Below are 121896 nucleotides of genomic sequence, written 5' to 3' on the forward strand. Positions count from 1 at the left end.
ATTTATTGAGTGCTTACTGTGGGCAGAGCACCGTACTAGCGCTTAGAACAGTGCTTTGCACATAGTAAGCGCTTAACAAATGCCATCATTATTATTATTGTTACTAAGCGCTTGGTAAGTACAAGTTGCCAACCTATAGAGACAGTCCCTACCCAACAGTGGGCTCACAGTCTAGAACAGTGCTTTGCACATAGTAAGCGCTTAATAAATGCCATCATTCATTCACTCAATCGTATTTATTGAGCACTTAGTGTGGGCGGAGCACTGTACTAAGCGCTTAGGAAGTACAAGTTGGCAACATATAGAGACGGTCCCTACCCAACAGTGGGTTCAAATCAGAAGGACCTGGATCCTAACCCCGGCTCTGCCACTTGTCTGCTGTGTGACTTTGGACAAGTCACTTCACTTTTCTGTGCCTCGGTTACCTCATCTGTAAAATGGGGCTTGAGACTGTGAGCCCTATGTAGGACAGACTGTGTCCAACCCGATTACCTCTTGTCTACTCCGGTGCTTAGTTGGGTGCCTGGCACGTGGTAAGCGCATTACAAATACCACAATTATTATTATTTTTATCATTATTACCTGGGATCTAATTCCCGGCTCTGCCACTTGTCTGCTGGGTGACTTTGGACAAGTCACTTCACTTCTCTGTGCCTCAGTTACCTCATCTGTAAAATGGGGCATGAGACTGTGAGCCCTACGTAGGATTACCTCGTGTCTACTCCGGTGCTTAGTACAGTGCCTGGCATGTGGTAAGCGCTTTACAAATACCACAATTATTATTATTTTTATCATTATTACCTGGGATCTAATTCCCGGCTCTGCCACTTGTCTACTGTGTGACTTTGGGCAAATCACTTCACTTCTCTGGGCCTCAGTTCCCTCATCTGTAAAATGGGGATTAAGACTGTGAGCCCCACATGGGACAACCTGATCACCTTGTATCCTCCCCAGTGCTTAGAACAGTGCAATGCACATAGTAAGCACTTAATAAATGCCATCATCATCATCATCATCATGGGTTCAAATCCCGGCTCCGCCCATTGTCAGCTGTGTGACTTTGGGCAAGTCACTTCACTTCTCTGGGCCTCAGTTACCTCATCTGGAAAATGGGGATTGACTGTGAGCCCCCCGTGGGACAACCTGATCACCTTGTCACCTCCCCAGCGCTTAGAACAGTGCAATGCACATAGTAAGCGCTTAATAAATGCCATCATCATCATCATCATCCTGGGTTCAAATCCCGGCTCTGCCAATTGTCAGCTGTGTGACTTTGGGCAAGTCACTTTACTTCCCTGGGCGTCAGTTACCTCCTCTGTAAAATGGGGATTAAGACTGTGAGCCACCCGAGGGACAACCTGATCACCTAGTAACCTCCCCAGGGCTTAGAACAGTGCAGTGCACATAGTAAGCACTTAATAAATGCCATCATCATCATGGGTTCAAATCCCAGCTCCGCCAATTGTCAGCTGTGTGACTTTGGGCAAGTCACTTCACTTCTCTGGGCCTCAGTTACCTCATCTGTAAAATGGGGGTTAAGACTGTGAGCCCCCCGTGGGACAACCTGATCACCTTGTCACCTCCCCAGCGCTTAGAACAGTGCAATGCACATAGTAAGCGCTTAATAAATGCCATCATCATCATCATCATCATGGGTTCAAATCCCGGCTCCAGCAATTGTCAGCTGTGTGACTTTGGGCAAGTCACTTCACTTCTCTGGGCCTCAGTTCCCTCCTCTGTAAAATGGGGATTAAGACTGCGAGCCCCCCGTGGGACAACCTCATCACCTTGTAACCTCCCCAGCGCTTAGAACAGTGCAATGCACATAGTAAGCGCTTAATAAATGCCATCATCATCATCATCATCATGGGTTCAAATCCCGGCTCCGCCAATTGTCAGCTGTGTGACTTTGGGCAAGTCACTTCACTTCTCTGGGCCTCAGTTACCTCATCTGTAAAATGGGGATTACGACTGTGAGCCCCATGTGGGACAACCTGATAATAATAATAATAATGGTATTTATTAAGCGCTTACTATGTGCAAAGCACTGCTCTAAGCACTGGGAAGATTACAAGGTGATCAGGTTCTCCCACTGGGGGCTAACAGTCTTAATCCTCATTTTACAGATGAGGGAACTGAGGCACAGAGAAGCAAAGTGACTTGCCCAAAGTCACACAGCTGACAAGTGGCGGAGCCGGCATTTGAACCCATGACCTCTCACTCCAAAGCCCGGCTCTTTCCACTGAGCCACGCTGCTTCTCTTACCTTGTAACCTCCCCAGCGCTTAGAACAGTACAATGCACATAGTAAGCGCTTAATAAATGCCATCATCATCATCATCATCATGGGTTCAAATCCCGGCTCTGCCAATTGTCAGCTGTGTGACTTTGGGCAAGTCACTTCACTTCTCTGGGCCTCAGTTCCCTCCTCTGTAAAATGGGGATTAAGACTGCGAGCCCCCCGTGGGACAACCTGATCACCTTGTCACCTCCCCAGCGCTTAGAACAGTGCAATGCACATAGTAAGCGCTTAATAAATGCCATCATCATCATCATCATCATGGGTTCAAATCCCGGCTCTGCCCATTGTCAGCTGTGTGACTTTGGGCAAGTCACTTCACTTCCCTGGGCCTCAGTTCCCTCCTCTGTGAAATGGGGATTAAGACAGCGAGCCCCCCAGTGGGACAACCTGATCACCTTGTCACCTCCCCAGCGCTTAGAACATCATCATCATCATCAATCGTATTTATTGAGCGCTTACTATGTGCAGAGCACTGGACTAAGCGCTTGGGAAGTCCAAATTGGCAACGTATAGAGACAGTCCCTACCCAACAGCGGGCTCACAGTCTAAACAGTCTAGAACAGCGCTTTGCCCATCATAATAATGGCATTTGTTGAGCGCTTACTATGTGCAAAGCACTGTTCTAAGCGCGGGGAAGTAGGCGCTTAACAAATGCCGTCAGTATTATTAGGAAGTCCGCCGCAAATGGACTCAAGTCCAAATGTTGGCGTCTTTTTTCAGATGCCAGGCTCGAAGTGAAGTGAAGCTGCTTAGCCAAGGCCCCGCGGCGAGTCAGTAGCAAAATGTGGGACTTCTGGCTCCAGGGTTGTCGCTCAAACCACTTCCTTTCTGCTCTGCGAGATCCGGCTCCGTCACCCCGCCGTGTTGTTTTTATTTTAATCAGAAACGTACATCGGCGCTCGAACCCACATGTAAGACGCTCCGTTTCGCCTTCGTCAGAAACAATTGGTGATTCACAGCACCTGGTTTGTCCGGGAGCCAGCTCTATAATAATAATAATGATAATGATGGCATTTATTAAGCGCTTACTATGTGCCAAGCACCGTTCTAAGCGCTGGGGAGGTTACAAGGTGATCAGGTTGTCCCACGGGGGGCTCACAGTCTCAATCCCCATTTTACAGGTGAGGTAACTGAGGCCACGCTGCTTCTCTGCAGAGTGGAAAAGAGGGAATAATAATTGGCATTTGTTAAGCGCTTACTATGGGCCAAGCACTGTTCTAAGCGCTGGGGAGGATACAGGGTGATCAGGCTGTCCCACGTGGGGCTCACGGTCTTAATCCCCATTTTGCAGATGTGGTAACTGAGGCCCAGAGAAGTTAAGCGACTCGCCCAAGATCACACAGCAGACATGTGGCCCTGCTGAGAGCTCACCTCCTCCAGGAGGCCTTCCCAGACTGAGCCCCTTCCTTCCTCTCCCCCTCGTCCCCCTCTCCATGCCCCCATCTTACCTCCTTCCCTTCCCCACAGCACCTGTATAGATGTATATATGTTTGTACATATTTATTACTCTATTTTATTTGTACATATCTATTCTATTTATTTTATTTTGTTACTATGTTTGGTTTCGTTCTCTGTCTCCCCCTTTTAGACTGTGAGCCCACTGTTGGGTAGGGACTGTCCCTATATGTTGCCAATTTGTACTTCCCAAGCGCTTAGTACAGTGCTCTGCACATAGTAAGCGCTCAATAAATACAATTGATGATGATGATGATGTGGTGGAGTCAGGATTCGAACCCATGACCTCGGACTCCAGAGCCCGTGCTCTTTCCACTGAGAAGGGAGAAAACACTGAAGTAGAGCGCACCTAATCCTAAAATGTGTCTGTATATATGTTTTTACGGATTTATTACTCTATTTTCCTTGTACGTACTCTATTTTATTTTGTTAATATGTTTGGTTTTGTTCTCTGTCTCCCCCTTCTAGGCTGTGAGCCCGCTGTTGGGTAGGGACCGTCTCTATATGCTGCCAACTTGGACTTCCCAAGCGCTTAGTACAGTGCTCTGCACACAGTAAGCGCTCAATAAATACGATTGAATGAATGAAGGAACGTCAGCACGCTCTAGTGGGAAGGGCCTGGGCCCAGGGAGGTGGGAGGTCCGGGATCTGCGTGGCTCAGTGGAAAGAGCCCGGGCTTTGGAGTCAGAGGTCATGGGTTCAAATCCTGGCGCCGCCACTTGTCAGCTGTGTGACTTTGGGTAAGTCACTTCACTTCTCTGGGCCTCAGTTACCTCACCTGGAAAATGGGGATGAAGACTGTGAGCCCCCTGCGGGACAACCTGATCACTTTGTAACCCCTCCAGCGCTTAGTACAGTGCTTCGCACATAGTAAGGGCTTAATAAATGCTATCATTATTATTATCTACTCCAGGCACAGTCTGTCCCTTGCTGTGTGACCTTGGGCAAGTCAATTAACCCCTCTGGGCCTTATTTATTCTGCGGCATCGGTTTAATGCTTACTGAGTGCCGAGCACTCTGCGAAAAGTGTGGAGGAGCACCCTACGAAGTGTGGAGGAGGCTCACGGTCTAAGGGGGAGGCAGCGCAAGTATTGAACCCCCATTTTGCCGATGAGGAAACTGAGCCACGGCAAAGGGAAGGGACTTACCCAAGGTCACGCGGCAGACAGGTGGTGAAGTCAGGATTAGACTGTGAGCCCACTGTTGGGTAGGGACTGTCTCTCTATGTTGCCAATTTGTACTTCCCAAGCGCTCAGTACAGTGCTCTGCACACGGTAAGCGCTCAATAAATATGATTGATGATTGATGATTAGAACCCGGGTCCTCCGGGTGCTCTTCCCACCAGCCGACTGCTCAGTGCCTAATGGAGCTAATAATACCTGGCCCTCCAGGTATTATTATTATTATTATTATTATTGTTATTAAGCCTCGGAGGGTTATGCGGTGAGGACAAAATGAGATAATATGAAAACGCTTTGGGATGCGAAAGCGATATACAAATTCAAGGTATTGTTTATTTTCATCATTGAGAAAAATAATGACACAACACGGTTTCCTATTTCCTTTCTCTACGCTTCCGCTTACCCCCTGGGGTTAATGAAGCTAATCAGCTCTCTCTTCTCACTATTCGTTCATTCAATCGTATTTATTCATTCATTCATTCAATCGTATTTATTGAGAAGCTAATCAGCCCTCTCTTCTCACTATTCATGCATTCAATCGTATTCATTCATTCAATCGTATTTATTGAGCGCTTACTGTGTGCAGAGCACTGGACTAAGCGCTTGGGAAGTCCAAGTTGGTAACATATAGAGACGGTCCCTGCCCAACAGTGGGCTCACAGTCTAGAAGGGGGAGACAGACAACAAAACAAAACATATTAACAAAATAAAATAGAATAGTAAATATTCATTCATTCATTCAACCGTATTTACTGAGCACTTACTGTGTGCTGAGCACTGGACTAAGCGCTTGGGAAGTTCAAGTTGGCAACATAGAGAGACGGTCCCGACCCAACAGCGGGCTCACAGTCTAGAAGGGGGAGACAGACAACGAAACAAAACATATTAACAAAATAAAATAGAATAGTAAATATTCATTCATTCATTCAACCGTATTTACTGAGCACTTACTGTGTGCTGAGCACTGGACTAAGCGCTTGGGAAGTTCAAGTTGGCAACATAGAGAGACGGTCCCTACCCAACAGCGGGCTCACAGTCTAGAAGGGGGAGACAGAGAACGAAACAAAACATATGAACAAAATAAAATACCTAGAATAAATATGGACAAATAAAATAAATAGAGTAATAAATACGTACAAACATATATACATATATACAGGTATATATACATAATATACAGGTATATATATATACAGATATATATATATATATCTGTATATATATACAGTGTCCAGCCGACAAGTATTGTACGCTTACTATGTGCAGAGCACTTTAGAGAAGCAGTGTGGCTCAGTGGAAAGAGCCCGGGCTTTGGAGTCAGAAGTCATGGGTTCAAATCCTGGCTCCGCCACTTGTCAGCTGGGTGACTTTGGGCAAGTCACTTCACTTCTCTGGGCCTCAGTTCCCTCATCTGGAAAATGGGGATGAAGACTGTGAGCCCCCCGTGGGACAACCTGATCGCCTTGTAACCACCCCAGCGCTTAGAATAGTGCTTTGCACATAGTAAGCACTTGATAAATGCCATTATCGTTATTATTACGAAGCACTTGGGAAAGTGCAATACAACGGAGTTGGTGGATGTGAACCCCGCCCAGAGCGGACTTTCAGTCTATGGTTTAATCATAAGAATAATCAAAATTATGGTATTTGTTAAGCGCTATGTGCCGAGCGCTGCTCTAAGCGCTGGGGGACATACAAGGTAATCAGGCCGTCCCACATGGGGCTCACAGTCTTCATCCCCATTTTACAGATGGGAAGTGTCGACTGTGAGCCCACTGTTGGGCAGGGACCGTCTCTTTATGTTGCCAACTTGGACTTCCCAAGCGCTTAGTACAGCGCTTTGCACACAGGAAGCGCTCAATAAATACGACTGAATGAATGACTCGCCTGTAGTCATACAGCTGACAAGCGGCGGAGTCGGGATTAGAACCCACAACCTCTGACTCCCAACCCCGGGCTCTTTCCACTAAGCCACGCCGCTTCTCTGAACAGAGACGGTCCCTGCCCATGACAGGCTGACAGTCTAGAAGACATCAAAACAAGTAAACAGGCATCGGTAGCATCATTATAAATAAATAATTATATTTACTCTATTTATTCTATTACTAGTAATTCTACTACTATGTGTAATTCTACAGATATTTATTTATCTATTTTATTTTGTTAGTATGTTTGGTTTTGTTCTCTGTCTCCCCCTTTTAGACTGTGAGCCCACTGTTGGGCAGGGACTGTCTCTATAGGTTGCCAATTTGTCCTTCCCAAGCGCTTAGTACAGTGCTCTGCACACAGTAAGCGCTCAATAAATACGATTGATGATGATGATATCTATACATCATTAATAAAAATACATAGAATTATAATTATGTACATCTATGCACACGTGCTTCGGGGCGGGGAGGGGGATAGAGGCAAGGGTGACGGGGCGGAGCAGAGGAAAAGTCTGGGAAGGCCTCCTGGAGGAGGTGAGCTTTCAGTAGGGATTTGACGATGCTCTGCACGCCGTAAGCGCTCAATCAATCAATTGGTCGTATTTAGTGAGCGCTTACGGTGTGTAGAGCACTGTACTAAGCGCTTGGGAGAGTACAACAGTCTTTTAGACCATGAGTCCACTGTTGGGTAGGGACTGTCTCTATATGTTGCCAACTTGTACTTCCCAAGCGCTTAGTACAGTGCTCTGCACACAGTAAGCGCTCAATAAATACGATTGATTGATTACAACAGTTATAATAATAATAATGGCATTTATTCAGTGTTTACTATGTGCAAAGCACTGTTCTAAGCACTGGGGAGTTTACAAGGTGATCAGGTTGTCCCACTGGGGGCTCTCAGTCTCCATCCCCATTTTCCAGATGAGGTCGCTGAGGCCCAGAGAAGTGACTTGCCCAAAGTCACACAGCTGACAGTTGGCGGAGCTGGGATTTGAACCCAGGACCAGTGACTCCAAAGCCCCGGCTCTTTTTCACGGAGCCACGCTGCGTAGGCACGTTCCCTGCCTACACGGAGCTTAGACTCTAGAGGGAGGTTACAGTCTAAATACCATTAACTGATAGACTGTACTGGAAGACAAAGAAAATGACTGGTGTTTCTGTGAGCTACAGTAATAATAATAATAATAATAATGGCATTTATTAAGCACTTACTATGTGCAAAGCGCTGTTCTAAGCACCTGGGAGGTGACAAGGTGATCAGGTTGTCCCACGGGGGGCTCACGGTCTTCATCCCCATTTTCCCAAAGAGGCCACTGAGGCCCAGAGAAGTGAAGTGACTTGCCCAAAGTCACCCAGCTGATAATCGGCGGAACCGGGATTTGAACCCATGACCTCCGACTCCAAAGCCCGGGCTCTTTCCACTGAGCCACGCTGCTTCTCTACCATGGCTTAGTGGAAAGAGCCATGGTGGGTCACTTTACTTCTCTGTGCCTCATTTACCTCATCTGGAAAATGGGGATTAAGACCGTGAGCCCCACTGGGGACAGGGACTGTGTCCAACCTGATTAACAATAATAATAATAATGGCATTTATTAAGTGCTTACTCTGTGCAAAGCACTGTTCTAAGCACTGAGGAGCTTACAAGGTGATCAAGTTGTCCCGCGGGGGGCTCACAGTCTTAATCCAGTACAGTGCTCTGCACACAGTAAGCGCTCAATAAATACGATTGATTAATTGATTGATTGATTAATCCCCATTTTACAGATGGGGAATTGAGGCCCAGAGAAGTGAAGTGACTTGCCCAAAGTCACACAGCTGCAATTGGTGGAGCGGGGATTTGAACCCGTAACCTCTGACTCCAAAGCCCACGCTCTTTAATTTGTACTTCCCAAGCGCTTAGTCCAGTGCTCTGCACACAGTAAGCGCTCAATAAATATGATTGATGATGATTGATGAACCATGCTGCTTCTCTAATTACTTTGTAATTTTAATTACTCTGATCACTTTGCATCTACTCTGTAACTTGTACCTCCCAAGCGCTTAGTCCAGTGCTCTGCACACAGTAAGCGCTCAATAAATCCGATTGAACGGATGAATGAACCTACCCCCGCACTCAGAACAGTGCCTGGCACATAGTAGGCACTGAACAAACGCCATAAAACCAAAAAAAGGAGTAAGAGTTATTTGCATCAGACCTCTCTGGTCGACTTGTTGTTTTCTTTTTATTTCGAGCAGGCACCTGTGGAGGGCGAGTGCATTTTCATAAGTCGGTGTTTTGCACGTAGTAAGCGCTTAATAAATAGCATCGTTATTATAAGTCTAAAAATAATCAACCAAAGCCCCAAGTCAGAGCACAGCGCAGCTCTCACGCCGTGCCGGTATACACGGAGGGAATGTGGTGTCCAAAGCTCACCTGACTGACGGTGAGCCCGCTTTTGGGTAGGGACCATCTCTATGTGTTGCCAACTTGTGCTTCCCAAGCGCTTAGTACAGTGCTCTGCACACAGTAAGCGCTCAATAAATACAATTGATGATGATGATGATGAAAAGCCACCGAGGAGAGGCCCAGAGCGGGCTGAACGCCACCAGAAGCGACTTCGGATCCGCACGAAGACTGACCCTCGAGACGGAAACGCTGCTGGGAATTATTTCCCTTTTTACCCCCATCAACTTCGGACCCGTCCACACGGTGTATCTGTTACTCCATTCGTTTATTTTATGTGCACATATTTATTCTAATTGTTTTATTTTGTTAATATGTTTTGTTTTGTTCTAGCCTGTGAGCCCACTGTCGGGTAGGGACCATCTCTAGATGTTGCCGACTTGGACTTCCCAAGTGCTTAGTCCGGTGCTCTGCACACAGTAAGCGCTCAATAAATACGATTGATTGATTGCCAACTTGTACTTCCCAAGCGCTTAGTCCGGTGCTCTGCACACAGTAAGCGCTCAATAAATACAATTGATTGGTTCCGGGACACCCACGAACTCGCCCAACATTTGGTAACCAGACGGGATACGGAACCACCTCTCTATCATCCGTTCTTTCACATTTTAAAGATCCCGCCCGGTCAGGGAACTGTTACTCGGCTCAAGCGGGCCTGGTCGAACGCCTCTCCTTCATTCATTTGTATTTATTGCTTTGCTCTGCACACAGTAAGCGCTCAATAAATACGATTGAATGAATGAATGAATGAATGACGGGGCATCATGTCATCCACGTCACCCACGTCCTGCCTCTAGCCTTGAACGCCCTCCCTCCTCAAATCTCCCCGTTCAAAGCCTTCTTCTAGACTGTGAGCCCACTGTTGGGTAGGGACCGTCTCTAGATGCTGCCAACTTGGACTTCCCAAGCGCTTAGTCCAGTGCTCTGCACACAGTAAGCGCTCAATAAATAAGATTGATTGGTTCTGGGACACCCACGAACTCACCCAACATTTGGTAACCAGACGGGATACGGAACCACCTCTCTATCGTCCGTTCTTTCACATTTTAAAGATCCCGCCTGGTCAGGGAACTGTTACTCGGTTCAAGCGGGCCTGGTCAAACGCCTCTCCTTCATTCATTTGTATTTATTGCTTTGCTCTGCACACAGTAAGCGCTCAATAAATATGATTGAATGAATGAATGAATGACGGGGCATCATGTCACCCACGTCGCCCACGTCCTGCCTCCTCAAATCTGATGGACGGTGACTCTCTCCCCGTTCAAAGCCTTCTTCTAGACTGTGAGCCCACTGTTGGGTAGGGACTGTCTCTAGATGTTGCCAACTTGGACTTCCCAAGCGCTTAGTCCAGTGCTCTGCACACAGTAAGCGCTCAATAAATGTGATGATTGGTTGGTTCCGGAACACCCACGAACTCGCCCAACATTTGGTAACCAGACGGGATACGGAACCACCTCGCTGTCATTCGTTCTTTCACATTTTAAAGATCCCGCCCAGTCAGGGAACTGTTACTCGGCTCAAGCGGGCCTGGTCAGATGCCTCTCCTTCATTCATTTGTATTTATTGCTTTGCTCTGCACACAGTAAGCGCTCAATAAATACGACTGAATGAATGAATGAATGACGGGGCATCATGTCACCCACGTCGCCCACGTCCTGCCTCTAGCCTTAAATGCCCTCCCTCCTCAAATCTCCCCGTTCAAAGCCTTCTTCTAGACTGTGAGCCCACTGTTGGGTAGGGACCGTCTCTAGATGCTGCCAACTTGGACTTCCCAAGCGCTTAGTCCAGTGCTCTGCACACAGTAAGCGCTCAATAAATATGATTGACTGATTGATTGGTTCCGGGACACCCACGAACTCGCCCAACATTTGGTAACCAGACGGGATACGGAACCACCTCGCTGTCAACCGTTCTTTCACATTTTAAAGATCCCGCCCGGTCAGGGAACTGTTACTCGGCTCAAGCGGGCCTGGTCAGACGCCTCTCCTTCATTCATTTGTATTTATTGCTTTGCTCTGCACACAGTAAGCGCTCAATAAATACGACTGAATGAATGAATGAATGAATGAATGAATGAATGACGGGGCATCATGTCACCCACGTCGCCCACGTCCTGCCTCCTCAAATCTGATGGACGGCGACTCTCTCCCCGTTCAAAGCCTTCTTCTAGACTGTGAGCCCACTGTTGGGTAGGGACCGTCTCTCTGTGTTGCCAACTTGGACTTCCCAAGCGCTTAGTCCAGTGCTCTGCACACTAAGCGCTCAATAAATACGATTGATTGATTGATTACTGAAATCCCACCTCCTCCCAGGGGCCTTCCCTAACTCAGTCCTCCTTTCCTCTTCTCCCACTCCCTTTATTCATCCCCCTGCCCAACCCATTGAGCACACGGGGCTCGATGGAAAGAGCCCGGACTTGGGAGCCAGAGGTCATGGGCTCGAATCCCAGCTCAGCCATTTGTCAGCTGTGTGACCTTGGGCAAGCCACTTAACCTCTCTGTGCCTCAGTTACCTCATCTGTAAAATAATAATAATAATAATAATAATGATGGCATTTATTAAGCGCTTGCTATTTGCAAAGCACTGTTCTAAGCTCTGGGGAGGTTACAAGGTGATCAGGTTGTCCCACGGGGGGCTCACAGTCTTAATCCCCATTTTACAGATGAGGGAACTGAGGCCCAGAGAAGTTACTTGCCCAAAGTCACACAGCTGAGACCTTGGGCAAGCCACTAAACTTCTCTGTGCCTCAGTTACCTCATCTGTAAAATAATAATAATAATAATGATGGCATTTATTAAGCGCTTACTATTTGCAAAGCACTGTTCTAAGCTCTGGGGAGGTTACAAGGCGATCAGGTTGTCCCACGGGGGGCTCACAGTCTTAATCCCCATTTTACAGATGAGGGAACTGAGGCCCAGAGAAGTTAAGTTACTTGCCCAAAGTCACACAGCTGAGACCTTGGGCAAGCCACTTAACTTCTCTGTGCCTCAGTTACCTCATCTGTAAAATAATAATAATAATAATTATAATGGCATTTATTAAGCACTTACTGTGTGCAAAGCACTGTTCTAAGCTCTGGGGAGGTCACAAGGCGATCAGGTTGTCCCACAGGGGGCTCACAGTCTTAATCCCCATTTTACAGATGAGGGAACTGAGGCCCAGAGAAGTTACTTGCCCAAAGTCACACAGCTGAGACCTTGGACAAGCTACTTAACTTCTCTGTGCCTCAGTTACCTCATCTGTAAAATAATAATAATAATAATAATGGCATTTATTAAGGGCTTACTATGTGTAAAGTGCTGTTCTAAACTCTGGGGGGGGATATAAGATGATCAGGTTGTCCCACAGGGGGCTCACAGTCTTAATCCCCATTTTCCAGATGAGGGAACTGAGGCCCAGAGAAGTGAAGTGACTTGCCCAAAGTCACGCAGCTGACAGTTAGCAGGGCCAGGATTTGAACCCACAACCTCTGACTCCAAAGCCTGGGCTGTTCTCCACTGAGCCACGCTGCTTCTCCCTGAAATGAATGATGGCAGGACCCACCATGCCAATGGGATTCTTCCACAATCAGTGAAATGTATTAAGCGCTTACTGGGCGTAGAGCGCTGCGCTAAGCGCTTAGGAGAGTATGATACAACGGACTTGGCAGACACGTTCCCTGCCCACAAGGAGCTTACGGTCAAGATGAGGAGCTTAGAGGCTGGAGGGCAGAAGCCAACTCACAAAGACAACCAAGGCTGAGCTCTTTGTATGTTGCCAACTTGGACTTCCCAAGCGCTTAGTACAGTGTACTGCACACAGTAAGTGCTCAATAAATACGATTGATTGATTGATTGACTGATTGATTGAATGATGTCTTTCTGGCATTCTGGGACCGCCACGCCCCCCTACCCCAAACACCCCCTTTGGGAATGTGGGTTCTTAATGAAAGTTAATTGAGGATTATTATAATTACAATTATAATAATATATACTATACTATAATATTATATTATATCATATATTATAGTATATTATAGTATAGTATAGTATATATTATATTATAGTATATTATGGTATATATTATATTATATTATATTATATTATATTATATTATATATTATATTATATTATATTATATTATATTATATTATATTATATATTATATTATATATTATATTAAATTATAAGTACAATTACAATTCTGGAGAAGCAGCGTGGCTCAGTGGAAAGAGCCCGGGCTTTGGAGTCAGAGGTCCTGGGTTCAAATCCCGGCCCCACCACTTGTCAGCTGTGTGACTTTGGGTAAGTCACTTCACTTCTCTGGGCCTCAGTTCCCTCATCTGGAAAATGGAGATGAAGACTCTGAGCCCCGCCATGGGACAACCTGATCGCCTTGTATCTCCCCCAGGGCTTAGAACAGTGCTTTGCACATAGTAAGCGCTTAATAAATGCCATAATAATAATAATGATAATAATGTTATTATTTATAGTATCAATTATATATTATTAAATATATAATAATAATAATAATAATAATAAATGAAATGGATTCTCTGCTGAGGTGACTACAGGTGGGTAGGTAATCATCTTTCTCCACTCACCCGTCTTCTCCTCCCATCTCAGGCTCTTCTGTTTGTCACCCGACGGGGCTCCCTGGGTTACACTTGAGGTCCATTTCTCGAATTCGTGACGTCGGGGCATCTAGGACTCGAAGAGGAAGAAACTCTTAGACTGCTGCCGTTTTGCTAAGCTTTCTCTTCCATCTCTGCGCAAGGAGAAAACCTACTATTATCGTCATGGAGATAATGTTAATTATGATTACCCTCTACCGCTTTTATAAAAAGATGGCCTTTGGTCATTAGCAATAGCGGTAATGTAGATGAGTAATTAAAATCATTTAAATTATAATATGAAGCCGGCTCACCCGAATCATAAATTCTGTTGCTTAGCGAAGCAGCGAGGCCAAACGGAAAAAGCGGGAGTCAAGAGATCTGGGTTCTATTCCCGGCTCTGCCGCTTGCAAGTCACTTGCAAGTGACTGTGGGCAAGTCATTTAACCTAAACTCCGGGCCTCAGTTTCCTCATCTGTCAACCAAGGATTCAATCCCTGTTCTCCCTCCCTTCTAGACTGTGAGCTCCATGTGGGACAGGGATCGTGTCTGATCTGACTCTCTTTTCATTCAATCGTATTTATCTTTTAGACTGTGAGCCCACTGTTGGGTAGGGACTGTCTCTATATGTTGCCAATTTGTACTTCCCAAGCGCTTAGTACAGTGCTCCGCACATAGTAAGCGCTCAATAAATACGATTGATGATGATGATGATTGAGCGCTTGTTTCTCTTGTTTCTACTTCAGCGCTCAGTACAGCGCTAGGCACAAAGCAGAGAAGCGGAGTGGCTCAGTGGAAAGAGCCCGGGCTTTGGAGTCGGAGGTCATGGGTTCAAATCCCGGCTCCGCCAATTGTCAGCTGTGTGACTTTGGGCAAGTCACTTCACTTCCCTGTGCCTCAGTTCCCTCATCTGTAAAATGGGGATTAAGACTGTGAGCCCCCCCGTGGGACAGTCTGAGCTCCTTGTAACCTCCCCAGCGCTCAGAACAGTGCTTTGCACATAGTAATCGACTAGAGAAGCAACGTGGCTCAGTGGAAAGAGCACGGGCTTTGGAGTCAGAGGTCATGGGTTCAAATCCTGGCTCCGCCAATTGTCAGCTGTGTGACTTTGGGCAAGTCACTTCACTTCCCTGTGCCTCAGTTCCCTCATCTGTAAAATGGGGATTAAGACTGTGAGCCCCACGTGGGACAGCCTTAACACCTTGTAACCTCCCCAGCACTTAGAACAGTGCTTTGCACATAGTAAGCGCTTAATAAATGCCATTTTATTAAAAAAATACTGGGCCTTCTAACAGCCGTTTAGCTAAGTGAGTCAATCAATCAATAATATCGATTGATTGACTGATTCCTGAAGGCCCTTTCCGAGCCCTCAGAACGTGTGTACGGTGAGGGTGTACGGCCCGAGAACGTGACAGCTAATCCGTTGTCCTGTCTTCTCCCAAGCGCTTAGTACAGTGTTCTGCACACAGTGAGCACTCGATAAATACCATTGATTGATTGATTTGTACCTGCAGCTCCTTCTCCTTGGAGTGGAAAAGTCCTTGAAGAGGCTCCTCCTGTCAGCAGGGCAATTAATACCAGGGGAAATGGGGGAGGTAGACATTAATATAAGTAAATAAATAAATTACAGCTACGTACCTAAGTGCTGTGGGGCGGGATGAATAAAGGGAGCAAGCCAGGGCGATGCAGAAGGGAGTGGGAGAAGAGGAAAGGAGGGAAAGAATCAATCAATCAATCAATCGTATTTATTGAGCGCTTACTATGTGCAGAGCACTGTACTAAGTGCTTGGGAAGTACAAGTTGGCAACATATAGAGACAGTCCCTACCCAACAGTGGGCTCACAGTCTAAAAGGGGGAGACAGAGAACAAAACAAAACATACTAACAAAATAAAATAAATAGAATAGATATGTACAAGTAAAATAAATAGAGTAATAAATATGTACAAACATATATCCATATATACAGGTGCTGTGGGGAAGGGAAGGAGGTAAGATGGGGGGAATGGAGAGGGGGACGAGGGGGAGAGGAAGGAAGGGGCTCAGTCTGGGAAGGCCTCCTGGAGGAGGTGAGCTCTCAGTAGGGCCTTGAAGGGAGGAAGAGAGCTAGCTTGGCGGATGGGCAGAGGGATTGGGGGCATTCCAGGCCCGGGGGATGACGTGGGCCGGGGGTCGACGGCGGGACAGGCGAGAGCGAGGTACGGTGAGAAGATTAGTGGCAGAGGAGCGGAGGGTGCGGGCTGGGCAGGAGAAGGACAGAAGGGAGGGGAGGGAGGAGGGGGCGAGGGGATGGACAGCCTTGAATCCCGGGGTGAGGAGTTTCTGCCTGATGCGCAGATTGATTGGTAGCCACTGGAGATTTTTGAGGAGGGGAGTAACATGCCCAGAGCGTTTCTGGACAAAGATAATCCGGGCAGCAGCATGAAGTATGGATTGAAGTGGGGAGAGACACGAGGTTGGGAGATCAGAGAGAAGGCTGATGCAGTAGTCCAGACGGGATAGGATGAGAGCTTGAATTAGCAGGGTAGCGGTGTGGATGGAGAGGAAAGGGCGGATCTTGGCAATGTTGCGGAGCTGAGATCGGCAGGTTTTGGTGACGGCTTGGATGTGAGGGGCGAACGAGAGAGCGGAGTCGAGGATGACACCAAGGTTGCGGGCTTGTGAGACGGGAAAGATGGTAGTGCCGTCAACAGAGATGGGAAAGTCAGGGAGAGGGCAGGGTTTGGGAGGGAAGACAAGGAGTTCAGTCTTCGACATGTTGAGTTTTAGGTGGCGGGCGGACATCCAGATGGAGATGTCCTGAAGGCAGGAGGAGATGCGAGCCTGGAGAGAGGGGGAGAGAGCAGGGGCAGAGATGGAGATCTGGGTGTCATCGGCGTAGAGATGATAGTTGAAGCCGTGGGAGCGAATGAGGTCACCAAGGCAGTGCGTGTAGATCAAGAACAGAAGGGGACCAAGCACTGAACCTTGAGGAACCCCCACAGTAAGGGGATGGGAGGGGGAGGAGGAGCCTGCAAAAGCGACTGAGAATGAATGGCCGGAGAGATAGGAGGAGAACCAGGAGAGGACGGAGTCTGTGAAGCCAAGCTCAGACAGCGTGTTGAGGAGAAGGGGGTGGGCCACAGTGTCAAAGGCAGCTGAGAGGTCGAGGAGGACTAGGACAGAGTAGGAGCCGTTGGATTTGGCAAGCAGGAGGTCATTGGTGACCTTTGAGAGGGCAGCTTCCGTGGAATGAAGGGGACGGAAGCCAGACTGGAGGGGGGCGAGGAGAGAGTTGGTGTTGAGGAATTCGAGGCAGTGCGTGTAGACGACTTGTTCAAGGAGTTTGGAAAGGAATGGTAGGAGGGATATGGGGCGATAACTAGAAGGTGAGGTGGGGTCAAGAGAGGGTTTTTTTAGGATGGGAGAGACATGGGCATGTTTGAAGGCAGAGGGGAAGGAACCATTGGAGGTCATGGGTTCAAATCCCGGCTCTGCCCATTGCCAGCTGTGTGACTTTGGCAAGTCACTTAACTTCTCTGTGCCTCAGTTCTCTCATCTGTAAAATGAGGATTAAGACTGTGAGCCCCACGTGGGACAACCTGATCACCTTGTATCCCCCCAGGGCTTAGAACGGTGCTTTGCACATAGTAAGCGCATAACAAATACCATTATTATCATTATTATTTGTATGTCCACTTCAGCATTATTACAAATAAAAGAAATAGAGTACTAAATGTGTACAAATGAAATAAATAAGCGCTTAGTACAGTGCTCTGCACACAGTAAGTGCTCAATAAATACGACTGAATGAATGATTGAAAATAAATAGAGTAATAAATATGTACACATAGACACAAGTGCTGTGGGGAGGGGAAGAGGGTAGGGCTCAGGGGGAGGAGGAGGAGAGGAAAAAGGAGGGCTCAGTCTGGGAAGGCCTCCTGGAGGAGGTGAGCTCTCTCCTTACCCGTTACCTCATCTGTAAAATGGGGATGAAGACTGGGAGCCCCCCGTGGGACAACCTGATCACCTTGTATCCTCCCCAGTGCTTAGAACAGTGCTTGGCACCTAGTAAGCGCTTAACAAATGCCATCATCATTATTATTATTATTACCCCCCACCCCGTCCTGCATATATTAGGGGCTGTTTTGCAAGAACCAGCTGCTCTGCCCGCCTCTATCGTTCATTCATTCAATCGTATTTATTGAGCGCTTACTGTGTGCAGAGCACTGTACTGAGCGCTTGGGAAGTCCAAGTTGGCAACATATAGAGACGGTCCCTACCCAACAGTGGGCTCACAGTCTGGAAGGGGGAGACAGAGAACAAAACAAAACATATTAACAAGGACATTCATTCAATCGTATTCATTCATTCATTCATTCATTCATTCAATCGTATTTATTGAGCGCTTACTGTGTGCAGAGCACTGTACTAAGCGCTTGGGAAGTCCAAGTTGGCATCATATAGAGACAATTCCTACCCAACAGCGGGCTCACAGTCTGGAAGGGGGAGACAGACAACGAAACAAAACATATTAACAAAAGAAAATAAATAGAATATTCATTCATTCATTCATTCAATCGTATTCATTCATTCATTCAATCGTATTTATTGAGCGCTTACTGTGTGCAGAGCACTGGACTAAGCGCTTGGGAAGTCCAAGCTGGCAACATCTAGAGATGGTCCCTACCCAACAGTGGGCTCACAGGCTAGAAGGGGAAGACAGAGAACAAAACAAAGCATATTAACGGAAGAAAATAAATAGAATATTCATTCATTCATTCATTCAATCGTATTTATTCATTCAATCGTATTTATTGAGCACTTATTGTGTGCAGAGCACTGGACTAAGCGCTTGGGAATTCCAAGTTGGCAACATCTAGAGACGGTCCCTCCCCAGCAGCGGGCTCACGGTCTAGAAGGGGGAGACAGAGAACAAAACAAAGCATATGAACAAATTAAAACAAATAGAATCAATCAATCAATTGTATTTATTGAGTGCTTACTGTGTGCAGAGCACTGTACTAAGCGCTTTGGAAGTCCAAGTTGGCAACATATAGAGACAGTCCCTACCCAACAGTGGGCTCACAAATAAATAGAGTAATAAATCTGTACAAACATATGTACAGGGGGCCTCTTCCCTCCCAGCTCTGTTATAATAATCACGATGGTATTTGTTAAGCGCTTACTATGTGCCAAGCGCTGTTGTAAGCGCTAATAACACCGCCCCCCCCTTCTCATTTGCGGAGCATGCTGAAGCCCACCCGCCTGGCACCTCCCCACACCCACCTTCCCAGAGGCAGGCGAACCCCGATAATAATAATAATAATAATAAAGACATTTTTTTTTAAGCGCTGACCATCTCTATATGTTGCCAACTTGGACTTCCCAAGCGCTTAGTCCAGTGCTCTGCAATCAATCAATCAATCGTATTTATTGAGCACTTACTGTGTGCAATCGATCAATCGTATTTATTGAGCACTTACTGTGTGCAGAGCACTGGACTAAGCGCTTGGGAAGTCCAAGTTGGCAACATAGAGAGACGGTCCCTACCCAACAGTGGGCTCACAGTAAGCGCTCAATAAATAGGATTGAATGAATGAATGAATGAATGAATGAATGACAAGGCTCCAGCGCTTAGAACAGTGCTTGGCACATATCATATCAAGGAGGGGCGTTATAGTGGGGGGGGGGGGACCTTGCCTAAATAATGATGGTGTTTGTTAAGCGCTTACAATGTGCAAAGCACTGTTCTGAGCGTTGAATATTATTATTATTAGTAGTAGTAGTAGTAGTAGTAGTAGTAGTAGTAGTAGTAGTATTGCAGGGTGTGGGGTTGGGAAGGGCTGCTTTTTGTGCTTTGGGCTCTGGACGGGGAGGGGCGTTATAGTGAGGAGGGGGGAGCACCCTGCTTTAAATAATGATGGTGTTAGGCGCTTACTATGTGCAAAGCACTGTTCTGAGCGGTGAATACTATTATTATCATTATTATTATTATTGCAGGGTGGGGGGTTGGGAAGGGCCGCTTCTTGTGCTTTGGGCTCTGGACTGGGAGGGGCGTTATAGTGAAGAGGGGGAGCACCCTGCTTTAAATAATGATGGTGATAGGCGCTTACTATGTGCAAAGCACTGTTCTAAGCGGTGAATACTATTTTATTATTATTATTATTGCAGGGTTGGGGGTTGAAAAGGGCCGCTTCTTGTGCTTTGGGCTCTGGACTGGGAGGGGCGTTATAGTGAGGAGGGCGGGGGCATCCTGCTTTAAATAATGATGGTGCTTGTTAAGCGCTTACTATGTGCAAAACACTGTTCTAAGCGGTGAATACTATTATTCTTATTCTTATTGTTATTATTATTATTATTACAGGGTGGGGAATTGGGAAGGGCCGCTTCTTATGCTTTGGGCTCTGGACTGGGAGGGGCGTTACAGTGAGGAGGGAGGAGCACCCTGCTTTAAATAATGATGGTGTTAGGCGCTTACTATGTGCAAAGCACTGTTCTAAGCGGTGAATACTATTTTATTATTATTATTATTGCAGGGTTGGGGGTTGAAAAGGGTCGCTTCTTGTGCTTTGGGCTCTGGACTGGGAGGGGCGTTATAGCGAGGAGGGCGGGGGCACCCTGCTTTAAATGATGGTGTTTGTTAAGCGCTTACTATGTGCAAAGCACTGTTCTGAGCGGTGAATACTATTATTATTATTATTATTATTATTATTATTGCAGGGTGGGGGGGTTGGGAAGAGCCGCTTCTTGTGCTCTGGGCTCTGGACTGGGAGGGGCGTTATAGTGAGGAGGGGGGAGCATCCTGCTTTAAATAATGATGATGTTAAGCGCTTACTATGTGCAAAGCACTGTTCTGAGCGGTGAATACTATTATTAGTAGTAGTAGTATTGCAGGCTGGGGGGTTGGGAAGAGCCGCTTCTTGTGCTCTGGGCTCTGGACTGGGAGGGGCGTTATAGTGAGGAGGGGGGAGCACCCTGCTTTAAATAATGATGGTTTTAGGCGCTTACTATGTGTAAAGTACTGTTCTAAGCCGTGAATGTTATTATTATTATTATTATTGTTATTATTATTGCAGGGTGGGGAGTTGGGAAGGGCCACTTCTTGTGCTTTGGGCTCTGGACTGGGAGGGGCGTTATAGTGAGGAGGGGGGCACCTTGCTATAAATAAGGATGGTGTTAAGCGCTTACTATGTGCAAAGCACTGTTCTGAGCGGTGAATCCTATTATTATTATTATTGCAGGGTGGGGGGTTGGAAAGGGCCGCTTCTTGCGCTTTGGGCTCTGGACTGGGAGGGGCGTTATAGTGTGGGGGGCACCTTGCTTAAATAATGATGGTGTTTGTTAAGAGTTCACTATGTGCAAGGTACTGTTCTAAGCGGTGAATACTATTATTATTATTATTATTATTATTTTATTATTATTGCAGGGTGGGGGGTTGGGAAGGGCCGCTTCTTGTGCTTTGGGCTCTGGGCTGGGCGTTATAGCGAGGAGGGGGGAGCACCCTGCTTTAAATAATGATGGCATTAGGCGCTTACTATGTGCAAAGCACTGTTCTAAGCGGTGAATAATAATAATAATAATAATAATAATAATAATAATAATAATAATAATAATAATAATACAGGGTGGGGTGCTGGGAAGGGCCACTTCTTGTGCTTTGGGCTCTGGACTGGGAGGGGCGTTATAGCGAGGAGGGGGGCACCTTGCTTAAATAATGATGGTGTTTGTAAAGCGTTTACTATGTGCAAAGCACTGTACTGAGCGGTGAATACGATTATTATTATTATTGTTATTGCAGGGTGGGGGGGTTGGGAAGGACCTCTTCTTGCGCTTTGGGCTCTGGACTGGGAGGGGCGTTATAGCGAGGAGGCGGAGCACCCTGCTTTAATGATGGTATTAGGCGCTTACTATGTGCAGAGCACTGTACTGAGCGGTGAATACGATTATTATTATTGTTATTGCAGGGTGGGGGGGTTGGGAAGGGCCGCTTCTTGTGCTTTGGGCTCTGGACTGGGAGGGGCGTTCTAGCGAGGAGGGGGGAGCACCCCGCTTTAAATAATGATGGTGTTTGTTAAGCGCTTACTATGTGCAAAGCGCTGTTCTGATTGGTGAATAATAATAATAATAATAATAATAATATTACAGGGTGGGGTGTTGGGAAGGGCCTCTTCTTGCGCTTTGGGCTCTGGGCTGGGAGGGGCGTTATAGCGAGGAGGGGGGAGCACCCTGCTTTAAATAATGATGGTGTTAGGCGCTTACTACGTGCAAAGCACTGTTCTAAGCGGTGAATAATAATAATAATAATAATAATAACAACAACAATAATAATAATACAGGGTGGGGTGTTGGGAAGGGCCGCTTCTTGTGCTTTGGGCCCTGGACTGGGAGGGGCGTTATAGCGAGGAGGGCGGAGCACCCTGCTTTAAATAATGATGGTGTTAGGCGCTTACTATGTGCAAAGCACTGTTCTGAGCGGTGAACACTACTATTATTATTGCAGGGTGGGGAGTTGGGAAGGGCCGCTTCTTGTGCTTTGAGCTCTGGACTGGGAGGGGCGTTATAGCGAGGAGGGGGGAGCACCCTGCTTTAAATAATGATGGTATTAGGCGCTTACTATGTGCAAAGCACTGTTCTAAGCGGTGAATAATAATAATAATAATAATAATAATAATATAATAATATTACAGGGTGGGGTGTTGGGAAGGGCCTCTTCTTGCGCTTTGGGCTCTGGGCTGGGAGGGGCGTTATAGCGAGGAGGGGGGAGCACCCTGCTTTAATGATGGTATTAGGCGCTTACTATGTGCAAAGCACTGCACTGAGCGGTGAATACGATTATTATTATTATTGCAGGGTGGGGGCGTTGGGAAGGGCCGCTTCTTGCGCTTTGGGCTCTGGACTGGGAGGGGCGTTAGAGCGAGGAGGGGGAGCACCCTGCTTTAAATAATGATGGTGTTAGGCGCTTACTATGTGCAAAGCACTGTTCTGAGCGGTGAATACTATTATTATTATTATTATTATTATTGTTGCAGGGTGGGGGGTTGGGAAGGGCCTCTTCTTGCGCTTTGGGCTCTGGACTGGGAGGGGCGTTATAGCGAGGGGGGCACCCTGCTTTAAATAACGATGGTATTAGGCGCTTACTATGTGCAAAGCACTGTTTTGAGCGGTGAATACTATTATTATTATTACTGCAGGGTGGGGGTTGGGAAGGGCCTCTTCTTGCGCTTTGGGCTCTGGACTGGGAGGGGCGTTATAGCGAGGAGGGCGGGGGCACCCTGCTTTAATGATGGTATTAGGCGCTTACTATGTGCAAAGCACTGTACTGAGCGGTGAATACTATCATTATTATTATTATTATTATTATTGCAGGGTGGGAGGTTGGGAAGGGCCGCTTCTTGCGCTTTGGGCTCTGGACTGGGAGGGGCGTTATAGCGAGGAGGGGGGAGCACCCTGCTTTAAATAATGATGGTGTTAGGCGCTTACTACGTGCAAAGCACTGTTCTAAGCGGTGAATAATAATAATAATAATAATAATAATAATAATAATAATAATAATAATAATAATACAGGGTGGGGTGTTGGGAAGGGCCGCTTCTTGTGCTCTGGACTCTGGACTGGGAGGGGCGTTATAGCGAGGAGGGGGAGCACCCCGCTTTAAATAAGGATGGTGTTAGGCGCTTACTATGTGCAAAGCACTGTTCTGAGCGGTGAATACTATTATTATTATTATTATTATTATTGCAGGGTGGGGGTTGGGAAGGGCCGCTTCTTGCGCTTTGGGCTCTGGGAGGGGCGTTATAGCGAGGAGGGGGGAACACCCTGCTTTAAATAATGATGGTGTTAGGCGCTTACTATGTGCACAGCACTGTACTGAGCGGTGAACACGATCATTATTATTATTATTATTGCAGGGTGGGGGGTTGGGAAGGGCCTCTTCTTGCGCTTCGGGCTCTGGCCTGGGAGGGGCGTTCTAGCGAGGAGGGGGAGCACCCCGCTTTAAATAATGATGGTGCTTGTTAAGCGCTTACTATGTGCAAGACACTGTTCTAAGCGGTGAATACTATTATTATTATTATTATTATTATTGTTGCAGGGTGGGGGGTTGGGAAGGGCCTCTTCTTGCGCTTTGGGCTCTGGACTGGGAGGGGCGTTATAGCAAGGAGGGCGGGGGCACCCTGCTTTAATGATGGTATTAGGCACTTACTATGTCCAAAGCACTGTACTGAGCGGTGAATACTATCATTATTATTATTATTATTATTATTATTATTGTTGCAGGGTGGGGGTGTTGGGAAGGGCCGCTTCTTGTGCTTTGGCCTCTGGATTGGGAGGGGCGTTATAGCGAGGAGGGGGAGCACCCTGCTTTAATGATGGTATTAGGCGCTTACTATGTGCAAAGCACTGTACTGAGCGGTGAATACGATTATTATTATTATTGCAGGGTGGGGGGGTTGGGAAGGGCCTCTTGTGCTTTGAGCTCTGGACTGGGAGGGGCGTTCTAGCGAGGGGGGCACCCTGCTTTAAATAACGATGGTATTAGGCGCTTACTATGTGCAAAGCACTGTTTTGAGCGGTGAATACTATTATTATTATTATTATTATTATTATTATTATTATTGCAGGGTGGGGGGTTGGGAAGGGCCTCTTCTTGTGCTTTGGGCTCTGGACTGGGAGGGGCGTTATAGCGAGGAAGGGGGAGCACCCTGCTTTATATAATGATGGTATTAGGCGCTTACTATGTGCAAAGCACTGTTTTGAGCGGTGAATACTATTATTATTATTATTATTATTATTATTGCAGGGTGGGGGATTGGGAAGGGCCGCTTCTTGTGCTTTGGGCTCTGGACTGGGAGGGGCGTTATAGCGAGGAGGGGGGAGCACCCTGCTTTAATGATGGTATTAGGCGCTTACTATGTGCAAAGCACTGTTCTAAGCGGTGAATAATAATAATAATAATAATAATAATAATAATAATAATAATAATAATAATAATAATAATAATATAATACAGGGTGGGGTGTTGGGAAGGGCCGCTTCTTGTAATTTGGGCTCTGGACTGGGAGGGGCGTTCTAGCGAGGAGGGGGGAGCACCCTGCTTTAAATAATGATGGCATTAGGCGCTTACTACGTGCAAAGCACTGTTCTAAGCGGTGAATGTTATTATTATTATTATTATTATTATTGTTATTGCAGGGTGGGGGGGTTGGGAAGAGCCGCTTCTTGCGCTTTGGGCTCTGGACTGGGAGGGGCGTTATAGCGAGGAGGGGGGAGCACCCTGCTTTAATGATGGTATTAGGCGCTTACTATGTGCAAAGCACCGTACTGAGCGGTGAATACGATTATTATTATTGTTATTGCAGGGTGGGGGCGTTGGGAAGGGCCACTTCTTGTGCTTTGGGCTCTGGACAGGGAGGGGCGTTCTAGCGAGGAGGGGGAGCACCCTGCTTTAAATAAGGATGGTGTTAGGCGCTTACTATGTGCAAAGCACTGTTCTGAGCGGTGAATACTATCATTATTATTATTATTATTGCCGGGTGGGGGGTTGGGAAGGGCCTCTTCTTGCGCTTTGGGCTCTGGAGTGGGCGTTATAGCGAGGAGGGGGGAGCACCCTGCTTTAAATAATGTTGGTTTTAGGCGCTTACTACGTGCAAAGCACTGTTCTGAGCGGTGAATACTATTATTATTATTATTATTATTATTATTGTTGCAGGGTGGGGGGTTGGGAAGGGCCTCTTCTTGCGCTTCGGGCTCTGGGAGGGGCGTTCTAGCGAGGAGGGGGGAGCACCCTGCTTTAAATAATGATGGTGTTAGGCGCTTACTATGTGCACAGCACTGTACTGAGCGGTGAATACTATCATTATTATTATTATTATTATTGCAGGGTGGGGGGTTGGGAAGGGCCGCTTCTTGCGCTTTGGGCTCTGGACTGGGAGGGGCGTTATAGCGAGGAGGGGGAGCACCCTGCTTTATATAATGATGGTGTTAGGCGCTTACTATGTGCAAAGCACTGTTCTAAAAGGTGAAGAATAATAATAATAATAATAATAATAACAATAATAATATTACAGGGTGGGGAGTTGGGAAGGGCCGCTTCTTGTGCTTTGGGCTCTGGACTGGGAGGGGCGTTATAGCGAGGAGGGGGGAGCACCCTGCTTTAAATAACGATGGTGTTTGTTAAGCGTTTACTATGTGCAAAGCACTGTTCTAAGCGGTGAATACTATTTTATTATTATTATTATTATTATTATTATTATTATTGCAGGGTGGGGGTTGGGAAGGGCCTCTTCTTGTGCTTTGGGCTCTGGACTGGGAGGGGCGTTATAGCGAGGGGGGCACCCTGCTTTAAATAACGATGGTATTAGGTGCTTACTATGTGCAAAGCACTGTTTTGAGCGGTGAATACTATTATTATTATTACTGCAGGGTGGGGGTTGGGAAGGGCCTCTTCTTGCGCTTTGGGCTCTGGACTGGGAGGGGCGTTATGGCGAGGAGGGCGGGGGCACCCTGCTTTAATGATGGTATTAGGCGCTTACTATGTGCAAAGCACTGTACTGAGCGGTGAATACTATCATTATTATTATTATTATTATTATTATTGCAGGGTGGGGGGTTGGGAAGGGCCGCTTCTTGCGCTTTGGGCTCTGGACTGGGAGGGGCGTTATAGCGAGGAGGGGGGAGCACCCTGCTTTAATGATGGTATTAGGCGCTTACTATGTGCAAAGCACTGTACTGAGCGGTGAATACTATCATTATTATTATTATTATTGCAGGGTGGGGGGTTGGGAAGGGCCGCTTCTTGCGCTTCGGGCTCTGGACTGGGAGGGGCGTTATAGCGAGGAGGGGGGAGCACCCTGCTTTAAATAAGGATGGTGTTAGGCGCTTACTATGTGCAAAGCACTGTTCTGAGCGGTGAATACTATCATTATTATTATTATTATTGCAGGGTGGGGGGGTTGGGAAGGGCCTCTTGGGCTTTGAGGTCTGGACGGGGAGGGGCGTTCTAGCGAGGAGGGGGAGCACCCTGCTTTCAATAATGATGGTGTTAGGCGCTTACTATGTGCAAAGCACTGTACTGAGCGGTGAATGGTGTTAGGCGCTTACTATGTGCAAAGCACTGTACTGAGCGGTGAATACGATTATTATTATTACTGCAGGGTGGGGGGGTTGGGAAGGGCCTCTTCTTGCGCTTCGGGCTCTGGGAGGGGCGTTCTAGCGAAGAGGGGGGAGCACCCCGCTTTAAATAATGATGGTGTTAGGCGCTTACTATGTGTAAAGCACTGTACTGAGCGGTGAATACGATTATTATTATTATTGCAGGGTGGGGGGGTTGGGAAGGGCCTCTTCTTGCGCTTTGGGCTCTGGATTGGGAGGGGCGTTATAGCGAGGAGGGGGGAGCACCCTGCTTTAAATAATGATGGTGTTAGGCGCTTACTACGTGCAAAGCACTGTACTGAGCGGTGAATACGATTATTATTATTATTATTATTGCAGGGTGGGGGGGGTTGGGAAGGGCCGCTTGTGCTTTGGGCTCTGGACTGGGAGGGGCGTTCTAGTGAGGAGGGAGGAGCACCCTGCTTTAAATAATGATGGTGTTAGGCGCTTACTATGTGCACAGCACTGTGCTGAGCGGTGATACTATCATTATTATTATTATTATTGCAGGGTGGGGGGGTTGGGAAGGGCCTCTTCTTGCGCTTTGGGCTCTGGATTGGGAGGGGCGTTCTAGCGAGGAGGGGGAGCACCCTGCTTTAATGATGGTATTAGGCGCTTACTATGTGCAAAGCACTGTACTGAGCGGTGAATACGATTATTATTATTGTTATTGCAGGGTGGGGGGGTTGGGAAGGGCCTCTTGTGCTTTGAGCTCTGGACGGGGAGGGGCGTTCTAGTGAGGAGGGGGGAACACCCTGCTTTAAATAAGGATGGTATTAGGCGCTTACTATGTGTAAAGCACTGTTCTGAGCGGTGAATACTATCATTATTATTATTATTATTGCAGGGTGGGGGGGTTGGGAAGGGCCTCTTGGGCTTTGAGGTCTGGACGGGGAGGGGCGTTCTAGCGAGGAGGGGGAGCACCCTGCTTTCAATAATGATGGTGTTAGGCGCTTACTATGTGCACAGCACTGTACTGAGCGGTGAATACGATTATTATTATTATTGCAGGGTGGGGGGGTTGGGAAGGGCCTCCTGTGCTTTGGGCTCTGGACGGGGAGGGGCGTTCTAGCGAGGAGGGGGAGCACCCTGCTTTAATGATGGTATTAGGCGCTTACTATGTGCAAAGCACTGTTCTGAGCGGTGAATACTATTATTATTATTATTATTATTATTATTGTTGCAGGGTTGGGGGTTGGGAAGGGCCTCTTCTTGCGCTTTGGGCTCTGGGAGGGGCGTTCTAGCGAGGAGGGGGGAGCACCCCGCTTTAAATAATGATGGTGTTAGGCGCTTACTATGTGCAAAGCACTGTACTGAGCGGTGAATACTATCATTATTATTATTATTATTGCAGGGTGGGGGGGTTGGGAAGGGCCTCTTGTGCTTTGGGCTCTGGATTGGGAGGGGCGTTCTAGCGAGGAGGGGGAGCACCCTGCTTTCAATAATGATGGTGTTAGGCGCTTACTATGTGCACAGCACTGTACTGAGCGGTGAATACTATTATTATTATTATTATTATTATTATTATTATTGCAGGGTGGGGGGTTGGGAAGGGCCTCTTCTTGCGCTTCGGGCTCTGGGAGGGGCGTTCTAGCGAGGGGGGGGAGCACCCCGCTTTAAACGGGGGTGAGGCCCGAGCCCCCGCCCGCCCCGGAACCTGCATAAGGCGCCCCCGGCCCCCCGCCCCGCGCCTTGGCGGCGGCCGCCACCCAGGGCGCGGGGGCCCCGGAACCTGGATGCGGCGGCGGCCGCATCCAGGTTCCGGGGCCCCCGCGCCCTGCATCGCGGGGCGGCGGGCGTCGGCGGGCGGGCGGGCGCGCGCGCCGTATGCAGGTTCCGGGGCCGGGCGCGTCCCCCGCCGGCCCCCCCGCGCGTGTTGTCGCCTCTCCCTCCGCTCGCCTCAGAGAGAGGAGAGGGAGGCGAGGGCGAGGGCGTGAGGCGGCGGCGGCGGCGCGCGCGCGCGCGGGAACATGGCGCACAGCTGTCGGTGGCGCTTCCCCGCCCGGCCCGGGGCCACCGCGGGCGGCGGGGGCTTCGGGGGCGGCGGCGGGGGGCGGCGGAGCAGCTGGGGGGCCGCGCACAGGCAGAGGGTCCCGGCCCTGCTCCTCCTGCCGCCGCCGACGCCGGCGGGACCCCCCGCGCCCGTCCCGTCCTCCTCCTCCTCGTCGTCGTCGTCCTCGTCGTCGTCGTCGTCGTCGTCCTCGTCGTCGTCGTCGTCGTCGTGGTCGTCGTGGTGGTCGGGCCCGCCGCCGCCGCTGCGCGTGGGCCCCGGCTTCGACGCGGCGCTGCAGGTCTCGGCCGCCATCGGCACCAACCTGCGCCGGTTCCGGGCCGTCTTCGGGGACGGCGGAGAGGTAAGGCCCCGGCGGACACCGGTGGACGGAGCGGACCGAACAGCCCGCTCGTGGGTGCGAATCGGATGGGTGACCGGGGCCCGGTCGCTTCCCTCGGCCTCGGTTCCCTCATCTGGAAAATGGGGGTGAAGACTGGGAGCCCCCCCCGTGGGACAGCCTCATCACCTTGGATCCTCCCCACCGCTTAGAACAGTGCTTGGCACATAGTAAGCGCTTAAATGCCATTATTATTATTATTATTATCTGGGCCTCAGTTCCCTCATCTGGAAAATGGGGGTGTAGACTGGGAGCCCCCCCTGTGGGACAACCTCATCACCTTGTATCCTCCCCAGTGCTTAGAACATAGTAAGCGCTTAAATGCCATTATTATTATTATTATTCTCTGGGCCTCAGTTCCCTCATCTGGAAAACGGGGGTGAAGACTGGGAGCCCCCCCCGTGGGACAGCCTCATCACCTTGTATCCTCCCCAGTGCTTAGAACAGTGCTTGGCACATAGTAAGCGCTTAAATGCCATTATTATTATTATTATTTGGGCCTCAGTTCCCTCATCTGGAAAATGGGGGTGAAGACCGGGAGCCCCCCCCTGTGGGACAACCTCATCACCCTGTATCCTCCCCAGTGCTTAGAACAGTGCTTGGCACATAGCGCTTAAATGCCATTATTATTATTATTATTATTATTATTATTATTATTATCTGGGCCTCAGTTCCCTCATCTGGAAAATGGGGGTGAAGACTGGGAGCCCCCCCCTGTGGGACAGCGTCATCACCTTGTATCCTCCCCAGTGCTCAGAACAGTGCTTGGCACATAGTAAGCGCTTAAATGCCATTATTATTATTATTATTATCTGGGCCTCAGTTCCCTCATCTGGAAAATGGGGGTGAAGACTGGGAGCCCCCCCCTGTGGGACAGCCTCATCACCTTGTATCCTCCCCACCGCTTAGAATAGTGCTTGGCACATAGTAAGCGCTTAAATGCCATTATTATTATTTGGGCCTCAGTTCCCTCATCTGGAAAATGGGGGCGAAGACTGGGAGCCCCCCCCGTGGGACAGCCTCATCACCTTGTATCCTCCCCACCGCTTAGAATAGTGCTTGGCACATAGTAAGCGCTTAACAAATGCCGTCATTATTCTTATTATTACTTTCTGGGCCTCAGTTCCCTCATCTGGAAAATGGGGGTGAAGACTGGGAGCCCCCCCTGTGGGACAACCTCATCACCTTGTGTCCCCCCACCGCTTAGAATAGTGCTTGGCACATAGTAAGCGCTTAAATGCCATTATTATTATTATTATTATCTGGGCCTCAGTTCCCTCATCTGGAAAATGGGGGTGAAGACTGGGAGCCCCCCCGTGGGACAGCCTCATCACCTTGGATCCTCCCCAGTGCTTAGAACAGTGCTTGGCACATAGTAAGCGCTTAAATGCCATTATTATTATTATTATTATTATCTGGGCCTCAGTTCCCTCATCTGGAAAATGGGGGTGAAGACTGGGAGCCCCCCCCTGTGGGACAGCCTCGTCACCTTGTATCCTCCCCAGTGCTTAGAACATAGTAAGCGCTTAAATGCCATTATTATTATTATTATTATTATCTGGGCCTCAGTTCCCTCATCTGGAAAATGGGGGTGAAGACTGGGAGCCCCCCCCCTGTGGGACAACCTCATCACCTTGTGTCCCCCCACCGCTTAGAATAGTGCTTGGCACATAGTAAGCGCTTAAATGCCATTATTATTATTATTATTATTATCTGGGCCTCAGTTCCCTCATCTGGAAAATGGGGGTGAAGACTGGGAGCCCCCCCGTGGGACAGCCTCATCACCTTGGATCCTCCCCAGTGCTTAGAACAGTGCTTGGCACATAGTAAGCGCTTAAATGCCATTATTATTATTATTATTATTATCTGGGCCTCAGTTCCCTCATCTGGAAAATGGGGGTGAAGACTGGGAGCCCCCCCCCTGTGGGACAGCCTCGTCACCTTGTATCCTCCCCAGTGCTTAGAACATAGTAAGCGCTTAAATGCCATTATTATTATTATTATTATCTGGGCCTCAGTTCCCTCATCTGGAAAATGGGGGTGAAGACTGGGAGCCCCCCCCCTGTGGGACAACCTCATCACCTTGTGTCCCCCCACCGCTTAGAATAGTGCTTGGCACATAGTAAGCGCTTAAATGCCATTATTATTATTATTATTATCTGGGCCTCAGTTCCCTCATCTGGAAAATGGGGGTGAAGACTGGGAGCCCCCCCCTGTGGGACAGCCTCATCACCTTGTATCCTCCCCAGTGCTTAGACCAGTGCTTGGCACATAGTAAGCGCTTAAATGCCATTATTATTATTATTATTACTTTCTGGGCCTCAGTTCCCTCATCTGGAAAATGGGGGTGAAGACTGGGAGCCCCCCCGTGGGACAACCTCATCACCTTGTGTCCCCCCACTGCTTAGAACAGTGCTTGGCACATAGTAAGCGCTTAACAAATGCCGTCATTATTGTTATTATTACTTTCTGGGCCTCAGTTCCCTCATCTGGAAAATGGGGGTGAAGACTGGGAGCCCCCCCTGTGGGACAACCTCATCACCTTGTATCCCCCCACCGCTTAGAATAGTGCTCGGCACATAGTAAGCGCTTAACAAATGCCATCATTATTATTACTTTCTGGGCCTCAGTTCCCTCATCTGGAAAATGGGGGTGAAGACTGGGAGCTCCCCCGTGGGACAACCTCATCACCTTGTGTCCCCCCACTGCTTAGAACAGTGCTTGGCATATAGTAAGCGCTTAATAAATGCCGTCATTATTATTATTATTACTTTCTGGGCCTCAGTTCCCTCATCTGGAAAATGGGGGTGAAGACCGGGAGCCCACCGTGGGACAACCTCATCACCTTGTGTTCCCCTCCACCGCTTAGAATAGTGCTTGGCATATAGTAAGCGCTTAACAAATGCCATTATTATTATAATACTTCTCCACACGGATTATTGTTATTATTATTATAATACTTCTCCACACGGATTATTGTTATTATTATTATTATACTTCTCCACACGGAGAAGCGGCATGGCTCAGTGGAAAGAGCCCGGTCGTGGGTTCGAATCCCTGCCGCTTGTCAGATGGGCGACTGTGGACCAGTCGCTTCTCTGGGCCTCAGCTCCCTCATCTGGAAAATGGGGGTGAAGACTGGGAGCCCCCCCTGTGGGACAACCTCATCACCTTGTATCCTCCCAGTGCTTAGAACAGTGCTTGGCACATAGTAAGCGCTTAACAAATGCCGTCATTATTGTTATTATTACTTTCTGGGCCTCAGTTCCCTCATCTGGAAAATGGGGGTGAAGACTGGGAGCCCCCCGCGGGACAACCTGATCACCTTGGATCCCCCCACCGCTTAGAACAGTGCTTGGCACATAGGAAGCGCTTAACAAATGCCATTATTATTATTATTATTATTACTTTCTGGGCCTCAGTTCCCTCATCTGGAAGATGGGGGTGAAGACTGGGAGCCCCCCGCGGGACAACCTCATCACCTTGTATTCCCCTCCACCGCTTAGAACAGTGCTTGGCACATAGTAAGTGCTTAACAAATGCCGTCATTATTATTATTATTACTTTCTGGGCCTCAGTTCCCTCATCTGGAAAATGGGGGTGAAGACTGGGAGCCCCCCGTGGGACAACCTGATCAGCTTGTATTCCCCCCCCACCGCTTAGATTAGTGCTTGGCACATAGGAAGCGCTTAACAAATGCCGTTATTATTATTATTATTAAGTCACTTCACTTCTCTGGGCCTCAGTTCCCTCATCTGGAAAATGGGGGTGAAGACTGGGAGCCCCCCGTGGGACAACCTGATCACCTTGTATTCCCCCCCACCGCTTAGAATAGTGCTTGGCACATAGTAAGCGCTTAACAAATGCCATTATTATTATAATACTTCCCCACACGGATTATTATTATTATTATAATACTTCTCCACACAGAGAAGCGGCATGGCTCAGTGGAAAGAGCCCGGTCGTGGGTTCGAATCCTTGCCACTTGTCAGATGGGTGACTTTGGCCCAGTCACTTCTCTGGGCCTCAGTTCCCTCATCTGGAAAATGGGGGTGAAGACTGGGAGCCCCCTGTGGGACATCCTGCTCACCTTGTATCCCCCCACCGCTTAGAATAGTGCTTGGCACATAGTAAGTGCTTAACAAATGCCGTTATTATTATTATTATTAAGTCACTTCACTTCTCTGGGCCTCAGTTCCCTCATCTGGAAAATGGGGATGAAGACTGGGAGCCCCCCATGGGACAACCTGATCACCTTCATTCATTCATTCGTTCATTCGATCGTATTTATTGAGCGCTTACTGTGTGCAGAGCACTGGACTAAGCGCTTGGGATGTACAAGTTGGCAACATATAGAGTTGGTCCCTACCCAACAGTGGGCTCACAGTCTTTGTATTCCCCCCAGCGCTTACAACAGTGCTTTGCACATAGTAAGCGCTTAACAAATGCCATTATTATTATAATCGTTCTCCACATAGAGAAGCAGCGTGGCTCAGTGGAAAGAGCCCGGGCTTTGGAGTCAGAGGTCGTGGGTTCGAATCCCGGCCCTGCCACTTGTCAGATGGGTGACTGTGGGCAAGTCACTTCTCTGGGCCTCAGTTCCCTCATCTGTAAAATGGGGATGAAGACTGGGAGCCCCCCATGGGACAACCTGATCACCTTGTATTCCCCCCCACTGCTTAGAATAGTGCTTGGCACATAGTAAGTGCTTAACAAATGCCATCATTATTATGATTATTATAATACTTCTCCACACGGAGAAGCAGCGTGGCTCAGTGGAAAGAGCCCGGGCTTTGGAGTCAGAGGTCGTGGGTTCGAATCCCGGCCCTGCCACTTGTCAGATGGGTGACTTTGGGCCAGTCGCTTCACTTCTCTGGGCCTCAGTTCCCTCATCTGGAAAATGGTGGTAAAGACTGGGAGCCCCCCGTGAGACAGCCTGATGATCACCTTTTAACCTCCCAAGCGCTTAGAACAGTGCTTTGCACATAGTAAGCGCTTAATAAATGCTATAAAAAGTAATACTGATAGGATTTAAGTGCTTACTATGTTCGTTCATTCATTCATATTTATTGAGTGCTTACTGTGTGCAGAGCACTGTACTAAGCGCTTGGGAAGTCCAAGTCGGCAACATATAGAGACGGTCCCTACCCAACAGCGGGCTCGCAGTCTAGAAAGGGGAGACAGACAACAAAACAAAACATATAAACCAAATAAAATTTATTCATACTATGTGCAAAGCACTGTTCTAAGCGCTGGGGAGGATACAGGTGATCAAGTTGTCCCACGTGGGGCTCACAGTCTTCATCCCCAATTTCCAGATGAGGGAACTGAGGCCCAGAGAAATGAAGAGACTTGCCCAAAGTCACACAGCTGACAAGTGGTGGAGCCGGGATTTGAACCCATGACCTCTGACTCCAAAGCCCGGGCTCCTTCCACTGAGCCACGCTGCTTCTGTGTTCCATCCAGGGGAGTGTGGGAGAAGGCATATTGACAGGGTTGGGCACAGAATATCAAATCCATTTCCAGCCCTCAATAATAATGGCATTTATTAAGCGCTTACTATATGCAAAGCACTGTTCTAAGCGCCGGGGAGGATACAAGGCGATCAAGTTGTCCCACGTGGGGCTCACAGTCTTCATCCCCATTTTCCAGACGAGGGAACTGAGGCCCAGAGAAGTGAAGTGACTTGCTCAGAGTCTCACACTTGACAGTTGGCGGAGTCGGGATTTGAACCCACGACCTCTGACTCCCAAGCCCGGGCTCTTTCCATTGAGCCACGCTGTGGCCTCTATATGTGGCCAACTTGTACTTCCCAAGCGCTTAGTCCAGTGCTCTGCACACAGTAAGCGCTCAGCAAATACAGTTGAATGAATGAATGAGTAGTAAGCGCCAGTTGTCAGCTCTGTGACTATGTTGGCCTCTATATGTGGCCAACTTGTACTTCCCAAGCGCTTACTACAGTGCTGTGCACACAGTAAGCGCTCAGTAAATACAATTGAATGAATGAATGAATAGTAAGCACCAGTTGACAGCTAGCTGTGTGACTATGTTGGCCTCTATATGTTGCCAACTCGTGCTTCCCAAGTGCTTAGTCCAGTGCTCTGCCCACAGTAAGCGCTCAGTCAATACGATTGAATGGATGAATAGTAAGCGCCTGTTGTCAGCTGTGTGACTTTGGGCAAGTCACTTGACTTCTCTGTGCCTCAGTTCCCTCATCTGTAAAAATGGGGATGAAGACTGTGAGCCCCACGTGGGACAACCTGATCACCTTGTATCCTCCCCAGCGCTTAGAACAGTGCTTTGCACATAGTAAGCGCTTAACAAATGCCATCATTATTATGATTATTTACAAGTTGGCAACACAGAGAGACGGTCCCTATTCATTCAATCGTATTGATTGAGTGTTTACTGTGTGCATTCATTCATTCATTCAATCGTATTGATTGAGCGCTTGCTGTGTGCAGAGCACTGGACTAAGCGCTTGGGATGTCCAAGTTGGCAACATAGAGAAGACGGGCCCTATTCATTCAATCGTATTGATTGAGCACTTACTGTGTGCAGAGCACTGGACTAAGCGCTTGGGAAGTACAAGTTGGCAACATATAGAGACGGTCCCTATTCATTCAGTCGTATTGATTGAGCGCTTACTGTGTGCAGAGCACTGGACTAAGCGCTTTGGAATTCATTCATTCATTCAACATATCTATTGAGTGCTTACTGTGTGCAGAGCACTGGACTAAGCGCTTTGGAATTCATTCATTCATTCAACATATCTATTGAGTGCTTACTGTGTGCAGAGCACTGGACTAAACGCTTGGGAGTTCATTCATTCATTCAGTCGTATTTATTGAGCGCTTACTGTGTGCAGAGCACTGGACTAAGCGCTTGGGAATTCATTCATTCAATCGTATTTGTTGAGCGCTCACTGTGTGCAAAGCAGTGGACTAAGCGCTTGGTACTTGGGGTACTTGGTACCCCAACAGCGGGCTCACAGTCTAGAAGAGGGAGACAGACAACAAAACAAAACATATTAAGTACAAGTTGGCAACATAGAGAGACGGTCTATGGATACGGAGATTCCTCATCCCTCGGGGCAGCAGCCCCCCGTATTCCCGGCCCCTCCCCTATTCCCTGCCCCCACACATCACCAGCGCTTAGAACAGTGCTTTGCACATAGTAAGCGCTTAATAAATGCCATCATCATCATCATCCCCGTCGGAGGAAACCGCCCTCCCTCCTGGTTTTCCTCCCCTTCCAAGAGAGCTCGGATCCCCACCCCCGGCTCCCTCTCATCCACTTAGCCTCTCTTTCCACTTCTCCCCTTCATCCCATTTTCCCCTTTGGGAGAAAACGGTTTATTTGTTTGTTTTTTTCCCCACCCCAGCTCCATCCTTTCCCTTTCTTTCATTCATTCAATCGTATGTAATGAGCGCTTACTGTGTTCAGAGCACTGTACTAAGCGCTTGGGAAGTACTCCTTTAGTGGGAAGGATACGTGAGAGAGTCCGCCCCAGGCCTGAGAGAGAAAGAGAGCAGAAAGCCTCCCTCCACGCCTCTGTTAGGGAGCCAGCCAGCTTTGCACATAGTAACAAATGCCATCGTTATTATTATTATTTCCCTCCAACTCCGGGGAACGGGGCCCCAGGGGAAGCATCCTCCTCTTCCTCCTCCTCCCCACCCATCGAGCCTGGGATCCCGCAGCCTCCGGCACCGGTTCTCACCCGCCCACTGCTTCTCTCCTCCTCCATCATTTGATTATTGACCGTCCTCTCCCCTGCACCAGCCCCTGGGAGTGGGGGGGAGAGATGGGGATGGAAAGGGAGAAATCCACCTCCCCTAGCCCGGATTGGGGGGTCTGGGCAGGGGATGAGGGCCCTTGTCCCCGTGGCAGGAAGAGGAGAGGTAATAATAATAATAATAATTTTGGTGCCTGTGTGTGCCAAGCTCTGTTCTAAGGTAGATGTGGGTGGGGGGAAGTAGAAGCAAAGAGCATTCCCTAGTCCCCTCCCAGCGGCAGGGTGGGCAGCAGCCCTGTATCCCACCCTCTTCAGAGGGAAGGGAAGTTGAGCTCAGGGCCAGTCCTTGGCCTTGCTGCGGTGGTTTTCCCACTGGATGCTCAAGGGGAGTTGGAATGGCCAGAGAAGGGAGAAGGGTAGGGAGGGATGCTGGGAAGAGGAAGAGCAGCTGCTGGGTGGGTGGGAAGTGGGGGGCTGCCGCTCCGGAGTGCCCCCGATTGAAACAGAAAGGGAAAGATAACAACCAGCCGTTTCCTGCGCGTTTTGCCGTTGGTGCGCACACTGGGTATCCTGGGCAGGGCCCCTTTTCCCCCCCAATGCCCTCCCCGCCCCTTCCCGTAGTCGCACCTGGAGCCCCGGGAAGAAGGGGATGGGGGAGATTAGAGACCTCAGCCCCTTCTCGAGAAGGAGCTGGTGTTTTTCAGTTGCCTCTGTTCCTGCCTCTATTTCCCTCTCTCTCTCTCTCTCACTGTCTCTCTTTCTCTCTGAGCGTTTCTAAGGCAGCCTGGTCAGGAGTCTGACAACAACCCGCCTCTTGACAGAGCTCGGAGGACATGATGGGGGCGTGTTCCCTGCCGTAGCTGCAGCGTTCCCCCTTCCCTGCCTCTCTCCGCTCTCTCTCCACCCTCTTTTCCCAGCCTTCAGAAGGCAACTGCAGTCAGCAGGGTCGGTCGAAACTATTTATCGGTTGCTGTGGATTATTTTATATATACATATTTTTTGAAAGGCCAATTCTGTATTTTTTAAGCTAACCACACAGATCCCATGTAGTTGGAGAACCAAAGGCCTCATAACATGACAAAAAGGATGAGTCGCTCAGGTTACTTGCATGGAGTTGGTGCTTAAATGTGAGTTGATTTTGCTTTTTTAAAAAGAGATTCAGCAACAAAAAAAATAAAAGACTTACTGACTTTTTGTTTACCAGCTTGTTGTCAGAATTGAGTCCTGCCTGGGAATAGCTAGAAGTTAAGATTGGTGTTTATTTCAGCAGAATTCAAAAGGTCTGTGGTACAGGCAGCTCCTTAGTTTATTTGAAGAGGGTGTTAAGCATTTTCTTTTTTGTGTAGCGTGCTTTATATTTTGTATATGAGGTGTAAGTGCATCCAGTCAGTGTTCACATTGGGTATTGTCAATGTGAAAACATTGGTTTGGACTATCTGGACGACAGTAATACCTTCAATCACAGCTTTGCAAATCACTGGTCAAAAAGAGACGCTTGAACTCAGGGCCTTTGTGCCTGGGCATCGGACAATTTTACCTGTGGGTCTTGGACACACCATCTTAAAATCCAACTTAAGTGTTGAAAAATTCCCGCCCGCTAGAATTATAAGAGGATGGGGAATGTGGGTTTTTTGTGTTGTTTTTTCCCCGACCAGTGAACGTTTTAAAGACCAAACCCTCTCAGGTAGGTGCATCTGTAGTTCAAATTAGACCGAATGAGCAATTATTGAATAATACAAATTTTTTTTTCTCTCCACCTACACTGTGCGTGAACAGTAGAAAGAACCTAGTAGAGTGCCACCCACCCCCACCCCCCAGGCTCCTAGCATCGGTTTGCAGCTGCTTTTTTCTGCCCTCTTAGCCGGTGGAGTCTCCAGTCCAGAGTCCAAGTATTTGGGGTGCATCTCTTCTAGATCTGTAGGGAAGCACGATCCTTCTACCAGAAGAGAAGGATACCACGAGAAGCGGCGTGGCTCAGTGGAAAGAGCCCGGGCTTTGGAGTCGGAGGTCATGGGTTCGAGTCCCGGCTCCGCCACTTGTCAGCTGTGTGACTTTAGGCGAGTCACTTGACTTCTCTGGGCCTCAGTTACCTCATCTGTAAAATGGGGATGAAGACCGTGACCACCCCCAGTGAGACAACCTGATCATCTCGTAACCTCCCCAGCGCTCAGAACAGTGCTCTGCACATAGTAAGCGCTTAATAAATGCCATTATATAAAAGAATAAGAGAAATGTAAGCTTCCCCCAGCTTGCACACCTCAGGAGGCCCAGGAAGGTGCCGTGTTCCGCCCTGTCCAGATTCCCGCAGAAACGGTGGCCTGAACCAAGATGAGTCCAGTCTCCAAAACTCAAGATGGGATCAGTGATTGATTGATATAACTGAATTCTGAGCTCAGCTTCTGTTTAGCCTTAAGGGAATCGTAACTCTATCCCCAAATCTAAAACTCAATGAACAGGCAGAACTGGAGGATTCTAGCCAGAGCCTCCTTATAGCCTTCCATCAAGAAGGGTAAGCAGCGTGGCTCAGTCGAAAGAGCCCGGGCTTTGGAGTCAGAGGTCAGGGGTTCAAATCCCGGCTCCACCAGTTGTCAGCTGTGTGACTTTGGGCCAGTCACTTCACTTCTCTGTGCCTCAGTGACCTCATCTGGAAAATGGGGATGAAGACTGTGAGCCCCCCGGGGCACAACCTGATCACCTTGTAACCTCCCCAGTGCTTAGAACAGTGCTTTGCACATAGAAAGCGCTTTATAAATGCCATCGTCATTATTATTATTATTATTATGATTTCATCACCCGCCGGTTGATAGAATCTGGATGGCAGCTCCCACAAACATGCAGGAACCCCAGTGATCAAATTGTAGCAACTGCTCACTTTTTGAGGACTATTTGAGTCGGAGACCTTTATGCCTTAACCTAGTCTTATCCCCCTAAGCCATAGGAAGTGGAAATGAGAGTTGTGCTCCGTACAGCCAACTTGTTGCCAACTTGTACTTCCCAAGCGCTTAGTCCAGTGCTCTGCACACAGTAAGTGCTCAATAAATACGATTAAATGAATGAATGAAGTGGAATCAAAGCGCTTGGCCTTCCCTGCCGGGTCAGGGATCTCATCGGAAGGAAGGGCCTCGTATCTGGCCATCCAGATAAGTGACCCCCATCTTTCTGGCGGAAGGGCAGCGGGGAGGCCGTCTTACTATTTGCCCATTGTGGGCAACTTTATTCCCAAGATCTCTCCCCGTTTCTTTCACCCACCCACCCCCTCGGAAGAGGGAAGCGAACATTAAAAGGTCTTTCCGTCCACAGGATGGATCATTCTAATCCAGGCTCCGGCACTTGCCTGCCGGGTGACCTTGGGCAAGTCACGTCACTTCTCTGGGCCTCAGTTACCTCGTTGATAAAATGGGGATTAAAACCGCGAGCCCCAGGTGGGACGGGGACTGAGTCCAACCCAATTTGCTTATATCTCTTCCGGCGCTTAGTTCAGCGTCTGGCATATAGTAAGCGCTTAACAAATGCCACAGTTATTATTGTCATCACTTCGATTCTCCAGTCTCCTTTATGGAGCTGCCATCTCCCATCTTTGAAGTAGTCATAGCGTACTTTTCCAGGGCAGGATTGTCAGAATTTTGATAACCGGCTGACTAGTTATCTTCGCAGTTACCTGTTTCCGCTACCTGGCTCCCAGTGAGTTGGCTCCCAGTGGGCCAGGAGAACAGAATACTGATTTTGCTTGAGCTCGCTGAATTTGTAGGCTAGTTTAGGTTACCTGGGGGAAGACAGTGTTGGTGAAAACTTTTGGATGCTGGATCAGTCGGCCAGGCAGGCCAAAAATCTTGGTCGGCCCAGTAGGGATGGGCCTTTCGGCTTTGCCGGGGAAAGTGTCGCCAGTAATACCGTTGCCTCGGAATATATGGCGCATCTTCCCCCTTGAGCTGAAAGCACTCGATGGAACCTCCTTCCCATCTGGGAAATTGCTCCTGACTGGGATGAACACGAAGAGGTGTTGTCTGTGCATAAGCAACTCTTGGGTTGCGCTCTAACAAGTTGCCCAAACCTGCCCTTTTTGCCGGCATCCCAGCTTCATTCTGCATCATCATCATCAATCGTATTTATTGAGCGCTTACTGTGTGCAGAGCACTGTACTAAGCGCTTGGGAAGTACAAGTTGGCAGCATATACAGTCCCTACCCAACAGTGGGCTCACAGTCTAAAAGAATTCTGCAGAATTCAATTGTCAGAGAGGTGAAAGTGCTGCTCTTGGTGCCCGGGTTTAGCTGGATGTAAAGGAACATTGCATAGTCTTCTAGACTGTGAGCCCGTTGCTGGGTAGGGACCGTCTCTATATGTTGCCAACCTGTACTTCCCAAGCCCTTAGTACAGTGCTCTGCACACAGTAAGCGCTCAATAAATATGAATGAATGGAGAAGCAGCGTGGCTCAGTGGAAAGAGCGTGGGCTTGGGAGTCAGAGGTCATGGGTTCAAATCCTGGCTCTGCCGCCTGTCAGCTGTGTGACTTTGGGCAAGTCGCTTCATCATCATCAATCGTATTTATTGAGCGCTTACTGTGTGCAGAGCACTGTACTAAGCGCTTGGGAAGTCCAAGTTGGCAACATATAGAGACGGTCCCTTCCCAACAGTGGGCTCACAGTCTAAAAGGGGGAGACAGAGAACAAAACCAAACATAGTAACAAAATAAAATAAATAGAATAGATAGGCACAAGTAAAATAAATAAATAAATAGAGTAATAAATATGTACAAACATATATACATATATACAGGTGCTGTGGGGAAGGGAAGGAGGTAAGATGGGGGCATGGAGAGGGGGACGAGGGGGAGAGGAAGGAAGGAGCTCAGTCTGGGAAGGCCTCCTGGAGGAGGTGAGCTCTCTGTAGGGCCTTGACTTCACTTCACTTCTCTGGGCCTCAGTTCCCTCATCTGTCAAATGGGGATAAAGACTGTGAGCCCCACGTGGGACAACCTGATCACCTCGTATCCTCCCCAGCACTTAGAACAGTGCTTGGCACATAGTAAGCGCTTAACAAATGCCGTCATTATTATTATTATTTATTACTATTATTAAAGCTCCCCTCTTGGCCCCGCCCAGGGGTGGATGGGTGGGCGGGTGCTTGGGTTTTTTTCCCCTCAGAAGTGGCAGTTTAGGGAGAGAGGGGCCGGAGTGGGGAACTTGGGCTTTTGGGGGGTTGGATCATGCGCTCTTCATCCTGCCCCAGAAAGGCTGCTCCCGCTGAAGCGGCTTGTTTGGAAGCTGGATACACCGGGTACATGTGCGCTAGCGAGGGGGAGTGGCTTCCGTGCCGCTTTTCCCGCCTTAGCCGCAGCCCGGCCCAGGCATTTTCCCCCTCTCCGCTTGCAACTCGTTTGGAGTTTGGAGTGGCGTTTTAAGTTCAATCCCAGCCCCGGCAATTTGGGCGAACCCCGCGTCTCCGCTCTCTGAGAGAAGCACCTTTCCAAGGAGAGGCTGGTGTAAAGCGACTGTCGGGTAGTAGGAGCCCTATAGGAACAGAGATGTGAGGCATGCGTCCCCCCCGCACCCCCTCCTTTTATTTCCTAAATCTCCTTCCTTTCAGACATTCGCTCTGTAAATTCGACTAATTCCTTTGGGAAGAAACACGGAAATCAAGTTACAAACCGCAGTCTTAGGAGCCAGTCGGCTTCCTGGCTTTCTCGGCGTTCAGAGGCCCTCTTATTTGGCTACGGTTTGTTTGTGCGTTTTCCACGCTGGGGATTCCTGTCTGCCCAACCAGGAAGTTGTTTTGCTCTGGGTGGAATGTTCTTTCGGGGGGTGGGGGTAAGGGAGACTACGTGGGCTTTTTAGGAAAGAGAAAGCCAATGGCCAACTGCATCTCCCAACCCGCGCCCCCTCCAGACCTACCGTTCTGATTTTGCCCGGGGGGACGGTCCCGATGGGGCGCGGGTAGGAAGGGGGCTCTTCCTCGGGCTGGGCTCCGCCTCCAGCCTTGGGAAGCGGCGTGGTTCAGTGGCTAGAGCGTGGGCCTGGGAGTGGGAAGGTCACGGGTTCTAATCCCGGCTCTGCCACTGGTCTGCTGTGTGACCTAGGGCAAGTCACTTCTCCGGGCCTCAGTTACCTCACCGGTCAAATGGGGACTGTGGGACAGGGACTGTGTCCAACCCGATCGGCTGGTATCCACCCCAGCGCTGAATACGGTGTTTGACACATTCTAGGCACTTAAATACCACAATTATTATTATTATTATTATTATTGGAAAGTCTCGGCTCTCGAGGCCTCGAGCGAGGCGGCGGGCTGGCCTAGCGTCGCCCGTCCTCTGAGGAGATCAAGCGAAGCAGATGAGGAAGCTCGCCCCGCTTCCCTCTTCCCAGCTCCAACCCAGACGTATGTCCGGCAGGAGCCCACCGCCCTCACGCAGAGACAGAGCCGGGACTCGCCATCCGATGGGAAGGTGAGGAGAGGCAGCGCTCCCAGACAGGTGCTGTCGTCGCCTGTCGTCGTCCTCCCCCCCTACCAAAAGCAGCTGTGCGATCCCCCCCCCCCCCCCAACCCGGCTACATTCATCGCCCTGTGGTCAGTCACTTGCTTCAAGGCTTAACAGCCTGCCCTACCTCTCTCCCTTTCACTGTCCCGCGGCATATTAATTGTAGGTCCTATAATTAAGTTCTCTTTGTGCCTGCCCACATTCCGCTAGCGTTGGCGCACGAGTCGAGTTAGTTTCTTTCTAGGCCTTGACTGAGTGCCCCCAGCCAGGGCCCTAGGTTCCCATCTGGTCCCTTGCCATCCCCTCCCTTTGACAGGCGGGGAGTTCCCAATGGGATCGAGCTCAAGGAATGGGGGAGGCGTGTGCGGCCCGCATGCTGGCGGCTGGGGAGTTCACGCCAGGATCACCGGGCCTTTCCTGTGTTTGTATGTGTCCATTTTAGGAGATTAGGAAAGGTTAAATTACTAATGAGCCTGGCGCGGCGGGTCGTGTTTTCCCCGGCGCTTGAACTCTGGGTCCCCCAGCAGATTCCCCGGCTCCTAGCCGATCCGGTTGTACTCTCCCAAGAGCTTAGCACAGTGCTTTGCGCACAGTCCGCGCTCAGGAGGTACCATCGACCGATTGATTCTTCGCAGAGTCTGGTTGCTAGGGCCGGGTCTTGCCTGGTCTAAAGAGAGCTGGGTTGTCAGGTATTTGGCCGGGAGCAAATCGAACCAGTGCGTAGTGGGTCGTGCAGAAACCCAACCCGCCCAGCTGACCGCGGTCAATCTTGACCCAATTTTGGGGTCTCTTGGGAAGCGGGACTGGGGGCTTGGGCCGCCCGAGGTTTCAGGATTCACTCATTGATTCAGTTGTATGTATGGAGCGCTTATTGTGTGCACAACACCGTACTAAGCGGCTGGGGGAGGACAATATAACAATAAACAGACACAGTCCCTGCCCACATTGAGCTTACCAGTGGACTGTGGGTCATTCATGGTTATGGTTGTACGCATTTATTACTCTATTTATTTATTTTACTTGTACATATCTATCCTATTTATTTTATTTTGTTGGTATGTTTGGTTTTGTTCTCTGTCTCCCCCTTTTAGACTGTGAGCCCAACTGTTGGGTAGGGACTGTCTCTGTGTGTTGCCAATTTGTACTTCCCAAGCGCTTAGTACAGTGCTCTGCACATAGTAAGCGCTCAATAAATACGATTGATGATGATGATGATGATTCATTCATTCGCATTTCTTGAGCGCTTACCTGTGCAGAGCACTGTACTGAGCGCTTGGGAAGTACAAGTCGGCAACATGTAGAGACGGTCCCTACCCAACAACGGGCTCACAGTCTCGCTTACTATGTGCAAAGCACAGTTCTAAGCGCTGGGGGAATGCAAAGGGATCAGGTTATCCCAGGTGGGGCTCACAATTTTAATCCCCGTTTTACAGATGAGGTAACTGAGGCACAGAGAAGTTGAGTAACAATAATACTAATGATAGTACTTGCTCATTCATTCATTCAGCCGTATTTATTGAGCGCTTACTGTGTGCAGAGCACTGTACTAAGCGCTTGGGAAGTACAAGTCGGCAACATATCAGAATTCAGGGACACTTTTCTAGGCAAGAGAAACAAATATTTCCATCCTACTTCTGGCTAGCTCATAGGTGCCGCTCCGGGTACCCTTCGCCCCGCCGTGCCATGCCTTGCCCGGCCCTGGAAGCCCCAGCTGGTGGCTTCGTGGCGAGAGCACGGGCCTGGGAATCAGAAGGACCTGGGTTCTAATTCCGGCTCTGCCACATGTCTGCTGGGCGGCCTTGACAAGTAACCTAACTTCTCTGTGCCTCAAGTTACCTCATCTGGAAAATGGGGATAAGTGTGTGAGCCCCATGTGGGATGGGGTCTGCGTCCAACCTGATTAACTTTTATCTACTCCAGCGCTTAGAACAGTGCTTGGCACATAGTAAGCGCTCAATAAATACGACTGAATGAACGAATAACAAGTATGTTGCCGACTTGTACTCCCCAAGCGCTTAGTACAGTGCTCTGCACACAGTAAGCTCTCAATAAATACGATTGAATGAATGAATAACAAGTATATTGCCGACTTCGTACTTCCCAAGCGCTTAGCACACAGTAAGTGCTCAATAATGTGATTGAATGAATGAATAACAAATACCATAATAATTATTCTTCTTCAGGCCACCTGCCTCCTCGTAGCGTTAGCCTTCCCTTGTAAGAAAGAAGCGATCTTAAATCCTTCACCCGGATGGCTTTCATTTCATTCATTCCTTCACTCATTCATTCATTCGTATTTATTGAGCGCTTACTGTGTGCAGAGCACTGTACAAAGCGCTTGGGAAGTACAAGTTGGCAACATATAGAGACGGTCCCTACCCAGCAGTGGGCTCACAGTCTAGAAGGGGGAGACAGAGAACAAAACAAACCATATTAACAGAATAAAATAAATAGAATAAATATGAGGCAGAAGCCCAATGGATTTCTTTTTTCCTCATATTCTCACCGATGTGGAGAAGGAAGTGTGGAATTTTTGCTTATTCTTTTTAACCGCGTGCGTTTGAAGCTAGAGGCCAGAGCTCCGGTGCCTGAGTGGATGGTTTTATAGCCTCTTTACAAAGTGGAGAGGGTGGGGGTGGAGGGGAAGCCTTTCTTTCTTGCCCCTCATGTCCTTCTCCTTGGGGACATGAGGTCCCCAGGGTCTTTCCAGCAAACACTAGGAAGTATCCAGGGTGGAATGGCGGCCCAGAAAATAACCCTTTTTAGGTTTGGATGGCGAGGGAGCTGCTCTCTCTGACCCGCCCTAAGAAATCCATACTGCTCCTGTTAAATATTTCAGAACACTTTGGTACCTAGTCAGGTTTCACCGGGGACCGGGGAGAGCTGCAGCCTGCAACCCAGCATTGGGTTTTCAAGCTAGGCATCTGGAAGCAGGGGTGGCCTGCAGGATTTTAGGCGCTTTGGGGGGCCCGAGCGTCCAGTACCTCAAGAAACGTGTCGGCGACTGGACTTGGCTTTGCCTTTAGGGGCTGAATGGGGACCCGGGTTCTAATTCCAGCTCCGCCACTTGTCTGGTGTAGACCTCGGACCAGTCGCTTAACGTCTCCGTGCCTCAGTTCCTTCGTCTGTAAAATGGGAATTAAGAGTCTGAGCCCCATGCGGGACGTGGTCTGTGTCCAATCTGCTTAGCTTGTATCCAGCCCAGCGCTTAGCACGGTGCCGGGTGCGTAATAAGCGCTTCACAAATCCCGCTAAAAAAAATGGTAGGTGAGGAAGTTTTGCCTTGAGGAAAAAAGATACGGACAGCGTGGTACATTGGGAAACCCAGTGGATCAGGTGAATGGCCATCTTTGTTGCCTTAAGCTCTCCAAACACTCAGTATAGCGGTCTGCACACGGTAAGCGCTCAAGAAATTCCACCGAGTGATCGATTGGAGGACTGAGATGGGCGTCTCCCGCGGGTGCGTAGGCGGCATGGCTCTCGGGCAGAGCGACGCAGCCTGGGAGCCCCCAGTATGTCTTGGTTCATTATTAAGAGTCAGGAGGCAGCTAGCCTGGCAGTGGTTGAAAATTCCCTCCCCTTAGAAATGAGTAGTTGTCTTTCTGTTTGACAGGTTGGCCGAAGGGATTTCCCCAGATGTCTTAGGTCGGGTTTTACTACAGAACTCCTCTGTGAAGCATCCGTGGGTGGGGCAGGGCTGAGCTCCTCGCCCAGAGCCGTCACGTTCCCGGAGCCGAGAGAGAGTGGGTAATTTGAGTCATTCCGGCGGCGGTCTTCAGGCCCGGTGGGCTCGCTGTTATCCTGCCGACCCGTCCTTCGCCGCAGATTGCGGGCCCAATTCCTCCCTGAAGTCCAGTCACACCCGGATGGTAGTAAGGGGGAGCCGGGAGCCGCTTTAAAGTGGAAAAGAACCCAAATGGTTAACCAGATAGCGTCGGATCCCTTTCTTTTGCAACATCCCTCAGATTGCTCTGCAAACTGGGGAAGGTCATGGAGAGAAGACACAAGATCCTCTTCGGCACACCCAAGACAGAAGAGGCTTCTAGGTAATAACCAGCACGGTCTGTTAAGGAGCGAGAGCCCGCTCAGTCAGTCAGTTGTATTTATTGAGCGCCTACCGTGTGCAGAGCAATGTATTATGGGAGAGTATAGTATAGCAATATAACTGATATTCCCTGCCCACAACGAACTTATAGTCTAGAGAGGAAGATAGACATCAGTATAAATAAACCTAGGCTCTTGCCAGGTCCGTTGTACCGTTCTCTCCCGGTCGCTTAGTACAGTGCAGTGCTCATCATCATCATCATCATCAATCGTATTCATTGAGCGCTTACTGTGTGCAGAGCACTGTACTAAGCACTTGGGAAGTACAAATGGCAACATATACAGTCCCTACCCAACAGTGGGCTCACAGTCTAAAAGGGGGAGACAAAACCAAGCATACTAACAAAATAAAATAAATAGAATAGATATGTACGTTCAGTAAATACCACTGCTTGATCACTCGATGTTGCTGGGAAAGAACCGAGAAATTAGAGCGCCGTCTCAGTGAGGCTTTTGATTCTTTTCTCCCTGCGTGACAGACTCATCAATAAATTGGGAGGCCCTGCTTTAAGGCAGCACAACTGTTTGGTGCCCAATACGAAGCAGCGTGACTCAGTGGATAGAGCAGGAGCCTGGGAGTCAGAAGGACCTGGGTTCTAATCCCGGCTCCGTCACATGTCTGCTGTGTGACTTCGGGCAAGTCACTTCTCACCTCTGTACCTCAGTTATCTCATCTGTAAAGTGGGGATTGAGAGTGTGAGCCCCTTGTGGGACAGGGACTGTGTCCAACCTGATTAACTTGTATCTACCGCAGTGCTTAGGACAGTACTTGGCACAAAGTAAGCACTTAAGTATCATAATCATTATTATTATTAAGCGGTTGTTAACAATTGATCAGTGTGTTCTTTAGGTAGCCAAGTGGCGTTCTGCAGGGTTTGGCCTCGAACCAAGGGGTATATAGTGTTTTCCGTCAGCGGCCCAGGTGACGGGCTATAGAAAGCCCGCTTGGGGAGCGATCCACAGGTAGGCAACACGAGGGGCTCAGCCTTTGGGACGTGAGGCTGAGAGTGGAGAAAGATCTGCTCGAGTGGAGAAGGGGCTCAGAAATAGAAAAGGGCAGGACGGACGAGGAGGCTGTTCCAACTGAGCGGAGAAAAGTAGCTTCGAGACAGGGAGTAATTTGCCAAATGTGAATACAGACGAAGAAAGCTCAAAAGTCCCGCGCATCGCACGCTGAACGTGAGTCAGCATTGTAGCGTTGCCGCCTTGTGTTGTCTTGCAAAGCAAGTGCCCTGTCGCGGGGTGCGGACGATTGGGACTCGGCAAGAAACCGACCTCCCCAGCCCCAGTCAGGCTCTTACTCCAGAATCGTGTCTAGTGCCGGGTGTGAAGACCTTGGAAAGTGTTCAGAGAAGTGCTACGAGGATGACGAATGGGCTGGAGGAGAGAACCGGGAGGAATTATTTTCGCTTAAAGGAGAGAAGTCGGATGGGGGAGACGGGAGTGTGGGACTTAAATCACTGATCGGGTCCGTGAAGACTTGTTGAATCGAGTGGGAGTAGGAGTAGTAGTGAGAGTCCTTATTAAGCGCTTTCCGTTTGCAGGACATTGGGCTAAGCACTGGGAAAGAACCCCTCAAATGGGAAATTGAGAGGTCTCCCCCTTTTAGACTGTGAGCCCACTGGTGGGTAGGGACTGTCTCTATGTGTTGCCAATTTGTACTTCCCAAGCGCTTAGTACAGTGCTCTGCACATAGTAAGTGCTCAATAAATACGATTGATTGATTGATTGATTGAAATGGGCACAGTCCTTGGCCCTTGGGGAGAATGGTAACCAGCTGTTAGTAATAATAATAATAATAGTAGTATTGGTCAGGTATTTACTGTGTGCCAGGCACTGTACTAAGCGCTGGGGTGGGCACAAGCAAATCAGGTTGGACACGGTCCCTGTCCCACATGGGGCTCAGAGCCTTAATCCTCATTTTACAGATGAGGAAACTGAGGCTCGGAGAAGTGAAGTCACACAGCAGACAAGTGGCGGAGCTGGGATTAGAACCCACGACCCTCTGACTCCGAGGCCCGTTCTTCATTTTACAGATGAGGAAACTGGGGCTCAGAGAAGTGAAGTGACTTGCCCAAAGTCACACAGCAGACAAGTGGCGGAGCTGGGATTAGAACCCACGACCTTCTGACCCCGAGGCCCGTGCTCTATCCACTGCGCCGTGCTGCTTCCCACGACAACGCTACTTATGCTGTTGGAAGCCAAAGCAAGTGGAAATGGACATGAGGCAGAGCAAGAGGGATTTGGGTTAGAAGTGAAGATGAATTTGCCTGTTGGGGGCAATGGTTCAGTGTTAGGACCAGCAAGAGAGCTCTGGAATCTCCTCCTCTGAGGATGTCCAGATGCGGAATGGGGGAGATTTCGTACTGGTTTGGGGTGGGTTAGGTGGGATGCAACTGAAAGCCAGAGAAAAGCTCCAGGAAGCTCTTTCTGAGGTTCATTCCAGCCCAGGGAATACAGCTGTTCCTCTGGGAAGTGCAGGACAAACTAGAAGGGGGTGAGCTCGGTTAGGCTCCCAGAGTCATCTTTGCGAGTCAGCTCCTGAGAAGAGATGGTATGATTCCTGTAACGTCGGGCATTCGTGGAGGAGAACCTGTCAACTCAGTTAGGGGAACAGAGAGAACATCAAGAGAAACCAGAGGAAGTAAGTAAGGTGTGGTTGTACAATTGAACATCAAAGGCCAGGACCCCGGGAAAACTGGGTACCTCAACTTCCTGTTCCCCATTTTCCCGTTGGGTTTCGGAAAAGCCCTCCTGGAGGGTAGCTCAGGGCGCACGAGGACAAAAACCTTCCCGACCTAGCCCAAGTGGCTGTTTCGGGTGGACGATCACAAAAGCCGCTGACCCCCGGGTGCCTGAATTTGGGTGGGAAGCTGGTACAGTCAGAGTGAAACCTTCTTAGATGTGTCAGATTGCAGAGAGCATTTCCTGTGTAGTCAGACTGAAAAATGTGCACTGGGATTATTCATATAGACCAACGAAAGCAAGCATGGGCCCGGCCGGTATAACAACACTAGATCATTTTCCTACCAACCCCCACCTCCGAAGAGGCCCAAGCCGCCTGAAGAGGCGGCGTTTGAGACCGGAGTTGAGAATGAAAAAGACTTTGAGGAAAAGGTATCCGTTTTTTTTTTTGTTGGGTTTTTTTTTTCTCCCGTTCATCTCTGAAACCTTCTTTAAAGTTTCCGCCACTTCATGTGGTGAGCCCAGCCCCACGTCTCCCCCCAGAGCGCCCGGTTTTACTCGGCTTGGAGCTTAATGGAGCAGCCTGTTGGCAGGAATTCTTCCAGCACAATGGCAAAGCGAAGGTCAGTTTGATTCCCTAATTCTAAAATTAGACATCATTTGAGGAACTCTGGGAATTGGAAATCTCAATTGCATCCGGACCAGCCTTCCTGTGACTCCCAGCTGCCAGCAGTTAATAATAATAATAATAGTAATAATAGTTGTAGTGCTCGTTAAGTGCTTATTATGTGCCACACACTGTCCTAAGAGCTGTGAATCAGGTTGGACACAGTCCCTGTCCAACATGGGGCTCACACTCTTAATCCCCGTTTTCCAGATGAGGTAACTGAAGCCCGGAGAAGTGAAGTGACTTGCCCCAGATCCCACAGCAGACGTGTGGCAGAGCCAGGGTCAGAATGCGGGTCCTTCCGTCTCCCGGGCCCGGGCTCTATCCACTAAGCCATGCTGCTTCACCAAGGTTTAGTTGAAAGTTTGGGAAGCAGGAGATGCAAAATCAGACTTATCCCTTGTAGTCCGGTTCCTGCGTTGGGGCCTTTGGTTGTGGGGGCTGTCATTCAATCAATCAATCAATCAATCGTATTTATTGAGCACTTACTGTGTGGAGAGCACTGTACTAAGCGCTTGGGAAGTACAAGTTGGCAACATATGACTGACTGTCAGTCAGTCAGCAGGCGCATCTCATCTGTTTCTTAATGAATTGTCACCCGAGGAGAAGCCTCCGATCTCCGAATTGGAGGCCAGGCTCCCGGATATCTTGAGGCAGTGGCCGGTTCGGCCCGAGCTTTGCGAAGGAGAAAACAAGGAGCCGGCAACGCATACGGATGTAATTAGTTTGAGGGCCCAGTTTGGGGAATTATTTGTGGGTGTCAGAGCCCGTGGGGTTTGGCCAGGTGGCTAGTTGTCCGGGATGGGGCATGAGCTTTTCGCCCAGCGACACCATGAGAGCTGGCTGATTTGCAGTTGGACATCCCTGCTCTGGGCAAAGGAGCAGAGCGTGGATTCCCTATTCCAGGGACGGTTGGATTAGATTCCGAGGAAGAGGCTGTTGCCTTGTCTTTCCAGATGGACCTACACTGCTTTAATAACAACTGTCTGGCGGGGGAGGGAGACACAAATACAAACAACTTGGAAGAAAGAAACAGTTGTATTTAGTGAGCGCTTTCTGAGTGCAGGGCACTTGGGAGAGTACAACACAACAGTGTAACAGACACATTCCCTGCCCTCAGTGAGCTTGCAGTCAAGAGGTGGAGACAGACATTAATATAAAAATAAATACAGATATGGACATAAATGCCGTGGGATGGGGGGAGGAAGTGGTGAATAAAAGGAGCAAGTCAGGGCAGTGGAAAAGGGAGTGGAAAAATCAATCAATCAGTCAACTGTATTTATTGAGCGCTTACTGTGTGCACAGCACTGTACTAAGCGCTTGGGAAGTACAAGTCGGCAACATATAGAGACAGTCCCCACCCAGTCTATAAGGGGGAGACAGAGAACAAAACCAAACATACTAACAAAATAAAATAAATAGAATAGATATGTACAAGTAAAATAAATAGAGTAATAAATATGTACAAACATATATACATATATACAGGTGCAGTGGGGAAGGGAAGGAGGTAAGATGTGGGGAGTGGTGAGGGCTTAGTCAGGGAAGGCCTCTTGGAGGAGATGTGCCTTCAGTAAGGCTCTGAAGGTGGGGAGAGTAATTGTCCGATAAACTGCCTTTTTTTCCCTCTAGAGCAAATGTCAGTTTAGTGAAATCACCAAATGTTAGGATTGTATTTAAGAAGTGGGTGAGCTGCTGAAACCAATATCCTGGGAACCAAGGATCCGCTCTCTCCCCCCGCCCCAGCCCAACGTACAACTGTATGCCTGTTTCTCAGTCTCCTGGAAAGGACCCGCAGTTGCCTGGACTCTTTTATATGTGCCCAGCCCGCTCAAGTGGCCCGATATTTTGCGTTGTTTTCCTGTTAGACAGAAAAGCGAGCCCTGTGATTGGGATAATTAACTTAATTTTCTACAGCGTACCAGTTAAGCGGGCCCATTTCTTTCACTCCAGCAGGCCAGATAAACCAGTTTAGACTTGGAAGAGGAGAGAGGCTGGAAGCCCCGTCTTTTCGGATTTTGGTCTTTCGGCAGGCCCTGCCAAAAGAATGTTCCAAGAAGTCACCCAGCTGGACCGCGTGTGAAAGAGTACAGATAGGGTCATCCCGGGGGCACTCCACGCATTTTAGCACTTACTACGTGCCAGGCACCGTACTAAGCGCTGGGGTAGATACATGCCAGTCTCTTCCTCCCTTCAAGGCCCTGCTGAGAGCTCACCTCCTCCAGGAGGCCTTCCCAGACTGAGCCCCTTCCTTCCTCTCCCCCTCGTCCCCCTCTCCATCCCCCCCATCTTACCTCCTTCCCTTCCCCACAGCACCTGTATATATGGATATATGTTTGTACATATTTATTACTCTATTTATTTATTTTATTTGTACATATCTATTCTGTTTATTTTATTTTGTTAGTATGTTTGGTTTTGTTCTCTGTCTCCCCCTTTTAGACTGTGAGCCCACTGTTGGGTAGGGACTGTCTCTATATGTTGCCAATTTGTACTTCCCAAGCGCTTAGTACAGTGCTCTGCACATAGTAAGCGCTCAATAAATACGATTGATGATGATGATGATGATGCCAATCAGGTTGGACCCGGTCCCCGTTCCACATGGGGCTCAAAGTCTTAATTCCCATTTTACAGATGAGGGAACTGAGGCCCAGAGAAGGGAAGTGACATGGCCGGGATCACGTGGCAGACAGGTGTCAGATGCTTTTTCCTGTTTGGAAAAAGCATCAACTGCTCGGCTTTTAAACCCCCTTCCTCATCATCATCAATCGTATTTATTGAGCGCTTACTATGTGCAGTGCACTGTACTAAGCGCTCTAGTTTCATGAGAGACTTTCCCCTCTGCAGGAGGACTTCCACATTGCCCTTGTAACCTCCCCAGCACTTAGAACAGTGCTTTGCACATAGTAAGCGCTTAATAAATGCCATCATCATTATTATTATTATTATTATTGCTCCTCAGCCTGGGACGGTGTAGACACACCATGGCCTGGTGGATAGCGCACAGGCCTGGGCGTCAGAGGACTTGAGTTCTGACCCTGGCTCCGCCACTTGTCTCCTGTGTGACCTTGGGCAAGTCACTTCACTTCTCTTGGCCTCAGTTACCTCATCTGTAAAATGGGGATTCAGTAACTGTTCTCCCACGTATTTAGACTGTGAACCCCATATGGGACCTTATTATCTTATCTACCCCAATTCTTAGTACGATGCTTGGCACATACTGTAGTGGATTGAGTGTGGGACTGCGAATCAGAAGGACCTGGGTTCCAATCCAGCTCCACCACTTGTCTGTGCCTCAGTTACCTCATTGGTAAAATGGGGATTGAGACTGTGAGCCCCATGTGGGACAGGATCTGTGTCCAATCTGATTTGCTTGTATCCACCCCAGGGCTTAGAGAAGCAGCGTGGCTCAGTGGAAAGAGCATGGGCTTTGGAGTCAGAGGTCATGGGTTCGAATCCTGGCTCCACCACAAGTCTTCTGTGTGACCTTGGACAAGTCACTTAACTTCTCTGAGCCTCAGTTACCTCATCTGTAAAAATGGGGATTAAGACTGTGAGCCCCACGTGGGACAACTTGGTCACATTGTATCCCCCCCAGAGCTTAGAACAGCGCTTTGCACATAGTAAGCGCTTAACAAACGCCATCATTATTATTATTATTACAGTGCCTGGCACATAGTAAGCACTTAACAAATACCATTATTATTATTATTACTCAAGTGATGATGGTTACCCAAACTTCATTTAAAGATGTCACCTGCTCCAGGAGCCCCAGTTGCACAGTCACCCCTTTCCCCTCGGAATTCATTCATTCATTCAGCCGTATTTATTGAGCGCTTACCGTGTGCAGAGCACTGTACTAAGTGCTTGGGAAGTCCAAGTTGGCAACATATAGAGACGGTCCCTACCCAACAGTGGGCTCACAGTCTAGAAGGCTGTGAATCACAAGCATGAGAGCACTTAGTTTAGTGCCCTGCACACAGACGGTGCTCAATAAATCCCATTGATTGATTGACAGCAGAGTATTGTCACACTTTGTTTTTTTGAGTCCCATCACATTACATAAGTTCGAGTGAGGGACTTCATTTAAAAAATGTCTAGCTTTTCGCATCACTTCTCATCTGCCAGCCAATTCAGAGAGCCAAAAAACAGCCCAACTGGAGAACCCCTTCCACGCCCGCATCCCTGCCTCTCGGCTCTCCACTGGGTGAAACGGCAGTGTTCATTCATTCAATCATTCATTCATTAATTCAATCGTATTAATTGAGCGCTTACTGTGTGCAGAGCACTGTACTAAGCGCTTGGGAAGTCCAAGTTGGCAGCATCTAGAGGCGGTCCCTACCCAACAGTGGGCTCACAGTCTAGAAGGGGGAGACAGACAGCAAAACAAAACATATTAACAAAATAAAATAAATAGAATAAATATGTACAACTAAAATAGAGTAGTAAATACGTACAAACATATATACATATATACAGGTGCTGTGGGGAGGGGAAGGAGGTAAGGCGAGGGAGAAGGGAGAAGTGTTGGCTCAGGACTGGAGTAAACTCCCCTAACTAATTTGGGATTCCACCCTCATGTGCCAGGATTTATTACTAATGTTAATAAATAATAGTAATGATAATTATGGTACTTGTTAAGCTCTTACTATACCCAACACTGTTCTAAGTGCTGGGTTAGATCCAAGTTAATCAGGTTGGACACAGTCCCTGTCCCACATGAGGCTCACACTCTTAATCCCCATTTTGCGTATGAGGTAACTGAGGCCCAGAGAAGTGAAGTGACTAGCCCAAGGTCGCACAGCAGACACGGAGCAGAGCTGGGATTAGAACCCGGGACCTTCCGACTCCCAGGCTTAAGCTCTATCCACTAAGCCACGCTCAGCAGCCACTTGGATGCAGTAACCCCATGATTCATTCATTCAGTCATATTTATTGAGCGCTTCCTGTGTGCAGAGCACTGTACTAAGCACTTGATATGTTATGAGGCCAGACTCATCCTCATCAGCAGTATTTATTGAGCGTTTACTGTGTGCAGAGCACTGTACTAAGCAGTTGATCTGTTATGAGGCCAGACTCATCCTCAGCAGTGGTATTTATTGAGCACTTACTGTGTTCAGAGCACTGTACTAAGCACTTGAGCTGTTATGAGGCCAGACTCATCCTCATCAGCGGTATTTATTGAGCACTTACTGTGTGCAGAGCACTGTACTAAGCACTTGAGCTGTTATGAGGCCAGACTCATCCTCATCAGCGGTATTTATTGAGCGCTTACTGTGTGCAGAGCACTGTACTAAGCACTTGATCTGTTATGAGGCCAGACTCATCATCATCAGCGGTATTTATTGAGCACTTACTAGATACAGAGTACTGTATTATGAGTTTGGGAGAGTACAGTGCAGCAGCATAAGCTGACACATTCCCTTCTGAGAACAAGTTTACAGTCTAGAGGAGAAATGACCTCAGAGGTGCTGGCCTTCATTCAGTCATATTTATTGAGCACTTACTCTGTTCAGAGTGATGTACTAAGCTCTTGGGAGAGTACAATATAACAGTAAGCAGACACAATCCCTGCCCACAACCTGATTAATAATAATAATAATGATAGCATTTATTAAGCGCTTACTATGTGCAAAGCACTGTTCTAAGCGCTGGAGAGGTTACAAGGTGATCAGATTGTCCCACGCGGGGCTCACAGTCTTAATCCCCATTTTCCAGATGAGGGAACTGAGGCCCTGAGAAGTGAAGCGGCTTGCCCAAAGTCACCCAGCTGACAATTGGCGGAGCCGGGATTTGAACCCACGTCCTCTGACTCCAAAGCCCGGGCTCTTTCCACTGAGCCACGCTGCTTCTCCGGATTAATCTATCCTGTTGGAGAACAGGAGGTCAGCCTTCACCTAAACTGAGTGAGATTGCCCTCGTCCAGGATGTCCATTAGAACATTAATGTTAATAACGGTAATAGTTAAGGTACTTGTTGAGCACTTACTATATGCCAAGCACTGTTCTAAGCGACTGTGAGCCTGCTGTTGGGTAGGGACCGTTTCTATATGTTGCCAACTTGTACTTCCCAAGCGCTTAGTCCAGTGCTCTGCCCACAGTAAGCGCTCAATAAATACGATCAAATGAATATATGTTGCCAAGCGCTTAGTCCAGTGCTCTGCACACAGTAAGCGCTCAATAAATACGATTGAGTGAATGAATGAATCCAAGTTCATCAGGTTGGACGCAATCCCTGTCCCATCTGGGGCTCACAGTCGTAATCCCCATTTTACAGATAAGGGAACTGAGGCTCAGGGAAGTGAAGTGAGTTGCCCAAGGTCACCCAGCAGACACGTGGCGGAGCCGGATTAGAATCCAAGTCCTTTTGACCCCCAGGCATGGGCTCTAGCCATTAAGATTGTGAGCCCACTGTTGGGTAGGGACTGTCTCTGTGTGTTGCCAATTTGTACTTCCCAAGCGCTTAGTACAGTGCTCTGCACATAGTAAGCGCTCAATAAATACGATTGATTGATTGATTGATTAAGCCACATCTCTGTTCCAGGCTTCTACGGTCTGGCTGCACTGGAGGATGTGCTTACCCGAGGCTTTCTGGTGGGTCACTGTATGTTCCACCATAACACGGGGCAACCAGACAGGGACACAGGTGCCACATACGTGACACCCTCCCCGCCGTCTCCCCGCATCTACCCAAGTACTACTGGAACGTCCCATCCTGGGACTCAGCACGAGACAGGGCTCTGTCTTAACAGGGAGCTCTGGTGATCCGTGAGAAGCAGCGTGGCTCAGTGGAAAGAGCCCGGGCTTTGGAGTCGGAGGTCATGGGTTCAAATCCCGGCTCCGCCACTTGTCAGCTGTGTGACTTTGGGCAAGTCACTTCACTTCTCTGGGCCCCAGTTCCCTCATCTGTAAAATGGGGACACAAACTGTCAGCCCCCCGTGGGACAACCTAATCACCTTGTATCCCCCCAGCACTTAGAACAGTGCTTTGCACATAGTAAGCGCTTAAGAAATGCTAACATTATTATTGCTGCTAATAATAACATTATTACTGCTCTCAACTCTACCCTTTCTACTCAGCTAGACTCACTCGCTCCCCTTTCCCTTCGCCGCTCTCGCACCACTAACCCACAGCCCTGGATCACTGCCACTGTCCGCCTCCTTCGCTCTTATGCTAGAGCTGCCGAACGCTGCTGGCGAAAGTCTAAACCCCATGCCAACCTCGTTCACTTCAAGTTTATCGTTTCCTGCCTTAACTCATCCCTCTCTTCTGCCAGACAAAACTATTTCTCCTCCCTTATCGACACCCATGCCCATCACCCCCGCAAGCTCTTCCGTACATTCAACTCCCTTCTCAGGCCCCCGGTTCCTCCCCCTCCTCCTTCCCTCGCCCCCAACGATCTGGCCTCCTACTTCATTAACAAAATTAAATCCATCAGGTCCGACCTCCCCAAAGTCTCTTCCCCCCTTTCTCCAACCCCCCGGCTCTCAACACTCTCTGCTACTCTCCCATCCTTCCCAGCGGTATCCTCAGAGGAACTCTCCTCCCTCCTCTCAAGTGCTACTCCGGCCACCTGTGCTTCTGACCCCATTCCCTCTCATCTTATGAAATCTCTCGCTCCATCCCTTCTCCCCTCCTTAACTTCCATCTTCAACCGCTCACTCTCCACTGGTTCCTTCCCCTCTGCCTTCAAACATGCCCATGTCTCTCCCATCCTAAAAAAACCCTCTCTTGACCCCACCTCACCTTCTAGTTATCGTCCCATATCCCTCCTACCATTCCTTTCCAAACTCCTTGAACGAGTTGTCTACACACGCTGCCTAGAATTCCTCAACAACAACTCTCTCCTCGACCCCGTCCAGTCTGGCTTCCGTCCCCTTCATTCCATGGAAACTGCCCTCTCAAAGGTCACCAATGACCTCCTGCTTGCCAAATCTAACGGCTCATACTCTGTCCTAATCCTCCTCGACCTCTCAGCTGCCTTTGACACTGTGGACCACCCCCTTCTCCTCGACACGCTATCCAACCTTGGCTTCACAGACTCCGTCCTCTCCTGGTTCTCCTCTTATCTCTCCGGTCGTTCTTTCTCAGTCTCTTTTGCAGGCTCCTCCTCCCCCTCCCATCCTCTTACTGTGCGGGTTCCCCAAGGTTCAGTGCTTGGTCCTCTTCTGTTCTCAATCTACACTCACTCCCTTGGTGACCTCATTCGCTCCCACGGCTTCAACTATCATCTCTACGCCGATGACACCCAGATCTACATCTCTGCCCCTGCTCTCTCCCCCTCCCTCCAGGCTCGCATCTCCTCCTGCCTTCAGGACATCTCCATCTGGATGTCCGCCCGCCACCTAAAGCTCAACATGTCGAAGACTGAGCTCCTTGTCTTCCCTCCCAAACCCTGCCCTCTCCCTGACTTTCCCATCTCTGTTGATGGCACTACCATCCTTCCCGTCTCACAAGCCCGCAACCGTGGTGTCCTCCTCGACTCCGCTCTCTCGTTCACCCCTCACATCCAAGCCGTCACCAAAACCTGCCGGTCTCAGCTCCGCAACATTGCCAAGATCCGCCCTTTCCTCTCCATCCAAACCGCTACCCTGCTCATTCAAGCTCTCATCCTATCCCGTCTGGACTACTGCACCAGCCTTCTCTCTGATCTCCCATCCTCGTGTCTCTCTCCACTTCAATCCATACTTCATGCTGCTGCCCGGATTATCTTTGTCCAGAAACGCTCTGGGCATATTACTCCCCTCCTCAAAAACCTCCAATGGCTACCGATCAATCTGCGCATCAGGCAGAAACTCCTCACCCTGGGCTTCAAGGCTGTCCATCCCCTCGCCCCCTCCTACCTCCCCTCCCTTCTCTCCTTCTCCAGCCCAGCCCGCACCCTCCGCTCCTCCACCGCTAATCTCCTCACTGTACCTCGTTCTCGCCTGTCCCGCCATCGACCCCCGGCCCACGTCATCCCCCGGGCCTGGAATGCCCCCAGTCCCTCTGCCCCTCCACCAAGCTAGCTCTCTTCCTCCCTTCAAGGCCCTGCTGAGAGCTCACCTCCTCCAGGAGGCCTTCCCAGACTGAGCCCCTTCCTTCCTCTCCCCCTCGTCCCCCTCTCCATCCCCCCATCTTACCTCCTTCCCTTCCCCACAGCACCTGTATATATGTATATGTGGTTGTACATATTTATTACTCTATTTTACTTGTACATTTCTATCCTATTTATTTTATTTTGTTGGTATGTTTGGTTCTGTTCTCTGTCTCCCCCTTTTAGACTGTGAGCCCACTGTTGGGTAGGGACTGTCTCTATGTGTTGCCAATTTGTACTTCCCAAGCGCTTAGTACAGTGCTCTGCACATAGTAAGCGCTCAATAAATACGACTGATTGATTGATTGATTTATTATTATTATCTGTGACCTCCCACCGGCTCTCGCTGTTTCCAAACCCTCTTCACCGCTCTGCAAAAAGAAGGCGCAGGAGGGGAAGACGTTGGGAGCCCCGTCGGCTGGCCAATCCTTCCTGCCACCATTCCGAATTTGCTTTTCGACCTTCCCGGTGGAGAAAGGCGGGAGTCTTGTCCGGCGCTCCGGCTGAAGCATAGGTGCCAGAGTCGTCGATGATGAGAATAAATGCCACTGATGAGAAGCGGTTAGGCTGCTGGAGGGGGTGTGGTCATTCATTCATTCATTGTCACATTTATGGAGCGCTTACTGTGTGCAGAGCACTCTACTAGCGAGAAGCAGCTTGGCTCAGTGGAAAAGAGCCCGGGCTTTGGAGTCAGAGGTCATGGGTTCAAATCCCGGCTCCGCCAATTGTCAACTGTGTGACCTTGGGCAAGTCACTTCACTTCTCTGGGCCTCAGTTACCTCATCTGTAAAATGGGGATTAAGACTGTGAGCCCCGCGTGGGACAACCTTTTAGACTGTGAGCCCACTGTTGGGTAGGGACTGTCTCTATATGTTGCCAATTTGTACTTCCCAAGCGCTTAGTACAGTGCTCTGCACATAGTAAGTGCTCAATAAATACGATTGATGATGATGATGACAACCTGATCACCTTGTAACCTCCCCAGCGCTTAGAACAGTACTTTGCACATAATAAGCGCTTAATAAATGCCATTATTATTATTATTATTACTAAGTGCTTGGGAAGTACAAGCCATTCATTCATTCAATCGTATTTATCGCGCGCTTACTGTGTTGTACTCTCCAAGCGCTTAGTACAGTGCTCTGCACACAGTAAGCGTTCAATAAATACGATTGATTGATTGCAGAGCACTGTACTAAGCGCTCGGGAAGTACAAGTCGGCAACCTATGGAGACGGTCCCTACCCAACAACAGGCTCACAGTCTAAAAATCAAAGACAGCTATACACTTTAGGGTAGGAAGGAAATGTCCGGTCTACGGCTTTGTACCTCCCCTTCTTCTCCCTGTAGTTTTTCTCCCTGCTTTTCTTAAATTTTGCCTGCGTATGTGGGGCTGTTCCTTAACTATCGCGGAGCGAACACGGAGCTCTGGGGCTTTGAATGCTTTTAGATAGATGAACGGGGAAAGGTGCCAGAAGTAGTGATCGCTTACTTTGGTATAATTCCCCAAGGGGAAGTGTGATTGTGTTTTTAACTGTAGCTACCGAGGTGCACAATATACCTCCTGGGTATTTCTGCAAGTATTGTTGTTCTTACTAATTCAGTCTCTTAGCATTGGGTAGCCCCCTCGCATTCTCTAGTGGCCTCTGCCAGGCACTGAAAGATATAAGATGACACCAAGGAACGCTCAAAAGGTGGAATTAAAAATACTGCAACCACAACACCCACCGAGAAGGCGGATTAAAGTCCATCAGGTGTATCTTTTTGTTTTGATAAGGGTAATGTTTGGGTGAGACTCGGCGAGTGAGATGGCATATCCTGCAATAGCGGGAAAGGGTCCGTTCTTCGAAGTCCTGGTTTTTTGGAATGAAAGAAAGGCTGAGGGAAAGCAGCCTTTCCCTCCTTTCATCTTCACTACAATGTAGAGAAGCCTGTCTGCTTCCCCTCAGAATTCCAAAGCGCTAACGGGATAAGGAATCTCCGCTTCACTCAAGATCATCATCATCATCAATCGTATTTATTGAGCGCTTACTACAAATTGGCGACATATAGAGGCAGTCCCTACCCAACAGTGGGCTCACAGTCTAAAAGGGAGAGACAGAGAACAAAACCAAACATACTAACAAAATAAAATAAATAGAATAGATATGTACAAATAAAATAAATAAATAAGTAGAGTAATAAAGATGGAAACGGCATGGCCTAGTGGAAAGAACCCGGAGCTGGGAGACGGAGGATTTGGTTTCTCATCCCAGCTCTGCCCAGTGCTTACTGTGTGACGTTGGCCAGGTCACTTAACTTCTCTGTACCTCAGTTCTCCTGTTCTCCCTCCAACTTAGACTGTGAACTCCAAGTGGGACAGGGACTGTGTCCAATCTAATTAACCTGTTTCTGCCCCAGTGCTTAGCCAGTCAGTCGTAGTAATTGAGGGCTTACTATGTGCAGAGCACTGTACTAAGCACTTAGAAGAGTACAACACAACAATAGAACAGGCATATTCCCTGCCCACCATGAGCTCAGAATCTAGAGGGAACACACATACTAAGTACTTAAAAAATACTGTTTTTAAAAAAAATAGGAAAGTGGCCACCTTTGAGGTAACAGCAGTATAAGGGCTCTTCTGAGGTAGTGATGTGGCCCGAACGTTCTTTGGTTTGACAATGTTTTGGAGGAAAACCTAAGAAAAATGCGTCCCCCACCCGTTAGACGAAAGATCCTCCATTAAGAGTGGGGATTGCGCCTGCCAAGTGTACGGCACCCTCCCGAGCGCTTAGTACAGCGCTCCGCACAAAGTAAGCCCACAGTAAATACCACTGATGGATCCGGGTACTCATCCACAGGGAGCAAAAGTCCTAGAGTGGAGATAATATCAGCTCATCAGTGCTGCTATTCCTGGTAGCAAGGGAAGGTCACAGCTAATCTCCTTAGACGATTCGGCCCGTGGTTACGGCACACACGCCGATCCTGAAATGGCAAGCATGGGACTCAGTTACAGTGCCGATTCAAAAGGACGAGGAATGGGTACTGGTAGCAGGGGTATTGGAGAACTGAGAGAAGCCATCCCCCCACTCCTGTCTCAGCCTCCAGAAGGATGCCACTAGCAGTCATCGGGTTCTGGATTCTAGTGCCGGCTCCATCACCTGTCTGCCGTGTGACCTTGGACAAGTCACTTCACTTCTCTGTGCCTCGGATGCCTCATCCTAACATGGGGATTGAGACTGTGAGCCCCACATTGGGCAGGGACTGTGTCCACCCTAATTCGCTTGTATCCACCCCAGTGCTTAGTACAAGGCCTGGCATGTAGTAAGCGCAGAACACATACCCCAATTATTATTATCATCGTCAGTTCTGGGCAGCAATTTTTCTAGTGTATATATGTTTGTACGTATTTATTACTCTTGTACATATCTATTCTATTTATTTTATTTTGTTAATATGTTTTATTTTGTTCTCTGTCTCCCCCTTCTAGACTGTGAGCCCACTGCTGGGTAGGGGCCGTCTCTATATGTTGCCAACTTGCACTTCCCAAACGCTTAGTACAGTGCTCTGCACACAGTAAGCGCTTAATAAATACAATTGATTGATTGATAGTGTAAGCTTTAGCCAGCATCCTCAGTCAGAGTGCAGCTGTGAGCCTTCAACACATTCCTTACAGACCAAGAACTCCTGAAAGTTTTGATTTAGGAATGCTGTGCTCGTTCAGGATGCATCACCCAGTCATCAGCATGACCAAGTGAAGGGAGCCAGCAAATGGGATAACACTGTCTCCCATCATCAATCAATGGTATTTATTGAGCGCTTACTGCACTAAGCGCTCGGGAGCATCCAGTACAACAGTTTTGGTAGTCACGTTCCCCGCCCCCGAGGAGTTGACAGAGTTGCTCGATCTCTGTCCCAACCCTGACCGAATTGATTCAACCCTCACGTCTGTTTTTTGAATCAGAAGCTAAGAGGTGTGAACTATTCATACACTTCAGCGCAGGTGGTAAATCATTTATTCCCGATTATTATGTTTGTCTCATTCCTCATTTAGTAACTTCTAAAATGTGCGTTATCCGCACGCTAAGAAGCCAGCGCTTGTTAGAGAAGCTGCCTGGAAAGCATGAGGGCATAATCTCCGTAGAGGCAATTCCACACCATTCTGACATTAACTACCATATCAAGAGAATTTACAAGCACACCACCCTGAGAATGTTTTAAGCCTTATTTGAATTGCTAGTTACGAAAAATATTACTTCATCACTCAGAAATGCACATCAAGCTTCTCCACGGTTTTCTCCCTGAGGGAGAAAATCCCTGCTCCCAGAAAATCAGGTGTTTTGGTGTTTTTTTTTTTAAAGAAACAAAAACTGAGAGGTGAGGTCAAGCTGAGTTGCGGTGGCCAAAGAGTGTGGCAGCCCCCAAGTAGGTTAAAAGAAAAAGGATGTATTTCAGATGGGTGGCTTTGTCGCTCTATTAGTCAGATTGCTTACTAGAAACACAGAGTGATTCATTTTTAAGACAAGAGTTTGATCCAGTGCTCCCCCAATTGATTTTCATTTTGTGTCATTTCTGTCGTCCAGGAGCTTGGATCACCGCTCCTTCAGGCCCCGAATAAGCTTGGGGGGCTTATTTTGCGGGGGCCGGGGAGAAGGCCTCCTGCCTACTTTTCTGAGAGCGTGCTGTAGCAGACGGGGGAAATATTTGATGAGAAGCATTGTGGCCTAGTGGAAAGAGTATCCGCATGGGAGTTGGAGGATGTTGGGTGGTCCCTGATCTTGCCTCTACCACTTGTGTATTATGTGACGCAAGCCATTTCACTTCGGGACATCATTCATTCATTCACTGTCGTATTTATTGAGCGCTTACTGTGTGCCGAGCACTGTTCTGAGCACTTGGAAAGTACAAGTTGGCAACATCTAGAGATGGTCCCTACCCAGCAGCGGACTCACAGCCTAGAAGAGGGAGATAAACAAAACAAAACATATTAGCAAAATAAAATAAATAGAATAGTAAATATGTACAAGTCCCAGTCCCGGACTCCTTCTACCAGGCCACACGGCTTCTCTCTGGAGGCCTCACCCTTCCCCTTACGCCACAGACCCCCGTTCCTGCCCACAGGCCAGGTGCGACGTCACGGGAGAAAAGGGAGCATATACAGCTCTGCGGGTCATCATTCTTTTAGATCACCTGGATGCCCCTGGTGACATTTTAAGGGGTCACCATTCAACTCGACCCTTCCCTGCCACCTTCCAGAATAATAATAACTTCTTTTGTGCCAACCACTTTCCCAAGCGCCGGGGCATAGAGAAGCAGCGTGGCTCAGTGGAAAAGAGCACGGGCTTTGCAGTCAAAGATCATGGGTTCTAATCCCGGCTCCGCCACTTGTCAGCTGGGTGACTTTGGGCAAGTCACTTCACTTCTCTGGGCCTCAGTTACCTCATCTGTAAAATGGGGATTAAGACTGTGAGCCCCCCGTGGGACAGTCTGATCACCTTGTATCCCCCCCGGTGCTTAGAACAGTGCTTTGCACATAGTAAGCGCTTAATAAATGCCGTCATCATTATTATTATTATATGCAAGGCAGTGAGTAACCTCATCTATAAAATGGGGATTAAGACCCTGAGCCCCATGCGGGACAAGGACTCTGTCCAACCTGATTACCGTGTATCTACCCCAGCGCTTCATACGGTGTCTGGCACACAGTAAGCACTTAACAGATACCATTATAAAAAAAAAATTGAATATAGCTCTTGTTGACCCAAGACTCACCCTCGCCCGATCATTTATAAAGCCTGATGCCTCCTTCCTTCGGGTATCGTAGTGGGGTGGAGGGGATGGAACATTTCACGAGGTTCTGCTGGTTTTAATTGCAGGTCTTTTTTTAGACCTTTTTTTTAACCTTTCAAAACTTCGGAGCAGAGAAATCCCTTCCAAATCTTTGCCGGTAGCAGTGTTTACATCTTGCAGGGACCCCCACGTGTCCGAGGGACGGGGAAGGGGAGCAGAGCAGCTGATTCCGCACTAGTAGGTGGGGTCCGGGACATGTTTCACCCCCCCCATTTTAACCTGGGCTCCAAAGCTGGGCTTTCAGTTTCCCTCCCAGGCTGGAAAATCAACCATGAGGACCCCCTCTACCAAAAAAAATAAATAAAGGGACAGAGACCTTGATCACCCCCTACTACGGGGCTGATGGTTTGGGGTAATAAGCCATCTGGATTCTTTAAACCACCGCGGGGCATTCCTATATGTTTCCAAAAGGCAGCTAATGGTGTGAGCAGAAGGAAATCAAATTGGACTCTGGGTTTGTTGTACTCTCCCAAGCGCTTAGTACAGTGCTCTGCACACAGTAAGCACTCAGCGACTACGATAGATTGGTTCTTTCCCCCCACCCCTCCTTTCTCCAACCCAAGCTGTTCTCAGTCCCTTGGGTAGCACCCGTGAATCCAAGGAAACAACAGAAAAAGTTAAATAAGATGAAGTTCCGGTCTCTGGAGAGCTTTGTGGGGCTTGTTTAAGAGGCCCAGTTGGTGTTTTTGCAAGTTCTTTTTGATTTGGACTCGGGTTGAATTTATGTTTCTGACACTGGAAACTTTAGCGGGTTCCCCAGATGTATCGTGGCCATTACAAACAGCAGAAAAACCCACAAAAACCTTGACCTTTCTTTACATTGGTGGCGGTGGCAGCGCTAACCTGGACGGTTACCTTTCATTACCGTTCTTGCTGGGATTAAATTTCATGCATTTAGCACTGAGTGCCTAATATGTCTATTTGGGAAATCCCCAGGTGTCTTTGTGAGATGCATAGAGAAGCAGTGTCCACACGGAGGAAAATGCAGAAGAGGTATCGATTCAAAACTGGATAATCTGGAGCCCAGGTGTAGTTTTACTGATGGAGTTCAGGAAAAAAAAAATAAAATAAAAGCACCGTTTGGGAGAGAAAGTGGCCTGTCTTTTAAGATATTCAAGTAACGTCTTCTTTCCTTGTGGAATTTGGCAGAAGGCAGAACGAAATCATATGTCAGTTTGGGACAATCCAATCTAGCACGTCTTGAGGTGGTTGTTTAGTGTACCCTTTCTATATATAACTCAGCGAGAGTTATGGGGACTGATCTCTGCTAAGGTGCTGTTCGTGTGGTTTTTTCTCCCCCAGGACCAGCTGGGTGTTTATCTTTTTAGAAATATAGTTACTCTAAGAGAATAAACTCTAAAAACCATTCCAGAATTTTTTTGCCGCTCTAAGCCCCACCCGCCTGAAGCGGTGTCCTAAATTGTAACGAAGAGCCGATGGTCAAATTTTTTTTTCCCCAGTTGCAAATAATGTTCACAGTGAGAAATGATTACTGAAAAATTCAGCTCGTGGTGAGTGTGGGGACTATCCAGAGAGTCTTCCGGTATTCATTACACAAATTCAGCATTCTTATTAGGGTCCTGGGATCACACGTCCGGTACAAGGTTTTGGAGTCGCTTTCATTTTTATTCAAACCCGTCGTCTTTGCGGCCTTTCTGAGACAATGTTAAGCGTTCTCAGTTTGAGTCGTCCCCGAACAAGAAGACCACAGAGAGTTGCGTTAGGGACACCGCTCACCTCCAAGCCTTGATCTGGGTTACGCGGCTACTCTGCCAACGTTTTGATTTTAGAGGAGAGATGGGCTTACCAATTCGGTCGTATCGGACTCCCCCGAGCGCTTAGTACGGGGGTCTGCGCTCAATAAATAGTATCGAAGGATCAATTTCGTAGGTAGCCGTCGGCCGGAGGGTTAAATGGATCCTGAAAAATACTTCTGGCTGGAAAGCGGTTGACCAGATTAGCACCGGGCTGTAGCTTTAAACCTACCGGGTAGACGGTCCTTCAGCAAAAAACCCACAGATGTTGGTATCGACACATACATGTGGTCTGCCTTCTTGAAAGTAAATTCTCGGCGCTTTAATAGCTGCAGTCTGGTGCCTAAGCCTGCTGCCTACCGAGTGTAAATTGGGGGTTGGAGAAAAATCTGTTCTCCATTCCATCTTTTGCTCTCGTATTTGACATGACAGTTCTGTTTCTGAGCTCCAAAATCCCACTTCTGGGTAGGAAAGAACTGCTAGGGGTGGAATCTCTGAACCTTTTTTTTTTTTCCTTCCCTCTCAGCTTCCTATAATTAGACTGGGTTTTTTTGACCCCGGGCCAGTAGCGGGTAGAACCAGGGCCAAGTATTTGGGTCCAGGAATGTGGTCATGGGTGCGTTTCGGTTGCGCCGTTAGTGGAAATGAGAGTTGGCCCGAGGCTAAGGTGTCTGGATCTTGAGGATATGGTTTCCCCTTCCTCTTCCCCAGCTCACATCATTCAGAAACTGGGGCCGCCTCGGGTCCTTCATCCATGTTTCTCTAGAGGGAGGGAGAAAGAGAGATCCCGACGGGGCTTGTTACGTTCCTCTGGGCAGGCTCCCTCAACTCCTCGTCGAACGGCATCGTGCGGTCCGAATGGAGTTGTATTTTCCCACCGCTGGGCTGGGGTTCTCACCTGGGCTAATGAAGCTAGTTCTTTTAGAGCCCGGGGCTGTGTCTGCCTCTTGGAGTACAGAACTCCTCCCTGGGTAACGGGTATCAAAGATAGCATCTCAGGGCCCGATGCAGCCCACCTGTGCATCCTGAAGCCTGGGGCCTTCTACCCCAGTAGAGACGGTTCCTCCTCTTGAATCGTCTGCCGACGACGGGTGGTTTGTCTCCGAGGTCACCCCGCGGGCTCTGGGCTGAAGTTCTGTGAGGTGGGGATGCTGCTTTTAGCCGCGGGCCTGAACTTGTGATTTTAAAATCGTTTTCCTTTGTTGTAGGATGAGCAGTTCTTAGGTTTTGGCTCAGATGAAGAAGTCAAAGTGCGAAGTCCCACAAGGTCCCCTTCAGGTAAGTCCAGCTGAGGAGGTCACAGGCTCCCCTGCCCCTCTGTCCGAGTGGGATGGCTCCTGTTGGCCCTTCCTCAGTCCCCGGTTTCAGATTCTTAACTCTTGAAGGGCTCTGCTTTGCTGATCTCAACCCCCTGCCCCATTCTCCCCCATCGTTCACCCCCGTCCCAACCAGAGGAAGCACGGACATGGGGGTAGGAGGTGGAAGGGGTTTGCTGGCTGGTTGGGGAGTGTGCTGAAGGGGCGGAGGAGAGCATGCCCAAATGTCTAGGACGAGTTGGAAATGCCCGGCCCCCACGCCCCTCACCCCCAAATTGTTCGTCTCTTGATGATGGCATTTATTAAGCGCTTACTATGTGCAAAGCACTGTTCTAAGCACTGGGGAGGTTACAAGGTGATCAGGTTGTCCCACAGGGGGCTCACAATCTTAATCCCTATTTTCCAGATGAGGTCACTGAGGCACAGGGAAGTTAAGTGACCTGCCCAGAGTCACACAGCCGACAATTTGGCAGAGCCGGGATTTGAACCCCTGACCTCTGACTCCGAAGCCTGTGCTCTTTCCACTGAGCCACGCTGCTCTTAAAAGTAGAATGGCAGTAGCAGCGGCCTTTCTGGGAGCTTGGATCATAGGCCTATAAGAGGAGTCACTAACCATCTAGACGGCCCATTTTTCAGTGTTTTTGGTGGGGAGGGGAGCAGCTTGAATGATACTTTGAGTGGGGGCGCCCAGAATGCAGGGATGAAATAATAACACTTACAGAGACAGAGCAGAGCAAGTCCTTTTTCAAGAGAGATTCAGCAGATCTCCAGATGGCAGGGATCATGGGTTTTCTTTTTTTGTTGTTGTTGTTGAGTTGTTTTTTTGTGGGTTTTTTTTTTTTTTTTTGGTCGTCGTTTTTTTCTTTTTCACTCCTTTGTGTCCCCCAGGAACCCAGTAGAGTGCCTTGCGGAAAGCGAGGCCCTCTGTGGATACCGTTGTTGGTAAACGGTTATCTAAAACCAAGTGCTTCCTGCGGTGGATGGTAGTAATAGTATCACCAGTTGAGAAATACTGGTCCCGGTCCAGTAGAAAAGAACAGAACCAGAATAGCTACACCACAGCTAGCGATTCCCTCTCCTGTCTCCCATCAGTCAGCCGTTCGGTGGCATTTATTGAGCTCCTCCTGAATGCCAGGCCCTGTAGTAAGCGCCTGGGAGAGTCAGTCCATCGCGTCTCCCAGTCCCCAAGACAGTTTGTAAGGAGTAGTCTTCATTACCGGTTTTGGACCTCTGGCCCAAGTCCAAGGTTGGCACCCAGACAAAAACAGGAGAAATTGGAATGGAAGCGTTTCGGCGTCTTGGCGGGGCCTTTTTTTATTTCCTCAAGAAGAAGTGGCCGGAATCTGACTGGCGAGATGAAATTGCGTAGGACAAAAAATTCGGTGCAATTAGACTCATTTCCCAAAAGAAACTTTTCCCATTCCCTCCTCGCCTCCTCCGGAAGTAGTATTGAATGGCCATCTACTGCTCTCCAGTGAAGGGGTTGAGGCTGCTCATTGGAAAAAAAAAAAATTCCCGTCTGTGCTCCGGTCTAATAATTAGTTTTGTTCCTATGCTTCTAACTGGCTCTCGGTGAATAGCAAATCCCCTTAAGCATGCAGTTGTTGGACGTTTGTTCTCCCCCGTTCGCTTGGCTCGTTCCAAGTCCGCTGGCATTTGGGCTTTGTTCTTGGAAGGGGCAGCCCCCAGTAGGACTAAGAACCAATTCTGGAGGTTCTGCTGGATTCAAACCCGCAGGTAGATGTTGGGCTAGAAGTCTGCACCCCAAACGCCGATCCCTTCCCCACCCACCTGATCATCGTGGTATTTCCAGTCAGCCGGCCATCGCCCCCATCCAGACCCAGGAACGGAAGGGTTGTGTTGATTTCAAAAGGAACTGGCCACCCATTACTGCAGATTAAGCATCTAGAGTCATGGACTGGGGACCCCAGTTTCATGGGGCGGGGGGGGGGGGGGGTTGTCATTTTTTTTTTTTTTAATTGAACAGAAGATGATACTTGTCATTGGTAAATCGGTCAGGTTGAAGTCCAGCCCAGTGAACGAGAATCTCGTTGTGTGGTTTTTCTGGCTAGGAGGCTGTCTTGTGTGATGATTCCCGCTAACTGTCTGTTGCATGATGGTTTCCCTTGAGTTTCTGCCTTGCCTGTCAATCTGCTGCGGGGATCGGAGGGAGACTTTGGAGTCCGAGCCAGTCTTGTTTTCTCTAAAAACGGAGCCATCTGGACACGCGTCATTATTTAAGAACTGAAACCTACTTCCCTGCCACCTCCCGATCCATCACTTCAGTTGTGATTAGCAGCTGGTTAGAGCTGATTTGTGAGTCTCTCACTGTATCGTGGAGCAGGGAAGTCTTGGGAGCAAAAGGGAACCGGTGTTAAAATGGGCGAGAGAGACATTTATATTTAAAAGACGCATCTCAGTGGGATAAATCTCTTGCTTCTTCTAGCCCCGTTAGTGGGAGTTTTTAAACTCTGGGGTGTGCTCAGTCAAGCAAGGCTTTATTTTTATTAATTCTTTTCCCCTAATGATTCCAGTTAAGCACTTACTATGTGCCGGACACTGTGCAAAGTGCTAGGGCAGATAAAAGATAGGCTGGACATAGTCTGTGTCCCACATGAGGTTCAGTATGTAGGAGGGAGGAGGATATAACCCCCATTTTAGAGATGGGTGGCAGGCACAGAGAAATCAAATGACCCAAGTGAAATCAAGTAATTAAGTGATTAGAATCCAGGTCCTCTGACTCTCAGGCCCATGCGCTTTCCACTAGACCCCTGCTTCCCTTTGAGAAGCAAGGTGGAAGAGAGACTACGATCATCCAAGCAGCCCCCGACATGCTTTCTAAACTATTGCCCCGGAAAAGAAGAATTTTTAGAAAACGGAAAGTGAGACTCGAACTCTCACAGCCCTCTGATGCGGAGGCATTCACAGATCATCTCAGTTGGCGATTGTTTTCCCTTACACTGATAAAATGAGATGTGGTCCAGTGAGCTACCGACAGACCCATGGCACCAAACTGTCAGTCCCAGCTTTCTGGTGCCCGGACAGTTGATCACCCCAAACCCCGGGGAAAGGGACTTGAACATGGTAGAGTGAGTGAGTGAGTGAATGGCTTTGCTTTTTTACTTCAGTTCCCAATTAGCTCACACGTCAGTGAGTCCAGTGGTCTTAATTTGCCCCCCACCTTGTGAAATTTTCCTGCCTGATTAACAGTTGCCCTGTCTGGTCCGGCAAGCCAGTTTGTCCAGGGACAGATGCCGGTAAGCGCGGCCCACCCACGAGCTTGGGGTTTAGAGGAGTTGGTAGGTTCTGGTCGGATTTGGGGATCCGGAGAACTGAGCAGTAGGCGTTTAGACTTCAGCCGGTGGTTTTCCAAAGTCCAAATTCGCCCCGAGTTCACTGGTCCTGAAGAAAGGGCTCAGGAAGCGGCGTGGCCTTAGGAAAGGGTCAACAGACCTGGGTTTTAATTTGGCTTTGCCATACACCTGTGTGACCTTGGGCGAGCCATTTCTGAGGGCTTCAGTTCCCTCGTCGGCAGAATGGGGATTCAGTGCCTGTACTCCTTCCTGCTTCGACGGTGAGCCTCATGTGGGACCCATCTACCCCAGCACTTAGTATAACGCTTGGCACGTAGTAAGCGCTTAACAGGTGCCCCAGGTATTATTAAGAGAGGGGCAGCGTATTTCCCCAAGGGCTCCTCCCAGAAGGCCAGCAGGGTGGAGAGGAGAGGGGATTTTTTTGGTTTTCTTTTTCTTACTCATCTTAGGACTTAGCGCTCCTCTGAAAACGTTGCTCTCTTGGTCTCCCTGCCACCGAAAGTACCAGTCTTTCGGGTGAGAGCTTCCTTTAGCCTGTCTGCTTACCTCCAGTTTTGAAGGAGAGAAAGTCCACAAGAAGCAGCGAGGTGAAATAATCCCTCCTGGGCCCCTTTCCTTTCGGGGGGAATGGGGCTCGCGCCCCCGTTCGCGCTCCCCGTGGTTCAGGGCTGTCCTCTTCCCCGTCACCCGAAAAGCTAAACGTGTGCTCTTCATTGTCCGCTTCTACCCAGCTAAATCCAGTCCTCGGAAGCCCCGCGGGAGACCCAGGAGCAACTCTGACCGGAGCTCGGCCGCCCTCTCGGACTCTTCGCCCGTATTCTCCCCGCTGAGCAAAGCGGAGACCAAACCCGGGGAGAAGATCAAGAGGAAGGAAGCTAAAGGTGGGGAAAAGAGGCGGGGCAGGCCGCCAGCCCTCAGCACCGTGAAGTTCAAGCTCTCCCAAGGGAAGGACGCCGCCGAGGTAGCGAAGGGGAGCAGAGACGACAGCCTGAAGAAGATGAAGCGCGCCCCTTCCGCCACCTTTCAGCACGCCGCCAAGATCAAGAAGCTGAGAGCCGGGAAACTGTCCCCGCTGAAGTCAAAGTTCAAGAGCGGGAAGCTGCAGATCGGCAGGAAGGGGGTGCAGATGGTCCGGAGACGAGGAAGGCCCCCGTCGTCGGAGCGGCTGAAGACCCCCTCCCCGCTGCTCGTTAGCTCTCAGCTGGAGAAGCCCCAGAGGGTCCGCAGGGAGAAGGACGGCACCCCGCCGCTCACCAAGGAAGAGAAGACGGCCGTCAGACAGAGCCCCCGCAGGCTGAAGCCCGTGAGGATCATCCCCTCCACCAAAAGGACGGACGCCACCATCGCCAAGCAGCTCCTGCAGAGGGCCAAGAAGGGGGCTCAGAAGAAGATCGAGAAAGAGGCGGCTCAGCTGCAGGGGCGGAAGGTGAAGACGCAGGTCAAAAACATCCGGCAGTTCATCATGCCCGTGGTCAGCGCCATCTCCTCGCGCATCATCAAGACCCCCCGGCGGTTCATCGAGGACGAGGACTACGACCCGCCGATTAAAATCGCTCGCCTGGAGTCGACGCCGAACAGCCGGTTCAGCGCCCCGTCCTGCGGGTCCTCGGAGAAGTCGAGCGCGGCCTCGCAGCACTCCTCGCAGCTGTCCTCCGACTCCTCCCGCTCCAGCAGCCCCAGTGTGGACACGTCCACGGACTCTCAGGCCTCCGAGGAGCTGCAGGCCCTCTCGGAGGAGCGGAGCGACACTCCGGAGGGCCGGGCCCCCCTGCCCGTCCCCCCGTCCCCGGAAGACGACGGCGGCGGGGGCGGGAGGAGCCGCAGGTTCTCCATGTCCGACAGGAGCTTTGGGCCCCGGGCCACCAAGAAGCTGGCGGGCTTGCAGGGCGCCGCGCCGCAGGCGGCCTCCTCCGCCTCTCCCCCGCCACCCCTGCTCACGCCGCCCCCGCCGCTGCAGGCGGCCTCGGGGATCGCCGACCACACGCCGTGGCTCATGCCCCCGACGATCCCACTGGCCTCCCCCTTCCTGGCCGCCTCCGCGGCCCCCATGCAGGAGAAGCGGAAGTCCATCCTGCGGGAGCCGACGTTCCGGTGGACCTCTCTGAAGCATTCTCGGGCGGAGCCCCAGTACTTCTCCTCAGCCAAGTATGCCAAAGAAGGGCTCATCCGCAAGCCGATCTTCGATAACTTCCGGCCCCCGCCGCTGACCCCCGAGGATGTGGGCTTCGCCTCCGGTTTCTCGGGCCCCGGCTCCAGTGCCCCGGCCCGGATGTTTTCGGCCTTGCACTCCGGCACCAGGTTCGACGTGCACAAGCGGAGCCCCCTCCTGCGGGCCCCGAGGTTCACCCCGAGCGAGGCCCACTCCCGGATCTTCGAAGTGGTGACGATGCCCGGGAACCGGTCCTCCGCCGGCGGCTCCTCCGCCGGGGGGTCTTCGCGGAAGAGGAAGAGGAGGGTTTTCAGCCCCATCAGGGCCGAGCCCCGGTCCCCCTCGCACTCCATGAGGACGAGGAGCGGGAGGCTGAGTACCTCGGAGCTGTCGCCCCTCACCCCGCCATCCTCGGTCGCTTCCTCCCTGAGCATCTCCGTCAGCCCCCTCGCCGCCAGTGCCTTAAACCCCGCCTTCGCTTTTCCCTCCCATTCCCTGGCCCAGGCCGGGGAGCCTGCCGACAAGAGCCAGAAAGCGAGGAAGCAGGCGAGCGCCCCGGCGGAGCCGTTCTCGTCCGGCAGCCCGACCCCCCTGTTCCCCTGGTTCACGCAGAGCCCCCAGGCCGAGCGAGGGCGGAACAGAGAGCGGCCCGCCGAGGAGCTGGCCAAAGAGCGGGACCCGGACAAGGGCCCGGAGAAGGACAAGGGCCGGGAGAAAGACCGGGAGCGGGAGAAGGAGAACAAGCGCGAGTCGAGGAAAGAGAAGCGGAGGAAGGGGGCGGAAGTTCAGAGCGGCGCGGCTCTGTTTCCCCTCGCGAGGGGGTCCCGAGAGAAGGGGGTCGCGGAGGACCTCGCCGCCCCGTCTTCCGCCCGGAAGGCTGCCGGGCGGAAGAAGTCGTCCCCCCTCGACCCCGGCGTGGAGCCGGCCCCCGGGACCCTCGTGGATCCGGCGGCCGTCAAAAGCAAAATCCTTGTGAAGAAGGGGCGAGGGGGGCCGGACCGGGCCGGCCTGGACCTCGGCCCCGGCGCCCAGGCCCCGGAGAAGGACAGAGTCCTCTGTCTTCCCGTCCCCTCGTCGAGCACCGTGAAGCACGCCACTTCCTCCATCAGCTCCATGTTGGCCCAGGCGGACAAGCTTCCAATGACGGACAAGAGAGTGGCCAGCCTCCTGAAAAAGGCCAAAGCCCAGCTCTACAAGATCGAGAAGAGCAAGACGCTCAAGCAGGCCGACCAGCCCAAAGCACAGGTACCCCCTCGGCCCGGCCCGGCCCGCTGCTTTCTAGCCCCCTTGGTCCCGCGGGGGTAGGTGGCAGTAACAGCGGCCGGGCTCATTGAGAAAACAGGGAAGAGGAGGGGTGGGAGTCCTCTCCGTCTGAGTCACGAGGACGGCGGCGGCGGCGGCAGCGGCAGCGGCGGCAGCAGCTCAAACAGATGGTCCCCGCATTGAAATGCGAAGCACTTGAGCAGAAGTTGAGGGGGAGAGAGAAAGCTGTAGAAGTCGGTCGGTTCGAGACGGAGCAGACCAGATTTCCCCAAACGCGGCAGCGTGGGCTGCCGGCTGCGCCCGTCTCTGGCCGAGCGGAACGAGCCCTTCCCCCGGCCCTTCCCGGGTCTCTGAAAGCGAGCCCCCGCGGGTCCTTCTCCCCCCCCGCCCCGCCCCTCGGCCCTTTGTCTCCGTCCCTCGGTCCCGTGTCTGAACCCGGTGTGCCTGCCAGGTGGGAGAGTGCGAATACCGCAGCCCCCTGCCTGGGAACAGATGGAGCTCTCCCCCTGACTTCCGGGCCTGCTGCTCTCCCGTGGCTGCCGGCCTAGCGATGGGCAGGATCTCAGCGAGGAATGGGTTTCCCCCGAGGGCCAAGAGCGTTACCCCTCCGTGCTCTTTGTTTGATTTTTGTTGTGGTTTTCCTGACCTCCCCGCCTCCACCGGTCCAGGAGGCTCAGCCAGCGGCTCGTGACCCGAAGGAAGCTCACCCGCCTCCCCTTAAGCCCCAGCCAGGTGTGGCGGCCCCTCACCTCAGTTGAGCTCCGCTTGGATTTCCTCCTTCGAACTGGGAGGAGCAGAATCCGGCGGCAGTTATTGATTCCCGCTGCGAGTCTAGGGACCGGCTGAGCCGCTAGCCCGTGAAGGGAGAGCACCTCCTCGTCTCCGCCTGGCCTGGCCGCTGCTGGACTAGGGGAGGGCGGAGAGGCCCGGGGCCTCGGCAGCGGCAGAAATCATCCGCCCTGACCCCAGAGGACAGCCACGCTCTGGCTTCCCATGAAGTCACTTCCGTGGGTTTCAGAGATGCCCGAGGCAGGCGTGGGAGCCCAGGGTTTCCGAAACGCGCCACTAATCCCCACCCCGTCTCCGATTCAGGGTCAAGAGAGCGATTCATCCGAGACGTCCGTGCGAGGGCCCCGGATCAAGCACGTCTGCAGGAGGGCGGCCGTCGCCCTCGGCCGCAAACGAGCGGTGTTTCCCGATGACATGCCCACCCTGAGTGCCTTACCGTGGGAAGAACGAGAAAAGATTTTGTCTTCCATGGGGAACGACGGTAGGTGCCGGGGACGTCCGCCTCGAGACCGGTGCGGGTTGCCGACCCCCAGGTGGGAGAGCGGCGGTTACCCAGAAGATGTACTGGGAAGATGTACAGAACAGTGCTCTGCACATAGTAAGCGCTTAATAAATGCCATCATCATCATCATCATGTGGCAGGAATGGGCCTTGAGGTGATTTCGTCCGGTCTCCTGCCTCTGGGCAGGAGAGGGGACTACGCCAAGTGTCGCAGGGGTTTGTGCCAGGAGCGCAAGAGCTGTTTATTCATTCGGTCATTTAGTCAGCCTTGTTTATTGAGCACTTACTGTGTGCAGAGCACTGTATTAACCATTTAGGAGAGTATAATGCAACAATAACTAGACACATTCCCTGTCCACAACGAGCTTGCAGTCTAGAGGTGTCCATTGCTGGTTCCTTGAATTCATTTGGTTCATTTGATTGGTTCCGAGGGCGATACCCGGTGGTCAGAATCAATTCCCCAACTCCTACGCAACCATCTTTGACCCTCGGATGCGTCAATTTTCCGAATCCCCCAGATTTGCGAAGGGCCCTTCCACTGTGGTTTGGAAACCAGTCTGAAATGGGGAAGGGGCAGGAGCGGGGGTGGCAGGAGTGGTTACCTGCTGGGGTGGGGTGAGCTGGGGTGACTTCTAAGAGCTGGGAACCTGGCTTCGTCTAACAGATAAGTCTTCGATCGCCGGCTCGGAAGACGCGGAACCTCTCGCCCCGCCCATCAAGCCAATTAAGCCCGTCACCCGGAATAAGGCCCCCCAGGAGCCGCCAGTGAAGAAAGGGCGGCGATCGAGACGATGTGGGCAGTGCCCGGGCTGCCAGGTGCCCGAGGACTGCGGCGTCTGCACAAACTGCCTGGACAAGCCCAAATTTGGCGGCCGCAACATCAAGAAGCAGTGCTGCAAGTGAGTGGCTGTCTAAAAGTAGTAATAATAATAATAATAAATATGGTATCTGTCAAAGTCAGACGCTTACTATGTGCCAAGCACTGGTGTATACACTGATAGGTAAAAGTTAATCAGGTTGGACACAGTCCCTGTCCTACCTGGGGCTCACGCTCTTACCCCGTTTTACAGATGAGGGAACTGAGGCACAGATAAGTGACTTGCCCAAGGTCATACAGCAGACGTGGCCGAGTCGGGGCCTTTCTGACCCCCGTGCTGTATCCACTAAGCTACGCAACTAAGCCGTGATGTTTCTTTTAACTCAGAGGACTTGCTCTCTGGGCCACGGAGCCAGACCACAAGACTCTGGCCGAGGCACCGAGTGACTTGCCGCCGGCCCGGGTGGGACCTCTGAAGGGGTTTGTTCCCTCGGGGCTGGACCTTAGGGGGTCAGAAGGGGCGGCACGCTTCCTTCCAGGGTTGCTGGGGTGGAGAGGACTTCTGGGGAGGGCATTTTGGCTGGAGAAGACCCTCCGGCAAAGAGGACGGCTGCAAATTAAACCTCCCTGTCCTGTTCTGGCCCGGCTTCCTGAATAGGCAACGGGGCCTAAGTAAAATTAAGAAGCAAAATGGCCTAGTGCATAAAGCACGGACTTGGGAGATGGAAAGACCTGGATCCTAATCCTGACTCTCCCGCTTGTCTGCTGTATGAGTTTGGGCAAGACACTTCACTTTTCTGGGCCTCAGTTACCCCCTCTGAAAATAGGACTTAAGACTGTGAGCCCCACGTGGGACGTGGGCCGTGTCCAACCTGATTAGCTCGTATCTCCTCCAGCGTTGAGTACAGTGCCTGGCACATAGCCCGTACCAGATACCATTTATATATACGTATTTAGGTACGTAACGGTGATCTAGATGGTGCTGAGAAAGCAGGGCTGGGAGAAGGGCTCCGCTGTCTGCGACCGCAAGGAAGGCCATCTCCCAGAGAGCATCTGCAGATAGTCAAGTCTCTCTCCAAGGTCTTCGTGGCCTCGGGCGAGGGTCAGGAAGTAGAGCAGAAGGGGTTGGGAGAGTCGTGGGTCAGCAACTAACCTCATGTTGAAACCCCTATAGAGGTGACAGAAGAATCCAAAGCCAGTTTTTGGGGGTGCAGTAAGATCAGGGCAAGGAGGTACAGAGAGCTGTGCAACCCGGCCATGGCCGGTGGAGAAACTTCGTTGGCTCCCGATCAATCAATCCTGATCATTGATCGGATCGATCAATGGCTTAATAAATGCCATTATTATTATTATTATTATTAATCGACCAGTGGTATTTATTGAGCATTAACTATGTGCAGAGCGTTGTACTAAACGCTTGGGAGAGCGTAGTACCACAGAGTTAGCTGTCACGTTCCCAGCCCTTAACGAGCTTACAGCCTAGAAGGGGGGCAGGCATTAATAAGAATAAGTAATTTATAATATACCTACTTCAAGTTTAGAAAGTGACCCGAACCCTAGTCCCCTCCCCCAGAATAATAATAATAATAACATTTATTAAGCGCTTTCTAAATGTAAAGAAATGCATTGGGGAGGTTACAAGGTGATCAGGTTGTCCCACGTGGGGCTCACAGTCTTAATCCCCATTTTCCAGATGAGGGAACTGAGGCCCAGAGAAGTGAAGTGACTTGCCCAAAGTCACCCAGCTAAGTGGCGGAGCCGGGATTTGAACCCGTGACCTCTGATGCCAAAGCCCGGGCTCTTCCCACCGAGCCACGCTGCTTCTGTCGCAGAAAGTGGCAGGGGCAGCAGCAGCAGGCGTGATTCCCGGAGTTTGGCGGCCCAGAGCCGAGCGATCCGGACGTGGGTGGTTACCAGGAGAGCGTGGGGTGAGGGGTGACCTCTGACGCTTCTCATTTGTCCCTTGTTTCCCAGGATGAGGAAATGCCAGAACCTGCAGTGGATGCCTTCCAAAGCCTACCTTCAGAAGCAAGCAAAAGGTAGTTCTCCAAGGAAATGCCACGTCCGCCCCCTCCCCGCCCCGGGGTCCCGAGCTTCGGCTCTCAGGGCCGCGTCGCGAGTGGCCGAGGAGCTAAGGCGGACGAGCCCTTATCAAGGAGCCGTCCGACCTTCCGTCCCCTCGAAAAGGGGAGCTAGTAGGGCGGGATGGGAAGTGAAGCCTAATCTGCCTGGCTCCTGGCACCGAGCCCCAATTGCGCCTTATCGCTGCGGGCATCGGCTTGGGGGAGCGGAGATAAGTTGGCCTCGCTTTTCTCCCCAAGTCAGTCTTAACCGAAAGTCCTCCTCGGCCCTGCAGCTGATCTCCCCTTTATGCCCCCTCCTCCTCCTCCTCCTCCTCTCCTAGCGGCAAAAAAGAAGGAGAAGAAGCCCAAGACCAGTGAGAAGAAAGAGAGCCACAGTGGGAAAACCAGCGTGGACTCCGGCCAGAAGCCGGCGCCTCCAGCGAGGGAGGACCAGGCCCCGAAGAAAAGCGCTGAGCCTCCTCCTCGGAAGCCCGGCCCCGAGGAGAAGAGCGAGGACGGGGGTGCGCCTCCCGCCGGCCCCGATTCCAAGCAGCCTACCGCTCCCACCGCCAGGAAAGCTGGCAAACAGGTGGCCCCCCAGCCAGCGCAGGCCCCCCCGCCCCCGCCGTCTAGCACGGGACCCCTGAAAAAGGAAGCGCCCAAGACCGCTCCCGGTGAGCCCAAGAAGAAGCAGCAGCAGCAGCAGCAGCAGCCGCCGCCGCAACAACCGTCGCCACCGCCGCCACCACCGCCGTCGTCACCGCCACCGCCGCCACCTCCTTCTCAGCCAGACCCAGGTGAGGGGCGGGTCGCGCACAGGAAGAAGGGAGCTTGCTGCCTGCCCCAGGCCGGCCGGTTCCCCCACGGCAAGGACCAGAGAGCTTCACTTCCCCAGCAGTCGGAAGCCGAAACCTCTTCCCGCGGAAGAGGAACCCGTGGAAACGTCCCGGGTTCCCCCCCGAGGCCGCGCCGGCCCAGCCCCGGGACCTTTAGTGATGAGTGGGATCTGTTCCCTTTCCGGCCTCAGCCGCATGCCCCCTCACCCCTGGGGCGGGTACTGTGGGTGGGCAGTGCTGCAGTGTGGGGCGTACCCCTCCCTCCCCCCAGCACGAACCCCGACCCCACAAACCCTCTTTGGTTCCCCAGGACCGGAGCAGGGCAAGCAGAAAAAACCGGCTCCCCGCCCGAGTTTACCCGTGAAGCAGAAACCAAAAGAAAAGGTGAGGTATCGTCGGTTCCTCCCGCCCGTCGAAGGGATGCAGGCCATTCTGCAGGAGAGCAGCCCACTCCCCTCCCGTGAGGAGCAGCCACCCCTCAGAGCTAGTGAATGCTGCCTCTCTCCTCAGAGTCAGGAAACGACGCCTGGACCCGGGCTTCAGGCAGCCCGGTAGCCCAGTTGCCTCCCTCTGGGGTCCCATTTGCCTTTAGCCTGAGAAGCTGCTGATGCCGGAGCCGGCTTGCTTGGCCTGACTTTGGTTTCCCACCCCCTGCCCAGCTGGTCCCGTTGCCAAGTCTTTGCCCGCAGCAGCATCTCTTCTTCCATCTCCGTGGCCACCGGTCCCCTCCTCTGCCTGCGGTGGCTGTTGGGCCACGGAGAAGAAGGAGAAATGCTTAAGGAGCGTGGCGGGGGTGGGGGGTCTGTGGAGGGCAGATTCTCAGGTGGGAGCATTATTTCCCCATTGCCCAGGTTGGGGATTCTCCCAAACGAGGCTCCTCACCCGCTTCTCATCCTGGGTGGCGTCAAGAGAAAAGCAAGTGGGTTGTGGTGTGGTTTTGTTTCCGTCTCCTGGCTTCAGGAAAAGCCACCTCCGATCAGCAAGCAGGAGAGCAGCCTGCTGAACTCCGTCACCACCCTCTCCAACGGGAGCACTTCGAAGCAGAAGCCGCAGGCAGATGGAGTCCACAGGATCCGTGTCGACTTTAAAGTAAAGGGGCTCGGGGGCTTTGGCGTTGGTTTGGTTGGGGGGGAATGAGGTCCGGAGCCCGGTACTCTCAGGAACACACTCTCCCGAGCTCCCGGACTCTGGCTGGCCTTCCAAAACGGAATTGGGAGGTGGAATCTCTGGGGTCAAAGGAGTCCAGCTGCTCAGAGGGTGGTGGGGCGGTCTCTCCAAACCCTCCTACTCCTCGGGACAGTCAGACCGGACAGGCCGGAGCCCGGGGGGAGTCTTCCGACAGGCAAGGACTGGAATCAACCCGGCCCGAGAGAAGGCGCATCCCAGCTGTGTCCCCGGCCCTCATCCATGGCGGGCGATAAATGGGCCTTTCTTAATGGCTTTTAAGAGCCTAATAAGCTGACCAAACCAGCCGCCTTCGTCCTTGCGCTCCCGGATACGCACGCTGTCGTTCTGCTTGGCCCAAATCCGGGACCCCTTAGGGCAGGGGGATCTGATTCCCTTTTTCTGTGTTGCAGGAGGATTGCGAAGCAGAGAGCGTGTGGGAAATGGGAGGCTTGGGCATTCTTACATCGGTCCCTATAACACCCAGGGTGGTCTGCTTCCTCTGTGCCAGCAGTGGGCTTGTGGAGGTAAGTCAAGATTCCCGCTAGCAGCCTAATAGGGCCCCTGGCACCCTAATGGTGTGGCTGAAAAGTCTTGGTCCTTCTGGATTTGTCCAGTGAGCAGTGGGGGAGAGACTGACCGTAAGCTCTAGACTGTAAAGCTCTTTGTGAGCGGGGAATATATCTGCTAATTCTGTGGTATCGTGCTCTCCCAAGAGCTGTAGTACAGTGCTGTGCACGTACTAAGCCCTCAAATACCATCGACTGATTGAGAGAGGACTCTGCTGGCCGTGGAATGGAGTCGTGAAGTTTTGAACTAGAAGAGTTTATTAGCAAATTCCACCTTCACAAACGTCCTCTCTTCTCCCCAATATCCTCCCTCCGAAGCCAAGCTCTCCCAGAGTTGTGGCTTTCGAGGACGAACAGCTCCCCAGGTGTACTGTCCTTTAGACTGGAAGCTCCTTGCGGTCAGGGATCACGTCTGCCGACTCTGTTGTATTGCGTTTGCCCAAGCGCTTGCTACAGTGCTCTGCACAGGTCAAATTCCACCAGTGGACTGATTGATTGATGGATTGATGCAGGGCCCCTCAGTGTGCCCAGGGAAGTTCACCCCGATTCCTCCCCAGGTACCCCATGAATGGAGACAGAGTGGCCGGGCCTCACCCCGTCTTCCCCCTACTCCTCTCCTAAAGGTCACACCCAAGCATCAGGGACTGAACTCTGCATACGGGGGCCGAGACCTTTCCCCTACAGCCTGAGTAATAATAATGATGGCATTTGTTAAGCGCTTACTATGGGCAAAGCACTGTTCTAAGCGCTGGGGAGGATACAAGGTGATCAGGTTGTCCCAAGGTGGCGGGGGGGGCTCACAGTCTTCATCCCCGTTTTCCAGATGAGGGAACTGAGACCCAGAGAAGTGAAGCGACTTGCCCAAAGTCACACAGCCGACAGGCAGCAGAGCCGGGATTAGAACCCATGACCTCTGACTCCTGAGCCTGGGCTCTTTCCACGATACGCGCTTCAATACCACATTTACTATTATATCATGCTATTGGAATATGTATACGTTAGTGTACATATTAATAAACACTAATAATAACGGGTACCATGATACACGCGGGCCCGAGCATCCCGTCAGCCGCCCGTCTCCAGGGTCTCTTTCCCCAGGCACCCAACATCCCGCCCGTCCCGCTCCGGGCATCCCCCGGGAGGCCTGAACGGACGGGAGCCACCCGGGCCCGGCGGAGAATTTTAGGCCACTTCATCATCAGTCGTATTTATTGAGCGCTTACTATGTGCAGAGCACTGTACTAAGCGCTTGGGAAGTACAAATTGGCAACATATAGAGACAGTCCCTACCCAACAGTGGGCTCACAGTCTAAAAGGGGAAGACAGAGAACAAAACCAAACATACTAACAAAATAAATAGAATAGATATGTACAAGTGAAATAAATAAATAAATAGAGTAATAAATATGTACAAACATATACAGGTGCTGTGGGGAAGGGAAGGAGGTAAGAAGGGGATGGAGGGGGGACGAGGGGGAGAGGAAGGAAGGGGCTGAGTGTGGGAAGGCCTCCTGGAGGAGGTGAGCTCTCAATAGGGCCTTGAAGGGAGGAAGAGAGCTAGCTTGGCGGATGGGCAGAGGGATTGGGGGCATTCCAGGCCCCGGGGATGACATGGGCCTGGGGGCGATGGCGGGACGGGCGAGAACGAGGTACGGGGAGGAGATTAGCGGCGGAGGAGCGGAGGGTGCGGGCTGGGCTGGAGAAGGAGAGAAGGGAGGTGAGGGAGGAGGGGGCGAGGTGATGGACAGCCTTGAAGCCCAGGGTGAGGAGTTTCTGCCTGATGCCTGACCTTGCGATTGTGTCGTTTTCTCCCCCCCCCCCCCGCCCGCCCCCACCTTCGACTTCTCTGCCATTAGTTTGTGTATTGCCAAGTGTGTTGTGAGCCCTTCCACAAGTTTTGTTTAGAGGAGAGTGAGCGCCCCCTAGAGGACCAGCTGGAAAACTGGTGTTGTCGGCGTTGCAAGTTTTGTCACGTTTGTGGGAGACAGCATCAGGCCACAAAGGTACTGACAATGCAGAGGTGGGGGCAATCGCCCGGGTCCCGACATTTCTCCCCCGTCCCCCCGGGCTTCCCATCGCTTCATCAGTACCTCTTTCCTAAGTCAGCCGGCTGAGAGGAGTTTCCCCGCAGCCCCTGGTCTCCCACGGGAGGGTTTTAGTGCTTGAGGTTGCCCAGAAGAAAATCCCTCTTCCCCTGTTCCCCCCACCCACCACCACCAAACGCAGATGTTCTCCCACTGTTGTAAGTGCCGGGAGGATGGGTGAAGAAAGTTGATTTTTCATCTCCTCTTGCCGCTGGACAGGAGATAATATGTAATTTAAAAGCATCTTCCCCTTGACCCTGCGGCTGAGTTAACGGGCATTTTCACGGAGGGATGGGGCGGGGGAGGGACATTTCCCCCCAAAGTCAGCTATCCTGGCAGGGTGCCCTGTCTCCCGGCAAAAAGCGGTGAGAGTGGACTTGGAGTTTCCCATCCTGCTGTGGCACAGCTTCCTCAGACTCTACGATGACGAATCCCCTGTCCGCCCCTCCGTCTGAAACTCTTTGCACCGTGGGAGTGCCAGGGCTCCAAAGCGGGATAAGAAGCCCGGCCTGGGACCTGCCGTTTCCATAGTGACCCAGATCCATGATCAGCCCTTTCATTCATTCATTCAATTGTATTTACTGAGCGCTTACTGTGTGCAGATCACTGTACTAAGCGCTTGGGAAGTACAAGTTGGCAACATACAGAGACGGCCCCTACCCAACAGCGGGCCTCTTTTTTATTGTAGGGAACTCACCTCTAGAGTGGACGGATAGGCGGCCTGCCTCGTCTTTGTTGTAGCCAAGTCTTTCTGGGTCTGGGGCGGTTTGCTTTTGCTGTAGCCTTACCCCTGCCTCTGGCCACTCCCGGTGGCAGTTGGGATTATCTGGAAAATAGATCATTCTTCCAGGCGGTTGAAGTGGCTTCCCAGCCGATTTCTCTCAGCGAGACTGTTTCTTCCCCAGACGTACAATTGGCTGGCATCTCCCCGCTCCCTACATAGCGAATTCCTGTTCTGGGGAAGTGTTTTCCCAAAACTGTTGGGTGTTCCTTGCCCTGTCGTGGTCCTGGAGGTCCTTTTCGTTCTTTCCATGGTGGTCGAACCGGGAGGTGGGCGGTTGGTGTGAGGGGCCCTTCCAGTTGAGCAGGAGGAAATGAATGAAACAAGGAGGAAGTGGTCGGGGTGCCATGATTCCCCTCTGTAACAGGTACATCCAACAGGCAACTGTCCTGGCTGAAAAACAGGCCGCAAATAATGCAGAGCATAAAGGCTTCTGACCACCTCAGTCATTAGTTCCTTGTGGGCAGGGAGCGTGCGTACATACTCTGTTATATCGTACTCTGTGCCGTGCACGCGGTAAACACTCATTAAAAACATGGATTGAGGGGGAGGGCAGGGGCCCGACTCACAGCTGCCACGTTCTGCGATTCCACAGCAGCTGCTGGAGTGTAATAAGTGCCGAAACAGCTATCACCCTGAGTGCCTGGGACCAAACTACCCAACCAAACCCACCAAGAAGAAGAAAGTCTGGGTGAGTGCCGGGCCCCTTCTCCCACCCCACTAGCCCCACCCCGCCGGGCACCTCCAGGGCAAGGAACATCCTACTATAGTAACGGGGAGATGGTCCCCTCGGGGAGGGCGTGGTACATCCTGGCACCTTTCGAATCCAGCAGGTGGGATTTGGCTCCCCTGAAATCAGATCCCCAGAGCAAGCGATCGCAGGCGGCAGGAGCCGTGGCCGGAAAAGCCCCTCTCTTCTCTTCCAGATCTGTACCAAATGTGTTCGCTGTAAGAGCTGTGGATCCACAACTCCAGGCAAAGGGTGGGACGCGCAGTGGTCTCACGATTTCTCACTGTGTCATGACTGTGCCAAACTTTTTGCTAAAGGTAAGGGAGGGCGGGGTGGTCCCGTCAGTCCTTCGAGGTTGGGCTCGGGCAGTGCCGGGGGTCCCACCTGAAGCCGTCTTCGCTCTAAAGATGGAGGAGACACAGTCCCCGGATGGGTTGTGTGTTGGTAGACTTTTAGTCTTTTAGACTGTGAGCCCAATGTTGGGTAGGGACTGTCTCTATATGTTGCCAATTTGTACTTCCCAAGCGCTTAGTACAGTGCTCTGCACGTAGTAAGCGCTCAATAAATACGATTGATGATGATGATGATGATGGTAGGGTGGGCAGCGGGAACTCGTGTTCCAGACCTCGGCCGAAATACAACCAGGCCGTCTGGTTGGGATTTCCAGTTGAGAGCTGTAGGGTAGGTGTCGAGGGCGAGTCCCTTCCCCAGATTGTCAGAGGCAGACCTGGCTTGTCTGGGGGCCCTTTTGGGGGGTCCATCCTCCCTTCCCCTCTTCCCTCTTCCTGAGCCTCCTGTAAGGATTCCCCCATCCAATAGAAAGGCCTGCGATAGGTAGAAATGATTCGAGGTGGCCGTGAATCCGCTGGAGACCTAAACGGCTGAGCTAAAGCAGTGGAGATTTGAAGGGGTGGTGGGACATCCTGTAGCAGAACCATTGTGCGCGTGTTTCCCGGGGACGGGTCCTGGGAGGCTGTCACCACTTTTGCGGGGGTGGTTCCCAAAGTCGTGAGCCAGGGGTTTCGGGACTTTGGTCCGGGTGCCGGGGCGCTGCCTCAGAGCTGGCTTTGCTTTCAGGCAACTTCTGTCCGCTCTGTGACAAGTGCTACGATGATGACGATTACGAGAGTAAGATGATGCAGTGTGGGAAATGCGATCGCTGGGTCCACTCCAAGTGTGAGAACCTTTCAGGTATGGGGAACATCTCTTACTCCTCGGGTTCAGCACGCACGCAAGCACGCGTCCCATTCCCCTCCCCACCCCCGCACACCCTCTCCGATTTCCTGAACTTTCCCCCAGTCACCTAATAAGCCTCTTAGTCCTCGAGGAAGGGGCTGGAAAAGGCGTATTTATATACATTTGGTGACTTGGGAGTTTGGGGGGAGGTCTCTTTTTTCCTGACGTTGGATTTCGGACTTCTGTTCGTACACTTGGCCTCCTTTCCCCATTGGCTTGTTCACTCGTCAAGGGGAGAGAGCAGACCCGATCATATTCTTCTGTAACTCACTTCTGAGCCCCAAGACCCGATAGGCATTTAGTAAGTAATGTGGCCCATCTGTCGGTTGCTACTTCCGGGCTGGCAAACCAGGAACCCCGAAGGTCTGTTATTACTAGCATCGCCCTTATTATTTAACATCTTTATTTATGCTTCTTTTGGCATCAGGATATCCACCTGAGAGGGTTCCGAGTGTAGATTTCCTTCTTGGCAGCATTCCTTAAAATGTTTTCCAAAGGCTTCAGCTCCCTCGCCTCCGTGGGCTGTGCAGCTTACTTTCAGAATCCCGGATGTGTGTCATTTAATCACAGCCCTTTGGCAAATCACGGGGAAATCTGCTCCCTTGGGCCCCCAACCTGAAAACCGGGCAAAAAGGGCCTTTTTTCGGGATATACCCAAGAGGCATGGTGCTCCTGTGGGAAAGACGGAGCGAGCACCGGGATGGGCCGTGGCGGGGGCCTCCTTGGCTCCCCCGCGGCCGTTCGGAATGGCTCCCAGCCGGCGTTTTGTGTTCCCAGATGAGATGTACGAGATCCTCTCCAACCTGCCAGAGAGTGTGGCCTACACCTGTGTGAATTGTACAGAGCGGCACCCGGCAGAGTGGAGGCTGGCCCTGGAAAAAGAGCTGCAGATCTCCCTGAATCAGGTCCTCACTGCCCTGCTGAACTCCAGGACGACGAGCCACTTGCTGCGTTACCGGCAGGTGGGCCCTGATCCTCTCCCTGTCCCGAAGAACCGTCGTTAACCTTTAGTGGCCCCTCAGAGGGGAATTCTCAGCCTCCTTTACTTCAGAGGATTTGGGCGATCTTCATTGGGGTGGAGGTTATGGAGGGAGGGGAGTTGGGGAGAATGGGTTAGGGCAGTGGAGAGGACTTTGTCTCTGGAGAAAAGGAGAAGATCTTGAAAGTTGTAGTGGGGCATTACTTGGGTAAGTGCAATGAGTTGCTCAAAGACTTGGAGGAAAATCAGAGTGGCCCATAGAGACTCCAGCAAATAGGCCTGCTGAGAGGTCCAATTTCCTCGGCTGGGAAGAGAAGAAAGCGTGATTAAACACAGCGTGGCTCAGTGGTAAGAGCACGGGCTTTGGAGTCAGAGGTCATGGGTTCGAATGCTGACTCCGACACATGTCTCCTGTGTGACCTCGGACAAGTCACTTAACTTCTCTGAGCCTCAGTTCCCTCATCTGTAAAATGGGGATTAAGACTGTGAACCCCACATGGGACAACCTGATCACTTTGTATCCCCCCCAGCGCTTAGAACAGTGCTTTGCACATAGTAAGCGCTTAACAAATGCCAACATTATTATTATTATTAAACGGTTGGGTGTGTGCTTTGCGGCGGTGGGGGCTCTCAACACTGGTACTGTCTGGCTTACTGCCGGGCTACCCGTTGGTCATTTGGTGGAACTCCATCTTCATGGGGCAACTGGAAAGGGTCCGCCCTCCAAGTTGATTTGGTCAGCTTCAGAGAGGTTGAGGCCTGGCCTAGTTGGGGAGCGCTGTCAGTTTGGGGGGTGGCCTTCCCGAGGGACTCCAGGCCGAACCCCAACCTTCCTTTCCCTTTTCAGGGATTCTGACAGGCCGGTTATGGGGGAATCCCTTGGTCTGGGGGGAGAGTTTGATCTGGAAGCTAGTGGCTGGGAGGGCGGGAGAGAAAGAGGAAGAATGCCACCCTGTTTTCTTCCTGACCCCAGTCTACCAAGCCGCCTGACCTAAACCCAGAGACGGAGGAGAGCATCCCGTCCCGGAGCTCCCCAGAAGGGCCCGATCCACCCGTCCTGACCGAGGTCAGCAAACAGGAGGAACAGCAGCCCCTGGACCTGGAAGGAGTCAAGAGGAAAATGGACCAAGGGAACTATTCCTCCGTGGTATGTTTCTGGTGTCCCGAACCAAGAATCGAGGGGCGGTTGCCTTGAGTCGGAAATGGGGAGACCTTGGTCGGCCTGGTTCTAGGGGGAGATCGAGTGGGGCCTGGCTCCACGTCTTGGTTTGATTTTCACCTGAGCTCTCCTGAAACCAATTATTCATACTGAGGGAGAAACGCCGGCATCTCCCGAGAGCCAATGTTCAGGGTAAACGGGAATAGGAACCAAACACGCTTGCCCCACGTGTGCTGATCTCTGCCAGGGGTTTTGGTTGTTTTTTTCACCCGGAGGCTTTTCAAATTTTTAAGGAAAACATATTTCAGAGCAAAGCGGAGTCATCCGGAAGACTCCAGATATTCCGGTTGAGCATTGCGCCGGGTGACAAGGCGCCCGTTCGGCGAGAAGAATCTGTGAAACGGAGCTTTGTTGCTCCCGAACAGCCCCTGCTTAGTATGTTTTGGCCATCCCTGAGCCCTCTTGCATTGAGCCCCAAACCTTCTGTAACTCCTTCCCCCAAGCTATCAGAGGTGGCGATTCAACCTGAAAACGGGGCAAAGAGGGCTTTTCTGTGACCACCCCGCCCCACGAGGGCAAGAGTTTGGATACCTGGGGAGTTTTGGAGCACGCACCCTGACATGTAGGATTAATACCCTGTGATCGTCCACCCCCAGTTGGAATTCAGCGACGACATCGTGAAGATTATTCAGGCGGCCATTAACTCAGATGGAGGGCAGCCAGAAGTTAAAAAAGCCAACAGCATGGTCAAGTCCTTCTTCATTCGGGTGAGTGAGATTTCAGTTTTGCCACTGAAAAGACCCCTCCCGTTGCACAGCAGTTCCCCATGTGGATTTAACTCCCTGGGTTTAAGCCGTCACCCGGTTGTCTAGGAACCCAGGGAAGTCGTCAGAGTTGGTGGATCGTGCCCTGGGAGACGGACAGTCTGGGGACAAGCTGTTGGCGTCTGCACGGTTTCTGATGGCGGGTTCCCGGTTTTGTTTGTTTCCATCAGCAAATGGAACGTGTCTTTCCATGGTTCAGCGTCAAGAAATCCAGATTTTGGGAGCCAAATAAAGTAACGAGCAAGTAAGTAACTTCAGGCTCCGGATGCCGGGCCCCCTGTTGAGGTTTAGGGGTCCCCTAGCCTAGAGGAATTCATTCATTCAATCGTATTTGAGCACTTACTCCGTGCCGAGCACTGTACTAAGCACTTGGGAGAGTACCTTACAATAAACAGACACATTCCCGGACCACAGCGAGTGGGCGAAAGATCCCATTCATTCCCTTCCCCAGAAAAGAGTCGATTTCAGAATGGGGCATTTTTTTTCCCTTCGTCTCGGGTTTCTTGCTCTGAAATCAGTGGGACGAAAATGCCAGGGCTCATTTCGGAAGGGCGCCCGCCCGTGTCCCTGTCCTCGGTCCTTCCGCGTTCAGCCTGCCGTTCATTCCCAGAGAGCAAGGAGGTTGTCGGGGCCATCATTTGATCCCAGAAGCCCGCCTGAGAACCTCAGTTAGTGATCCAGGCGGTTGATCCCGAGACAAATAGGAGTTAAAGAGTGAAGATCCGGCTAACTGGAGAGTTGTCTGATGGGGACAGTCTGGATGGGCGTCCAGACCCAGAGGAGCCTGCTTGTCGGGCCGGGGACTGAGCCATTCCGGGAGCGGGGCTGGCACCAATCCGGGCCCGGCTGTCTCCGTCCGCAGCAGCGGGATGTTGCCGAACGCGGTGTTGCCGCCTTCCCTCGACCACAACTACGCCCAGTGGCAGGAGCGAGAGGAGAACAGCCGCACCGAGCAGCCCCCGTTGATGAAGAAGATCATTCCAGCTCCCAAACCCAAAGGGCCAGGAGAGCCAGACTCCCCGACTCCCCTACACCCGCCGACACCGCCTAGCATCTCAAGTAAGAACCCCGGGAGTCGGCCTCTGCCCCGGGCTCCGCTTCCCAGAGGCACCGTGTAAAATCGTGTCGGCGGCGATGGCCAACTTTCGTTTCCTTGAAAGATCTGAGGGGTTTTCACACCGGCCTCCGGAATTGACACCTTTTCCCCACTTAGGTTTTGCCAGCGTGTTCCTAGTTCAGGTTCTCCGGTGCTCAGAGACTGCCCAGCAGTTTTAAACATCCCTTCCTCCCTACGTACAAACCCCCGGCGCCTTAAGGGGCCGATGGGCCATTCCGCAAGCTGGGAAGTAACCGGAGGTGACTTCCCGAGCCCCGGCCCACAGTAACGAGCCCATCTCCCTCTCCAGGGGCCGAAGTTGTTGATGGGAGTCGGGAGGACAGTCCTGAATTGAATCCACCACCAGGAGTAGAAGACAATCGGCAGTGTGCGTTGTGCTTGGCCTATGGGGACGACGGCGCCAACGTAAGTACAGCCCACCCGCCGTCGGGGCTGGCGTGGCAAAGGACAGGGCCGCCTCTTGGTCCCGGACGTCTTCAGCGGTTGGGAGCCAGGCCTGGGGTCGTCTTTGATCTAGACACAAAGGAGGGCTCACGTCGGGGCAGCCACCGGTTGTCTCTGGCTGGTTATTTCTGCAGTTAGAGCCCCTCTCCACCTTCAAGGCCTCCCTGGAATCCCTGCCCCACGCCCAGCAGTGGTTTCTGCCTTCCACGTCAGCCGTTTCGGCTACCGGACCGTTTGTGGAGTTGCTTAGAAACGCATCCAATCCCCACGGGAGGGGGGATCTCTGGGTCAATCAATCAATCAATCAATCAATCAATCTTATTTATTGAGCGCTTACTATGTGCAGAGCACTGTACTAAGTGCTTGGGAAGTACAAATTGGCAACATATAGAGACAGTCCCTACCCAACATTGGGCTCACAGTCTAAAAGGGGGAGACAGAGAAAAAAAACCAAGCATACTAACAAAATAAAATAAATAGAATAGATATGTACAAGTAAAATAAATAAATAGAGTAATAAATATGTGCAAACATATATACATATATACAGGTGCTGTGGGGAAGGGAAGGAGGTAAGATGTGGGGGATGGAGAGGGGGACGAGGGGGAGAGGAAGGAAGGGGCTCAGTCTGGGAAGGCCTCCTGGAGGAGGTGAGCTCTCAGCAGGGCCTTGAAGGGAGGAAGAGAGCGAGCTTGGCGGATGGGCAGAGGGAGGGCATCCCAGGCCCCGGGGAGGACGTGGGCCGGGGGTCGATGGCGGGACAGGCGAGAACGAGGTACGGTGAGGAGATTAGCGGCGGAGGAGCAGAGGGTGCGGGCTGGGCTGGAGAAGGAGAGAAGGGAGGTGAGGTAGGAGGGGGCGAGGGGATGGACAGCCTTGAAGCCCAAGGTGAGGAGTTTCTGCCTGATGCGCAGATTGATTGGTAGCCACTGGAGATTATTGAGGAGGGGAGTAATATGCCCAGAGCGTTTCTGGACAAAGATAATCCGGGCAGCAGCATGAAGTATGGATCGGGGGGCTTTGAAGTTTTAGGGCTCTAATAGGCCTGCTGGACGCCGTCAGGACCTCTCCAGGGATCCTCACGGGCTGAGCGGTCACTTCTTCACTTGTCGCCTCGTAGGACGCCGGCCGCCTGCTTTACATCGGCCAGAACGAGTGGACCCACGTGAACTGCGCCCTGTGGTCGGCGGAGGTGTTCGAAGACGATGACGGCTCCTTGAAGAACGTGCACATGGCTGTGATCCGGGGCAAGCAGTTGGTAAGAGCCTGGGCCCGGAAGAGGGTAATCGTGACGATAATAATAATGGTACTTGTTAAGCGCTTACTGTGCGCTAAGCATTCATTCATTCATTCATTCAATCGCATTTATCGAGCCCTTACTGCGCCGGGGTAGATAGAAGTTAATCAGGTTGGACCCAGTCCCTGTCCCACATGGGGATCACACCCTCCTCCCCATTTTCCAGATGAGGGAACTGAGGCCCTAATCAGGTTGGACACAGTCCCTGTCCCACATGGGGATCACACCCTCCTCCCCATTTTCCAGATGAGGGAACTGAGGCCCGGAGTAGTAAAGTGACTTGCCCAAGGTCACACAGCAGACAGGTGGCGGAGCCCAGATTAAGACCCAAGTCCTTTAGGCTCCCAGGCTTGTGCTCTGTCCACTAAGCTATAATGACATTTATTATTAAGCACTTACTATGTGCAGAGCACTGTTCTAAGCGCTGGGGAATTTACAAGGTGATCAGGTTGCCCCCTGTGGGGCTCACAGTGTTAATCCCGTTTTACAGATGAGGTAACTGAGGCCCAGAGAAGTGAAGTGACTTGCCCAAAGTCACACAGCTGACGAGTGGTGGAGCAGGGATTTGAACCCATGACCTCTGACTCCACTGAGCCACGCTGCTTCTCTATGCTTCTGAGCCCCTGTCCCATGGCGCCCACGGCTCTCTGCAGCCGGCTGCTTTGTGACTCAGGCCCTCCCTGCCGTCCATTGGGTGGTCAGCAAAAGTACGCTCCCCTCCTCCCACTGCTGGAGCCATCTCCCGACCGGTCCCTTCCCGTTCGGGCCCGTACTTGAGAAGCAGCGTGGCTCAGTGGAAAGAGCCCGGGCTTTGGAGTCGGAGGTCATGGGTTCAAATCCCGGCTCTGCCAGTTCATCCATTCCTTCATTCAATCGTATTGATTGAGCGCTTACTGTGTGCAGAGCACTGTACTAAGCGCTTGGGAAGTACAAGTTGGCAACATCTAGAGACAGTCCCTACCCAACAGCTGGCTCCGAAGGAGGAGACACACAACAAAACAAAACATGTGGACAGGTGTCAAGTCGTCAGAACAAATAGAATTATATACACACTCCGCCAATTGCCGGCTGTGTGACTTTGGGCAAGTCACTTCACTTCTCTGGGCCTCAGTTCCCTCATCTGTAAAATGGGGATGAAGACTGTGAGCCCCCCGTGGGACAACCCGATCACCTTGTAACCTCCCCAGCGCTTAGAACAGTGCTTTGCACATAGTAAGCGCTTAATAAATGCCATCGTTGTTATTATTAGTAGTACTGTGCCCTTCCCATTGGCTGTCCTGGAGTCCCCAGTGTTCAGCCAGGAGGGCAGCTCCTATATTCATTCATTCAGTCGTATTTATTGCAGAGCACTGTACTAAGCGCTTGGGAAGTACAAGTCGGCAACGTATAGAGACGGTCCCTACCCAACAATGGGCTCACAGTCTAGAGGATGGGCTCACAGTCTAGAGGATGGGCTATATCGGCTCCGTGGGTTGGGATGAGTTGGACCCCATAGATGCCAGTCCGGGGAAGCCCGGCCTGTGCTCGGCAGCACCCTGGATCCGGGCGGGGACCACCTCCCGGCGGCATCGGGCGCCACGTAAGGAGCCTGACAGTCTGAACGGGGTTTGTAGAGGTGCGAGTGCTGCCAAAAGCCGGGGGCCACCGTGGGTTGCTGCCTCACGTCCTGCACCAGCAATTACCACTTCATGTGCTCTCGAGCTAAGAACTGCGTCTTTCTGGATGACAAGAAAGTGTACTGCCAGCGACACCGCGACCTGATCAAAGGCGAGGTGAGACCCCGCCCCGGCCCCCGGGTTGGATGGATTCTTCCTACCAGCCACCGTGCTAAGGACTGGGGGGAGATTCAGGGTTGAAGCTCGGGTGGTTCTTGCCCGGCGGGAGAGCTTGGGTTGGGAATGGGGCGGGCCTGTTAAACCAGAAGCCGAGAAAGTGGGGTAGCTTACTTCGGGGCGATGCGGTCACACAAAAACACCCCACCCGCCCACCCCCAACCGCCTTCTGTTCAAGGTGGTTCCTGAGAACGGATTTGAGGTTCTTCGACGAGTATTCGTGGACTTCGAAGGGCTCAGCTTGAGGAGGAAGTTTCTCAGTGGCCTGGAACCGGAGAACATCCACATGATGATCGGTGAGGCCTGCAGCGGGGACGGGGCTGGATCTCTGGGGGGCCGCTCCTGCCCCCTTCACCTCCCCTCCCCTCCTTACCGGTCCTCTGCTCCGCTAGGCTCGATGACGATTGACTGCCTGGGAATTCTGAACGACCTCTCTGACTGTGAAGACAAGCTGTTTCCCATCGGTTATCAGTAAGTGGGGTGGGCAGGGGTTCGAATCGGCTCAGTCACAGGGCCTCGGGCGCACGTGGCCGAGGAGAGGAGACCTCTGGCCCTTCTGTTTTGAAGCCCGGCCCCGAGCTTCCGGAGGGCGGTGGTAGTGAGGACTTGGCCGCTTGGCCCTCTCACCCGGGTCACACGTGTGGGCCCGATGCAGGTGTTCCAGGGTGTACTGGAGCACCACAGATGCCCGGAAGCGCTGCGTGTACACGTGCAAGATCCTGGAATGCCGTCCCCCCGTCGTCGAGCCGGATATCAACAGGACCGTCGAGCACGATGACAACCGGACGATCGCTCACAGCCCAGCCCCTCCTTCCGGTGAGTCTCTCCTCCGGTGACCCCTGGACCCACGGGGGTCCCTGACCTCCCTCCCACCCCCCACCCCCAGTCCCTCGGGGCAATAACGAAAGCTGTCGAGCGGGCCCGCGGCCGGGGCTGGACTGACCTGCAGGAACAGAGAATCGGGATGGCCCGGGTTGGGTCTCTACTGTTACCGCCATCCATCCAGCTTCACATTAATGTCTGTCTTCCCTTCTAAAACCGGACGCTCATAATGGGCAGGGAACGTGTCCACTAATTCTGTTATACCATACTCTCCCGAGCATTCATTCATTCATTCAGTCATATTTATTGAGCGCTTACTGTGTGCAGAGCACTGTACTAAGCGCTTGGGAAGTCCAAGTTGGCAACATATAGAGACGGTCCCTACCCAACAGTGAGCTCACAGTCTAGAAGTAGTAGACTAGTAGTCTAGAAGTAGTAGAGTGCTCTGCACGTAGTAAGTGCTCAATAAATACAATCGAGTGATTGATTGAGGTTGATCCGACAGTCCCATCACCTGCTTTTCAGTCATCCCGGGTGTGTGTGGCCCGTTCACCAGAACGGAATCTCCGAAGCACCTCTCTTTGTCCTCCCCCAGAAACTTTGAAAGCGAGTCGGAGTACAGGCGAACTTGGAAAGCCTCGGTCCCCAGACCGGCCTCCCCGCGTCCAGACCTCCGCCTCTTATTGCTATCACATGATCGCCAAGGGCCCCAGGATCCGCCCTCCCAGTTACTCCCCACCGCAGCGCTCCCCTGGCTCCCGGCCGCTGCCGTCTGCGGGTAAGGGGCTTTGATCGGGGGGTTGGCGCCATTGGCCCCGGAACGGGGGACCCCCTTCGCCGGGCGAGGGGCCCGTGGATCCGTCGACCGGGTGGATCTGCTGGTCGGAGAAGTTAGCCCCCGGCCCGGCGTGCGCGGGTGGCCGTTGCCGGAGGTACAGTTGGAGCCCCCTCCCCGATCCCATTTTGACCGTACTGTTTGTCGGGATTCCCCCCTCAGGGGGCCCTACCCCAACGGCCCACGAGATCGTCACCGTGGGCGACCCGCTCCTCTCCTCCGGGCTGAGAAGCATCGGCTCCAGGCGCCACAGCACTTCCTCCCTGTCGCCTCAGCAGTCCAGGCTCCGAATGACGTCCCCCCTCAGAGCCGGGCCCGCCTCCGCCCGGCACGGCGCCTCTTCGGCCCCCGCCGACCACGAGCCGCAGGCCAAGACCGCCGACCGCTCCCTGGGGTCACCGGCCCCGGGCGCCCCGGCGGGTCAAGGCGTCCCCACCCCTCCGGGTGCGCAGAGGGCAGCGGCCGCGGGCGGGCCAAAGGGGAGCCACTCGGACGGGCCTCCGGCGGGAGAGCCGAAGCTCAGCGGCGCGGCCGAGCCGTCGGGCAGGGGCTTCTCCTCCAAGGGCGACAGGGCCAGGGCTCTCGGTGCCAAGGGCCCCGAGGGCCCGGCCTACCCAGGGAACGGGAGGGCGCCGGCCGCCGCCCACGGCTCAACCGACGTCGGCGGGAAACCGAGCCCCTTCGCCGAGTCCCCTTCGAGGCCGTTGCCTTCCAAAGAGGCCCTTTCCTTCCCCCCTCACCACCCGAGGGGGCCGAGGAAAGAGCGCGAGCCACCCGCCGACCACACCCAGCCGGAACACGCCTCCCCTCCTCTCCCTCCCCCTCCTCCCCCTCCCGCTCCTCCCCCTGCTCCTCCCGGAGAGGACCCGGAGGCCGGAGCTCCCAAACCCGCCGGTGCCAACGGCAGAGCGCCCGGCTCCAGCGAGGGCTCGCTGGTGGGGTCCAGGGACAGGAGGCAGAAAGGGAGGAAGTCCTCTAAGGAGGCGTTCCGCGAGAAGCACCCCACGAAGGCCTTCCCGGACCCCGCCCCGTCGCTTGGCAGCCCGGAAGGAAACCCCAAGCTGGAGTTCGCGGGTCCCGTCCCGATGCCCGACCACCTGGGCCCGAGGCAGTGTAATAACTTCGCCGGTGAGAAGAGCGGCGACAGGGCCCCTCCGCCCCCGGCGGGTCCCAGAGGTCCGCCCGGGCACGGGGAGGGCCCTGCCAAGGAGGCCCCGGCCCCGCGGAAGCGCACGGTCAAAGTGACCCTCACCCCGCTCAAGATGGAAGGCGAGAGCCCCACCCGAAACCCGCCGAAGGACGGCAGCCTGGAGACCCCGCCCCCGGGGACGGAGGCGGCCGGCCCGCCGGAGCCGCCGTCGTCGTCGTCCTCGCCGCCGCCGACCTCGTCGTCCGAGAGCCCCGGGGACGGCCCCGCGGGGCGGCCCGGCCCCCACGACCCTTCGTCCCGGGAGCCCCAGCGGGCCGCCTACCAGGGTCTCCCCGCCCCGGAGCGGAGCCTGCTGCTCGCCGACGGTCCCAAGCCTCAGGACGACGGGGCCTACAAGCGGCGCTACCCCCGCCGCAGCGCCCGAGCCCGCTCCAACATGTTCTTCGGGCTCACCCCGCTCTACGGCGTCCGGTCCTACGGCGAGGAGGACCTCCCCTTCTACAGCAACTCGTCGGGGAAGAAGCGGGGCAAGAGGTCGGCGGAAGGGCAGGTGGACGGGGCCGACGACCTGAGCACCTCGGACGAAGACGACCTGTACTACTACAACTTCACCCGGACGGTGATCGCCTCCGGCGGAGAGGAGCGGTTGGGGCCCCGTGGCCTGTTCCGGGAGGAGGAGCAGTGCGGCCTCCCCAAGATCTCTCAGCTGGACGGGGTGGACGACGGGACGGAGAGCGACACCAGCGTCTCGGCCACGGCCCGGAAGGTCCACCCCGTCCCCAAGAGCAGCAGCAAAGAGAACGGGACGGACGGCCTCAAGCCGGACCGCCCGGAAGAAGCCGGGGAGAAGGAGCAGGCGGCCAAGGGCGGCGCGGGGCCCAAGGGCGGCGGCGACCCGAAGCTCGACAACTGCCACCCCGGGAGCCGGGGGAAAGCGCCGGGCCAGGACCCGCTGGAGGCCCAGCTCAGCTCGCTGGAGTCCGGCCGCAGGGTCCACGCCGGCCCGCCCTCCGCCGACAAGACCCTGCTGGACACGTACAACACCGAGCTCCTCAAGTCCGACTCGGACAACAACAACAGCGACGACTGCGGCAACATCCTGCCCTCGGACATCATGGACTTCGTCCTGAAGAACACCCCCTCCATGCAGGCGCTGGGCGAGAGCCCCGAGTCCTCGTCGTCGGAGCTGCTGACCCTCGGGGAGGGGCTGGGCCTGGACGGCAACCGCGCCAAGGACATGGGGCTCTTCGAGGTGTTCTCCCAGCAGCTGCCCACGGCCGAGCCGGTGGACAGCAGCGTGTCCTCCTCCATCTCGGCCGAGGAGCAGTACGAGCTGCCGCTGGAGCTGCCCTCCGACCTGTCCGTCCTCACCACGCGCAGCCCCACGGTCCCCGGGCAGAACGCCGCCCCCCGGCTGGCCGGCATCCCCGAGTCCGCGGAGAAGAGGGGGGCCGGGCCGGACAAGGCGGCGGCGGCGGCGGCGGCGGCGGCGGCCTCGGCCGACGGGGACCCGGCCCTGCTGAGCCCCGGCGGGGAGCCGGCGGCCGAGGGCCACGGGACTCCCGACCGCTTCCTGCCGGGCCGCCTGGAGGCGGACCACATCGCCAGCCCCCCTCCCTGCGGCCCCGGGGAGCCCGGGCGCGGCGGCCAGGAGTTGGCCGGGAACGGCGGGCCCCCCGGCCTCCAGGTGCCCGTCTCGCCCACGGTGCCGCTGCAGAACCCCAAGTACGGCCCCGGCCCCGCCAACAGCCCCGGGCCCTCGCAGATCTCCAACGCGGCCGTCCAGACCACCCCGCCCCACCTGAAACCGGCCGCCGAGAAGCTCCTCGTGGTCAACCAGAACCTGCAGCCCCTGTACGTCCTCCAGACCCTCCCCAACGGGGTGACCCAGAAGATCCAGCTGACCCCGCCGGTGGGCTCGGCCCCCATGGAGGCCGGTGCCTCCGTGCTGGGCCCCCTGGGCGGCGGGGGCGGCGGCGGCGGCGGGGGGCGGGGCCGGCGGCGGCGGCGGCGGCGGGCTGGCCCTGGCCCCGAGCCTGAATCCGGGCTTGCCGGCGGCTCAGCCCCTCTTCCCCCGGGCCGGCAAAGAGCTGCTCCCCATGGCCCACCACCAGCACCTGCACGGCTTCCCGGCGGCCTCCCAGGGCAGCTTCGCTCCCAACCTGGGCAGCTCCCCCTCGGGCCTGCTGGTCGGGGTCCAGCCGACCCCGGACCCGCAGCTCCTGGTCTCGGAGGCCAGCGTCCCCGCCGCCGCCCCGCCCGCGGGGCTGCGGAAACGGCCCATCTCCCGCCTGCAGTCCCGCAGGAGCAAGAAGCTGGCTCCTTCCGGCGGCCCGCCCCCGCCCGACCTGGTCTCCAACATGACGCTCATCAACTTCGCCCCCTCGCAGCTGCCCGGCCACGCCGGCCTGCTGGACCTGGGGTCGCTGGGCGGCGCCTCGGCCCACCGGACCGTCCCGAACATCATCAAGCGGTCCAAGGCCGGGGTCATGTATTTCGAGCCCACGCCCCTGCTGCCACCGGGCGTGAGCGGGGGGCCGGCCGCCACGGTCGGGGCCGGCCCCATGGGCCCGGACTCCGGCCACCTCCCCGGGGGACCGGCCGCGGGTTCGCCGGTCCTGAACGTCGTGCCCGTGCCGGGCGCCCCGGCTCCCGGCGCGGGAGGGTCGGTCGCCGGCCACGGCTTGGGGCAGCAGGGCTCGGTGGCCCTGACCGGCCCCAGGCTGCTCGGGGCTCCGGACGTCGGCTCCATCGGCAACCTCTTGATCAAAGCCAGCCAGCAGAGCCTGGGCCTCCAGGAGCAGCCGCCGCCACCGCAACACGTGGCCCTGCCCCCCGGCTCCAGCATGTTCCCCCAGATGGGATCGTCGCAGACCCCGTCCGCCGCAGCCGCGACCACCTCTTCCGGCATCCGCGTGCTGCCCCCGGCGCAGACCCTGGGCGCGACGGTCCCGCCATCAGCCGGGGACCGGGAAGGGCCCTACGGGCTCCAGCACGTGTCCCAGCTCCTGGGGAGCAAAACGGGGCTGGCGTCTTCCCAGCCGGACCAGGCCTCGGCCTCCGGCCCCCAGCCGTCCGGCTATCCCCAGCTCGTGGAAGGGCCCGGCGGCGCCGAGCCCGAGCCGAGCAAAGCGGCGGCGGCGGCGGCCAGGCCCGCCGGCTCGGCCTCGCCCGGTGGGTCCCCGCCTTCCGGACGGCCGGCGCCCCCGGGCCCCGCCAGGCCGAAGACGAAGGCCAAGCGGATCCCGCCCCCGGCGGACCAGGGAAACGGCAAGAAGCACAAGGCCTCGCACGGGTGTTGTGTCGGGTCCCCCGAACCTCCCGCCCCAGATGCGGACACGTCATCCCCGGACGTGGGGTAAGTAGCCCGGGGGGCAAGGGGGAGCAGGACCGTCAGGGAGCCAGGTACCCCGCCCCTTCTCTCGGCCCCGTCGGCCTACGATGCCATCCCGAGGTTCCTGCGGCGGGTTCCGGGGAGCCCCGTGGTGCCCGGCGGGTGGAGAGGGCAGTCCAGGACACCCGCCGGAGCGGTTGGTTCCGTCCGAGGGCCCTCTTAACGGCCCAAAGCGCTCGTTTCTCCCCTGCAAGACCGGAAGCCCCTTGAGGGCTGGGATCGCTGGGTGTCTACTGACAAATCTAGCACGCTCTCCCAAGCGCTCAAGCCCGTCACCCTGCCCTCAGCACTCAGTAAACCCCATCGGCGGATCGAGTCCGTCCCAGGCCCCCGGCCGCAAGGACCGACGGGCAGGATGCGGCCAGCGGAGATCGGCCCTCACCCCGGGAACGCGGGCGGCCCACGGGGTGAGCCGGGAAGAGGTCCCGGCCCTGGGGTTGAGCCTCCGCCGGGACGGCCTGCGCCCGATCGGGACGTTACCCAGCTTCGCTGCTTCGAGGAGGAGAGGCCCGGGAACGGCCCGAGTGGCTCTGCCGGCGGCCGAGCGGGCCGATCCGCCCTCCTGCGTCTCGGCCCGCAAGGAGAAGCCGTTGGCCAGTGGACCCACCCCGGAGAGGACAAAGAAAGAGCCTCTGTTTTGAGGACTCTCCATCCAGGCAGCAGTCACAGCTCTTGGGAGCAACATGGTCTAGTGGGTAGAGCTCGGGCCCAGAGTCAGAAGGACCCGGGTTCTAATCCCAGCTCCGCCACTTGTCTGCTGTGTGCCCTTCGACAAGTCACTTCACTTCTCTTTGCTTCAGTTACCTCTTCAGAAAATGGGGCGTAAGAATGTGAGCCCCTTGTGGGACAGGGACTGTCTAACCTTGCGTCTACCCCGGCGCTTAGTACAGTGCCTAGCGCATGGTAAGAGCTCAACAGATGCCATTTAAAAATAAACATCCGCTCCCAGCTAACGGGACGGGGCCCACCATGTCCCTGGGAGAGGGAAGAGGACCGCCCGCAGCCCCCTGTTCCTCACAGCTCGGTTTTTCTCTCCTCCAGGCAAGCGACGGCTCTCCCTGAGGCTCGGGCAATGACGAGTCCCCCGAGCGAGCGAGGGAGTGCAGGTGTGTGGCATGGCGTCCCCCGGGAGAGGAAGCCCAGGGCTCGGGACGCTCCCCCATGGGAGCCGTTGGCCTGCTTTCTCTCGTCCTGTTGCCTCTCGGGGAGCAGCCCCGGGTTGGTTTGGCTGCCAGGAGACTAAATTGAATGTCCAGGAGGTCACCAAAGAAAGAGGCTAATGCTCTCGCTCTGGGGCAGTGGCATCCTACACCTCTCCGGCTCCATCCGCGAGTCCTTCAAAATCTTGGGGAAGTTAGGAAGAAAGTTCCCTTCCCCTCCCCTTCCTTTCCCATCCTCCTCGTTCTCCTTACCTTCTCCTATCACCTTTGCCTCCCCCTCGTCATCTCTTCACCCCTCCTCCTCGTTCTCTCCATTCTCCCTCCTTTCCTCTTCCCTTTTTTCCCATTCCCCCTTCAGGGCCCCCAGATCCCTGCTGGATCCAAGCGCTTAATACAGTGCCCTGCACAAAGTAAGCGCTGGGTAAATGGCGTCGCTAGATCGATCGATCTGAGCTGCCACAATCCGGGTGGGTTTTCACAAGAAAGGCAGCGGGACCAGCCCAGCGGCCCACCCGGGCCATGGTTTCGTGATCCTCTGGTGGGGGTTGGACGGAGCGGGGGGTTGTGAACGTGTTTCGGGTCAGCACGCCCAGCCCACCCCCCAACCTCCTTTTCTCCCTCGAAGAGCCGAAAGCCGCCGAGGAAGAGGAGAACACCTTCAGCTCCCCGCTGATGTTCTGGCTCCAGCAGGAACAGAGGCGGAAGGAGAGCGTCGGCGAAAAGAAGCCCAAGAAAGGGCTGGTCTTCGAGATTTCGAGTGACGACGGCTTCCAGATCTGCGCGGAAAGCATCGAGGGTGAGCGGGGGTCTCTGGACTGCTTTTGAGGAGGCGGGCTTTCGGAGGGTTGTGCTCGCTTAGCGCCTGTGCCCGAGGCGACAAGTTGGAGGAGGAAAAAAGAAGAGAGGTCTACCCCAGCACCTGCCTGCTGCCTGGTCCTTGTTTGGGGAGGTGGAACTGCTGAGCCTCAGGGGGTAGTGGGCATTTGGGGCTCTCCCCTGGAGCCGGACGCCAGCCCTTCCTGCCTGCTGCCCAGTTAGAGGCCTGGCATAAAGGGGCGAGAGAAGCAGGCGGAGGACACCCCGGGCCGAAGCCTAGCCCTGGCGCGGGGGAAACGGGCCGAGGGGACGGCTCATTGTGCGCCTCTCGGTCGTCTCTGCCCAGATGCCTGGAAGTCCCTGACCGACAAAGTTCAGGAGGCTCGATCCAACGCCCGTCTGAAGCAGCTCTCGTTCGCAGGTAAGGACCGCAGCCGGGTCTGGCCCAGGGCCGCCGGAGCGCCGCTCCCGGTAGTCGGCCCCGAGGCTAAGTTGGTTCTCCGAGCAGGCGGCCCAACCACGAACCACCTCTCTCCCTGGCCCCGGGGGAGGCTCCCCCAGATCCGGGGGCGGCCACGCCATTGCGGGACGAGGGGGAGCCCAGCGGGGATGGAGGGGCTGGCTTTTCACTAGGAGCGCCAGGGCGAAGAGGAGGGAGGGCTGAGGGATCGGGGAAGAAACGGGATCCAGAGAGCGAACAGGCCCCGTTTCAAGAACTCTGGTCTTGTCAGGGACCTGGGATGAACGAGCCTGGCTCAGAAAGTCATGGGGGCGGTTGCCCGCCCAGGGACTGGAAGAAGCCCCCAGACCCAGAAGGTCCGTGGTTCTGGTTTGTGGGCTTTTCCATTTACGTGGTCTCGCTCAACATCTGGGCTAAGGTCACGGAGGTCCGGGCGCCCGTCTGCTGGGGAAATCGAATCCCTTCCCTCCGAAACACTTGGCAACTGAGCAGCCCCGGCGAGCCTGTCCCGGGATGCCCCCCGCTCGGTCGGTCCCGCCCACCCCGGACCTCTCGTCATCGGCCATCTGCCGCCCCTCCCTCTCCCCCCCCTGCAGGTGTGAGTGGCCTGCGGATGCTGGGGATCCTCCACGACGCGGTGGTGTTCCTCATCGAGCAGCTGTCCGGCGCCAAACACTGTCGCAACTACAAGTTCCGCTTCCACAAGCCGGAGGAGGCCAACGAGCCCCCGCTGAACCCTCACGGCTCGGCCCGGGCCGAGGTCCACCTGAGGCAAGGGCCCCGGGGGGAGCGGTGGAGGGGGGTCCGGGGCCCATCCAAGGCTGGGGGACGGCCCCGAGGGTTAGGCCCCGGGCGCCTGCCCCCGCCGACCCGGGGGCTTTCCTCTTGGGCCTCCAGGAAGTCAGCATTTGACATGTTCAACTTCCTGGCTTCCAAACACCGCCAGCCCCCCGAGTACAACCCCAACGACGAGGAGGAGGAGGAGGTACAGCTGAAGTCGGCTCGGTGAGCGAGGGCCACGGGACTGCTGGGAAGGGGAGAGGAGGAAGCCGAGACGGGGGAGCTGACCCTGTGATGATGATGATGATGCCGCCGACGATGGTACTTGTGAAGCGCTTACTATGCGCCAAGCGGCGTACGAAGCGCTGGGATGGATGCAAGTTAATCAGGCTGGGCGTAGTCCCTATCCCACTTGGGGCTCACAATCAAGAAGGAGGGAGTAGAATTTAATCCCTATTTTGTAGATCCGGAAACTCGGGCACAGAAGTGAAGTAACTTGCCCAAGGTCACCCGGCAGACAAGTGGCGGAACCGGGATTAGAACCCAGGTCCTCTGACCCCCTCGGCCCGTGCTCTTTCCGCTGATCCGTGCTGCTCCTCTCAGCAGCGGGGGGCTGGAGGGAGAGGGGCGGGGGCCGAGCGGGCGTAGGGACGGGGCGGAGGTGGGTGAGGAGTACAGGGCCGCGGGCTCTGGGAAGCAGAGGGGCCAATTTCGTCACCCTCCCGCTCTCTTTGGGGCCTTTTTTTTATTCTAAACGGTATTAAAGCGCTTACTTTGTGCCGGGCACTGCTCGGAGCACCAGGTGGATTCAAAGTAAATCAGGTTGGACACAGTCCATGTCCCTGGGGCTCCCAGTCTCAATACCTATTTTACGGATGAGGTAACTGAGGCACAGAGAAGCGAAGTGACTTGCCCGAGGTAGACGAGCGGCGGAGTCGAAAGTGGAACCCAGCTCCTTCTGGTTTCCAGGCCCGTGCTGTATCCGCTAGACCATGCTACTTCTGTCTTCCAATCAATCAATCGTATTTATTGAGCGCTTACTGTGTGCAGAGCACTGGACTAAGTGCTTGGGAAGTACAAGTTGGCAACATCTAGAGACGACGGTCCCTACCCAACAGTGGGCTCACAGTCTAGAAGTTTAGTCTTCCAGCGCTTAGAACAGTGCTCTGCTCATAGTAAGCACTTAGAGATGCAGCGTGGCTCAGTGGAAAAGAGCCCGGGCTTTGGAGTCAGAGGTCATGGGTTCAAATCCTGGCTCCGCCACTTGTCGGCTGTGTGACTTTGGGCAAGTCACTTCACTTCTCTGTGCCTCTGTTCCCTCATCTGTAAAATGGGGATGAAGACTATGAGCCCCCCGTGGGACAACCTTATCACCTTGTAACCTCCCTAGTGCTTAGAACAGTGCTTTGCACATAGTAAGCGCTTAACAAATGCCATTATTATTAGTATTATTATTATTATTAATGATAATAAATGCCATTATTATTATTATTATTCCTCTTCACCGGGCCCTCACCTCTTTACCAGCCCTTTCTTCTGCCCATTCTCAGTCTCTTCATCTGCCTTCCACCCCCTAATCAGGAGTAACCGTCAAGGCTCTGTTGTGGATCTCCTCCCCTCATTTCCCCTGACTCCCTCCCTCCTCTCCTCCTAATAGTAATAATAATAATGGCATTTATTAAGCATTTACTATGTGCAAAGCAGTGTTCTAAGCGCTGGGGGGGATACAAGGTGATCAGATTGTCCCACGTGGGCTCACGATCTTAATCCCCATTTTACAGATGAGGGAACCGAGGCTCAGAGAAGAGAAGTGACTTGCCCAAGGTCACACAGCAGACATGTGGCGGAGCTGGGATTAGAACCCATGACCTCTGGCTCCCAAGCCCGGGCTCTTTCCACTGAGCCGCGCTGCCTCTCTTGAGCCACGCTGCTCCCCATCCTCTCCCCAGCCTGGTTCTCGAACCCTGACCTCGCTTATATTTCCTTTTTCCCCTAGGACATGTCTGTGTGGATGTCTCGCTTCAAGCACAGTATGTCCAAGCGCTTAGTACAGTGCTCTGCACACAGTAAGCGCTCAATAAATACGATTGAATGAATGAATGAGTGTCCTCATCTTCCCTCCGAGATCCTCCCCTGTCCTAGTTTTCCATCCCAGTCATCCCACCATCCTCCCCATCTTTCGAGCCCCTCACCTTGACGCTATTCGTTCATTCATTCAGTCGTATTTATTGAGCGCTTACTGTGTGCAGAGCACTGTACTAAGCGCTTGGGATGTACAAGTTGGCAACATATAGAGACGGTCCCTACCCGACAGTGGGCTCACAGTCTAGAAGGGGGACACAGAGAACAAAACATATTAACAGAATAAAATAAATAGAATCAATATGTACAAGTAAAATAAATAAATAGAGTAATAAATACGTACAAACATATATACCTATGTATACGTATATGCATACATACATTATCCTTGACAGCTCTCTCTCTTTGAACTCCCGTTTACATTCCGGAGGACCTGATTAGCTTGTATCTCTCATAGTGCTTGGCGCAGTGCTTAGCACAGAGACAGTGCGTAACAAATATCATTATCAGGATCATCCTGTGCTAAATCCCACCATTTCTTCCTCCCCGATATTTAATAATAATAATAGTGATGGCATCTATTAAGCACTTACTATGTGCAAAGCACTGTTCTAAGCACTGGGGAGGTTACAAAGTGATCAGGTTGTCCCACGGGGGCTCACAGTGTTGATCCCCATTTTACAGATGAGGGAACTGAGGCCCAGAGAAGTTAAGTGACTTGCCCAAAGTCACACAGCTGACAATTGGCGGAGCTGGGATTTGAACTCATGACCTCTGACTCCAAAGCCCGGGCTCTTTCCACTGAGCCTCACTGCTTCTCAGGGGGGATATTTCCATCCCTTCCTCCTTATCCGAGCAGTGTTCCCGGCGGACAGAGCAACGGGCCTGGGAATAATAATGATGGTATTTGCTAAGTGCTTACTATGTGCAACGCACTGGTCTAAGCGCTGGAATCAGGGGACCTGGGTTCTAACCCTGGCTCTGCCAGTTGCCTGCTGTGAGACCTTGGGCAAGTCACTTAACTTATCCGTGCCCTCGCTTTCCTCATCTTTAAAATGGGAATCCGATGCCCGTTCTCCCCCCGACACACACGCGCAGACCGTGAGCCCCAGCTGAGGCAGGGCCTGGATCCGACCTGATTGACTTCTAATAATAATACTAATGGCATTTATTAAGCGCTTACAACGTGCAAAGCACCGTTCTAAGCGCTGGGGAGGTTACAAGGTGATCAGGTTGTCCCACGGGGGGGGCTCACAGTCCTAATCCCCGTTTTACAGATGAGGTAACTGAGGCAAAGAGAAGTTAAGCGACTTGCCCAAAGTCACACAGCTGGCCCAAAGTCTAGACTGTGAGCCCGCTGTTGGGTAGGGACCGTCTTTATATGTTGCCAACTTGGACTTCCCGAGTGCTTAGTACAGTGCTCTGCACACAGTAAGCGCTCAATAAATACGATTGAATGAATGAATTGACTTTATCCAGCTCAGGACTTAGCACAGGGCTTGACACATAGTAAGCGCTTCACAGAAAACATCGTAATAATAATCCAAGAGGCCCCCGTGATGGCTTGACTGCTGCATCGGCCTTTCGCTGACCTTGCCTCCAGCCTCACCCCGTCCCATCCGCAGTTCCCTCTGCCACCCGGACCATTTTTCTAAAAGCTGGTTCTGCGCACGTCTCTCCTCCAACACCTCCCAACTCCCGACCGTTTGCTATAAAGCAGTCCGTCAGTCCCTTCTCTCCCTCCTACGAACAAGTTCCTCGACCCTTCTCTCGGTACAAACCACCGTGTCTATCCTGGTTATCTTAACTACCCCGGCATTTAGCACAGTGCCTGGCACCTAGTAAGCGCTTACCAGATACCTTTTAAAACCAAAAAACCCCCAAACCGTCCTTCTCCTTCATATCCAACAGACCGCAGCCCTCCCCACCTTCAAAGCCCTTCTGAAATCTCATCTCCAGGAGGTCTTCTTCAGTTAATTTCTAATCTCCCCGTTTTCTATCCTTCCAATGACCCCCTTCAGTGTCACCTAACACTCAAATGATCAAACCCACTCCCCCTTTCAGTAAGTACACGTCTAGTTTTATCTAGTGAATTTTAGTGTCCGTCTGTCTCCCCTCTTCGATGGTGAGGTCATTAAGGTCCGGGATCAGGTCTACTAATTCTGTTAGATTCACCCAAGGTCCTAGTCCAGTGCTGTGCAAAAACAGGGGACTGTAAACTCCTTGAGGGCAGGGATCTCATCCACTAATTCAGTTGTATCTTTCCAGGCACGTAGCACAGTGCGTGCAGGAGACGCTCAGTCGATCATACTTTCCGCGCAGAGCACTCACTGTACTGCGCACTTGGGAGAATACATTTATTTATTTTATGTGTACATATTTATTCTATTTATTTTATTCTGTTAATATGTTTCGTTTTGCTGTCTAATAATAATAATAATGATGGTGCTTGGTAAGCGCTTACTATGTGCAAAGCACTGTTCTAAGCGCTGCGGGGGGGATGCAAGGTGATGAGGTTGTCCCACGTGGGGCTCTCAGCCTTAATCTCCATTTTACAGGGGAAGGAACTGAGGCTCAGAGAAGCTAAGTGACTTGCCCAAGGTCACACAGCAGACAGGTGGCAGAGCTGGGATTCGAACCCATGACCTCTGACTCCAAAGCCCGGGCTCTTCCCCCTGAGCCACGCTGCTCCTAGACCGTGAGCCCGCTGTTGGATAGGGACCGTCTCTATGTGTTGCCAACTTGGACTTCCCGAGCGCTTAGTCCGGTGCTCTGCACACAGTAAGCGCTCAATAAATACGACTGAATGAATGAATGAATGAGTAACAGAGGGGATAGGTCTGTTCTATTGATTGGTTGGTCTGCTGTGCTCCTCTTTTCAGCACAAAGTCGACTGTTGCCCGGTGCGACTTGATTGGCAGTGTGGGTTTCTCTTTCTTCTTCTTTTCTCTCTTTCTCACTCACACCGTCTCCTCTCCATCTCTCGCTGTGTTTCCCTGTCTTACAGGAGGGCCACCAGCATGGATCTGCCCATGCCCATGCGGTTCCGACATCTGAAGAAGACTTCCAAGGAGGCCGTCGGGGTCTACAGGTATGGCCGGGGCGTGGGCTGGGCGAGCAGGCGGCGCCGAAGCTGCCTCCCACACGGGGTGGGGGGGGTGGGGTCGTCTCCCGGTCCGGCTCTACTCAGTCATCCCTAAGAGACGAGCCGGACCACCGCGGTCCTTGGCCCAGAGGCCGGGATCCAGCAGCTCCAGCCCCTTCCCCGGCGGGTGCCCCAGGTCTGCCATCCACGGCCGGGGGCTCTTCTGCAAGAGGAACATCGACGCGGGAGAGATGGTCATCGAGTACTCGGGCAACGTCATCCGCTCCATCCTGACGGACAAGCGGGAGAAGTATTACGACGGCAAGGTGAGGCCCGAGTCTTCTCCGGCCCCGGGGCAGGCGGGCGCCGGGGGTGGGGGTCGTCCTCAGCCAGGTGCCCGCCCTAGGGGCTCAGGGGATTCCCACCTGCGGGTCCCATCCCCTTCCCCAGCCCTGCTGTCATCCCACCCGCCCCCCCCAAGAGCTTCTCTGGCAGGAGGGTCCCAGCTCGGGTCCGCGTCGATCGGCTCCGCCGGCGGGACCACTCTGGTCCCCGACGGTCACCGGGCGCCCCTCTGCCCCCTCCCCGGCCCCCCAGGGCATCGGCTGCTACATGTTCCGCATCGACGACTCGGAAGTGGTGGACGCCACCGTGCACGGCAACGCGGCCCGCTTCATCAACCACTCGTGCGAGCCCAACTGCTACTCGCGGGTCATCCACATCGACGGCCAGAAGCACATCGTCATCTTCGCCATGCGCAAGATCTACCGCGGCGAGGAGCTCACGTACGACTACAAGTTCCCCATCGAGGACGCCAGCAACAAGCTGCCCTGCAACTGCGGTGCCAAGAAGTGTCGGAAGTTCCTCAACTAGCCCGCTGCCCCTCAGCTCCTCACCCGTGGGGGCCGGGAGGGGACCGAAAGCGGGCAGAGCCACGGGGCCGGCTGCTGAGGAGCCCGCCGCCGGTCGGGCCTTCCTTCCGGGCACTCGTCCGGCGGCACCCCCCGCGCGGTCCCTGCTGAGAGGGAGATGGCGATTCGGAAAAGATCCCCGGGGTGCGCACCCCCTGGCCCGGCCGACGCCGAAGCGGGGCGGGCGGGCATCGCCCGTGTGGGGAGGCGGCACTCCGCTGGCCCGTCTGTGGCCGGCTCGGGGGCCGAATCCCTCGTGGCCCAAGGCCGCCTATTGCTGGCCGGCGCGGGTGGCCCCAGCAGGAGTGTTGGCCGTGTCCATCTTGGAGGAGGAGCTCCGTCCGGGGACCCTCAGAAAGAGGTTCAGTTGGGGGAAGGGACCCCCAGGCACCCACCTTCCCCGTCTCCCCATCCCCGCCCCTTAAAAAGGTTGGCTTCAGAGGAATCCCCCGTGGGAGACGCTCCCTTTCCCGGGAGTTCGGGAAAGCGGACGCGGTTTGGCCCGATGGAAGGGAGCCGGGATGCGAAGAGGCTCCGAGCCCGGCAGCCGGACGGCTTGCTTTCTCCCTTAGGAAGGCCCCGGGGCCCGGCCCCGGCCGAAGCTCCAAGCAGAACACTAAGCGGGTCGCCAGGCCCCGGAGGAGCGGGTCGGACGGCGGCGAGGGAACGGAGGGCGGTGACGCACCGCTCGCCGGGCTCCCCGTTGGGCCCTAGGGAAGGCGGCGGTCGCGTCCCCTCTCCGCCCTCCCGGCCCCCTTCCCTCCTCCTCCTCCCCCCCACCCCTCGGCCCCCAGCCCCCGGGGGCGGTCGGCCCGAACCTCTTAAATTAAGTCATTGGATTTTACTCTGTTCTGTTTACAGTTTAATATTTAAGGTTTTATAAATGTAAATAGATTTTGTATATTTTTCTATGGAAAGCACTTCATAGGGAGAGGCACTTATGACGAGGCTATTTTTTAAACCGTGGTATTATCCTAATTTAAGAGAAGATCTGTTTTTAATAATTTTTTTATTTTCATAGGATGAAGTTAGAGAAACTATTCAGCTGTCCACGTAAAGTCTGACTTTCCCATCCGACCTTCCCCCCCCCGCCACCGTCGCCCCTCTCTCCCCGCCCCAATCACCAGGGTGAATTTTTTTTTGTTGGTGTTTGGCGTAAAAAGCTTGTTTATGCCTTGTCGACTTGAGCAGCTGATTTCCTCCCCCCCCCACCCCGGCCGGGCAGAGCCGGGCCGGATCAAAAATAGGACGGAGGGCGGCCTCCCGCTTGAGGAAGGGCCCTCCCTCCCTGCTCCGTGCAGGCCGCAGTCTCCTTTTCCAAAGCCCGCTCCTCTTCCCTGGCCGCCTCCCGGGTGGAAGCCTGCCGTTTTCCCATCCTCGCTTAGCCACTCCTCGCCCACCGGTCCCCCGGCAGAACTGGCTTCCCTCTGGCCCCGGGCCTTCAGCCTGGCAAGCGGGTTCTCCGAGGCCTGCCCCTTCCCTCCCTCTCGGAGGGGCACCCCGGCTCCGTCCCGACGGCCTGCCCCCCCCGGCACCATTCCTGTGGAAACCTTGAGAAGCAATAGAACTCAGTCCCGGCCTCGGGCTCCTCGGGTATATCACCGCCTTCCTCGCCCCCATCCCGGCCTGGCCCCGTGGACGGGACCGCGGGCGCCGGAGCGATAGGGAGAGGAGCCGGGGGCACTCGGGGGGCGCCGGCCCGGGGCCCTCGTGGCGCCCAGGCTTCTCCTTTCTTATTGCACTGTGTGAGGGGGGTTCGAAGTCTTTCTTTTGTCCCCTTATTTTTTTAAATGAAACCTTAAGCTGCATTGTTACTGAAACGATTGATGCACTGACGGGTCGCCGGTTCTTACCCGGAGAGACCCAAAAGGCCAGTCGGGGGGCGGGAGGGGGGGTAAATCTCAGTCCGGCAGCCCAGCTGGGGCGTGCCGGACCGAGCCCCCCCCGTCCTCTCCCCTTCCCACTCACTCCCTCCCCCTGCTCCGCAAGGCACTGGGGGGACTGGGGGCGGGGAGGGGCCCGCGGCTCCTCCCGGTCCCCCGGGGTCACGACCAACGGTTTCTGGGGCCGCCGCCGCCGCAAACCCACCCGCGAGTTCATTGCCAAACTTCAGCGCCGCTGCCGGGCCCCGGTGACCCCGCCGACCCCCCGGCTCCTCCGGGAAGCGGTCGGCCGGCCGGCGCTCCGGCTCGTCCTCCTCGGGGCCGGAGCCGGCGCTCCCGGGGGCCGGCGGGGCCGACCACCGAGCTGCCCCCAAGCAGCGGACCGGGAAGCGAGGCAGGGGGGACGGGGGAGAGGAACCCCACCGCCCCCCATCCCCAGACCGCCCCACACAGCCCCCCGGCCGAGCAATGAATGTATCTTTTCTACGGACTGACAGTCCACCACAGCCTCCTGGAAGTACTGCGAATCCAAACCGTGATGGGCGCCCTTTTTTCTTTTTTTAAATTATCCCTTTATTCTCCCTGTAGAAACCAATCCTCCCTGTTTCACTCCGAGGAAAAGCGGGTCATCGTAAAGGGCTGGGTGCGTTCATTCGATCTCATTTTCCAAGCAATACACGAGGTTCCGGAGCGGATGGTTTTGCGGACTCAACGAACGCCGGTCGAGTCCGGCCGGCCTGCCGGTCTCGCACTCTGAATACCTGCAACTTCTCTCTCTCCTTTTGGTCTTCAAATAAATATAAATATGGTATATATATATAGGAACTAATATAGTGATGCACCATGTAACAGAGCCTAGTTCAGTATCAGTCCATGGCTTTTAATTCTCTTAACACTATAGATAAGGATTGTGTTACCGTCGCTCGCGGGGGTGGGAAAACGCCAGCCCGAAGCCGGTGGGGACCCCCCCGCCCCCAGAGCGTCTCTGCTGAGGATTTACCTGCCTGTCGATGTTACCGGTTGGTCCCTTGTACTTCTTGTTTCTCTATCTTTGGTTATGAGTGTCGGGGTTACCGCCTGCATTTAGGGAAAAAAAAGAAAAAAAAAAAAATCAAACCCAGTTGTGTTCCGTGCTTTTCTGGTATCCTGTCCTGAGGTACTTAGGTCCGTCTTTCAATCAAGAAAATATACTTGTGGTGTTTCTTTTTATTGAACTTTAAACAGTCTCTAGAAATACAGGTAGTCGAATAATCGTTTCAAGAGCTCACGGGCGACAAGCTTCTGTTCTAGAAATAAGACATTTCCTGACAGTTTTATCATGTATAACAAATCGCGTTTCGTTGTTGGGTTTTTTTTCTTTTAATTTCCTTGTGTTCTTCCAAGCTTCTGGTTTAGAGGGGGGGAAGAAAAAAAAAAAAAGAAAAGAAACAGGAAAACGCGTCTAAAGTCCAACAGTGTTAACTCCCTGCCCCAGGGACGAAGGAGAATACTTTACTAGTTCAAAACAATAATAATGCTGAAAGCTCTCTACGAAAGACTGAATGTAAAAGTAAAAAGTGTACATAGTTGTAAAAACAAAGGAGTTTTTAAACATGTTTATTTTCTATGCACTTTTTTTTATTTAAGTGATAGTTTAATTAATAAACATGTCCAGTTTATTGCTGCAGACTTCTGTGGTCTCCCTCTCTCCTGGGCGGCGGTGGTCAGTCCGGGGGGGGGAGAGGGGCCGGAGGGTGGCCGCCCCGACCTTCAGCCGCTCTCCTGGGGCCTCCGAGTCAATATTTGGAATTTTTGTCCGGCCAGAGGCCTCGCGGTCCTTCCTCCCGGCCGGACCGACCGCCCATCGCCAGCGGCGGCCTCCTCCTCGCCGGACGCCATGGGGACGCCCAATGACCGGGCCGTCTTGCGGGCCATCTTCAACCCGGACACCCCTTTCGGAGACGTGCCCGACCTGGACCTGGGGCCGGAGGAGGACCAGTGGGCCGAGGAAGAGGAAGGTGAGGCGGGCGGGCGGAGGTCCGGCCCCCCGGGAGGACGCGAAGATGGAAAGGGCTGGGCCGGGGGAGATGGGGGCAGAGAGAGAACCCACCTCTCGCTCCCTTCCTCCGGCACCGTGCCCCGTGTCTGCCCACCTGCAGAATGGCGGGTGACGGGAGTGGGGGGCTACTAGGGTGCCGCCCCTGGAGGGAACGTCCCGAGGGGATCGGGGGGTGGACAGACCCAGCCATCCCACGGGGGTAGTCCCCTCGCCCCCCGAAGTTGACCCTTGCCCCCGTAGGCCTGAGAGGGTGCCGGGGGTCCTGGCGGCGGTCCTTGGGAAGTCCTACCTCCCTCCTTTTTCCCTTTCTTTCAGCCCCGCAACTCCCATTTATTCATTCATTCATTCAATCGTATTTATTGAGCGCTTACCGTGTGCAGAGCACTGGACAAAGCGCTTGGGAAGTCCAAGTTGGGAACATATGGAGACGGTCCCTACCCAACAATCAGTCAATCAATCGTATATATTGAGCGCTTACTGCGTGCAGAGCACTGGACTAAGCGCTTGGGAAGTCCAAGTTGGCAACATATCATCATCATCAATCGTATTGAGCGCTTACTATGTGCAGAGCACTGTACTAAGCTCTTGGGAAGTACAAATTGGCAACATATAGAGACAGTCCCTACCCAACAGTGGGCTCACAGTCTAAAAGGGGGAGACAGAGAACAAAACCAAACATACTAACAAAATAAAATAAATAGGATAGATATGTACAAATAAAATAAATAAATGAATAAATAGAGTAAAAAAAATAGAGAGAGAGAGACGGTCCCTACCCAACAATCAATCAATTGTATTGATTGAGCGCTTACTTTGTGTAGAGCACTGGACTAAGTGCTTGGGAAGTCCAACTTGGCAACATAAAGAGATGGTCCCTACCCAACAGTGGGCTCACAGTCTAGAAGGGGGAGACAGACAACAAAACAAAACATATAAACCAAATAAAATAGAATAAATATGTATAAGTAAAATAGAGTAATAAATCTGTACAAACATATATACAGGTGCTGTGGGGAGGGGAAGAAGGCAAGGCGGGGGGATGGAGAGGGGGACAAGGGGGAGAGGAAGGAGGGGGCTCAGTCTGGGCTGGGGCTCAGATGATTCATTCAATCGTATTTATTGAGTGCTTACTGTGTGTGCAGAGCACTGTACTAAGCGCCATTTAGCTGTGGAATTTACGGTGCACAGAGCACTGTACCAAGCGCTCGGGAGAGCCCCCTGGGGTAGGTAGGCCGGAACCCTGCCCTCTTCGAGTTGAAGCAGCGTGGCTCGGTGGAAAGAGCCCGGGCTTTGGAGTCAGAGGTCGTGGGTTCGAATCCCGGCCCTGCCGCTTAGCAGCTGGGTGACTTGGGGCAAGTCACTTCTCTGGGCCTCGGTTCCCTCAAGTGGAAAATGGGGACGAAGGCCGTGAGGCCCACGTGGGATAACCTGATGCCCTGGTAACCCCCCCAGCGCTTGGCAAGGTGCTGGGCGCTCAGTAGGCGCTTCACAGGTGCCAAGGTTATTGTTAAAGCCGCCTCTCCTTTGTCCCCCCCCCCCCCCGGTGCAGAGGCCTCGTCGTCGTGGTCGTCGTCCTCCTCCTCCTCCCCGTCTTCGTCGTGGTGCCGGGGGGCTTTGCTGGAGCGGGCGAAGGCCCTGGAGGCGCAGGGGGTCGGGGCGGCCGAGGCCGGCCGGCTGAGCGTGGCGCTCGACCGGCTGGGCCAGGCCATCGCCCTCCTGCCCCACAGGGCCTCCGCCTACAACAACCGCGCCCAGGCCCGGAGGCTCGGCCACGACCCCCACGGTCAGCGGGGGACCCCCGGGGCCGGGGGGGCGGGGAGAGGATGGGGGATGGGGGATGGGGGGGGACCCCCCGGGGAGGGGATGGGGGGGCACCCCGGGGAGGCCGGGGGGCGGGGAGGGGATGGGGGGGCACCCCGGGGAGGCTGGGGGGCGGGGAGAGGTGGGGGGACCCCAAGGAGGCTGGGGGGCAGGGAGAGGTGGGGGGACCCCAAGGAGGCTGGGGGACGGGGAGAGGATGGGGGGGACCCCAAGGAGGCTAGGGGGCGGGGAGAGGTGAGGGGACCCCAAGGAGGCTGGGGGGCAGGGAGAGTTGGGGGGGACCCCAAGGAGGCTGGGGGGCAGGGATAGGTGGGGGGGCCCCAAGGAGGCTGGGCAGGGAGAGGATGGAGGGACCCCACGGAGGCTGGGGGGCAGGGAGAGGATGGGGGACCCCAAGGAGGCTGGGGGGCGGGGAGAGGTGGGGGGACCCCAAGGAGGCTGGGGGGCGGGGAGAGGTGGGGGGACCCCAAGGAGGCTGGGGGGCGGAGAGAGGAGGGGGGACCCTGGGATCCTGGGGGGCAGGGGGAGGAGGGGGGACCCCAAGGAGGCTGGGAGGCAGGGAGAGGTGGGGGGGACCCCAAGGAGGCCGGGAGGCAGGGAGAGGTGGGGGGGACCCCAAGGAGGCTGGGGGCCAGGGAGAGGCGGGGGGACCCCGGGAGGCTGAGGGGCAGGGAGAGGATGGGGGGGACCCCAAGGAGGCGGGGGGACAGGGATAGGTGGGGGGACCCCAAGGAGGATGGGGGGCAGGGAGAGGAGGGGGGACCCCGGGATCTTGGGAAGCAGGGAGAGGAGGGGGGGACCCCAAGGAGGCTGGGGGGCATGGCGAGGATGGGGGGGAACCCCGGGATCTTGGGGAACAGGGAGATGATGGGGGGACCCCAAGGAGACTGGGGGGACAGGGAGAGGATGGGTGGACCCCAAGGAGGCTGGGGGGAGGGGTACTCCGGGAGGCTGGGGGGCAGGGAGACTGGGGGTGGGGGGACCTCAAGGAGGCTGGAGGGGGGCGGAGGGGGGACCCCAAGGAGGCTGGGCCGCAAGGAACAGCTGCAGTTGACAAGAAAGGGGCAAGGAGCTGAGCAGAGAGAAAGCTGGGGGACAGGGGACGGGACGGGAGGGGAGGGGAGGGGAGGGGAGGGGAGCCAAGCCCCCCCATCCTCCGCTTCCCTGGAGGACAGACCCAAAGGGAGAGAGGGCCTTTAGATGCAGCAGGAGGGATTCAGGGCGGACAGCGGCTTAACTTTCCATCAGAGGTGGGTGCTGGACGCTCAGCCTAGGGAAGCAGCGTGGCTCAGTGGAAAGAGCCCGGGCTCGAGAGTCAGAGGTCGTGGGTTCTAATCCCGGCTCCGCCACTTGTCTGCTGTGTGACCTTGGGCAAGTCACTTCGCTTCTCTGGGCCTCAGTGACCTCATCTGGAAAATGGGGGTGACGGCTGTGAGCCCCACGTGGGACAACCCGATTAACTTGTATCTACCCCAGCGCTTAGAGCAGTGCTTGGCACATAGTAAGCGCTTAACGAATCCCATCATTATTATCCTAGGAACAAGGCTCCGTCTTGTGGAGTCATTAACGGAAGAGCCTCCCATTCTGGCCTCGGCGTGGGCTTGGAGGTGAGGGGAGGGATTCATTCATTCAGTTGTATTTATTGAGCACTTTCTGTGTGCAGAGCGCCGGGCTTGGGAGTCAGAGGTCATGGTTTCTAATCCCAGCTCCACCACTTGTCAGCTGGGTGACTTCTCTGTGCCTCAGTTCCCTCATCTGTAAAATGGGGGTGAAGACTGCGAGCCCCACGTGGGACAACCTGATCACCTTATATCCCCACCAGTGCTTAGAACAGCGCTTTGCACATAGTAAGCGCTTGACAAATGCCATTATTATTATTACTAAGGGATGAAAAGACCTCTCACAATGACTTCTAAGCCAGGGTTGGAAGAGCGGGTGATTTTCCCGGACATCCCATCCTTTCTGGCTCCAGCCCGGGGGGCACGGAAGGATGGGCTGGGAAAGGCCGGAGTGGGCAGAGGCCAGAAAGGGCAGCTCTGCGCAGTGGCCACATGAGGAGGGATTTTTTATTATTAAAAATGGTATTTGTTAGGCATTTACTACATCAAACACTGTTAGAGAAGCAGCATGGCTCAGTGGAAAGAGCCCGGGCTTTGGAGTCAGAGGTCATGGGTTCGGATCCCGACTCCGCCAACGTGCCTGCTGTGTGACCTTGGGCAAGTCACTTAACTTCTCGGAGCCTCAGTTCCCTCACCTGTAAAATGGGGATGATGACTGTGAGCCCCACGCGGGCAACCTGATCACCTTGTATCCCCCCCCCCAGCGCTTAGAACAGTGCCTTGCACATAGTAAGTGCTTAACAAATGCCATTATTATTCTGAGCATTAGAGAAGCAACAGGTTAAATAGGCCGGACACAGTCCCTGTCCCTCATGGGGTTCACAGTTTAAACAGAAAGGAGGACAGGTATCCCCATTTTACGGTTAAGGAAACTGAGGCATAGAGAAGTGACTTGCCCAAAGTCACAAAGCAAGCAATTGGCAGAGCCAGGATAAGAGTAATAAGCGCGTAGTACAGTGCCTGGCATGGCATCTCCCCCTTCTAGACTGTGAGCCCACTGTTGGGTAGGGACCGTCTCTATATGTTGCCGACCTGTACTTCCCAAGCGCTTAGTCCAGTGCTCTGCACACAGTAAGCGCTCAATAAATACGATTGATTGAATGAATGAATGAATAGTAAGCACTGAACAAATACCGCAGTTGTTATTATTATTTGTTCAGCGCCAGGCACCGTTCTAAGCACTGGGGTAGACACAAGATAGGTCGGACACAATCCCTGTCCCCCATGGGGCTCACAGTCTTAACCCCCATTTTGCAGATGAGGTCACTGAGGCCCAGAGAAGTGACTTGTCCACTTCATTTTGCAGATGAGGTCACTGAGGCCCGGAGAAGTGAAGTGACTTGTCCACTTCATTTTGCAGATGAGGTCACTGAGGCCCAGTGAAGTGGCTTGTCCACTTCATTTTGCAGATGAGGTCACTGAGGCCCGGTGAAGTGACTTGACCACTTCATTTTGCAGATGAGGTCACTGAGACCCGGAGAAGTGACTTGTCCACTTCATTTTGCAGATGAGGTCACTGAGGCCCGGAGAAGTGACTTGTCCACTTCATTTTGCAGATGAGGTCACTGAGGCCCGGAGAAGTGACTTGTCCACTTCATTTTGCAGATGAGGTCACTGAGACCCAGAGAAGTGACTTGTCCACTTCATTTTGCAGATGAGGTCACTGAGGCCCAGAGAAGTGAAGTGACTTGTCCGAAGTCACACAGCAGACAGGTGGCCCGCGCTGTATCCAGGAGGCCCCGCTGCCTCCCACAGGGCCTAGAACCCAGGTCCCAGACCTCTGCGGCCTCTAAGATTAGAACCGGCCTGATGGCCCCTTCGGCCGCCAGCCTCGCCCGTAGGCTCCATCGGTCAACTGGTTAATCAGTCGTATTTATCGAGCGTTTCCCGTGTGCCCTCCACCTCCCCTCCCGCCTCCCCCCCTCCGCCCAGGGGCCCTGCAGGACCTGGGCCGCGCCATCGCCCTGAGCCGGGGCCGGGGCCGGGTGGCCCGCCAGGCCTACGTGCAGCGGGGGCTCCTGGCCCGGCTGGACGGCCGCGAGGACGACGCCCGCGAGGACTTCGAGCGCGCGGCCCGGCTGGGCAGCCCCTTCGCCCGCCGCCAGCTGGTCCTGCTCAACCCCTACGCCGCCCTCTGCAACCGCATGCTGGCCGACATGATGGGGCACCTGCGGGGCCCGGCCGGCCAGGGCCGCTGAGCCCCCCGAGCCACCCCGGGGCCGGTGCGGGGGGTCTTCTGGGCCTCCTTCGCCCCCTCCCAATAAAGATGCTCTGCCCCAGCCGGGCCTGCGTCCTCTCTGCATCGGCGTTGGGGCCTGGTCGGAGTCCGTGGGCCCACCGGGAGAGCGGGGAAGCCTCTCCCGGGACCAGGTCGGGTGGCGGCGGGCGGGGGCACGGTGCCAGGAGGCCCCTGAGGCTCGGGACGCATTCATTCACTGGATCGTATTTATTCAATTCGTTTCAATTCGATCCAATCGTATTTATTGAGCACTTACTGTGAGCAGAGCACCATACTAAGCACCTGGGAAGTCCAAGTTGGCAACATCTAGAGACGGTCCCTACCCAACAGTGGGCTCATATTTATTCAATTCAATCCAATCGTATTTATTGAGCGCTTACTGTGAGCAGAGCACCATACTAAGCACCTGGGAAGTCCAAGTTGGCAACATCTAGAGACGGTCCCTACCCAACAGTGGGCTCATATTTATTCAATTCAATCCAATCGTATTTATTGAGCGCTTACTGTGTGCAGAGCACCGTACTAAGCACCTGGGAAGTCCAAGTTGGCACCATCTAGAGACGGTCCCTACCCAACAGCGGGCTCATCATATTTATTCAATTCAATTCAATTCAATCGTATTTATTGAGCGCTTACTGTGTGCAGAGCACCATACTAAGCACTTGGGAAGTACAAGTCGGCAACATCTAGAGACGGTCCCTACCCAACAGTGGGCTCCCAGTCTAGAAGGGGGAAACAGAGAACAAAACAAAACATATTAACAAAATAAAATAAATAGAATAAATAGGCACAAATAAAATAGAGTAATAAATACATACAAACATATATACAGGTGCTGTGGGGAGGGGAAGGAGGTAAGGTGAGAGAGCTAGCGTCCTCACTGCATCAGGGTTGGGGCCTGGTCAGAGTCTGTGGGCCCACCGGGGAAGCGGGAAAGGGTAGGGACTGTCTCTATATGTTGCCAACTTGTACTTCTCAAGCGCTTAGTACAGTGCTCTGCACACAGTATGCGCTCAATAAATACGATTGATTGATTGATTGGGAAAGCCTCTCCCAGGAACAGGTCGGGTGGCGGCGGGAGAAGGCACGGTGCCAGGAGGCCCCTGAGGCTCGGGATGCATTCATTCACTGGATCGTATTTATTCAATTCAATCGTATTTATTAAGTGCTTACTGTGTGCTGCACTGTACTGTACTGTACTAAGCCCTTGGGAAGTACAAGGCGGCAACATAAAGAGCCGGTCCCTACCCAACAACGGGCTCCCAGTCTAGAAGGGGGAGACAGACAACAAAACAGAACATGTGGACAGGTGTCAAGTCGTCAGAACAAATAGAATTAAAGCTAGATGCACATCGTTACCAAAATAAATAGAATAGTAAATATGTACAAGTAAAATAGAGTAATAAATCTGTACAGACATATTCATTCATTCGATCGTATTTATTGAGCACTTACTGTGTGCAGAGCACCGTACTAAGCGCTTGGGAAGTACAAGGCGGCAACATATAGAGATGGTCCCTACCCAACAGCGGGCTCACAGTCTAGAAGGGGGAGACAGACAACAAAACAAAATATGTGGACAGGTGACAAATCATCAGAACAAATAGAATTAAAGCTAGATGCACATCATTACCAAAATAAATAGAATAATAAATATGTACAAGTAAAATAGAGTAATAAATCTGTACAGATATTCATTCAGTCGATCGTATTTATTGAGCGCTTTTTGTGTACAGAGCACCGTACTAAGCGCTTGGGAAGTACAAGGCGGCAACATATAGAGATGGTCCCTACCCA

At 53.0% G+C, this 121896-nt stretch overlaps 2 protein-coding genes across 2 annotated transcripts; both read left to right on the forward strand.

The window, feature by feature from the left end:
• Nucleotides 1-29313: 29313 nt before the first annotated feature.
• On the forward strand, nt 29314-110483 carry KMT2A (lysine methyltransferase 2A). The gene is made up of 37 exons (XM_038754299.1): nt 29314-29384; nt 68949-69018; nt 73102-75764; nt 76875-77052; nt 77737-77971; nt 79864-79928; nt 80294-80749; nt 81099-81172; nt 81749-81877; nt 82366-82479; nt 84378-84524; nt 85982-86077; nt 86313-86433; nt 87194-87307; nt 88130-88314; nt 89305-89478; nt 90147-90257; nt 90485-90558; nt 91177-91373; nt 91721-91836; nt 92996-93133; nt 94786-94944; nt 95183-95300; nt 95397-95475; nt 95660-95820; nt 96422-96604; nt 96824-97478; nt 97569-99756; nt 99875-101169; nt 102247-102311; nt 102991-103161; nt 103528-103602; nt 104238-104412; nt 104539-104646; nt 109511-109594; nt 109785-109914; nt 110186-110483. Exons 3-37 carry the CDS (start codon nt 73368-73370, stop codon nt 110459-110461), a joined length of 11043 nt encoding a protein of 3680 aa, XP_038610227.1. The 5' UTR covers nt 29314-29384; nt 68949-69018; nt 73102-73367; the 3' UTR covers nt 110462-110483.
• Nucleotides 110484-114139: 3656 nt separating this feature from the next.
• Nucleotides 114140-120141, forward strand: TTC36 (tetratricopeptide repeat domain 36). Its single transcript, XM_038754681.1, has 3 exons — nt 114140-114379; nt 115970-116203; nt 119793-120141. Exons 1-3 carry the CDS (start codon nt 114259-114261, stop codon nt 120056-120058), a joined length of 621 nt encoding a protein of 206 aa, XP_038610609.1. The 5' UTR covers nt 114140-114258; the 3' UTR covers nt 120059-120141.
• Nucleotides 120142-121896: the final 1755 nt, after the last annotated feature.

The sequence above is a fragment of the Tachyglossus aculeatus genome, chromosome 11 (genome assembly GCF_015852505.1).
Source record: "Tachyglossus aculeatus isolate mTacAcu1 chromosome 11, mTacAcu1.pri, whole genome shotgun sequence".
Lineage (NCBI taxonomy): Eukaryota > Metazoa > Chordata > Mammalia > Monotremata > Tachyglossidae > Tachyglossus > Tachyglossus aculeatus.

What these genes read in the sequence shown, in the direction of transcription:
- KMT2A (XM_038754299.1), top strand. Translation starts at nt 73,368, where the DNA reads ATGAAGCGCGCCCCTTCCGCCACCTTTCAGCACGCCGCCAAGATCAAG. An exon ending in TGCCAAACTTTTTGCTAAAG is followed by an intron (nt 86,434 to 87,193) that starts GTAAGGGAGGGC and finishes CTTTGCTTTCAG; the next exon opens with GCAACTTCTGTCCGCTCTGT. An exon ending in GAACATCCACATGATGATCG is followed by an intron (nt 95,301 to 95,396) that starts GTGAGGCCTGCA and finishes CTGCTCCGCTAG; the next exon opens with GCTCGATGACGATTGACTGC.
- TTC36 (XM_038754681.1), top strand. Translation starts at nt 114,259, where the DNA reads ATGGGGACGCCCAATGACCGGGCCGTCTTGCGGGCCATCTTCAACCCG. An exon ending in GTGGGCCGAGGAAGAGGAAG is followed by an intron (nt 114,380 to 115,969) that starts GTGAGGCGGGCG and finishes CCCCCGGTGCAG; the next exon opens with AGGCCTCGTCGTCGTGGTCG. An exon ending in GCTCGGCCACGACCCCCACG is followed by an intron (nt 116,204 to 119,792) that starts GTCAGCGGGGGA and finishes CCCTCCGCCCAG; the next exon opens with GGGCCCTGCAGGACCTGGGC.